Below are 144,179 nucleotides of genomic sequence, written 5' to 3'. Positions count from 1 at the left end.
AAGGCTACAGACAAAAATCATAGCTAAAGATTTATGACTACAGTTATTGTCCATTGGACGTCCGTGCAATTGGTATCGTAGCCATAGATGCCAAAGATATGGCTATGGATTTAATTCATAGCCATAGAACTAATAGTTACGGTTTCAATCCGTAGCTATGCTTTCCATACCTAAAGTACATGCAACTACAAATTATATTTATAGCTAAAAGTAGAAGAGAGTTGTAGCAATAAGCTGAAGTTAGCAACAACTACGGTTTCTGGATAATAAACTATGGTTAATAGCCATAGCTAATGCCTTTAAAAAATATATATAATAATGGTGTCTCTTACCAGTACATTCTCTGATAAAAATTATAATAATGTTCTCGTATCTGAATTTTAAAATTAGATATATATAAATAAAAATTGAGAGAAACCATAAAATTAAATCCTTTCATCAATATCTAACCATCTAACAACAAATCCAACAACTACAAATTTTCAGACGTTCCTTAAGCTAAGTGAAAAAAAAAAAAAAAAAATCTTATTCTGTACAAACTGCAGATTTGGCTAGACATGAAATGAATATGCAAATTATGCTTTTCAACCTTTCCACCCCGAAAATAATATCCACAATACAAATGGAAATAGAACAGACAACGGCATTGGGGTAGACAATTTATATGATGATCCAAGGTCCTGGATCGGGGTACACAAAAATTTAAAAAAAAAAAAAAAAAAAACTCTTATGTTGTAAAATAATAACCCCCTTCCATCATTTGACTCTTCCTTTGAATATGAAATTTTTCTTAAGCTTTAAATAATCAAAGGATTAAGATATTCTAATTTGAGAGTTCTTTTGGTTTCCCCCATTCACAGTGTGATAAATGGGTTGGGTCATTGAAAAGAACCCCAATGCAACTGCTAATGTCCCAATATATCATATTACAATACATTCCAACATATTCTAGGAAACATCTCTAGATCCATGAAAATGGTGTATAGAGAAGCTATGTAATAAAAAAATATCAGAAAGGTGGTGCATCCCTTCTATGGATATGATCCACTTGGCAGAACCCAATTGATCCTAAAAACAAAGCCTCGATGAGTTTTTTTTTTTTTTTAAGACAGGAATTTCTTTTTCATACTTCAGGACAGGCTTAATGGCATCAATGATGGTGCCTTCCAATCAATAACTCCAGTACAGCCACAACAACTTAAGCATGTTCATGGAATTAACAAGGGAGAAATATGTTCCTATGGTCGTGATAACATTTTCAATGCATAATATGCAAGAGGGCAAGTGTAGGATCACCTGGTTGATCATGTTCCATTGCCCCAAGTGAGGATGCAAGTTGGACTTAAGGTACTTGAGCTGAAACAACCAACAGAATCACAAGCATGTCAATGATTATCAGATAAATGCTTCGAATCAAATAATCACCTTGGGAGGTGCAAAACATGGGAATCAACAGAAGCAAATCTATCTCGAACTTGAATCCCAAACTCTTGCGCATACTCATCATGTTGTAATTGTTGCGCACAACCATCTGCAATGGAATGAGCTCCAAGAATCAAGAATAAACATATGCAAGAACTAATTTCAAGGAATATAAAGTCTTTTTTAAAGTTGTATTTTTAATAAAAAGTCATATTATACCAAGATTTTCCCATTTACAAAATTGAGAGCTTGTACCTCATGAATGTTTCTCTCCCTTCGCTCCTTGTTAATAACAAATTATATCATCAACCAAATACACCAACATTCGACCATGCCATTCATTGCAGCAGGGTTACTAGGAATGCTTTTGATGTTGAAATCTACAGTGATAAACTGATAATTAAGAGGATGCTAGTTTAGTAGTTCATCCAACTACCCGAAGTTGTAGTCTCCCACTGTACATTGAGTACATGTTCATCCAGTGGGCTCATGTATTATTGATCACAGCTAATTCATTTGTTGAAGATTAGACAGTGGGCCACACAACTGATAGATATTAGTTTATGATTCAAAAGATAATAATTAAAGCCAGCCAACAAAAGTCAATTTCTTGTAGTGATGCGTATAATCCAATAGATGATAGATTGCAAAGGATTCATTCTTCTCTTATCAATGCTATCCAAATGAGATGCAACAATTTCCTATAAGTGAAAAAGAAATTCATCAACTCGAAAAATAAAAGTATGTGTTTAAGTAACCAAAAAGTATAAATAAAGGAAGGTCGCAAATGTAAAACAAGCTAAGAGAACATCTCTACTTGCATGGAATTTGACGTCCCCAAAGAGGAACAAGTCCCTTGTACAACCTGTGCAAGTATAGAAGCATCAGAAAACAACATTTTACAACTTCAAGGTCCCTGACTTAAAAAATAGAAGAAGACAGCGAAGAAAATCCATACCCGAGAGCGCCTTCAGATCTAGCAAACTTAGGCAACCCATCAAACAATCCTCTCGCAAATCCAAGCTGAGTTTACACCCTGACCTTAACTACCTCCATTGGGCAAAGGGCAACATCAGTGATCACTTCAGCAGATGCAGAACCCACAAGATAGATCAAGGTCTTGTATTTGGCTGCATACTCTGGCCCAGGAATGTCAGAGTAGTATTTCTTAAAGAACTCATAGAAGCCGAACTTACAGGCACCCTGAGCACTGTAACCTAGCAGTGATTTGATTGCTCTACCATTTGAATTGGTTTCCATCATCCATTTCTTCGAGGCAATCATTCTTGAAGCTGAAGCTTAAGGGACTTAACCTGTTAAAGAAAGTATTAAACATTAAAATTTTGAAATGCTATGGGAGAAAGAAGTGCGCCAACTCCCAAGACTGAAGTATTCCAACAGTCTTGCAAGCATGACATCAACAATTTCGGTTTTACATTGGTGGTGTTGAGATGTGGAGCCACATTTAGGGGCTGCTCAACCAGTCGAGTGCCCTGCTCGACTGGTCAAGTGGCCCACTCGACCAGTCGAGGACTGGCTCTATTCAAAGTCCAGCGAGCATCGATTTTTGGGTTTCGTGGTACTCGACCGGTCGAGGCCCATACTCGACCAGTCGAAGGTCCGCTCGACCATTCGAGGTTACACAGATTCGTTTCCGGACCTGATGCGGACTACGGATTTTTGAGTCATTTTTCGCAGAGGTGCGAAAGGGAAGTTGCCTAACTATAAATAGGTGTCCCAAGGGATTTTTTAAGGTATAAGAAATAATTCTAAGGTGTGGGCAAAGAGTTTTCTTTATACTTTCGAGGGAGAGGTTAGTATATTGCCTTGTAATCTTCATTTTTCTTCATAGTAAAATTTGCATCTGTAGTTTTTTACCCTTGTTGGGGTTTTTCCATGTATATCTTGTCTTATGGTTTGTTTGGAATGCTTTGATTCTTTTTCTAGTTTATATTTCTTTCTGTTTATCGTTTATGGGTGAGACCGGAGATTGGATCTCGGTTCACTGCGTTGTTAGCGTGCTGCGCAACAACTGGTATCAGAGCTATTGGTTTTAATTCTATTGGAAGCGATGACGGAAAAAAAGGAAGACTAGAATTGAGAAGTTTGATGGTTCAAACTTTGCCTTCTGGAAGATGCAGATGGAGGATTATCTGTATCAGAAGGACCTCTATATTCCTCTAAGAGGAAAAGAGAAGAAACAAGAAAATATGACAGATGATGAATGGTTTTTATTAGATCAGAAGGCTTTAGGAACGATTCGACTCTCTTTATCTAAGAGTGTCACCTTCAATATATCCAAGATAAAAACTACAAAAGAATTAATGAAAGCCCTAGCCACCATGTATGAAAAATTCTTAGCATCGAATAAGGTTCATCTTATGAAATAGCTATTCAACATGAATATGTCAGATGGTGGGAGCGTGGCTGAACATCTAAATGAGTTCAATATAGTCAGAGCCAGTTGGAATCTGTTGACATTGTTTTTTAGGATGAGGTCAGGGCATTATTGATCTTATCCAGTCTGCCAGACAATTGGGATGGTTTGGTGATTGTTGTGAGCAATTCTTCAGGGTCGACAAAGCTGAAATTTGATGATGTGGCCGGTCTAATTCTCAGTGAAGAATCTAGAAGAAAGGCATCAGGAGTTTCAGGGGATTCAAGGAATGCTCTAAACGTTGAAGGAAGAGGAAGATTGCTGAATAAATGAGGCAATTAACACGGACGTTTTGAGTCGAGGAAGAAGTCCAAGGGACCAAAAGACAAAAACGAGTGTTAGCATTGCGGCAAGAAGGGGTACATGAAACGTGATTGCAGGGCACTTAAGAAATAAGAGGAAAGCTCTCAAGGTGGGAAGGATTCAGTGAATCTATCTGAGGAGAGTGACATAGAGGTGTTAATCTTGTCTCTTGATGCGAGGAATGAGTCTTGGGTCATAGACTCGAGTGTTTCATTTCATGTCACTTCATGTAAGAAAGTTCTGTGTAATTATGTATTAGGTGACTTCGGGCGAGTCTACCTGGGTGGTAATGAGCCGTGCAGTATTGTTGGAAAGGGAAACGCTCATATAAATTAGAAAGACAAAACAACTTTGAAATTGAAGGATGTCAGACATATATCGAGTTTGAAACGGAACTTGATCTCAGTGGGGTAATTGGCCGATACCAGTTATGTGACGACATTCACCAGTGATTCCTGGAAGATCACAAAAGGTGCCTTGGTGATTTCTCGAGGAAAGAAAGAAGGTACTTTGTACATGACTTCAGGATCATATAGTTTACTCACAGTCGCATCAACTGGAGTGAATAGGCAGTTATGGCATCAGAGGTTGGGACATATGAGTAAGAAAGAGATGTAAGTACTATTGTCAAAAGGGAAGCTACCGGGGCTGAATCTATTGACTTGGAATTCTGTGAGAACTACGTGTATGACAAGCAGAAGATGGTAAGTTTCAAGAAGACAGGACGTGCTCCAAAGACGCATCTGTTGGAGCTTGTACACACTGATGTGTGGGGATCGGCACAGGTATCATCTCTTGGTTGTTCACATTATTTTGTTTCCTTCATTGATGATGCTAGTAAAAAACTGTGGATTTATTTCTTAAAGCACAAATCTGATGTGTTTGATGTATTTAAGAAGTGAAAAATAATCGTATAAAACAAGACATGTAAAACAGTAAAATGTTTCAGATTTGATAATGGGGGAGAATACTGTGATAAAAGATTTGAGGAGTATTATGCAACAAATGAAATCAAACATCAGAAAATGATTCCAGGGACACCGCAGCAGAATGGTGTGGCTGAGCGCATTAACAGAACCATCCTTGAGCGCGCCAGGAGCATGAGGTTAAAGGCAGGGTTGCCCAAGACCTTTTGGGCAGATGCTATGAATACTGCCACATATCTCATCAATAGAAGTCCCTCAGCACCATTGGATAGTACGATACTAGAAGAAACGTGGACTGAGAAAAAAGTAAACCTTGCACATTTCAGAGTGTTCGGTTGCACTCCATATGTTCACATTGATGTAGAGCACAGAAACAAGCTGGATGCGAAGTCCAAGAAGTACACGTTTATAGGCTACGGGCAGCATGACTTTAGCTATAGGTTTTGGGATGCAGAAAACAGAAAAATCATCAGAAGTAAGGACGTAGTCTTCAATGAAAAAGTGATGCATAAGGACAATATGCAGGAAAATAAGGCCGAGGAGAAAGAACTCGTAGCGTTGGAAGAGTTACCGAACACAAGTGTTACAGCGCCACAAGATGATCATGCATAGGAGCATTATGAGGCAGAGCCGCATACACCAGTTATGAGGAGGTCTACTCGGGAAAGGAGACCCGCGGTCCGATACTCACCCTCCTTACATTATCTACTGCTGACAGATAATGGTGAACTAGAGTGTTTTGAAGAGGCATTATAGTTGGATACATGGGTTAAATGGGAGCAGACCATGGATGATGAGATGGACTCTATTGAGTTTAATCGTACATGGGAGCTAGTCACTCTACCCAAGGGTAAGAAAGCTCTTCATAACAAGTGGGTTTATAGACTGAAGGAGGAGCACGATGGTTCGAAATGGTACAAGGCTAGACTGGTTGTGAAAGGGTTTCAACAAAAGGCAGGTATTGATTTCACTGGAATATTTTCACCGGTAGTAAAAATGTCTACGATTCGCATGGTCTTGATTATAGTGGCTATAGAGGACTTACATCTAGAGCAGCTAGATGTTAAGAGAGCCTTTCTTCATAGGAAGAGATATATATATGCATCAGCCGACAGGATACGTGGCACCAGGAAAGGAGAACAAGGTGTGCAGACTGAAGAAGAGTTTATATGACCTGAAGTAGGCCCCGAGGCAGTGGTACAAGAAGTTCGATAGTTTCATATCGGGAAACGGTTTTAGAAGATATCATGCAGACCATTGTTGCTATTTGAAGAAATTTGATACGTCGTACATCATCCTTCTTTTGTACGTTGATGATATGCTTATGGTCGGTTTAAGCATAAAGGACATCTCAGATCTCAAAAGACAACTGTCTAGAGAATTTGCTATGAAGAATTTAGTAGCTGCAAAATAAATCCTAGGCATGAGGATAAAGCGTGACAGGGAAAATAAGAAACTAGTTTTGTCACAAGCAGAGTACATAACTAAGGTACTTGATCGATTTAATATGAGAGGTGCTAAGTCGGTTAGCACTCCATTAGCCAACCACTTCAAGCTTTTTAAGGAGCAAGGAGCAAAGATGCGGGAGGAACAAGACTACATGGCTAAAGTCTCATACGTGTCAGCTATTAGGAGTCTCATGTATGTTATGGTGAGCACGAGGCCAAACATTGCTTAAACAGTGAGAGTTATTAGCAGGTTCATGAACAACCCCAGGAAGGAACATTGGGAAGCTGTGAAGTAGATCTTCAGATACCTGGTAGGTACTAAGGATGTAGGGCTGTGTTATGGAGGATTAGAAATCAAGCTACAAGGCTACGTGAATTAAGATTTGACAGAAAATATCGACAGTGGAAAAAGCACTACAAGTTATGTTTTTTCTCTAGGTAGTGCTGCAGTTAGTTGGGTCTCTCAGTTACAGAAGATAGTATCTGTGAGTACGACCTTGAAACTCTCAAAAGATTCTGTAGGTAAAAATGTGGATTCGAAATTATATCGGAGTATGATTGGTAGTCTATTGTATTTAACTGCTAGTAGACCACATATCGCTCTAAGTGTTAGTAGTTGCACTAGATATCAGTCTGAACCTAAAGAATCGCACTTGACTGCTGTCAAGCGGATTATACGATATGTTGCAAGTATTGTTAATCTCGGTCTCTGGTATCCACATGAGACTAGTGTTCAATTAGCTGGGTACTCGGATGCTGACTAAGCTGGTAATCTTGATGATCGAAAATTAACCAGTGGTGGTTGTTTTTATATCGAAAACTGTTTAGTTTCTTGGTTTAGCAAGAAACAAAGTTCTATATCACTTTCAACAGCTGAAGCTGAATATATTGCAGCTGGTAATGCGTGTACACAGCTTGTTTGGATGAAACGTTTGCTAAGTGATTATGGAATTAAACAGGATTCTATGTTATTATATTGTGATAATTCCAGTGCCATAAATATTTCAAAAAATCCAATTCAGCATTCTCGTACTAAGCACATTGACATTAGGTTTCATTATATTCGGGAATTAGTAGAAGAAAAAGTTATATCCTTGGAATATATTCCTACCGAGAATCAACGTGCTGATATTTTCACTAAACCGCTCGATAAAAGCAGGTTTAACAAAATGAAATTTGATCTCGGCATGTGTATTTTAAAATGATTAATTATGTATATTTATATCATATTGTATATATTTTCTAGTTTAGTTTTTAAATCTTGAAAAATATGCAAAAATCATATTTTTTCAAATCTTCCTCCTGATGATATTAATATGGATGATATTTTTGAAGAGCTTGAGTCCAATTCTACAAATGATCCAGATTATGAGCCTTCTTCATTTGATGCACGTCTGAGTGCATTGGAAGATAAAGTTGAGAATCTAAATGTTAAAATGGAAAATATGTCTGTTGCCCATGATTTACAGTTCAAATATATGCGCAAATATCTTAGGCGCTTGAACAAAGGCATGCTATAACGCCCTGAAATTCGGAGGTCGAGCACAACTCAGCTCCCGAGTTTCAAAACATCACTTATGCAACATATGTAATAATGAATGTATGTTGTCTGTATTAGTGCATAACACATAAAGTAGATTAAGCCAAAACTGCAAACATAATCCAGAGATAGGTGAAAGACGCAAGCGGAAGACTAAAGAAATACGTGTATATGTGTAAGTTCCTGTGATATGTATGCTCTGCCAGGTCATAATTACAAGTGATTTTGTCTCAAAAGATAAGTATCAAAATGAAGTAAACCATTACAACATCAACCCTGAATCCCCGTAGATCAGGACACGGCTCACATGAACCGGCCTGAGAACTGAATAGAGGAGAACGCCTCCTCATCATCCTCGAACTCCTGCTCTGCCTCGGGGGTCGCATCATCATCTGCATCTAAGACAAAGTCTGGTTGGTATCGAAACACCGCTCCAAAACGTGGGAGTGATTGATCAACTCAGTGGAACTATACAGTAAAGTTAACATGTTATCAATTTAATCAAGCAATAATGATAAGGCAACATAATCAAACATGTCCTAATTACTCTTGTTACTTCAAGGATGTATGAAGAAATGATGCAAGCCCTCGCCTGTACTCCCTCAGCGTTTTCATCTTACGGTACGCATGATTTCAGGGGATTCAAGGAATGCTCTAAACGTTGAAGGAAGAGGAAGATCGCTGAATAAATGATGCAATAAACACGGACGTTTTAAGTCGAAGAAGAAGTCCAAGGGACCGAAAGACAAAAACGAGTGTTGGCATTGCGGCAAGAAGGGGCACATGAAACATGATTGCAGGGCGCTTAAGAAATAAGAAGAAAGCTCTCAAGGCGGGAAGGATTCAGTGAATCTATCTGAGGAGAGTGACATAAAGGCGTTGATCTTGTCTCTTGATGCAAGGAATGAGTCTTGGGTCATAGACTCGGGTGTTTCGTTTCATGTCACTTCATGTAAGAAAGTTATGCGTAATTATGTATCAGGTGACTTCGGGAGAGTCTACCTGGGTGGTGATGGGCCTTACAGTATCGTTGGAAAGGAAGACGTTCATATAAATCAGAAAGACAGAACGACTTTGAAATTGAAGGATGTCAGACATGTACCGAGTTTGAAATGGAACTTAATCTCAGTGGGGCAATTGGCCGATACCGGTTATGTGACGACATTCACCAGTGATTCTTGGAAGATCACAAAAGGTGCCTTGGTGATATCTCGAGGAAAGAAGGAAGGTACTTTTTATGTGACTTCAGAATCGTATAGTTCACTCGCAGTCGCATCAACTGGAGTGAATGGCTAGTTATGGCATCAGAGGTTGGGACATATGAGTAAGAAAGGGATGAAAGTGCTATTGTCAAAAGGGAAGCTACCAAAGCTGAATCTATTGACTTCAAATTCTTCGAGGACTGCGTGTATGACAAGCAGAAGAGGGTAAGTTTCAAGAAGACAGGACATGCTCCAAAGACGCATCTGTTGGAGCTTGTACACACTGATGTGTGGGGATCGGCACAAGCATCATCTCTTGGTGGTTCACATTATTTTGTTTTCTTTATTGATGATGTTAGTAGAAAACTGTGAATTTATTTCTTAAAGCATAAATTTGATGTGTTTGATGTATTTAGGAAGTTAAAAATAATCGTAGAAAATAAGACATGTAAAACAGTAAAATGTTTCAAATATGATAATGGGGGAGAATACTGTGATAAGAGATTTGAGGAGTATTATGCAGCAAATGGAATTAAACATCAGAAAATGATTCCAGGGACACCGCAACAGAATGGTGTGGCTGAGCGGATTAACAAGACCATCCTTGAGCGCGTCAGGAGCATGAGGTTAAAGGCAGGGTTGCCCAAGACCTTTTGGGAAGATGCTATGAATACTGTCGCATATCTCATCAATAGAAGTCCCTCAGTACCATTGGATAGTGGGCTACCAGAAGAAACGTGGACTGGGAAAGAAGTGAACCTTTCACATCTCAGAGTGGTCGGTTGCACTTCATATATTCACATTGATATAGAGCACAGAAACAAGCTTGATGCGAAGTCCAGGAAGTGCACGTTTATAGGCTACGGGCAGCATGATTTTAGCTATAGGTTTTGGAATGCAGAAAACAGGAAAATCATCAAAAGTAAGGACGTAGTCTTCAATGAAAAAGTCATACATAAGGACAATGTGCAGGAAAATAAGGCCGAGGAAAAAGAATTCGTAGAGTTTGAAGAGTTACTGAACAGGAGTGTTACAGCGCCACAGGATGATCATGCACAGGAGCATTATGAGGCAGAGCCGCATACACCGGTTGTGAGGAGGTCTACTCGGGAGAGGAGACCCACGGTCCGATACTCACCCTCCTTAAATTATCTACTGCTGACAGATAATGGTGAACTAGAGTGTTTTGAAGAGGCATTACAGTCGAATACATGGGTTAAGTGGGAGCAGGCCATGGATGATGAGATGGACTCTCTTGAGTCTAATCGTACATGGGAGTTAGTCACTCTACCCAAAGGTAAGAAAGCTCTTCATAACAAGTAGGTTTATAGACTGAAGGAGGTGCACGATGGTTCGAAATGGTACAATGCTAGACTGGTTGTGAAAGGGTTTCAACAAAAGGCAAGTATCGATTTCACTGAAATATTTTCACCGGTAGTAAAAATGTCTACGATTCGCATGGTCTTGATTATAGTGGTTACAGAGGACTTACATCTAAAGCAGCTAGATGTTAAGACAGCTTTCTTCATGGGAACCTTGAAGAAGAGATATATATGCATCAGCCGACAGGATATGTGGCACCAGGAAAGGAGAACAAGGTGTGCAGACTAAAGAAGAATTTATATGGCCTGAAGTAGGCCCCGAGGCAGTGGTACAAGAAGTTCCACAGTTTCATATTGGGAAACGATTTTAGGAGATATCATGCAGACTACTGTTACTATTTGAAGAAGTTTGATACGTCGTACATCATCCTTATTTTGTACGTTAATGATATGCTTATGGTCGGTTCAAGCATGAAGGACATCTCAGATCTCAAAAGACAACTGTCTAGAGAATTTGCTATGAAGAATTTAGGAGCTGCAAAATTAATCCTAGGCATGAGGATAAATCGTGACAGAGAAAACAAAAAACTAGTTTTGTCACAAGCAGAGTACATAGCCAAGGTACTTGATCGATTCAATATGGGAGGTGCTAAGCCGGTTAGCACTCCATTAGCCAACCACTTCAAGCTATCTAAGGAGCAAGGGGCAAAGACACAGGAGGAACGGGACTACATGGCTAAAGTTCCATACGTGTCAACTATTGGGAGTCTCATGTATGTTATGGTGAGCACGAGGCCAGACATTGCTTAAACAGTGGGAGTTATTAGCAGGTTCATGAACAGCCCCAGGAAGGAACATTGGGAAGCTGTGAAGTAGATCCTCAGATACCTGGTAGGTATTAAAGATGTAGGGCTGTGTTATGGAGGATTAGAAATCAAGCTACAAGGCTACGTGAATTAAGATTTGGCAGGAGATATCGACAGCAGAAGAAGCACTACAGGTTATGTTTTTTCTCTGGGTAATGCTGCAGTCAGTTGGGTCTCTCAGTTACAGAAGATAGTATTTATGAGTACGACCTTGAAACTCTCAAAAGATTCTGCAGGTAAAAGTGTAGATCCGAAATTATATCGGAGTATGATTGGTATTCTATTGTATTTAACTGCTAGTAGACCAGATATCGCTCTAAGTGTTAGTATTTGCGCTAGATATCAGTCTAAACCTAAAGAATTGCACTTGACTGCTGTCAAGCGGATTATACGATATGTCGCAAGTACTGTTAATCTCGGTCTCTGGTATCCACATGAGACTAGTGTTCAATTAGCTGGGTACTCGGATGCTGACTGGGCTGGTAATCTTGATGATCAAAAATCAACCAGTGGTGGTTGTTTTTATATTGGAAACTGTTTAGTTTCTTGGTTTAGCAAGAAATAAAGTTCTATATCATTTTCAACAGCTAAAGCTGAATATATCGCAGCTGGTAATGCGTATACACAGCTTGTTTGGATGAAACGTATGCTAAGTGATTACGGAATTAAACAGGATTCTATGTTATTATATTGTGATAATTTCAGTGCCATAAATATTTCAAAAAATCCAATTCAGCATTCTCGTACTAAGCACATTGACATTAGGTTTCATTATATTCGGGAATTAGTAGAAGAAAAAGTTATATCCTTGGAATATATTCCTACCGAAAATCAACGTGCTGATTTTTCACTAAACCGCTGGACAAAAGCAGGTTTAACAAAATAAAATTTGATGTCGGCATGTGCATTTTAAAATGATTAATTATGCCTATTTGTATCATATTGTATATATTTGCTAGTTTAGTTTTTAAATCTTGAAAAATATGCAAAAATCAGATTTTTTTCAAATCTTCCTTCTGATGATATTAACATGAATGATATTTTTGAAGAGCTTGAGTCTGATTGTACAAATGATCCAGATTATGAGCCTTCTTCATTTGATGCACGTCTGAGTGTATTGGAAGATAAAGTTGAGAATCTAAATGTTAAAATGAAAAATATGTCTGTTGCCCATGATTTACAGTTCAAATATATCCGCAAATATCTTAGGCGCTTAAACAAAGGCATACATCAACTTGATCCTTCCATTCATGCTCCTTCATCTGGGTCAGATTAGTATTTTTAAGTTTACTGGTTTGTAATAACTTTATTACTCCTAACTTGTTTTGAGTTTGTCACTCTCTTTATCTTAGCTCTGTCTATGAATTATGTGTGTTGTTTATGCTATGTTCTCATATCTTGACTAGTTACCTCTCATATTTCTTATTGATTATTTCTCCTCAGCCATCTATTTTGTGCTTCCTTTATCATATTGTGACAAAAAGGGGGAGTATGGATATGTTATAGATATGTATATGGATATGGATGTTGTCATGAGGAGGGAGTAGTATTGTATTATATATTGTTTTATGAGTATGTTACTCGGGGGGAGTATGTGCAGAGGTGTGAGCAAAAGTGTACAGAGGTGGACTGAATATTGATTTACATTTCAGCATTATATTTTTGTTATCTCCTTATTACGTTGTGCTTTTGTTTCTCTATTTGTTCTAGAAATAAGGTTGTCCTACCATAAACTTTGGTTTTTGGTGTAAGGTTGTCCTTAGAACAATTTGTGTTTCTATTTTTCTATTTTAGGTTGTTTTCTATTTCTATTTTGTGATTGGTATATAGTGTTATCTATTCTTTGTTTCATATTCCGTTGTATTTATCTTAAAATTTGGCACAGTCCTATTCACCCCCCTCTAGGACATATAGCTTGGCCATTTTAATCTCACCCTTGCTACACCCCTTCGAAACCCTTGGAATGCATCCCAATCTTGTTTACACCCATATATATGGCTTTAGAAAGAATCATAAACGAAATCGAAAACAAATCCCTAATTTCATAGTTTTGCAAAAAAATCTGCGAAGAATTTGATTAGATTTAAGATATCAAATACAACAATCTCCACCATGTCTTCAATCTTCAAACATATAGCTCTTTGTCTTTTTCTTTTATATCTTTCTCGCATCATAGTTTCATCAATGCTTCTCATACACAGTCTTCCTTTTACGCCATCGCTAAGCCCAGAGAAGTTGCACAGAACTTAAACTTCTCTGCAGGAACAACCTTAGTGAGCGTGTTTGCCGAATTCACGCTGATGTGAATATTCTCCAGAGTTACGCCTCCTTCTTCAAGTACCTATCGGAAAAAGTGGTGACGAACATTAATGTGTTTAGTACGACAGTGATAAACAAAATTTTTAGCCAAATTTATAGCGCTTTCGCTGTCACAATTAACCGGCACGGCTTCCTGCTGAAGCCCCAATTGATTTATCATGTTTCTCAACTAAACACCTTCCTTAAACGCTTCTGTTACTGCCATATACTCTACTTCGGTCGTGGAAAGAGTCACTGCGGACTAAAGTTTCGACATCCAACTAATTGTTCCACCCACTAGAACAAACGAGTATCCTGAAGTTGATTTTCTGGAATCCACACTGCCTACGTAGTTTGAATCCAAATAATCTACCAACTTTACCCATGTCTTCTCAAAAGTTAAAATGTAATCTTTTGTACCTCGAATGTATCGAAATAGTCATTCACCGCTTCCCAATGTTGTTTATTGAGGTTTGACATATATCTGCTCACAACATCGACTGCCTGCGAAATGTCTAGTCTTATATAGACCATGACATACATTAAATTACCAACCACATTCGAATAAGGCACATGAGACATAACCTGCTTTTTCTCATTTGATTTAGGACATTGTTCTGAGGAAAGCTTGAAGTGAGTCATGCGGGAAACGTTCACCGACTTTGCCTAGTCCATCCCATACTTGATCAGCACCTTTTCAAGGTATTCTCCCTGTAATAACAAAAGTCTGCTCTTCTTCCTGTCTCTATAAATATCTATGTCGAAAACCCTCTTTGTAGCCCCCAGATCTTTCATCTTGATCAGCACATTTTCAAGGTATTCTGCCGGTGATAACCAAAGCCTGTTCCTCTTCCTATCTCTATAAATATCTATGCCGAGAACCCTCTTTGCAGCCCCCAGATCTTTCATCTCGAATGTCCCTGATAACTGAGTCTTCAGTACGTTGATTTCAGACATATCATGACTGGCGATCAACATATCATTTACATACAATACTAAGATGATAAATTTGTCATCATTTAGTTTCTTGTAATAGACACAGTGATTGTATTCACTCCAAATAAATTTCTGACTCATCATGAAAGAATCAAATTTTTTATACCACTGCGTAGACAACTGTTTTAGGCCGTACAACGTCCTCATTAACTTACAAACTTTTTCCTCTACCCCTTTAACTCTGTAGCTTTCTAGTTGCTCCATATAGATCTGCTCTTTCAACTCCCGTGCAGGAATGCAGTCTTAAGATTCATCTGTTCCAGCTCGAGATTGTATTAGGCAACCAACGCTAACACGAATATGATAGATACTTGCTTAACCACCGGCACAAATATCTCTGTGAAGTCGGTTCCTTCTCTCTGAGCATACTCCTTCGCTACTAGCCTCGCTTTGTATCTGTCCTGTTTCCTTTTGAATAACCACTTTCAACTGATCGTTTTTCGGCCCACTAGAAGCTCCACCAGCTCCCATGTATTGTTGTGTAATGAGTTCATCTCATCATTCATAGCCGCCTTCCACTTTTCTGCATCAGGCTTATTAAGAGCCTCCTAAATAGTAAACGGGTCCCTCGTCATCTATAATGAGGGTATATGCAATATTAGAGTTATCCTTGTATCTTGCTGGTAACCTTCGATCATGCTGTGTATTTTTTCTCACAGGTGGCTGCTCTACCTTCTTATGTACCTCTGTTTGGGCATCTGTCTCTACCTGAGTATCATCTGTGTCAACCTGAACGTCTAAAATCAACCTTTCTAGTTCCTCTTGCTCTTCTTGATCATTCTTGTGGAAGAAAGAGCTTTCATCAAATCTGACGTTACGACTAGTGATAACCTTGCATATAACCTTGTCGAATAATCTGTAACATTTCACACCAACACTATAGCCAACAAAAATGTACTTTTTAGCTTTATAGTCTAGCTTATCTCTCTCAACTGACGATACATGAGACTAAGTCTCACAATCAAATATGCATAAATCTGAATTGTCCATCTTATGATCAGTCTATACTTCCTCTAAAATTTTATATTCAATTGTCATAAAAGGATACTGATTCACCAAATAGCAAACCGTGTTAATGGCCTCTGTCCATAGGTCCTTGCCCAATGCAACATTACTTAATATGCACCGGATCCTCTCCAAGAGAGTTCGATTCATCCATTCAGCCACATCGTTTGTTCGGGTGTGTGGCACACTATGTTATGCCTAATAATCCCTTCGTCCTTGCAATATTCATTAAACTCAGTGGAAATAAATTTTCCATCATTGTCTATCCTTAAAACCTTTATTTTCTACTCTGACTATTTTTTCACCATTGCCTTCCATTGTTTGAATATGGTGAAAACGTCAGATTTACGTTTCATGAAGTAAACCCAAACTTTTCGGGAGTAGTTGTCAATGAATGAAACAAATCATGACAACCCGCCAACGAAAATCTGTAGCAATGGCCCTCATACGTCAAAGTGTACATAATCAAGTACTCTTACATACATGTTTTCCAGATTTAAAAGATAATCTATATTATTTACCATATATACAATGCTCGTATATATCTAAATCAGAATTCTTAAAAGCTTGAATAAAACAACGATCAGATGATATCTTCATGTCCCGCTCACTCATGTGGCCCATACGAGCATGCCACATACGTGTAGACGTGGAATCTGTAATGGTTGCTGCCGCTCCACTTGCTGAAGTGCTCCCGATCAACCTGTAAAGGTTTCCGTGCCTTTACATTATCATAACCATGAGTGTCCCTTTTAAAACTTTAAGGACACCATTAAGACCAGTGAACTTGCACCTTATAGCGTCGAGTGCACCGAGAGAAATTAGACTCTTCTTCATATTAGGAACGTGCCTAACATTAGTCAAGGTACGCTCCATCCCATCAAACATCTTGATGCTCACCGTACCAATAGCCACAACATTACAAGCATTGTCATTGCCCATAAAGACCTGTCCACCATCGCACTCTCTATAACTGGCAAACCAACTCTGACGAGGAGTCATGTGATATGACACTCGTGTCAAGGATCCACTCATCTCTATGATTGTCGTGAAAGTGTCCAATCATGGACACAAAGAAAACATCTCCTTCACTTGTCTCTTCATCAGATGTGACAACATTAGCCTCCCTGAAAGAAGCCTCTGAGTTTTCTTTCTTTGTATTAGGATTTGTACAATCCTTCTTCATGTGTCCAGTTATACCACAGTTCTAACACTTCAATTTTCCTTTACCCTTGCCATTGGATTTGGATTTAGGTCTTGAAAATCATATACCTTGATCAGTATTCCTACCTCTCGTAAACAGTGCATCAGAAGATGTCCCTACGCCACCTTTAATCTTTCTCATGGCCTTCCCTTTAAGGGCTGAGATAATGGTGTCCATATTCAGGAATTTATTTGTTGTGCACAATGAGTCCCTGAATGACTCATACAATGTCGAAAGAGAATTCAACAACATGCATGCCTGATCTTCATCTTTGATCGCTTTCTCCATATCCAGCAACTTGCAAATCAATTTATTAAAGTAACCGATGTGGGCCCCACATCTCCATCCTCTGCCATCTTGAAGGTGAACAATTGTAGCTTTAAGTATAAGCGATTTTTAGTAGATTTTTTCGCATAAATATCCTCTAACTTTGCCCATAAACCACCTGCAGTTTTCTCCCCCAAAACATTATAGAAAACCTCATACATGAGACACAAGTGGATGGAGGCTAAGGCCTTCTTATCAAGAGTATTTCAATCATCATTATTCATATTCGGCTTTCACTCCTCAAGAGCATCATCCTCACCTTGCTTGGTGAAGGAACTGATCATCTTGATCTTTCATAACTCAAAGTTATTTTTATCTAAGTACTTCTCAATGTCCTAGCTAGTGTTTTCCATTAATGTTAATCCTTCATATTCAGGCATGCATCCCAACGATTGCTTTAATATCACTTCTTGGGAAAACGGTGAAATCACATAAAATAGAATCTAGGATGGCAATTCAAAAGCACTAAGCAAAAAGGAAGGAGGACATAACTATTTAATTTAAAGATCCTTTCGGGAAAAAATTACACCACAAAGCGACTAAAATTCACTATGAAAGTAAAAATTACAAAGAGAGAAAGCTTACTCGATTCAAACAATCTCGAATTTCACCTTTGTTACACCCGTTTAAAACCTTAGAACTATTTAGAAATTCTTAGAATGCATCTTAATCTCGTTTACACCTATATATATATATATAAAAGCTTCGGGAAAAATCATAAATAATCCTGCAATTCCGCGAATCTAAGGATATCCTGATTAGATTTAACACATCAAATACAACACCTTTTCCTACCATCACGCGTTGTTTGATGCAGGGATACCAGCATCCAAGTGTAGCGCATCTGAGAGAGCGTAGAACCACAGACCTCCCTGATGCGTTATTCCTTTCTTCCCCGCTAAGAAAAATAAAGAACCAGCTAGATTCTTATGTTGCATAGCATTCTTTAAACAACGGTGGTGATTCATCCTTTTCACTCGTTCCAGATATTCAACCATCCAGGCCATCCAAGTTGTACATCCTAACGTGAATTAAGATATTATTTTTCCAAAATCACACAACCAACCAGTTAATTAATGTGTATCAAGTGAATGACTAAAAGTAAAATATTACTTGCTTCAAATCTAGAAAGGAACGATCAGATAGTTTATATTTTCTTTTCAGTACGATTTTTCAGGTACATTCTATCTGCAGTTGGGTCTGATATTTGGACGGCATGGATTTCTCTACAACCGCATGCTGTGGTGCGATTGAAGAGTAACCACCATTTTTTAAATTGTGCCCAATTAACACTAGTCTATCCGTACGTAAGAAAAAAGAGAATGGAACAATCGAGCGCACTTTCTCTCTGTGACAACTCATCTATTCACACCTGTCACATACTTACTCTAATCCAAACCGTTAAAATGGTGGGATGCAACATGGACCGTGCTTACTATGATACTCGTGTTCATCGGACTATATTAAATTTATGACAAATGAGCGGTTGGAAAAGAAAAATGCGTAAGCAGCCAGATTCGATCACCGCAGTCGGATGGTTATTACCGAAACAACGCAGCCAGGATTTTCATGGCCTAGATTGGGAGATCAGGTGTGCCACGTGTAATGACGATGCATTGCCACAACGTAATACAAAATGGCCTTGCCTTGCAACTCTGGCGTACATGGTCCAGCCAACCTTGTTACACGTATTCATCCTTCGTTCTAGAAGCCGGCACGTGTCTTTTACCTTCCCAAGGAAGTATATGATCCTCGACCGAGGATACGGGAAAGGTACCAGTTTTCAATCAGTGGACGCTGTTGCATTGGTCACAGTGATCCAGACCGTTGATCTGCGACGCTGTCGACATCTCCTCAAAATGACCTGGACAACGGATGGACGGTGTGTATGAAACGGAAACGGATTGGCTACTCCCCCCGCCACCAGCCCGGTGGCTGGTGGTCGGTACTCTTCATCCATTCCGTTCATCCATTTTTAAAGATCATTTTAGATTTAATCCTAAAAATGAGAGGGATATAAATCTCAGGTGGACCACACCGCAGGGAAACAATAGTGATTGGATATCCACCATTAAAATCCTCCTAAGGCCCACGGTACTGTTTATTTGACATCCAATCTGTTGATTAGGTCATACAGACCCAGATGAAGAAAAATAAAAATAAAAATAAAAACAAAGATCAGCTTGATCCAAAACTTTTATGGCCCCAAAAAGTTTTTTATGGTACGTTCATTCAACACTGTTTCCTGTAATGTGGTCCACTTGAGATTGGGATATAACTCTTTTTTTTTTCTCATACCATAAGATGATCTAGAAAACTAGATGGACGGCATAGATGAAACACATACATCATGGTTGAGCTCACAGAGCACTGACCACCAGCCATTGGCTGGTGGCAGGAGTAGAAGGCAATCCGTTTCCGTATGAAACACATACATCATGGTGGGCCCGACATTGCTGACCAGTTACTAGGTAAATCTACTTTCGGTTGCTTTTCTTTCCATGACCGGATTAGGCGTCGCCGATAACACCTCGACCAATGTGTTGAATATCCCTGCAGTTCAGCAGTTTTTCAGGCTCATTTAGGGCATGTTTGATTTACAGGTGAAATGGTAAATACCATGTAAAAAAATAATTATTATTTCCCTGTGCGTTTATATCATACCTGATTTGGCTGCTTACTTTTTGACAAAAACATCAAGAATATTGCAAAATATCCGTGGGTCCTACTGTGATGCATTTTGCTTATCCACACTATTCATCCATTATTTCAGTTGAATTTATAGCATGAGTAAAAAAATGAGGCATATCCAAAACTCAAGTAGACCACATCATACCAAAAAGGAAATTCAATACTGACAGTTAAAAACTTTGTGTGGCCACTGTTTCTTTTGGCGTGAGCCACTTGAGTATTGGATTTACTTTATTCTTTGTCTCATGCTTCAAAATATTGTAGTAAAACAGATGGACAGAATGAATATATCATATGCATTATCATGAGGTTTAAAAATTAAAGTTATATCTTTTGAACCAATTTCAAAAGGCACGAATTCCTATAAATTTTCAAACACGAGAAATTGAGAGAATTACCGTTTACCGTGTATTTACCCTCTCTTTGAAAAAACAAACAGGCCCTTAAGTGCATGGCTTAAAAAATGAAGTAAATTCAAATGTCAATTGGACCATTCACAAGAAATATAACGCCCTCATTCGAAACTTTCCAGAGCTCACTCTCCTACTAATAAGGACACACAAACCTGGGTGAATGGAATATACAAATATCAGGTTCGTCGAGAATTTTGTGCCTTTACGAAGTTTTAATCGGTGGAAATTCAATCCTTACCGTATGATTTTCTTGAGATTTGAAAATAATTTATTTTTAAAACAAAAGTTTTATTTGATTTGAAAAAAATTTGATAAACGGCAAAAATATACAACATATACATTAAGTGAGTCCCATGGTAAGGGAAATTGGGGATGCACATGGAACTGATAGAATCCATAAATTGGTCCGGAACTAACCAAACAGTATAATTTAGTCCGGTTCTAAAGTGCACCGATTCCGATTCTAAAAATTAAAGAACCGTTTAGTTCAGTTCGGTTCTCAATTTGAGGGTATGGAGAATCGAACTGAATTGAACGGTGAAACGAACTGTGAACCAATCCATAGAATTGAACCGAAAAACCGAATCATGGATCTGGACTATGGAACCGAACCAAGAACCCGACCATATATTTCAAAAAAAATAACCTAAAGTATTCATCCCTTTCAGTCTTCACGCCACCCCTGCTATGACTGCCCCTGTCACGCCTCGAAATTCGAGTATAGAGTGTGCACCCTCAGACCCGAGTTTCAAGTCGTAACTTGTATGCAGAGTACTAACTTCATTCTATTATACGATTATTCAGAGACAAAAGTAATATTCATTTTTACATTCCAATTAGGTCCATTCACAATCATTCACACAAAATAATTTAAAGCACTAACATCCGTTCATTCTCATCGTACATAAACATTTAATTAACATAAATTAGACATCATTCACCAGTCAATAAAACTTATCAATGAATACTTGTTACATACATAGAACAATTCAATTGAATAAAACCAATCAAATACTTAAAAATCATATGACTAATACTATAATTCATTATATATAAATTAGATCATTATAACAAAGGAAATTCTAATTAATTAATTAGGAACGGTACAGATGTGATCAATTTCTCTCCTGACAGATATGATCATGCCTCACGTGTGTCGTGCACCAGTTCAAACATAACTTCTTATTCTTGCGCCAACTCATCAACTAATTGCTTATCTGTACAGTTTTTTTCCATCAATAAAAAGGTAAGCTAGCCAGGCTTAGTGAAATAACTCAACATAATTCATTCTTATTGAAATTAAAATATAATAGAAATAGAGTATGCACAATGATTTAGATACAATGAGGTATGAATGCATCAGATGGGATGATCGTCCATCTATTTAGGTTGGAGGTCATCAACCCGCATCCACCCGTTGGATAGACTTCTACATTTTGGTAAGCTTGGGCATAACCTGCATCTGGTAACCCTCTACCAAGATCGACATTTCTTCCAGAGAGGGCCCCTAGGATCGACAATATACTATGCAAATATAATGAATGATAAATGATGTATGAATTTATCATTTTCATAATTGTCATATACACTTATCTTAATAAATAAATCCAACATACAATTATAATTTCATGTAATTTGGCACAGATTAACATATAATTTACCGTGTCATACAATATTGCAACAAAACACTCAAATGAGTACATCAATCAATCAAACCATCACAAATAATTTATTTTAATTTCAATGAATCATGAGACAAGTTGGGGTGCTCACCTGAGTCTAGTAATGTAAAATCCACAAGGTAATCGGGTTAGTTTGAATTCAGAGATCCTATCAATTATATCAATGATATTGTTATTCATCTGGTTATATTATACAGTGGGGCCCATCTTTGATTAATCATCATAGGTGGTCAAACCCTAAATAATCAAATAATTAAAATTTAGATTTTTTATCTTTTATTTTCTTTTTAAGATTCTGAAATTGAATGAAAAATGCTTGATAAGGGTAACTCACCGAATGATTGAATCATCCAGATTCTTAAGGTCTTAACATATTTTGCCTTTACACATTGAATGAATAGTGTGGATCTAACTACACATACATCTATGACCCATCTCGACCTTCTACGCCAAGTGATACCAACACTAGTATAGAAATCTAAGCTTTCCTTATTAAACACTTCTAGATCTAATTAATGTTGCCCATCCGATGGTCAGATTGATTTGGAAGTTAGAACCCTTGTATATTTTTGCCTTAGGGATCGTATGATCCGTATAGATTTAATTCGATTCGACTAGATGCATACCTATCAATCTTTACGATAAGAAACTTTGCATGTAATTTTAGACTTTCATTATCTTTACATCGGATACACCCACGGATCAATGCAATGAACGTGTGGCCGATCCACACCGTTTATTATATAGATCGAGTCAAATTTATATTAAATGTACAAAAAAGTAATGAGAGAGTAAACAATAACTTACCAGATCTAAGCCCTCTAAAAGTCTTTCCCTTTCTCATTTTCTCAATTATCGTGGGGTGCCTTTTTTGTTAATATCTAAGTTGGAGTAGAACTCCTTTTATGATATACTTTTTAAAAAGAAACTTTTTGGTTAATATCTAAGTTAGAGTAGAACTCCTTTTATGATATTGTAACACTTCGAATTTTTGCTATTTTGAAATTTCCAAAAATCCTTAAATTTTCTTTTTTATAACTAGCCACGTCATCATTTACTAACTCTCGACACTCGAGATGGGCTTATACGCGGCTGGTGCAGATAAAGAACCATACAAATAGAATTGATCGACCGTAGAAGATCAACGAATCCGCCCAATCACTTAAACATCGAGTTTAGCCTTGAGATTTGTTCACGTAGGGTCCAATTCTAACCGACCTATCACTAACTAATTGAGATGACCGTAACTAAATAATCAGTGGATTAGCTCGGACCACCGTTTCCACAAACAGGAAGGCCTAAAACCATTAATACCACTGACTTAACACTACATAAAAACCTAGAGGAAATCCCAAGAGCCTGTCGCTCTCAGGAATACATTGACACTTCGTATGGGACCTAAACCGCACGTCGAGAGTTCGATAACTGCGAAACTATAGGGTTATGTCTATCCTACTGGGCTTGACAACCATTGCGAGAATCGAGCCCAGATAGTGTCCAGAAATGCACAACTTGAGCCCTGAGTGAAGTGTATGAGAAACACGAATATCTTTAAAAAATGAAGTGAAACTTAAGTGAATTGGGCCGTTTGCTCACACACAAAATTGAGGATTTCGGACCGTCAGTTTCTGACCAAACTTCACCCATGGAAAAAGAAAATTTTCCTGCATATATCTGTATGACTGTGGCCCCGATCGAGCAAGTATGACCGTTGATCTGACAATAGGTCCTCCACGGTTGATCAGCTTATCCGATCGCACCGAAATCACGTCTTGGCATAGATCCATTGTCAGAGAGCATATCCTATAACGTAGACGAGTAGTGGGCCTCCCTGTGAGCCCTGTTTGTCAAAAACAACTGCCCAAAGGGTATAACCCATGTATATAGTGGCCCTGGGGCCATTTGCATCGGGCTTATAAATAGCCCTTATATCACCCCACCTCTCTCATATACGAATTTCTCCAAAACCCGAAGGGAGAGAGAGAAAAAAAAAGAGAAGAGAAAAGAGGAAAGCGAGAAGAAGACTTTTGGGAGATTGTCGTAGTAATCCTCTCCCACGAGTCCACGTACCAAATTAACACCCCGTTACGCTACACAACCTGTTTCGATTACGATTTGGGTAAGAAATCCTAACCCTAGTGTCGTAGTTGAGATCCAAAATGGTTGTTTGTCAACCTAGCTAACCGATTTCACTATTTAGGTACCCGACGTTCTGTTTTTGGAAACGTAGAATTTGAACCAAGTCCGAATCTAGTATTCCGACGAAAGGCGCGTACTATAAACGTTTAGGTTATAATTTTCAATGCTTTAAATGTCAGCTAATGATTTATGTCTGACTTGATTGCTGCCATATTGTCCTAGATACACCGATTTCGACATATTTTACATGTATGAACTATGTTGAACAAAATATGCATCCTATGTGTTTGTTGAAATGTTTGAATGAACATGTGAATGTGATTTGTACTTGCCATGACTACTAATCTAGGTTTCATGCTTAGCAAATGCATGATGACCTCTTTGTGTAAGGATTTGCCATAATATATGTCGTAACTAACCTAGTCTATGAATTTTGGTGAAGTGTAACTTAAGTGTTTGATAAATTGTCTGAATGAGAAATTGTTGATGATTTGTAGTTATTAAAGGTATTGAGATAGGATCCTCAATTACTTTGTTCATATGTATAGTTTCCTTCATGAAATTTTAATTTTGTTTGCACAATTTATGGATAAAATGCAAGTGTTAGGTATATGATCGATGTGTATGATGAAATGCTCAAATGAGGTATTTATTTGGATTGATTGCTAAATGTTGAGATTATTACTACGTGTGCTTACTTCTTGCATCTGAGTAAGATTGGGGCTATGACGTAGCCCAGGCAATCGGTAACAGTCCCCGTTTAGGTGGCCGAATTAGTTTTACCACATTTGCATATATTCAACGAATCTGGGTTGCACGACGATCATCAACAGTGGTTATGCCAAAAGGGGTGTTTACGTGCTCCATGTCGATTAAGTCAGCGTGCGCTCGTACCAATCAAACTTGTCTAATAAACCGATTGGCTTAATGTATGTTTACCATGTATGGACACTACTACTTGAATCTAAGGTACCCCTACCAATGTAAAGCCCACTCTAATCATGACACCACGATCCGCTAAGACTCATGAGCTGGACATGGTGGTATGAGACACCGTGTTCGAGCTGTCGGCCTATGCTGGGGTGACAAACTTCTCCGTAGTGACTAGTGAGCAAACTCAGACTCGTGAGCCGGACATGGTGGTATGGGACACCGTGTTCGAGCTGTCGGCCTACGCCAAGGTGATTAGCCACCCTATAGTGACCGCGAGTATAAACTTTGAACTTGCCTATTGACTACTTTTCATTAGGGGTGATGCCCTACAACTTGCCTATTGTATGTGTTTGACTAAGAGTGATAAACCTAGATGGATCCTTCGGTTCGGGTTAATGATATAAAGAGTGGTACCTTAGCTTCCCAAATCTGCTGTATAAATGAACTTAATTAAGTACTCGGCTAACATGACCATGCATTGCATTGCATTAACTAGGATATGCTTTTGGCGAGGAAGGAGCACTTTAGGGAGTGTTGACATGCGCGAAATTGGTTGTCGGAGTCGCTTTTGAGGGAGCTTTAACCTTTGCCTTATAGTACCACTGAGTTGATCACTCACTCCCACCTTGGGATGGTGTTTTAAAACACCAACCAGACTCTGATTTAGATGCAGGTGATGACGAAGTCTATGCGATAGAGTAGGACTTCATGGATGAGAAGAAAGAGTTCTCCTACGTACAGCTCTCGGGCTGGTCTATGTAAATCTGATGCCGACGCGCAAGGACTACAAAGATTTTTGGGCTTAGTTCAACACATTTACTTATACATTTTTGTATATTTTGAAACAACACATGTATATGTTCAGCCCGGTTACATATTCATACTCCGGAGGTTGTGAAACGCTTTCATATTTAAATACATATGCTTCAGTCTTCCGCTTGCTTGATTTAATTGTATCTGGAGTATGATATGCTATTTCGGTATGATCTCACTCATGTTTAACTCATTAATATGGACGAAATCTAAACATCATTATCCATGTTGCATAAGTGATGTGCTGGATCTTGGGAGTAGAGCTTTGCTCGACCCTCAAAATTGAGGGCGTTACAGATATACTCTTTAAAAAGAAAGGATGATTTGGGGGTTTCAGACTTGAGAGATGCTAGAAGGGTTATGAGTATATATAAGGTAGACAAATTAATGATAGAAATAAGATAGGAGATAAGATATGGGATAAGATAGAGATAAGATTAAAAAAATTCTATTACTATTATTATTATGATTATAAAATTTGAAATTTTCACAGGCATTACAGCCCCATCCATTCTTCTCTCTCTCACCCACCAGACAACTACTTTTCGCCCACCATTTGCGCACTGACTACCGCCTGACGCTGCTCTCTCGCTTGTTGCCTGTGCATGGTTCTCTCTCTCTCTTGCCCACCCGCTCTCTCTCTCTCTCTCTCTCTCTCTCTCTCTCTCTCTCTCGTCTATACCAATCACCATTCGCCACCGGCATTTCTCTATCTTTATCTCGATCTTTGTTTTTCAGAATCTTAGGACCAATTTGAAACTGAACTGGTTTTAATGGTCTAGTTTCAATTCGGTTCTAGGGTATTAACGGTTCGGTTCTGATTTCAATTTTCATGGAACCGTTAGGAAAGGTTCGGTTTCGATTTCACCCCAGAACTAGACCGAACCAGCCCGTGTGCACCCTTAAGGAAAACACCCATCTAAGTTGTTACCCAATTAATACATAGATTCTTTCATAGAACCATTATCGCAATGTAAAATTCCTCTCACATGGAAGTGGATTTCCTGCGAGCTTTCCTAAGAAAATTAGGAGATTTATTAAAAGTGGTATCTACTCCATTCATCAATTGCATCATATTTTTTGTGTGTATGTGTGTGTGTGTGTGTGCAGTAATGGTCTCCTACGCACTGTACCGCAGGAGAGCTTTTGCGCACCAAATTACCACCAATCATGCCAACTTAAACAAGTGTGTTGTAAGTGAGCCTCGTCATAATGTTTTCTTAGATCCATTCCGACAATTCAGTAAATGATATCAATTGAACTGTAGGGTGCAAAAAATATGGCTGATTTGTGATTTATTAAGCTACAAAATAGAAAACAGTGAGAGAGAAAAAGCCTACCTTTGAATTTTTACGGGGCTCACTATGATGTTTATGTGAAATCCATTCTATCCATTAATTGCCTCATAGAGGTTAATTAATGGAGACCAAACATTAGACCCATACCTGATGTATGTCGATCACACCAAGTGAAGTGATTTTGATAGTGGGTGTTACTTACACGGTTTCCACTCATGTGGCCCACTAGAATTATAGATGTGGCTGATGTTGGATCAATACCCCTAAATTATCATATTAACCCATTATGATTGGAGTGGATTTTATATGTCAAGGTGGGCCCACATCCAGTTGACCTAGTATTAGTTGGGACATTGTCCTAGGTTGTAAAGATATATACATTTATCTTTGCATTATATTATATTACATTATATTATATATATCTATCTTTACATTACACACACACACACACACACACATATATATATACACATATAGTTCTAAAACGTAAATAAAAAAGTTAAAACTTAAAAGTCAACCACGGCCCAAAAACTAACGGGTCCTCGTTAAAATCTTTCCATATCCTATTGAAATTTTTAATCAGGACATTTATATTTATTAACGGGTTTTAGAGTATATGAATATCACAGTGAGTCCGGAAAGATTTGAATCCCATCTATTCCACTTCTTCCTGTGGTGTGCCTCACTTGAAATTTTGATCTGCCTATTTCTGTGGATCAAACCGTGCCAAGAGCTGGTACAACTGATGGACGGATCAGATTTTACATAGACATAACTGTGGGCCCTACATTTTTTAATTCCACGTGCTCCCTACAACGGGGTTGCAGGAAATGCCGTTCCTCCCTCTCGCCCACCTTTTCCGAATCACATATATATTAAAGACCCTGCGCTCTCCTCTCTCAGAAGTCTCTCTCTCTCTCTCTCAAGAAAGGCGCAGATTAGCAAGGAACCTGCAACCGACCATCTTTCTAGGGTTTTCCAAGCAAAAGAAAATGGCGCTTGAGTGGGTGGTGCTAGGATACGTCGCTGGCGCAGAAGCCACGGCCCAAAAACTAACGGGTCCTCGTTAAAATCTTTCCATAACCTATTGAAAATTTTAATCAGGACACTTATATTTATTAACGGGTTTTAGAGTATATGAATATCACAGTGAGTCGGAAAGATTTGAATTCCATCTATTCCACTTCTTCCTGTGGTGTGCCTCACTTGAAATTTTGATCTGCCTATTTCTGTGGATCAAACCGTGCCAAGAGCTGGTACAACTGATGGACGGATCAGATTTTACATAGACATAACTGTGGGCCCCACATTTTTTAATTCCACGTGCTCCCTACAACGGGGTTGCAGGAAATGCCGTTCCTCCCTCTCGCCACACCTTTTCCGAATCACATATATATTAAAGACCCTGCGCTCTCCTTTCTCAGAAGTCTCTCTCTCTCTCTCTCAAGAAAGGCGCAGATTAGCAAGGAACCTGCAACCGACCATCTTTCTAGGGTTTTCCAAGCAAAAGAAAATGGCGCTTGAGTGGGTGGTGCTAGGATACGTCGCTGGCGCAGAAGCCATCATGATCCTGCTACTGACCCTCCCAGGCCTGGACCGGCTCCGGAAGGGCCTGATCGCTGTGACCCGAAACTCCCTGAAACCGCTCCTTTCGGTGGTCCCGTTCTGCCTCTTCCTCCTGATGGACATCTACTGGAAGTACGAGCACCGTCCATCATGCGAGGCCGAGTCCTGCACCCCGACCGAGTATCTCCGCCACCAGAAATCCATCATGAAAAGCCAGCGCAATGCCCTTCAAGAATCAGGAGTGACGGTACGGATCTGATCGCCTACGTTCCTTTTTCTTCTTTCTTTCTTTCTTTTCTTTATTTTCGACGGTTGGATCTTGATACGTAGGTTGGATTGTATTTGCAGAGAGAGAGAGAGAGAGAGAGAGAGTTGAAGAATATAAGTTGGGCAGCCCCTCATCCTCCTCACATGTGGCAATCTTGTAGAGCTATCCAGGCCATCCAAAATGTGGGGCACATTGTGGATGGATCATATCCATCTACTTGTTAAAAGATAAATTCATCATGTCCTAAGATTTCACTAAAAATGAAATAAAGGGTTTTGGTTCACATGGTTTGAATGCACATTAAGGTACTGTGTGTTTGACTTGCGTGTTCCTCACCCCTAATGTGTGTGGAATCTAAACCGTGCATATGGTGTGGCCCGTTATGTCCACCATGCATCCCAAGAATTATCCTGATCCAAACAGGGAGCAATGTACAAGTGCGGCTTAAACCTATATATTCATGTGGCATAGCCCATGTGAGTTTATGAATGGCTTGTGTTTTGGTGTGTACCTTGATCCTACTGGATCACATTTTATTAATGGTTTGTATGGTTGATGCAATCTCATCACATCCCACATGTGCACATGCCAAATCCCACACATGCATCCTCCACACGTGCACAAGGCCCTATTGCCCTTTTTTCCCCCTTTATTTCATATTTTTACATTAGGAAAATATCTGTACAATGGGAAATGATTATTTTTGGATTTTCATGTTTAAGGTTGTTTTATTTTAGAGACCTTAGTAGCAAGGAATTCTCCTTATATTTCAAGGAGAAAACATTGTTAACACATTATAAATAAGTCGTGAGCCTTAGGGCCCGTTTGATTTTCCAATTCCTTGGTAAATACCCTGTAAATGGGTAATAATTATTTCCTTAGGTATTTACGACACTCATCACTATCCTTGATTTGACCACCTACTTTTTAGACACAAAAATCGAGAACGCTGCAAAATATTTATGCCCCACTGTGATGCATGTCGCTTATCCACACCGTTCATCGATTATGCCTGCTGAATTTATGGCATGAACCAAAAAAATGAGGCATATCCAAAGCTCAAGTGGACCACGCCATAGGAAAAAGGGAATCGAACACTTACCGTTAAAAACTTCTTGGGGCCATTGTTTCTTTTGGTGTGGGCCACTTGAGTGTTGGATTGCCTCATTTTTCGGCTCATGCCTCAAAATGTTGTGGGAAAATGGATGGACGGAACGGACATATCATATACATCACCGTGGGGTCCAAAAATTTAAACTAGCTCTTTTGAACTGGTTTCCAAGGCAGAAATTCTGATGAATTTTCAAACGGGTGAAAGGGTAATAATTACCCATTTACAGGGTATTTACACCAGCTTTGAAAAATCAAACAGGCCCTTATGGAAGAAGATGGTTGAATGATATTTTCTCTGAGCAAATTCTATGGTTTCAATTGGGAGGTGCAGATGATTGTTGAGCTTGGTCACAATCACTGGATCTTTTCTCTAGTGTAATTCAAACTTTTAATCCGATACATTGAATTTCTTCCTTAATCTAGTTACATTATTTTGGCATCAAAGCAAGTTGTGCTTTTGATTCTCTTTTACCTTTTCCCTCTCTTCCCCATCTTCTTTCCACAAATTCTGTCCCAATATTCTACCCTAAGGGTGGATGCAATGATCTCTAGTCTAAGACTAGATGACTGTTGAGCTTGCTCACGGTCATTGGATCTTTTCTCTTGTGATTCACACTTTAATCCGATACACTAAATTTCATCCTTAATCTAGTTACATTATTTTGGTATTAGAGCTAGTTCTACTCTTGATTCTCCTTTACGTATTTTTTTCCCTTCTGTTCCCCATCTTCTTTTCACAAATTCTATCCCAATATTCTACCCAAAGGGTGGAATTCTCTAGTATAAGACTAGATGACAGTTCTTGCTCATGGTCATTGGATCTTTTCTCTTCTGTAATTCAAACTTTTAACTCGATACATTGAATTTCTTCTTTAATCTAGTTACATTATTTTGGTATCAGAGCAAGTTCTACTCTTGATTCTCTTTTACTTTTTTCTTCTCTTTCCCATCTTCTTTCCACAAATTCTATCCCAATATTCTATCCACATTACCTTCAATTCTCTAAAAGAACCTGTTATTTCAGGTTCCTTCATCATAGACCATGTACAACCTCCATCTCACCTTAAGACATCACCCTATTTTTATCCAAATAGTACCAAAACCTACCCAATGTTCAACCAGTAAACAACCCATAATTTACAACACACCTAACCTTCCCTAAACCTTTCCGTTCCCCATGTCAAAAAGAAAAGGAAAAAAAAAACAAAAAAGAAAACTACCTAAAGCCATTTTCACACATTTTGTGTAGATCTGCTACCATATGGGCACCAGAAATGAGACTTACAATCGTGGGATGGCTGCTAACTTCAAGATGGGATTGTATCGACTTTGTAATGAGTGGTGTATTTGATCACAGAATAGTTGGACGACATGGAGGCTTGTTTCATGATTAGAGTTAACCTAGGCCATCAAACGTCTATGGATGGCCTTGAGGGAGACTTGGAGGCTTGTTTCATGATTAGAGTTAATCAAGAGCATGGTCATAATAATTGGATCTTTTCTCGTGCAACTCAAACTTTTAATCCGATGCATTGAATTTCTTCCTTATTCCAGTTACGTTATTTTGGTATTAGAGCAAGTTCTGCTCTTGGTTCTCTTTTACTTTTTTCTTCTCTTCCCCATCTTCTTTCCACAAAATCTGTCCCAATATTCTACCCAAAGGGTGGAGGTGGTGATCTCTAGGATAAGACTAGATGACTGTTGAGCTTGCTCATAGTCATCTCTTGTGTAATTCAAACTTTTAATCCGATACGATGAATTTCTTCCTTGTTCTAGTTACATTATTTTGGTATTAGAGCAAGTTCTGCTCTTGATTCTCTTTTACCTTTTTTTTTCTTCCCTTCCCCATTTTCTTTCCACAAATTCTGTCCCAATATTCTACCCAAAATACCTTCAATTCCCTGAACATGTTATTTCAGTCCTTCGTCACATACTTTATACAATCTCCATCTCACCTAAGCCATCACCCTATTTTTATCCAAGTAGTACCGAAACCTACCTAATGTTCAACCAATAACCAACCCATAATTTATAATACACCTATCCTTCCCTAACCCTTTCTGTTCCTCATGTCAAAAAGAGAAAGGAAAAAAAAAAAAGAAAAAAGAAAAAAAAGAAGAAGAAAGCCATCATAACTGACCCTACTAGAACTTCCTTGTTCAAAAACAAAAAAGAAACAACCTAAAGCCATTTTCACACATTTTGCGTAGAATCATAGATCTGCTACCATATGAGAACTTGAAATGGGACTTACAGTCGTGGGATGGCTACTAACTTCAAGATAGGATTGTATCGATTTGACCATGAAACGGTTGGACAATATGGAGGCTCGTTTCATGATTAGAGTTAACCCAAGCCATCAAACATCTATGGATGGCCTTGAGGGAGACTTAGAATTCGGAAATGTTGATTCAAGGCGTCTTGGCGAAAATGGTGATTTCCACGAGGAGTATGAGCCGGGCTACTAGATCCAACAACACTGCTATGCGTAGTTGGGAACAAGAGGAATGGACAACTCTTGACAAGACTATCTAAATTATCTTGAAGGCGGGCATGATGTTTGCACTGTGAATCTCGCTAAGCAAGTCAAGATTAAGATTTTGGATTATGATGGTAATCTGGATCCTAAGGTTTTTAATGATTGGTTAAAATTAATGGAGGGGTATTTTCACTGGTACGAAATAGAAGAAACCATCATTATATGCTTTCTTGCCTTGAAACTTATGGGTGCTGTGCAAGACTGGTGGTACATTGTCAAAGAGGACTTACATCGATGTGGCTTCCCTCTCATAGGCAACTAGGAGGAAATGAAGGCGAGATTGAAGTAGAGGTTTATATCGTTGGATTATGAGACGACTTCCTTCGAGGAGCTCCTTACACTGCGGCAAGACAAATTGACTATGGATGAATATACACAAATTTATTATGAATTGTTGATTACTTGTCGGCTAATGACCCGCACAGGGTTTGGGCGAATGGCTAAGCTTCGTGGGTGTTCTCCCAATAGACGCAAGTTTGATTCCCCTCCTCGGGATTACCCATTGCATGTGGTTTGTGAGTGATTGCGTGCATTCGCAGGGACTAGTCTTGCCTTAAACTGGGACATGGACACCCATACGTCATTAAAAAAAAAAAAAACACTTGCTGGCTAATGGAGATGGAAAAGCAACAAGTGGTGTGTTGTTGCAATGGATTACATTTTGACATTTAAAGAGACCGTTCAACTCAACAATGTGGATGAAGTGTACTAGATGCTGCCCGAAAAGTGCAGGAGTAGAAATTGGTGACAACATGTAGTAGCCTTCAAGCAGGGGCTATACACCTACCCTCCAGATTGTTATTTGCTCCATAGTGCGTTTGCAATTAAACGTGCTTTGCAGTAATTTTCCTCAAAATTCACAAAATAGGGTAGAACTCTGCGTTTATCCTTCTTCTTCCTTTTTTTTTTCGAAACATGGATGGCAAGGGAAAGTCTGTTGTGGCAAAGGGAGGCCGATTAACACTTATTTCAATGTGGTGGTCGTGGACATTATGAAACAGTTTCCCTTCACCATTCTCCTGTCTTGCGAAAAGCAAGAGGGTGGATGGTATAAAAAGAGCTTCATTGAAGACCAAGTGGAATGCAAAAGTGATTTAGAAGGTGACAATCATGAACCTGCAGAAGGCATAGGTGGCCTAAAGGAAAATAAGTTATCGCTTGTGGATAGGAGGATTCTGACGGCACAAAAAGAGGAGGCCCAACAAGATTGGTTGAGAACCAATATCTTCCATATGCAAGTGCCGTGTGGTGGAAAGGCGGTCAAGGTTGTTATTAATGGAGGCAACAATATGAACATGGCCTCGCAAAGTATGGTGGACAAGGTGAAGTTGAAGGGTAAAAAACATACCAAGCCATATAAGATTGCACGGGTAATTGACACGTTCATCCCTATATGATTAAATGGTGCTAAGTGAACTTATCATTGAGTCATTACGAAGAATCACTTCGATGTGACATCATTCCAATGAAATATATATATTATATATATATATTAATATATATATTATTAGGGAGACTGGATATATGACAGAGATGTGATTCGCAAGAGTTGTTCGCAGGTTACAGGCTCAGTTGCAAGCTAAGGTTACTGAAAGCAAAGATGAAACAGTGGAAACTGATTGAATGGAATAACAGAGAAGAACAGACGGAATCGCTGCTCGCCAAGATCCAGGCGATCGATCTCCAAACTGAATCCTCTCCCATGTCAAGAGACATCCTGGCTAGGAGAATTCAGCTCATTCAGAGCCTCTCTGCCAGAATTCGGGAAAGAGAAATCTCGTGGCAGCAAAAAGCCCGAGCTAAATGGATTAAAGAAGGGGACAGAAATTCAAAATTCTTCCACAACCTAGCTAACATGCATTCCAGTGCTAACAAGATCAGCAACATTCTGATCAATGGGTCTCGTGTTGAAGACCAAAACTCGATTGAAACGAAGGCAGTCTCCCATTACAACAGGCTTCTTAAAGACGATCAGTGGATCAGACCCCGCCTAGATAACCTTCAGGTCAGTTCCCTCTCCTATGAGGATGCTCGATCCCTGGAATCTCCCTTCTCTTCGGAAGAGGTTACTGCGGCTATCAAGGCCCTCCAAGGTGACAAGGCTCCTGGTCCTGACGGATTCCCAATCCGTTTCTTCAGCCACTTTTGGGAAGTGCTTAAAACGAACGTGATGGCTTTTATGGAGGAATTCCATATCAGAAGCAGACTGTCCAAGGATCTCGGCTCCTCCATCGCGCTCATTCCCAAGATCCCGGGAGCGGCTTCCTTCAATGAATTCCGCCCCATCAGCTTCATTGGCAGTCCTTACAAAATCCTGGCAAAGGTGCTAGCCACTAGGTTAAAGAAGGTTATTGGTTCGATTATTTCTCCTAACCAATGTGCGTTCATCCCCGACAGACAGATAGTGGACTGCACCCTCATTGCCAACGAATGTCTTTACTTCGCCTCCAGATCCGGTTCAAAGAGTATCTTCTGCAGTCTGGACGTAGAGAAGGCCTATGATCACATTGTCTAGGACTTCCTCCTTTATATGATGCAGCGAATGGGGTTTGGAGCAAGATGGAGTAGCTAGATCGCTGAATGTATTCGGTCGCAGTCATTCTCCGTGCTGCTCAATGGTACGCCGAAGGGTTATTTCAAAGGCAGCAGGGGTCTTAGGCAAGGGGACCCTATGTCTCCTTTCCTTTTTCTCCTAGTGGGCGAAGCTTTATCCTACATGCTTCTAAAAGGTCAGGCAGAAGGTATTCTTTGTGGCATCAAGATAGAAGGTTTGGGCAGCCCGGTTTCTCACGTTCAATTTGCAGATGACATCTTGATTTTTTCAGAGGCCTCCCCCGACAAGATGGACAACCTACGCACAACCATTCGATGCTTTGAAGCGGTATTTGGCCTGCGCGTTAATATGGGAAAATCCAAGATTTATGGGGTCAATTTGGAAGATGGCGAAGCCCTCTCATTCGTGAATCGGTTTGGTTGTTGGCTAGATTCTTTTCCGACCTCATCTGTCAGTCTTCCGCTTTGTATTGGCGCTCCTACTAAAGCTGCTTGGATCAAGGTCATCAACATGTTCGATAAGTGTTTGGCTAAATGGCAATGTCGTTTTCTTTCCCTCGGAGGTCGCCTCACTCTAATCAAATCTGCCCTTTCCAATCTCCCCATTTATTTTATGTCCTTGTTCAAATGTCCCCATTCAGTGTTGGCCTCCATCGACAAGCTGCGTTGCGATTTTTTGTGGCATGGCAAACAGGACAAGAAAAGAATGCATTTGATGGAATGGAAGCACGTCTGCAGGCATCAAAGTGATGGTGGAGCAGGTATTAGAGATCTCAAGTGTATGAACAAGGCTCTCCTTGGCAAGTGGATATGGAGACTGGGCTCGGAAGACGGCAACTTATGGAATTCTCTGATCAAGAACAAATATGGCTGCTCTCCAGGGGGGTGGTGGACTAATCCTTCATCAGCTTATAGAGCCATCCAACATATGGAAAGGTATTCTTCGTATTCAAAATGAGGTTTTTAAAGGGATCGGTTTCGAGTTAGGAAGGGGAGACAGCATGAGATTCTGGAAGGACCAATGGGCTGGTGACAGGCCCCTTAAAGACGGCTTTCCTTCAATCTATTGGATAGCCTCAGACAAAGATATCAGCAACGTCGACAGTTACTCCGTTATGGGTGGGAAGACGGAGTGGGATATCCAGTGCAGAAGAAATTTGGAAGACTGGGAGATTCCGATCCTGGCCATTCTCTTAGATCGCATTTACAAAGTCTTCCCCAACTCGGTCACGGATGACAGAACCATCTGGAATATGGAGAAGTCCTATTCCTTCTCTGTTAGCTCTTTTTACAAGAGGATTTTGCGCCCTCAGCTTCATGAAGTTCCCCTCCCCTCAGCTCTGGTTTGGTCCTCCTCCGTGCCTCCCAAAATTGTTGCGTTTGCTTGGCTGGTCATCAACAAAAGGATCCTCACCATCGACAATTTGGAAAAAAGAGGGATGATCCTCCCCAATGTTTGTCTTTGTTGTATGAAAAACACGGAGTCCATAGATCACTTATTAATCCACTGTCCTTTCGTCTCTCAAATATAGGCGGCCTTTGCCAGAAGATTCCATATCAATTGGTGCATATCCAGTTCGGTGGATACCCTCATCCAAGCTTGGCACGGCTTCAGAATTGGGAAGAAGAAGACCCAGATTTGGAGGATGGTCCTTTTGCAATCTGGTGGTCAGTTTGGGTCGAGAGAAATGATAGATGCTTCAGAAATAGTTCCTCCTCGGCTGACTCCGTTTCTCTCAAAGTATCATCCTGTGTGGTCGAGTGGGCCTCTTATGCTGACAACCTAAGGGAAGAGGATTTCTGTTTCCTTGTTGCTTAAGGGCTGACGCTATCTCAGCGTTGCCTTTTGTTGGTTTTGTTTTTGTTTTTTGTTTTTTCTCCTTTTCGCTGTTTGCCTTTGTTTTTGGTTTAATGATACTCGTTGCCTTTCAAAAAAAAAAAAGAGTTGTAAGAATGTATATAACTTCATGTATGAAGGAATACCCACCACTCTCAACCCTATGAGAGATGAAAACCCTGAAGAGGCAAAGCCGGTTTCCACAGTATTGAGTATGGCTCAATTCGTGGAGAAAACTTGAGAAAAGGGAATCATGTATGCTCTGGTCAAAACCAGTCCAACTAGTGAATGTTCTATCCAACCACCTGAGATTCTGGACATTCTGTCTTAATTTTAGTATTTGGTCGCCGATGAACTAACTAATGAGCTTGCACCCATGCACGAATTCAACATGTGATTGATTTGGTAGTCGGAATACCATTATCAAATCTCTCAGTATATTGAATAAACTCAACATAGCATGCATAGCTTGTCGACATGTGCAGGAATTGTTGGCCAAGGGTTCCATTTGTGATAGCTTTGGCTTATGTGTGGTGCCAATGTTGTTGACGCCAAGGAGGGATTGCAGTTGGTGGATGTGTGTTGACAATTGTGCTATCAAAAGATAACGGTGAAGTATCTTTTCCCAATTACGCACCTAGATGACATGCTTGGAATGAAGACGAACCCTAAATATTTTTGGAGATTAATTTGCAAAGCAAGTACCACCAAATTAGAATTCATCTCGGCGATGAATGGGAGAACTGCTTTTAAATGGATCGTATGAGTAGCTAGTCATGCCTTTCGACTTGTCAAACACGCTTTAGTAACACACTTTAGTTCGTTCATGCAGATGATGATGCAAATTCTACAACCATTCATTGGCAAGTTCCTCATTGTATACTTTGATGACGTCCTCATCTATAGTCGTTCACAAGAAGATTATTTGATCCGTCTTTGTTAGGTGATTCGAATATTACACCATGAGAAGCTATCAATTTGAAGAAGTATACTTTCACGAGTTGTTGTGGTCTTTTTAGGGTTCATCATTGCAGTAGTAGGCGTGAGGGCTGGTTCTAAAAAGATAAGGGTTATTGGCGACTGGCCTACTCCCATGCGTATTCACAAGGTTCGCAATTTTCATGAGCCAACAATGTTTTATCGAATGTTTATTCAGAAGCTCAATCTTAGGCTTTCTGATTTTGAGAAGGTATTTGAGGTTGTTTGTGATTCATCCCACATAGGCATAGGAGGTGTACTTAGTCCGGGAAGATATTCGGTGGCCTTTGTCAGTGAAAAACTCAATGAGGCCGTAAGAATTATTCTACATTTGATGTGGAATTGTATGCTATTTATGGGCATTCAAACATTGGTGTCATTACATCAGTCATGAGGAGTTTATGATGTTTTCTAATCACGAGGCATTGCGTTATCTGAATTAGTGGAGTGCTTACATTCAGGAGTTCATATACATCCTAAGGCATCGGATCGGTGTAAAAAATAAGATAGTTGACGCCCTTGGCTGAAAATCACATCTATTATCTATACCTTGTTAACATTTGTTGTTGGGTTTGAGGAACTTAAAAAGAGACTATGCAACAAATGATGATTTTGGGAATGTATTTTCAACACTGCCAGTTCAAGCATCAGAGTACCCACGATATAAGCATGCACAATGGTTTTTTTTTTGAGGGAGGGAGCTGTTTCCCTTGTGAGCTCAAAATTAGATTTGTTTCGGTCCTTCCAATGAAACCCTTGAACATGTGTAGACTTTATACATATTTGTTTATATGTCCACTATTTCTTGTTAAGATCTGATTTGTTCAGTACAGTTGCATCTATGTTCTTTGACTCCATTTTTTTCACTTGTTTTTCATTTTTAATTTTCTGGTGTATTGTTATCTTTGACCGAATTTTCACTCAACTGGCTGGAACCGAACCAAGCATTGCTTCCTCCATACCTTTCCCTTTTCTTTTCTTTTCTTTTCTTTTCTTTTGTTTGCCCTGTAAATTTATTCGAGTTGACAAAAAGGTGTGAACCTACTTGTAGGCACTGGCCTGTTCGGTCCAAAATAGATGGGGCTTGTCACAAGCAGAAAAAAAATAACAAAGGAGGCCTGAGCCAGCTAGGGCCCAGCTCAAAAATGTTTTCAGGAGGATGATCGGCTGCTCATCTCGGTGGGGCCTGTGGAGAAGTTTTTAGTGTTTAATAACCTTGCGAGTGTTGTTAAATGGATGGGCTAGACTTGTTGGCCCAAGCTTGACCTACGGGCCTGATAGACAAAACATAACTGCACTCGATGCTGCTACCTATTATTATTATTGAAAGTTTGCAGATTTTCATCAGCAATTGGATTCTCTTCTTCAGTTAGACACCACTGGAACGCTCCTCCATGAAATACTAGGACTCAAGATTCGTGGAACTTCGGTGCTGTCTTCCAAACAGTGGAATTTTTAGGAAAGAAAAGCTGGTTTTAAAGACTTCCTTTGTATCCAAATCCTAGAGGGTCCTCAAAACTACTTGGGTCTTCAGTTCTTACAAGTGGGGCCCAGTGTTTATCAATGTTGATGATTGGTCACTTCATCTGAGTGTGGATGGATGACGATTGGTCCATTCATCTTAGTGTGGATGGCTGGGCATGGCTACATCTTTCCATGATAGGGCAGTCTTGTGTAGTGGCCTAGCCTGAAACCACAGTTCAAAAGCTTTCAATTGAAAGAGTCCCATGATTGGGTGAGGATCTCACAGTTGGGATGATTTGTGGGCTGTGGTCCATCCATTATGGGACGGAACAGACTAATGGTCTGGATACTGAATCTGGGATGGGCTGGTCCATGATTAATGAAAACATTTGGTCAGGAGCAACAACTGTAGATTGCAGTGATTAGTGCTGCCTAGACTACAATTACAGTTCAAAAGAGAAACAGCAACAGTCCACATTCAATTGAAGGAGCCCCATGATTGGGGGAGGATCTCACCAGTTGGAGAGATTTGTGGGCCATGGTCCATCCATTATGGGATGGAACCAACGTTCTGGATACAGAAATGGGATGGTCCATGATTAATGAAAACCTCTTGTCAGGAGGAAACCACTCTAGATTACAGTGCCTAAGGCTGTGAGCGGTTGCAGTTGGGTCTAGGGTTGCGGTTGGGTCTATCCGGTAGGGTCCCACTAGCTCAGTACCATATTTGAGGTCCTGGGCCCCGATCCGGTGCTATCCGGTCAGGTCTCACGAACTTCCCTTGGTTGCTGTGAAATGAAATTCCCACCTGTGTGGTGTGGAAATTGCTAAATGCATGGGGTTGATACTTTTGCCAAACGGGAGTCTTTGAATCTTCCTCTGGACACAATTAACTGTGCAGGAAAAGCTCTGTGGTTTTGGGCCACTACCGTAATGTGTGTGAAATCCCCTCTGCCCACCATATGTGCCAGCTTATATTAGGATGCGAGCCCCAAAATCAGATTAATCCAAAACTCGAGTGGGGCACACCATCAGGGAAAAGCGAGAATAGGGACTCGTACCAATCATAGGTGGGCCCACGTTGGATCTAAATAAAAAATGGCTTGAAGAATTCTTGATGGATGGTAACTGATACAGTGGATAGTATGAGAAGTACCACTTGATCCCCCTCCCCACATGTGACCATAGTGTGTAAGATGTGGGCCACTTTGTTGCCATAGTCAGGCTGGTCGGGTCATAACTCAAAAATGGGCCATGTGTATGGAGAAAATAGGTTAGTTACAACTAGTTGGGTAATATATTTTTAATCAAATCTGCATGTGTGGTTGGTGTAACCCCTGTGGTCACTTGCCATGTGCTGGACCTACCTATACATAACAGATGAACTTGGTGGGATGGATTGTGGGTTGGCACGACATGGGTGACTGTGCCATGCGGATAAAGTTGCACGGGCAAACCAGTGCAACAGCAGGGCTAAGTCCTAACAGGTAGTGCACATCACATGCCTGAACTCCAGCACCCGTGTGGGGCAGAGGGTCGCATGGGATAAAAGGAAGTAGTTATGAGCAGCTGTGGTAGGAGGGGTGTTATGAGAGTTGTCTCTTTGTGATTGGGCCTTGTCTAAGGACCTTAGATACATGGCAGCAATTATAATTGCTTGTAACTTCTTATAATAATTATATCAATCTCCTTTCAAAAAATGACATTAAGGCATTGTAAGAGTGCAATGTATCATGTAGAGGTTACTTAGTGAGAAAGAAATCGTAAGGTTAGGTTGGTGTGTGTAGAAATTGTTTCTCATGTGTGTGTACTTTTGAGTTTCCTTTATTCCATGCTCTTTGTTGGGTTGTTTGGTTGTTGTTGAAATCCTTTCGCTGATTAATGGAGTGGCCTTCATTCCCCATTCTACTAGTGACAATTTTGGTATTAGAGTCCCGTTTAAGATGGGACTGACCGACTCTAGACGATGGCTGGTGGGAGTGCAACGGAATAATCAAGGAATGACTTGGCTCGAGGAGTAATTCAGTGTTTATAGCCAAGTGTGGCGTCAACTTCAGCCATTACAGATGGATTGAGGTAACCATTTTGATATCAACCACCGTAATGACCATTTTGTTAGTAGAATATCCTCTACATTATAACTACTATCACAACCACCTCAACAATCTCCTTTTCTCCCACACTTCCTTCAAAATGGTTGAATTTGATTTTCAAACATTAGTTGTAGCTAGTTGTATTTATCCTATCCTGTATATCTATTTATCGCAAACGACCTATGAGGTCCATAGCATGAAGCTTATGAGGAGTCTGGTGTCTCTAAAATGAAAGGCCCAGCCGATGGAAGCAGTCAAGAGCTGAGTGACTAATCCGGTTACATATTTGACATGCAGTATCATTAGTTTTTTGGATTGTTATAGTCGACCTGCTTGGGAGGAAGAGGGGCCGCTTTAACTTCCTTGGATATGACCCCTGCCACAGCTACGAAAAAAGGATCTGCCTTGAGATCATCCACGTACTAGAGAGGCCTCCGGCATATAGAGGGCATTGGTTGGTTGCTCCACGGGCGAGCTCGAAAGATGTGAATCAAACCACGTTCAAAAGGTAAGTAGTTGACCAAATAACTCCTCAAAGCTAATTGGTCCTGTACGGTTGGCAATAGACGACCGAGTTATACTCTTGGCCTAGGCCACTAAGAAGTCGATTACAAAGTTTGTAATCGGTAATCGGTTGGGATGGCTTAAAGAGCATCAACAAGGTTCTTCATTTTATCAAGATATTCAATAATAGTTATTTTATTTTATTTTTAGCAGTGGACCTAGTCATATGGGTCTTGGCACACACACATGAAGGCTTCAACAGCCTGCTTCAGATGGTCAGCATGCAAATCCCAACTGGATCTGATGAAGGAGAGAGAGGCCCCATGGTAGGCCACACCGATCCATCGTACAAATTTGGTCCACGTGTTGTGATGAATGTTGACGGACCACTAGACAACACAACGATGGAGACGTGTCTGGGCAACACGATCTATATCAAGTATGAGAATACCCAAACGTGCATAGCTAACAACACGTTTTGAGAATAGTAACAAAAATTGCGATTGATATTCATTGTGATAATAGAAACACGTTACGAGGATCTTAACACGTTATGAGAATAACAGCATGTGCAAGCCCACACATTTGTGATAATGGGCCAACATGTAGATCCACGTGTACATCAAGGCAACAACAACGTTGATGGTCTCTACTGATGCAGGACATGAAATTAAATATGACATGCAAAATTTCAAGCAATAGATCATAACAATGTTAAACAATCACAAAATTCCACGCCCCACATACGATCAAACATTTAATAAGGAGAATCTACAGGAATCTAAGCCTACACTCATTTAAGACTAGATCAAATAAAATTATAAATCAAACAATGCTCAAAGGAGTGTAAGATTCATCTATTCTTGCAAAGAATTATTCCCCAGTTCAAGAGATTTACCATGTTTCAATTCGGGGAAATCTAGGGTTCGTAAAAGTGAAAAAAAACCTTGGGATTTGGGATTATCTAAAATTAGGGTTTGGGATTTAAGGCGAACAGAAGAGAAGATGGAAAAATCCAGAACCTGTGACAATTTGCGCGTGCGGATAATGGCCCGGCCTAGATGCACGTGCTTAGACTTTTGTCCGCACGTGTGTGGGGCCCATGAAACTGGAAACGTCCAGCTAGGGTTTGGTCGGCTAGGGGAGGTCCTCTCTTATGCCAAATTTTAGGCCGATCCGATGTACAGTGAGTGCGTCGTGCTTCGCCGAAGTTTCAGTCCTCTGGTGGGCCAGAATCTGGAAACCTTCTGTAGAAGAGAACTTGAATGTCAAAAAAGGATAAATCTGAAGATAGGATGGATGTGGGAGATGAGGGATGTGGGGTGTAGGAGTAGGGACGATTTGGGATGGTTGTGGCTTCACACCACGGTAGTTAGCCCTTCGAGAAAGGAGGGTTTCGCACCCAATTAGATTCTTCAACTTAGAGAACTAGAGAAGAAGAAGAAAACATAGAATTTTATTGATAAACTTTAATGAGAAAACCTACATGGGGTTGCCTATTTATAAGAAAAACTCTAAATCCCAAAAAACACACCATGTGCGCACACTATTACTTAGAGACGAAGTAACAAAATTAATAACTAATTAATGTAATCAAAATCGTTCATGATGTTCCTAATAACGATAATAACTAAAACTCAAAATCCTATATCATTTAAGGTAGTGGGCCACGGTCATGAAATCCAATGGTGGAATCCCTTTGATGATTGAGTCCACTCCAATGCTCCATAACACAACTCCCTAACTAAGAGGTTCTCGATAGAGGTCGTAGTCGATCCAGATCAATAGTGGGGCCTTCTTCCTATTTGCGTATGTGCGTAGGGGGGGTGCGCGTGCGTGTGATGTCCCCATCAACTCTCCCCGGCTGCAAAGGTTTTGCCATTGGCGAAACAAAACTCCTGAACCGCTTTAAGATGTCAGGATCAAGTCTCTTAAGCTCGTCCTTAGTGAGTTATGTACAATTTGAAGTTGGCCGTGATTTTCACTTGACCAGAAACTTTTGAAATCCGCCATCCGACCTTGATACTATCTGATGGTCCAGGATATCCTCTATCTCCTCTTTGAGTGCGGGAAGGGTAGGTATGAGAGGTAGAGGCTGGAAAGATGGGTTGACAATGGACCATGAATTAAGGAAAGAATCTGGGGAATCTATATGGTTTGGCGAAAGGCTGGATAAGGTATCTGTGGTCCCCTGAAATGCAACTAAATTCTCCACATTGAATGTGGAACTAATTCCCCATGGAAGGTGAAAGATCTAGCACATATGCATTGAGGTCATTTTGTTTTATAATTTTGAATGGTCCAGCGGTACGCGCATGTAATTTACGAACGACACCCTGAGGGTACTGCATTGGCTTAATGCGGACCATCACAATCTGCTACATTAAATTCCTTAAATCATTTATGTTGGTCTGCCGAAATTTTGTAATGTTCATTACTAGTATTGATCTTTCTCCTGATTTCTTGATGCAATGAATGAATGTGATGTACGAAGGACTCTGCAGACTCTGATGGTCTATGGGACGGGGATATACGGATAACGTAAATAGGTTTCCTAGGTTTATAACTAGTAATGACTTCAAAAAGACTTAAACCTGTGGATCTATTGATAGAACTATTAAATGCAAACTCGACAATAGGTAGTGTAGTGTCCCATGTCCTAGCGTGTTCTCCCACTAAACACCTGAGCAAAATTTTTAGGCTCCTATTGACCACATCGGTCTAAGGGTAGTAGGTAGAAGAAAATTGGAGCCTAGTATTCATCATATGCCATAGTGTCTTCCAAAAATAACTCATGAATCGCACGTCACGGCCAGACACTGGTTTTGGGTAACCCATGCAGTTTGACGACCTCACTAAAGAACAACTTGGCAACATGAGATGTGTTGGAGGTCTTCGAACAAGGAATGAAGTGCGCCATTTTAGAAAAACGGTCTACGACAACAAATATGGATTCGTGTTTCTGAATAGTCTTGGGGAGCTCGAGCACGAAGTCCATACTATTTCTTACCAAGGGGCGAATGGGACTGACAATAGTCTCGTGTTATGCTTTTTCTACTTTGCCAACTAATAAGTACGACACTGCCCTATAATTTTGGCCACGTCTCACTTGAGGCTTAGCCAATAGAACCTATCCTCTACTAGGGCAATAATCTTGTTTTGACCAAAATGACTCGCGACCCCTCCTGTATGTAACTCCTAGACAAGAAAATTGTGGAGAGAGGTGCGAGGTATGCACATGCGGTCACACCTAAATAAATATCCGTCCAAAATCAAGTACTCACTACTAGTTCCCGATGGACTCTCTCACAAGGATGCATACACAACTCCAAAATCTGGGTACTTAGAATAATTCTCTTTAACACGCTCAAGGTAGCTGTGATGCGGGATCGTCATTCCCATCAGAATTCTTGCTTTGATTGTGAAACTATTGGAAAGTTTTCAGACCCCCTAAATATATAGAATGGTCGAAATAGGGACACAGGTTGCCTGGTGCGTAAACTCTTTGGGGCCTACTGTGATGTATGTGCCGTATCCCGATGGACTCCAGGGATGCAGGACGTGGACGTAATTATCAAGGTGGGTCCCGTGGGGACGTGGCCCGCTTGATCAATCTGATATTTTTATTTTTTCCATCCCCATTAAGGTAGGGCCCACATGGCTTGGACGGATGGATCCAAGACGTCCATCAAGTGGGTCCCACGAAGGTGGACGACTTGGATAAAATGCACACATCATGGGGCCATGAACAAGGGAAAAAGAGAGAGGGAAAGAGAGAGATTGAGTGATGGAGGGACCCCGGCACTATGGGCCCTCCCTTCCATGATTTACAACATACATCAAGTGGGTCCCAATACATGTGGGCCCACCAAAATAAAAATCAATGGTGGAGATTCCTTCTCCATCAAAATGGAAGGTCTAGATGACCTCATTCAAACTAGGAAGTAAACATCATGATGGGGTCCATGGAGAATGGCCCCATAATGGAATGATCATGAGAATTAAGATGGGCCATTGGCCACATCTAGGGTCCATACCATCAATCGGTAGGCCTCACTTGGTCCATCATAAAAACATGAAATCTAGGTCTATAGAAACACCCACCATTCATTCTTCTTGGTCCGATGGAACGCCGAGCTCATTGTGTCCCTCTTTGATGGCAGGTGATGAGAGATGGAGGGCTAGGATGATAGATCTTGGAAGAGGAAGTGGGCCACACACAACATCTCACTTTTCTCTTATGGAATAACTTGGACATCCACTTTTCTTCTCCTTTGTTGTTGGGAAAATGTGAAGAGAGAGAGAGAGAGGGGGTGGTTGTAAGAGAAGTGATGGGTGATGGAGTGATGGATGTGAGGTGATGGTGTACTTGACATGTATGAGTGTGTAAGAGAGAGGGTGAGAAAGAGTTAACTTTGGGGTTACTCTTATATTTAACATGAGGTAATTAATTGATTGATTGATGGGACATATTGTAGAGATTCTCTTGAGATTGCAAACGCACAGTGTTTTCCTTGAACTGAACGCGGGTCCACATCTCCCTGCCAGGGTATCAGATTGGTATGCAAGACGCGGCATTGGAACCACGGTGACGGTGCGGTCACAATAGTACAAGTCTCGGATCGAGCCGACTCTGATATGTGAGACTCGGCTTAGGATCACAAACAAACGTCAGATACAGGTCGAGGGTTACCAGAATCCGATCGGAAGGACCGCGGAAGCCTACGAAATAGTACAGGCTAGGATACAAGTCTTACAAAGTCTATACCTTTCCTCTGACTAAACCCTTTCACCATAAGTTTGGCCTTGAACCTCATTTGTGAATTCTTCTGTTCAATTTTCTTTTTGAACACCCACTTGTTACTCAGAGCTTTTTTATCCTTAGGTAATTTTATCATATCATAGGTGTGGTTCTTATACAAGAATTCCATCTTGTCTTGCATAGCTTTCAACCACTCCCCCTTATGCTCATCGGCTAAGGCCTTAGAATAATCTTCTGCCTCTCCCCTATCAGTGAGCATAATGTTTTCATGCGGCGAATACTTTTTAGATGGATGTCTATCCCTAGATGTCCTCCTCACCTGTGGCTCAACAGGTGGATCAAGTGGAGGCTGCTTCCCTAATCCATCTTCAGTAGGAACTCCCTCGTCCTCTGCACCTTACTATAAGTCCTTGTCATCAGGCACCGCAGGAGGAGTAACTGGATCCATGTCCTCTAGCTCACTTGAACTAGGCTGGGTCTTCTCTAGCTTACAAATGTCTTCTATACATTGATCTTTAAAGAAGATCACACCTTTGCTCTTGAAGAGCTTCTTCTCGGTCGGATCCCACAATCTGTAGCCAAACTTTTCATCATCGTACCCTATGAATACACATTGCCTGATCTTCGCATCGAGCTTGGACTTCTCGTCCTTTGCTATGTGAATAGATGCCCTGCATTCAAACATCCTGAGATGACTGTACGAAGGATCTTGTCTAGTCCACACTTTCTCAGGTACTTCTCCATTCAATGGGGCTGATAGAGATCTGTTTATCAAATACATTGCAGTGTACATTGCTTCTCTCCAGAACTTCTTAGGCAACTTTGCATGGGATAACATGCATCTAATTCTCTCTACGATGGTGCGATTCATTCGCTCAGTCACACCATTATACTAAGGGGTCTTAGGAACCGTGTGTTCATGCCATATACCTAAGGACTTACAATACTCATGGAAGTCACCAATGTATTCACCACCATTGTCAGTGCAGATGTACTTTAATGATTTACTTGTCTCTCTCTTGACCATAGCATGAAACATTTTAAACACATCAAAGACCCTCGTCCTTGGATTTCAAAGCATAAACACAAACCCTCCTAGATGCATCATTTATAAAAGTGACAAAATACAATGCCCCACATAAGGTTTTCATCCTCATAGGACCACAAACATCAGAATAAACCAAATCTAATGCATGCATTTTATTAACATGGGAAGCAAATTTAACAAATAAAACTCTATACTGTTTCCCTAATAAACAGTTGATATAGGTTTTAAGAGGTATACCTGTCACTTCTGCAAGGAGCCGCTTCTTCACTAGTAGGTGGAGCCCTTTTTCACTCATGTGGCCTAGACGTCTGTACCACATGTTAGTAGCTGAATCTTCCGCTGCGTTCTACCCACCCTTGCACACACTGACACTTGCCTTATAAAGGGTGCTACACTTCTTCTCTTTGATTGTGATTAATGAACCCTTGATGAGCTTCCAGTGCCCATCAACAAATCAGCTTTCATAGCCATCATTATTCAACCTTCCTGTTGACATTAAGTTGAGGCGAAGGTCTGGAATGTGTCTTACATCCCTGAGAACCAATGTGCAGCCCACATCGGTCTTCACATAAATATCACCGACCCCTACGATCTTCGATATGCCAGAATTTTCCATATTCACGATATCAAAGTCACCTGACTTGTAACTTGTGACGAAACCTGCATGGAGTCGCATGAAATGAGGCTCTCGAGTCTATCACCCAGTCGGTGTCCTGACTCATAACCGTAAGACAAACATCATGATCTGCTGAAAGAATAATTATAACGTCGCCATCTGAAGCGACCGCAGTGGAGTCTAATTTATCTTCCTTCTCCTTTCCTTTTCCTTTCTTGTCATTCTTCTTCTTATGACATTCATGCTTGTAGTAGCCCTTCTTGCCACAATTCCAACATTCAACATCTTTTCTGACACTCGACTTACTTCTTGATTTATCTCGGGCCTTCTCACCCTTTCTGTTATTTCCTCTCCCCTGATCTTGTGTCACAAGGGCCTCTTATTGAGTAGATCCCTGAGACTTCCTTCTTGTCTTCTCATTGAAGAGACAACTAGTTACCTGTTCCATGAACACCTTTCTGTCTGGCGTAGAGTAACTCAGAGACACCACTAATGTCTCTCAATTCACTATAAAGTAGAACGTTACAACCGATCATAAGCACACATTGCTTGGATCAAACCTTCTTCAATTATGTACGAGTAGATGAACCATAAAAGAATAATGAAAAACGGAGAGATCTCACTGATCACGAGGACGTAGATGCACTAAGACGTCGACTGCATAGTAGATCACCTTTACGAACAGAATCCTCCCTTCTACAAGCTTCCTCTCTCTTTTCTCTCTCTCTCACCTTGGTCGTGAAAATGCCTTAGCATACCCTAGAATAGCCCTAGGGACCCTTATTTATAGTTTAGGCAACTCCCTTTTCGTACCTCTACGAAACTGCTTCAAAATTATGCAGTCCGCACAAATCCGTGCATAATCTGCGTAACCCTCAACTAGTCGAGCCAGGTCCTCGACTGGTCGGAGGATCCTTTCGACTGGTCAAGCCACCCACTTGACTGGTCGATGCCAAAAAATCTAACACATTGGACTTCAAGTCAAGCGAGCCTCGACCGGTTGAGCAGCTCCCTTCGACCGGTCGAACCGCCCACTCGACCAGTCGAGCAGTGCGGTGAAACAAGATTTAAAACATTTGTTTCACAACAGGCTGCACTACTCTGAATTAAGGAGGAAAACCCCATTAATGGCCACGTTGCCTCCTCATGTCCAAACATATTAAAAATCCAAAGAAAGGATAAGAACACAAAATGAGATGAGTTTGAGGATTTTTAAATCTAAATCTAAAAAATCCCATAATGATGGAGAACCTATAGCGAAGAATAAAATGAGGATGAAGATGATCAATTGCAAGATGTTTATGACCAACTTTACAAGAAAAGCATGAAATTGATAAAAATGTTGGGGTTGGTAAAGGTCAAAAGATTCAATTGGCTAATTGATTAGAACAAGTTGAATTAGAAAATTCCTGCCTTACACAAGAAAAGAAAAATCTTAAGTCTAACATTGATGGGACTTTAGGTAGGTGTTCGGATCTTAAATTAGAACTTGATACAGATAAATCATAAAATCAAGATCTAAAACTTCAAGTTATACAACTTGAATCTTATCGTGCCGATGATAAGATTATCCAAAATGAGCATAAATGTAAATCATTTGATGCAGGTAAACCTTGTGGGGATAATAGAGGTCTTAGAAACAATAAAATTATCTATGTTACAACCTTTGTCTCGATGGTGATTCAAAAAGACTCTACAACTTTAAGGAGAAAATCTAAATCATCTCTACTGTGTCACTCTTGTGGAGACATGGGTCACTTGAGATTTGAATGCTATATTTATAAAAATCGACAATCTACTTTAGTCTCGAACCATAGAAGTAAATTCATTTGGACTGAAAAAATGACACACTAATAAGAGTATTCTTAGACAATTATTGGAAAAGGAGAAGAAGCTCACATCCCATCCAAAAATGCACAACCATATGAGGGAGTAGACAAGATAGGTTGCCCCATTGATAAAACGAACTAGGAAGATTCTCAGTCAGGGTAACAACCATAAGAGTAGGAAACAAAGAAGAAAACACCATACCAAACATAGATCTCCTAGTAGAGATGCACTTAGGAGACTAGAATCTAGAGAAAAAAAAAATCTCTCCTAAAATTGATCAGTGTCTTAAAAAATTCACAACCATATAGGTGGTGAAGAGGGATAAGTGATACATAGAGATTTATGTGGGCTTACAGTTAAATATAAGGAATTGAGCCTCAAATTTATTTATTTTTTTTTTCTGAATTTTTGTTAGAACTATAGTTAAATCTGAAATTTTCATCATTATTTATGAGCTTATTGGAAAATCAGAGGATTTCAACCTCTTGAGTGAGCACTATAGTAAATTATGAGGATTCTAGCCTCATATTATGCTTAATAGTTAAATTTGAGGATTACAGTCTCATTTATTTTGATAGTTTAAGTTTTGAAGTTGTTGAATTTTGGCATCTATGTTTTTAGCTTAGATTGTCATTGGTCATTCAAAATTTGATTGGTATATCCTTTGAATGATCATAATAAGCATATTCCATATTTTAATGTTTATATGTACTCTTTATTGGCTTGTTAGTATGTGCCTTATAATTGGTAAATCAATGACTTGTAAAGTTTTTTCATATTATATTTTTTTTCGTATATTTATGGAAGTAACTCTTTATTAAATACTGATAAAAAGGTGGAGAAAGATCGATTCCCACTAAAATAATGAATTTTGTTTTGCATGATTTATTTATTCTATATAGGGATTGATGAAGATACGGAGAGTAAGTATGTGGGAGCACTATTAGTGTTATATGTCTTAAGTCCTATATTTAAATTTATAAATCATTGTTATCTTGAAAATGTAATATTTTGTGTTGTTTTTGCATGTCTTAGTATGGACTATGACAATGCAGGTTAGGTTTTTGTCACGTAATTGACAAAGAAAAATATTAATTGTTAGTGCACTGATTTATACACCTTATTTGTCAATCACATGAGTCGTCGTGCCAAGGAGTTAGTTGAACCCTTGTAAGATGAAGACTGAAGACGAAAGTGGAGGTAGAATATTAAGGAACAAAGAACATGTATATGAGTTGCCTTGGTGACCTTAACCCTTGACCCAAAACAACCTAAACCTATAGATGATCCATTCCTAATATGAAACCTTGTTTGATCATCCAAAGCCTTAGGAGCCTTAATTGAACATGCTTACAATGGATTTAGAGGTCCTGAGTTGTTGGAAAAAAAAAAAACTACACATTTTCAACAACGTTCAGTCCCACCGAATCCACCTTATGTCCAACTGAAAATGCCTAAAACACGATAGTGTATTGAGACAACAAAAATGCTAATTCGGCTGAAATCGAATGCCATATTTGGTTTGACCAAAAGTGCCAAAATTTATCCAATGGCTTTTGTTATCTAATTTGGTGCGACCAAAGGCAAATTTGTTCTGACTAAAGACTAGTAATTGTAGATGCATTGGAGCCTTTTTACTATAAATCAAGCAACCGGATCTTTATGACTAGGTGCATCTGTGCTTAAAATATTGATTTAAAGTCTGAAAGAATACACTTGAAGAATTAAATAATTTAGAGATAAAAGATGAAGATTTAAAAACTTAAAGATTCAAGGAAACAAAGTACCAGAGGATTTGAAGATTGAGTGCATCGAAGAAGAGTGAAAGAAAATCAGTACTTGTCAATTCCATCGATAGGTCTTCAATCTATGTGATCGAGCTTCATATTGAGAAGATTCACAATTTTCATACTGCTTGATAGATTGTTCTTCGATTCCATCGAGAAAATCATGAAATTTGAAAGCTAGTTGTTAGAGAGTTTTTATGCATTCTTCGATGCCATCGAGCACATTCTCGATCATGTCAATATGTCCTTGGTAGGTTTCAATTATATCGAAGCTCCTATTGAAGGTATGCAAAAGTGCACGTGTACAAATTTTCTAAGGTGATCATATGGAAGATCTGAACCATCCATTGTGTAGGCCAACCAAAATACTTCCAAGAGATGTTGATTTTACAGAAATAATGCAAGGAACGCGAGAGTTATGAAGCCCCGAACTTAGCTGCGAAAAGGCTTTCGCTGCGCGTGCGATAGCTTTCCAAATTCGATTTTCACCACTCCAGCCACTCCAGCAGCTATAAAAAGAGTTCCAAACGTGGAGAGGGGAATGCAATCTTGGCTTGGGCTGGACGTGGAGTAGAGACAGAGAGAGAAGAGTTGTTTGTTTGTTTTTTTTTTTTTTTTTTTTTTTTCTTTTTGGTTATTTTGAATTTAGCCTAATAATCATGTTGCTAGGCTAAACCTCTTAGCTAGGGCTAAGAGGTGAAGCTTGTAGCATGATTAGGATGATTGCTTTGTTTTAATTCATATTTTGTTCAACTCTTATAGATTCTAGTTATTTATAAAGGTATATTCTTAGTTTTTAATGGTTTGTTGTGACTCAAATTACAATAGATTTGCGATAACTTGATATGTCTTCTTTTCTTGAATTGAGATTGTGAAATTAGTAAGGTGTATTGTTCACCATCGTCCCATGGGCATGGTAGGGTGACGGAACCCTTCCTAACCTTCACAATTCTCTTATGGTTGGCTGTGAAATTGGTAAATTGCTGTTGTTTGCCATCGTCTCCTAGGCATGGTTAGGTGACGGGATCACTTCCAAATCTTCACCAATCTTATCTGTTGATGATTAGATCCATGAGAAGTTCAGAGATCTGACAAATCTCTTCTTACCAATCGGATAAGATAAGACTCTGATTCTAATTGTATCCTTGAATTATGCAAGGTAGCTTCCCAATTGCTACAAGTGGATCCTTGGCACCCTAGTTCCCACCTTTATTTTTATTAGTTTTTAATTAACCAACTCACAATTATTCCCTTCCTTTTACCTGATTTAGATTTCATCTCATTCTAGTTCTAGTTCTAGTTCTAGTTAGTTTCAGATAACATACAGGTATCAGTCCCTTGGGATTCGACCTCGGTCTCACCGAGTTTATTACTACATCAGAACCCTATACTTGGGGAGTGGACCATAGGTTTGCTCCCTATAGGTGAGGATTTGATTCCCCTTCTTAGTGTTACTTTTAATGGAAAAACAAAAGTTAAAATTTATGAGGCAGGTTTTGGTTCAGGTTTTGGTTGTCATGAATCTTCTTATTGGTTATCAATGATATCCTGAAATAGAGAAGTGAATTTTAATGATGATAAGCCGAGATTAGACTATACACTCATGGATCTCAATGTTTAGAATTTTTTTTATGATGGATTAAAACTTTGAACTTGATTATGAAGTTTACCATGCGCTTAAGTCCAGGGGAGAGTAATACCCACCATTCATGAATCTTAGAATTCTAATATCTTGATTGTTTTTCAAAAATCACTCGAGTTTATAAAATTCGTCCTGTAATCCTCAACTTATTTTTCGCATATCTTGCTCGGGACTAGCAAAATGCTGGTTGGGGGTTGTGTTGAGGGTCAAATATTGTATATCAGACCCCAGTTATTACCTGAATTTACGAACATGATACTGTTTAACGCCCTATTTTAATTGTGTTTGTGTTGCAAGGTGTATTTACAAGCTTGGACTGAAATAGGGTGTTAAAGGCATGGATTTAACGATCTGAAGATATTAAGGCAGGGGACGGACCCCAAGTGTAAGACCCGTGTCCTAGTCTGTATCGTTCCGTTGGCTTCCACGGTCCTTTCGGTCGAATTCCGGCAACCCTCGACCCGTATCCGACGTTTGCGTGCGATCTTAAACTGGGTCCCGCATACTGGAGTAGGTTCGAACCGAAACTTGTACCATTATGACCGCACCGTCGCCACGGTTCTAACGCCGCGTCTTGTATACTGATCCGATACCCTGGCAGGGGGATGTGGACCCGCGTTTAGTTCTAAGAAAACGCCGCACGTTGCAAATCCTAAGAGAATCCATCACATCAAATGTCAAGTACACTCCCATCACTCACCATCACTTACACCCATCCCCAAGTACAACCACCCTCTCCAAAAGTCAACATTTTCTTACAAGAAAGTACCTACTTACATCACTCACAATCACTTCTCTCCCATCATATCTCTCTCTCATCTCTCTCTCTCTCTCTCTCATTTCTCCCAAGCTCCATGGGAGCAATTCACGTCCATGGCTTCCATGGGAGAGAGTAGTGTGGCCCACCTTTCTACCACCCGATCCCACCATCCTAAGCCCATCTCAACCATTGAAATTGTCAATTTCGGACTCTATCATGCATTGGCGGTAGAAGGAAGGAGAGATCTCCAGGTGGGTGATTTTATTACTTGATTTGTGATTTGAGAGCCACATATGTGGGACCCATCTTGATATATGTGTTGTATAGAGGGGCCCATAGTAGTGGGGTCCCTCCTATTTCCACCAATCTTTCATTCTTTTCTCTATTTCTCTCTCTCCTCTTTTGGTGTTGGAACGTGGGACTCACCAGTCATGTGTGTATTATCCACACCATCCAACCATTGGTGGCGCACCCTGATAGCATATCTGTGGTGGGGCCCACCTTAAATATATGTGTGATCCAACCGTCCAGCGTCTAGGGACGCTGGACGATGCCACAAGGTGAAGAGTAAACTGACAATGTTGGGTACTGACAAGTAAACAAAGTGTCAGTTTGATTTTTTTTTTAAACTTTGGATGGACCACTCCTACAGGCCCCAACTTGATGTATCAATCCAATCCATGCCGTCCATTCTATTCCCCATGTCATTTTAGGCGTTGAGCCGAAAAATGAAGTCAATCCGACTATCTGGCGGGCCATAGCTTAGAAAACAGTAGTTTTCACCGTTAAAATGCACTTTGATCTTTATACACCTCCAAAACATATTGAAAATTAGGCTTGTTTGGTCTGTCTTGAGACATGGAATGCAATGGATGGGTTAGATTCACCTGATGTGGGCCCCATGTACAAAAAACTCCAAAAATTCTTTTTTTTTTCAAAAAAAAATAATATACAAACATTAGGCAGCGCCTGCTGCTACTGCAGTAGGACGCTGCAGCGTCAATACAGGTGGGCGGAAGGCAGGGACCCACGGCCCCTGTTGTGGGCCCCACCATGATGTACATTCGATATCCACACCGTTCATCGGGTGGGCCACTTCCCCAAGTGGACCCACTCCAAAAATCAGTCTAATCTAGGACTCAGGTGGCCCACATCACACGAAACAGTGGGGTCTAAAGGCTGCCATTGGAACCCCCTTTTTGGGTCACCACAGACTTTTTGGGTCAATAGGAAATTTTGTTTTTTTTCCTTCCATCCAGGTCAGCGTGACCTTACCAATAGGTTATACGACATTCAAACATTATGGTGGGCCCCACGTGGAACCCACCAGTGATGTATGTGTTTTACTTACACCGTCCACACCTGGACGGTGAGACTACCCCACGTGTGGGCTGATGTGTGTGCGTTCGTGTGTGTATGTGTGTGTGTGTGTGTGTGTGTATATATATATATATATATATATATATATATATATATATATTATATTGTATATATTATATATATTATATATAGATTTTATATTATATTATATTATATGTACATGATTGTGGACCTTCATGGGACCCACCATAATGCATGTGTTGCATCCAAGCTGTCCATCCATTTTGAAAGCTCATTTCACGGCGTGAGCTAAAGAATGAGTCAGATCCATAGCTCTTGTGGACCCCGCCCTTGATGCATCTGTTGCATCCAAATCGTCCAACCATTTGACAAGCTTGTCTTATCAGGCTTGAGACTAAAAATAAGTCAGATATAAAGTTCAAGTGGACCCCACCATTCAGGGTAGTGGACAATGACGTCCACCGTTTAAAATTTCTAAGGGCCATGGGAGTTTCCTATTAAGCCAATATTTGTTCCACTTCATCTATCATTACGTTAATTTATGAACATGTTGGATGGGAAACATATGTTATGGTGGACAATAGGAACTTAAATGGTGGAAATCATTATCACCACTTTTATTTGGGTGTGGCCCGTTTGATATACATGGGGCCCATTGCTGTGGCCCATTTGATGTACGTATGACCATGTGAGGAGGCCCATCTTGATGCATTGTGGCCCGTCCAGTGGGGCCCACCTTAATGTATAGGAGACCTATGTTATGAGGCCCACTTTGATGTATTTTGTGGCCCATTTTTCGGGCCTACTTTGATGTATTTTGTGGTCCATTCGAGGTGCCCATCTTAATGCATGCACTCCTTATTCACATCGTCCAGCAGCTACTGGACGGTTGGGCCTCCTTACTATATGATATTGTATATGTTGAATAAGCATACCGTCCATATGCAGTGTGGGCCAGCATGATGTATTTATTTATCCTCATCGCCCAATCTCTGGCCGTGGGATGTGGAACCTGTGTGACATATGTATTTCGTTCCATGCAGTCTATCTGTGTGAGGTCCACCTTGATGCATCCGTTGTACACATGGATCCCACATGATATATATGTTTTTATATCCATACTGTCCAACTATTTGAATGGGATGCACCATGATGTATTTTTATCCACGCCATCCAGGGCAGGCACCCCATTATGATATATATCAGGGCCCATGGGTTGAGGCCCATTGAGATGTATTCAAAGCCCATTTGGTAAGACCCATTGTAATGTATTTGGAACCCGTGAGCAGATCCCACCTCACATGTTCCACCCTAACCGTCTAGGTCATTTAGGGCCAGCCTCGATGTATGTGTTACTCACATCGTCCATGGGATGTGTGACCCACTAGATGTATGCATTCTATATCTACACTAACCATCTGGTGGGGCCCATCTGCTGCATGTGCAGGGCCTACCTATTGTACATTTGTGCGGCCCATTGATGCAACCCACTTGATGTGCATGAACCTCATTGGTGTGACTCATTGATGTAAGGCCCGTTATGATATGTTAGAGGCCCATGGTTGAAGCCCATTAGGATATGTTTATGGCCCATTTGGTAAGGCCCACAGAGATGTATTTTTAGCCCATGAGTCGAGGCCCATTGCGACATTTTCGGCCTGTATGTTGTGTCCCATTATGACATGCTTTCAGCCCAGTTATCGAGGCTCGTCTTGATGTGTATAAGGCCCATTAGTGCGGCCCACTTGTTGGATTGATGCCCATTGATGTGGCCCAATGATGCGACCCACCGTGAGGTGCATATTAGGCTAATGGTGCGGCCCAACGTATCGACCCACCGTGATGTGTAGGCCCATCTGTTGCATGTGTAAGGCCCACCTGTGATGACTATTTGAGGCCACTTGTTGGATATTTGGGCCCACCTTATGTTTGACTCTACATGGGCCACTACTTGGGAGCAATGTTGGTTGAATATCCACATTGATGAGTAATGACGGTTAAGCTTATCCCATGGTAAAGGGGACAATCCTAGCCATATGTAATAATTATGTTTTTTGAATCCCATCCCACCTAATCCTTATCAATGCCATGTGCCAAACACCCCCTTAGATCTTTAGATTTTGGTAGAATAGGATTTTGGGAGAGAGGATTTCTTTAATACTTGGGCTGAAACCATAAACACGGTCCATGCAAGTAAAGGGTTGAACAGGCTCAAGTGCACCCCTCTAAAAAAATGCTTCTAAAATCCAGTCCAATAACTAGGTGCGTGACCCAATTGTAGGCCTCGGTATAAAAAGCTAGCTTCATTCGGGATTTAGGTGGGCCATATCCAGGAAATCAGTTGGAGGGGAACAATCACCCTTGATTTTGGTGGGGTAGGGCCCACCTTGATATGTATTTGAAATCCACGCTGACCATTACATGTGTCATCTCAGGTAAGACCTAGGGCTAAAAGATCAATCTAGCCTACGCCTCAGGTGGGCACACTAAAGGAAATAGTTGGGAGAGATATGTCTACATTTACAGGGTCCACTTGGACCATTAGACACTATACTAATATTTAGGACTGGGCCCAAAAATGAAGCACATTCGTAATTCAGGTGGACCGTACCAAGAGAAACACTTTGGAGGATAGGCATTGCCCTATATATTCTTTCCAATTGTGTGTTTTACTTGAATCGCAAATGGAGCTGGTATCGAGTCAAAAGCCTAAAATTGACTCATGCACCTGGGGGTCAAAGTCAATTTGGAAGACACTTCATGGTTGGGCCCATGCCATCCGGCCAAACCATTCACTCGCACGAAGAAGTCATTTACTAGATCGATTCTCCACACACACGTAGTAGTGCTCCCATGTGAATTGTAAAGCACAAGAGCTTAATGGGTGAACTCTCGAACATTCTTGAGATGGCTCACAACGTGATGTGCACATGAAATCTGTTCTGACTGTCAGATGTGTGACCTCATGTTAGGTTCAAGAACCAAAGTTCAGCACGATCCATGTTTTAGGTCGGGCACAGCATGGCAAATGGTTGGGAGGCGTGAACCCATCATTGATTATGTTCAGGGCCAATCTTGATGTCTATGTAACATCCACATCAAGCTCATTTATGATTAAGGAGGGTTCAACAAGTGAAATAATTAGGAGAGGAACATCCAACTTTGATTTTCCATGGGACCCACTATGTTGTGTATGTGACATCTATTCTGACTACCAAATGAGCCACCACCTGTTAATTATCAGGTCCATTTATCATTCAAGTAGGCCACACTCAGGGAAATAATTGAAAAGGCGAGAGTTGTCTTATTTAGCATTTCCGTATGGCGAGGCCCAACTGAATCATGGATCGAGCCAAACTTTGGTCCCTAGGCCTAACATGAACTAGAATATTTATTGGTCAGAGCGGATTTATATGTACATCAGGGGTGTGGGCCACCCCAAGAATGCTAGAGAGAGAGAGAGTTTGTGTTAAATTCCCTTGCGCTATATTCACAATGCACGGTACCGTACTGAATTATTACACTCCCTCCCGTTGAGAAAACCTGATCTATACTCTCCAATCTGTTAGATCTAATGTGAGACTTTTGACATTATGATCATTCTTAAGCTGACATTACACCATATTTACAGCAGGACTAGAAATGATTTATTCTAATATCTAATCGAGTACTGTCGATTTAATCACACTCAATTCGAGTGTGCTTGACTCCATCCATGTATGTACACAAATTTCAATTTTCTAATCGTTATGTAAACTTATTTACTTTTGAGATCAAAAAATTATATGTGGCTATATTCACACATAACATATCTAAAATTTTCATTATATATATATATATATATATATATATATATATATATATATATATATATATATATATATATATATATATATATATATATATATATAGTCGAATGCTGAACTGCGCACTAGTTCTCACAAAACTTGTGCAAACCTTTTGGAGAATTCATCATACGTGATGTGATTCCAAAATCTAAACGGTTTGCAATAAAATTTGACCCTTCATTCAATCTAATATCTTAAATAAGTCTCTGATTAGGCAAACCAGATGGATATGTATGTTGGATATAATACACAACAATGGTGTATCTGACTCTTAAAACTATTGAAAGTCTTGTTCTTTTGTTGCCTAAATTGTAAACCAATGATTGCAGGCAAGCTCATGGCCCGCAGAAAATGCAAAAATAAACTCACTATTGTTTTAACACATGCAAAGATTCGTGCAGTCCCTGACATTGTCTCTTATTGTTTTAGTTTTGGCATCTCTCAGATAGTGGTGGAGTCAGACTCGAAACTTGTGGTAGACTTCATTAATGACACCGCGTGCCCCTCCTAGAAATGGGCCTATTGGATTGAGAGAATTAATAGATTGCGATCGCTTGGCCAAATTATTTTTGTCCACATTTATCGAGAAGGAAACGGGCTAGCAGATGGGATGGCTCGTATGGGCAGTGAGTCTCAAATTTCCTCGCTTTTTCGTCACTCTTCGCTCCTCCCGAGGCATGTTAGAGGTAGCCTTTTCCTTGATAGGTTGGGCCTTGGGGCGGTTCGGCTCGTATCTCACCGTGATTAGCCTTAGCTTTTCATCCTTTTCTACAATAGGCCATATAATAGGCTTCTTTTAGGTCCTTTTTTCCCTGGCGAAGACCGAATGTCAATAGGATAGTTTTTTCCTTCTTGGGCCTGGGTCTCTCTCTCTTGGGGGAGGATCTAGGTGGCTTGGGGTTTTATTTTGAGAGATTCGGTTCATATTTGTTGCCGGTTTGGTCTTTTTTCAAGCGCACTCCAGGGCATTAGGCTGTATGTCCTCTGTTTATATTATCAATGGAAAATCGTCTCCTTTTGTTTTTTTGTTTTTTGTTTTTTTTTAAAAGAAAAAAAAGAAAAAAAAGAGGAAAGATTTCAGGCAACGTCCAAACATGTCACAGGGAGGGTTTCAGTTTTCACGCCAAGGCCAAATGTACGCTAATTCTCCCCTTCAACTCTACCCAACTTCCCTCCATATATACCAAGCATCTTTCTCTACCTCTCTCTATCTCTATAATCTCTCTCATTTCTTTTTTATTCCTATTTCAGGGGTATGTATTTTTTATCTTGCAATTTCAATTCTTATTCATCTTCTATAAAAAAAAATCACTTTAAACCTATATGGAAATATTTCTTTGATCTAAAGAATTGATATTATCATTTCTAACCCTTTTTTTATTTTTTATTTTTGTTGTATTTCTTTAATAAAATTTGAACAGGAAGTTAATCTTTTCTTTAGAATAATGTACTATACGGTTTTCCTTTGTCATGGTATGGACTCTAAGGGCTCAGATTAGCTGATCTTTCTGATGCAGAAATTCTCGTAACTAGCTCTGAACGGCTTTGAGACTATTGAGGTCCATTGCTCGGTGCATGCATCGTAGTGCTCCACTTGGCTGGATAATCCGGATTGTTCTTCTGTGGACCCTACCATGGATCGACATCAGTAACCACATTTCGGAGATATACTATCTATACACTGAATAGACAATGGTTGATGTTCCATGAAGGTTGTTGAGTAAATTGGATGCCTAAGATTGACCCGTTATTCTTCGTAAGACCCCTCACAGGATGGATGGTGTAAGACCCCTCTCAGGATGGATGGTCTAAATCATTTGACCATGCAGCCATATGGGGCCACATCATGAATGGGCCAGGGGCAATGTATTTAAGAGCAATTGGGGCAAGAACGTCCTTATTATAAGCAAACACCCTAGGGTGCGTTGGCGATTGCATAAACTGTTGGACCATCAAATTATACTGTACTTAAATTATCTGGTCAAGATCTTCATGCATCCATTCCCAAAAAAGTGGACCACTGGCCTGTGGGCAGCCCATTAAGAAACTTAGGTGGGCCACACCAGGGAAAGAGAAGATCCCAAGTCCAACCGTTTGGACCACAGGAAAATGTCCAACCCAGCGAATGACTTCCAACCTAATGAGTAGATGAGGCTGATTTTTACACGAAGTGAATCTCACGATCGGCCCAACCTTTTAGAAAGGTTGGATGTGTCACGCACATGATATAATGCAATTTATTCGCCTTTTGGACTTGAGACCTCCCAGGGAAAATATTAATGCAAAACCACACTTGAAACATCTAATTACAAGATTTATTACAACTACAAATATTTCATGATATTTGCTGCCAAATATCATGAAATTTCACTATATTTCGAGCAACCGAACACGGCCTTCTACATACAAACATCACCAGAAAATAACCTAACTCTTTTGGATTTTTTGATGAGATAACACCCAAGTAGAGGATACTCAAATGTTATCTGGAAGAGATGACTGCAATCAAATGGGCGCAACAGCTCCATATCCTAGAGTTGGTTGTCCAAGATGTGGGCCTCTCATTAATCTCAGTCACTCAAAACTTGCAGCTTTCGAACATTTCATTCCAAACCACACCCTCGAGAACAGATCTATATCATTGATCAATACAAAACTAGTCAAGGATATAATTCGAACTCCTACCGTGCTTGTAAATCTGTAATACTGACTTCATTGATGGAACATGAGCCAGTTCTTCTGGTAGATGAGTCTTTGCTGTTGAAGTTTTTCCGCACACAGAATGCAGGTTGCTTAGGTGTAGGCATGGCTGTATCCATACCGAGCATGAAAACAACAGATGCCATGGTTGGTCTATCCCTTGCATTTTCCTGCACACACAACAGCCCCACTTGAATGCATCTTCCAATTTCGTTGGTGGGACAAGAACTGACCATCCACGAATCTACCAGCTCCAAACATCTTCCTTCATTCCACAACTCCCATGCCTGGAACATAATTGTCACAAAAGTCGGAGTTGTTACAAAAGTTAAAGTGTTCAAGACAGAAATTCCTAGAAGACGGCTGGAGAATTTTGATACTCTGGCAGAGTATGACATCTATACACATGGTAGGCATGGAATAGGTCTTGATCCAAATCATCATATTTTGTGGTCCCTGCTATGGATTAACCATAAAGCACCACAATCAGAGCAAATAAACAAAATTCTGACTAAAGGATGTTTATTTCATGAATCTAGACCATCAAACATTTTCATATCATCCGACTATTTGATGATTAGTTTAGGATTTGTCCAGTCATGGCGAATTTTGGTCAATGGCCCAACTACTCGGTGTTCACAATTAGGAGGTAATAGATTAAAGAAAATGTATGAGATAATAGATATCATCTGCCTGCCTGTAGATTCGGTTCAAAAAATCAAAATTGTGAAACAGAAAAGGAATCAATGTGTCAATTCCAGCTCTTTTTCTCCTTTCATAGCAGTTTGTCTCTCTCTCTCTCTCTCTCTCTCTCACACACACACACACACACACACACACACACACACGTTGGGGCTTTTCTTCCACTTTTCAAGAAACATGTGTTTTGGCTGGAGTTGCTTCTCTAGAATTCACCAAACTTATTGAACTAACCTCTCATTATACTCTGTTGAACTATCAACTAATTCATCTTTGATATACATAGATCAAGAAGGAAAACTTGTACTTACGTATCTTATCAAATTCTGCGAAGGATCGCCACTAAAATTGCTGGTGTTCCTCTTGCCATTAATGATCTCTAGCAGTAATACCCCAAAGCTAAAGACATCTGATTTCACGGAGAAAAGCCCATCCATAGCATATTCTGGAGACATATAGCCACTGCATTCCATTTTCCAGTGTAAGGATTCATTCTGATGAGAGAATTTTCGAGTTACACAATGCCTAATCAGAATATATTTAGTCTGCTTGGGTTCTCAGTATGGTGACCCAAAGATATGATGGGCCCCACCGTGGACAACTCATGCACCCAAGAACTCCCAGATGGGAAAATTCTAGCTTTCAACAGGTGATCCACATCCAACAGAAAGAGACCAAAGATTTGAAGACTAGAATCATCCAATATGGGCAATTTTGTTCCATGGGCCATCCACGCTGCACACATCATACCTACAATTTTGTACTGCTAAACCATGGGCCCCATTTTCACAAAAATGAAAATTGAGTGGACCTGAGATATCCTGCATCACTCATTGCTGAATACCTATACTCTCGAGTATTCATCACATGTTTTGAAGTACTTACTATGTCCCAACGACCCTGTTAGTGTTTGCTTGGGTCTGATTTCCACCAAATATCCTTGCCATACCAAAATCTGAGATTCTAGGATTCATCTCATTGTCTAGAAGAACATTGCTGGCCTTCAGATCCCTATGAATAATTCGAAGTCTAGAATCTTGATGAAGATACAAAACCCCACGAGCGATCCCCATGATAATATTAAACCGCTGTCTCCAATCCAGTAACACTCTCCTTGTTTCATCTGCACCAGATTTCAATCTAGTTATAGGAAATTAACGTATTGTGTGTGTGTGTATACATGCGCGTGTTTCGGTTCCACAAGAATTGAGAAATTACAATCAGGCAAGAGAGTCCTGGAATGACTGTGATGCTTTTTTACATAACATTTTTTCCCCACATAATTTATATGTCAAGAGTTGGTTCATAAACCATGTTTGCACATGATTGATACATATTCCAATGATTAAAAAAAAGCAACAAGAAAGGAAAAATAAAAAATAAAAAATCAAAGATTTTCATAAAATGGGCCATCTCTTGTAGAGGACAGCGTAAAATAGGGTTGATCTAATGTTCCAAACTTTAAGAATGGTTTTTTAATGTAATGTTCAGGAAATTCAGTTTGCATGTTCTGTGGGCGGTGACCTGTGGGTGGTGACCTATTTAAGAGATGGTCGAATGATTTGACGGTAGTCTGGATCAATACAAGTGCACCAATTGGACATTGAGATGGTATTTTTTATTATAGCTGAAGCTCAAGATCATGCCACGATTTATTCATAAGCATAAAGAATCAAACAAAGAGGGCCAGTATTGATTTGCAGATTTTGAAATTCGGCAATCAGTTTTGTTGATCTAGTTAAGGATTCATGCAAATCATGTGGGTCCCATGTCATCCTTGAATGGGAACCGCCTAATATAGAAGTAAAGATGAGTAATAAGGTATTAAGAGAGTCGAACCAAAAATAAACCAGTCCAAGCTTTTGTTTCTCATGTACTCGTAGATCAGCATCTTTTCCTCTCCTTGAGTGCAGCAGCCCACAATCCTAACAAGATTCCTGTGTTGAAGTTTCGCAATCAACAAAATTTCGTTTCTGAATTCTTCACTCCCTTGCCCAGAATTCTTAGAAAGCCTTTTCACTGCTATTTCCTCACCGTTCATCAGCTTACCCTGAAAGTTACCATCCAGCAAATTTAGGTTTTGATTACAATCAAGAAGCACATTAATCCACCCATTCTTTAAGAATGATCACCTGTGTAGAGTTTCAGATAAACACCCACAGCAAAGCAAAACTATAGAAGAAAAGAGTCAAAGCAAAACCTAAAGCCAAAGAGACAAAAGGAGAGACGAGAGATGCAATGATTTATACAATTCGGCAATATGCCTACATCTGTGGGGGAAACAACTTGGTGTTTTTGTGTTTTCTTCTTCACAAGAGAAGTCACCCCCCATGTGTTTTTACTTGCATAAACTAAGGAAACTAGACAATTCAAAGGAAATCTCTTTTATGTTCATGCGTTTCCTATACATTTGCTGCCTCAACATGTGGGACAACAGAACTATCAAAATAAAAGGCAAACAATGAAAAGCAATTGGGGGAAAATCTTGCTATTCTGCTCATTGTATGGGCCACACCATCAAAATCAATTGAGCTGATGGTCTTATACAATGAAAGGTGATCTTTTTTCCTTTTTTTTTTTTTTTTTTTTTTTTTTAAAAAATAAATTTTAATTATTATTATAGGAGATTTATATTCCAAGAAAATGGGACAAGAATGGCTTACCGGGCTACATTCGGGGTGGACCAATAGCAAAAAGGGAATGGGCCCCCCTATCGTATCGACTAAAAGCTGAAAGAAGGATTCGAACCGGGAATGGATTAGGCAACCTGCAGGTTACCTAGGCCCACTTTATCGAGGAACAGGAGACCTCTGATGGGGGCCGGAAGTGAATCCCGGGAGTGGAATATGGCGTTAACCTAGGTTTCGTTCCCAAGCCTAGCTAAGCTGTCAGTGACTGAGTTCGCCTCTCTTGGCGTGTGGGCAATGCATACATCTAAGTTGCAGGAGATGAGCTTGATTCTCGCCTTCCAGTACCAGATGGACCAGCAAGAGTTTGAGGGATTGGACAGAGCCCTCACCACCGCGTTTGAGTTGCTTGCCACTTGCACTCTAGAAAATCTCAGTTGGGACGCCAGAATGAGCCCGTCTAGGATGGCTTTAATCTCAGCCCTAGTATTTGAGCCAAGGTTATAGCCACGCGAAAATCCAGACAGGAAATTGCCTTTGCCGTCTCTCCCTATACCGTCACCCCGTGAGAGACCCGGGTTCCCTCTGGCTGAACCATCCACGTTCAGTTTAATCCAGCCTGTAGGAGGTCTGATCCACTTCACAATCGAAATGTAAGGTGATCTTACTAGCTTTTTAGAAAGGTGATCCTCATTGTGTGGCCCACTTTCTGCATAGCTCAGATCTTCTACGAAAGGAACACATTGGCAGGAAGATTGCACGTGATCTCTTTTATAATTTGTAAAATGAGGCATTACCTTATATACAGGGCCAAACCCGCCCTCACCAAGCTTATTTTCACTGGAGAAATTATTCGTAGCGGCCGCTACAACATGTAGATCGAATAATGGCAATTCTGGTCCCTTTGTAGTTGCTTCAAGCTCAATTTCATTGTAAAGGATTCCATGGTTTCTTTCATTTTCCCTGCTACCTAAATTTCACATAGTAAAATTTTGTAAAATATCAAATTCAAAGCGATTATAATTTTATAACACTCAATCAAATGTGGTAATTTCTACCTTCCCTTTTTTTCTGTCTCCGCCACAAGCAACAACCACAAAAAGCAAAGAGAATCGCCCCCAAAATGAGTGTTATTATTAGAATCATCATCTTCTTCTTGTTGAGTAAACGTTTGGAATCTGTTGAAAGGAAATCATGTACATTAGTTAAGAAAATGATTAGGTGTTGGGATGGCTAGTAGATGGAGGATGGGTAGCAGTGACCCAATGGATGGCCTGGATTGCATAAAGCCTGGCCAGAGGAGCTTTGATTGGACAAAAACAGTATAAACGCACACTATAGCTTTCAACAGTCATCTAAATAAAATTTACCAAAAAAAAAAAAAAAAAAAAACACCCTCCTATCAGTCATAACTATGTGATAGGTTATTCATTTTGTGCATATAAATTACCATTGGAAAGCCATTGATAGGATCTGTACCTTGGTCAACCACTCAAGGTTCATTTACATTCAAACAATTCAAAATTCAATTGTTTTAGGTATCAAATTAGGGTTTTAAATTGAAAGTAGTTATTTTTATTAAGTTTTGTCTTTGATGTTCTTAGGGTTTTAACAACTTTATTCTAGTCTAAAATATTTGTTTTAGCCATACAATGTTGTATGTGAGTTTTAGTAGGGTCAAACATCCTTTTACTATATATTATATATATATATATATATATATATATATATATATATATATATATATATATATATATATATATAATGGATGGCCTGGATTGCATAAAGCGTGGCCAGAGGAGCTTTGATTGGACAAAAACAGTATAAACGCACACTATAGTTTCCAACAGTCATCTAAATAAAATTTACAAAAAAAAAAAAAAAACCCTTCTATCAGTCATAACTATGCGATAGGTTATTCATTTTGTGCATATAAATTACCATTGGAAAGCCATTGATAGGATCTGTACCTTGGTCAACCACTCAAGGTTCATTTACATTCAAACAATTCAAAATTCAATTGTTTTAGGTATCAAATTAGGGTTTTAAATTGAAAGTAGTTATTTTTATTAAGTTTTGTCTTTGATGTTCTTAGGGTTTTAACAACTTTATTCTAGTCTAAAATATTTGTTTTAGCCATACAATGTTGTATGTGAGTTTTAGTAGGGTCAAACATCCTTTTAATATATATATATATATATATATATATATATATATATATATATATATATATATATATATATATATATATATATATATATATATATATATATATATATAATGGATGGCCTGGATTGCATAAAGCGTGGCCAGAGGAGCTTTGATTGGACAAAAACAGTATAAACGCACACTATAGTTTCCAACAGTCATCTAAATAAAATTTACAAAAAAAAAAAAAAAACCCTTCTATCAGTCATAACTATGCGATAGGTTATTCATTTTGTGCATATAAATTACCATTGGAAAGCCATTGATAGGATCTGTACCTTGGTCAACCACTCAAGGTTCATTTGCATTCAAACAACTCAAAATTCAATTGTTTTAGGTATCAAATTAGGGTTTTAAATTGAAAGTAGTTATTTTTATTAAGTTTTGTCTCTGATGTTCTTAGGGTTTTAACAACTTTATTATAGTCTAAAATATTTGTTTTAGCCATCCAATGTTGTATGTGAGTTTTAGTAGGGTCAAACATCCTTTTAATATATATATATATATATATATATATATATATATATATATATATATATATATATATATATATATATATATATATATATATATATATATTAATTTTACTATTTTTTGAGAGTTTATTTCAAGTCAAAATAAGGTCCACGGTTTCTCTTGCTTATATAAGGCTATCACATAACTTGTAAAGAGTACTTTCATCAATAATAACAAATTTACTTATAGTATTTTAAAGAATTTTCTCTCATAGATTCAAGGGCTATTGTCGAAAAGGAAACAATGACTCTATGCTTTATCCATGCACCTTTTTTTCCAGGCACCTACTATGTTATTTGGTACCAGAGCCACTATGCCACTCATTATGAAGAACATGGTGTATAAAGTGGTAGTAGACAAGTTATAGTTTAAGATGGAAAAGTACCACTCTATATACATAATTTGATTGATTAAAAAGGTTAGACAAACCAAACTATTGAACAATTCTTAGTTCCATTTCAGTGGGTAAACATTATAGAGAAGTTGAGTGTGACACATGCCAAGGTATTCGCTTTCTCGATCGTGTCAGTTTGCCATGTTTCAGAGAGAAGTGAAGCGTTGGCCTTTTCTGTCTTGGGTTTCTTTGTCTTTTATATACGATAGGTAGTTTGATTTGGCTTTCTGTGTTTTAGGCTGCATGAATGTGTCCTTTAGGAGTGTTTATACTCTCCTCCTCTGAATAAAATTCCTCTTAAAAAAGATAGTTGTGTGTGACATAGTCGTTATAGAAGTATGCCATGTGATACTTAAATGACCATGAACGTAAGATGGTTTTTTTTTTGTTTTTTTTTTATTATTATTTTTTATTTTTTATAAACAAGAAGATGCTTTTCATTTCATCTAAAATAGAGCATTACATCATGTACAGTAATTCGGGCTTCCATAGAGAGAAAAGGACCGAACGGAAGCCTATCGTAAGAGGGTAAAAACAGGAAAGAAAAACTGAAGGAAAAATAGTGGGCTCGCGCTGAACTCCTACAGAAAAAATAGAAGAACTTTCCCTAGCGTAGATTCCTTACACTTAACTTGAAGCTTTGACTTTCCTAAGCGAGCATAATCCTACTTTATCCAATAGGAAAACACCCTTAACGCGAAGAGGAAGGGCCGAGACTTTGGCAAAAACTCTATCAGACTGACTTTTGCTGCCTTCTTTAGCTAATCCATCTACCACCGCGTTTGCTTTCCTTGGAATCAGGGAGAGACGAAAGGAACCTCTCGAGCTAATCCTCTTAATCCTGGATATCCAGTACTTCCATGTCTAGGCACAGGTGGACTTCTCCAACAGGCTGTCCACCACCCACTTAGAGTCCGATTTGATGTGAACATTCCCCATCCCATGAGCTAAACAGAATTGCATACCATCATAGACTGCTCGAATTTCAGCCCCATTGTTAGATGAAGATTCGTACCCACAAACAAATGTAAAGATCATATTTCCGTTGTGGTCCCTGCATATGCCACCCCCACCAGCTAGCCCTGGATTAGAGAGCACTGAACCATCAATTTTTAACTTGCTCTAACCCTCTTCTGGCCTGATCCATTTCACTATGTAGAAGTCTTGGGGATGGGGAACCAGACGGCGCTGACGAAGGGGAGTCGAAAGAGAGGAGGTCTCCAATTGGAAGAGAGGGGGATGAACATGAGGGAAACACACATTCAGCCACCATTTGATTTTGGTGAACACTCCTTGGACTGAAAAACTTTGGCCTTCGAATCTCGCTCCATTCTTGGTCTTCAAAATCTCCCATAGTAGGAAAGCGGGAGCTAAGCGGAGAGCAGTAGGGGTATACCTGAGAGGGAGATCACGCTGCCACCACCATATTATCTTGCCCCGTACTGAGAGGTGGAGTGTCAAGGACACACTGAAATAAGCAGCCAGATTCTTCCATAACTGGTCAGCCAGATTCCCCGATAAGAAGAGATGGGCTGACGTTTCCTTGCTAGGAGGAGGTACTCGATTATTCTCGCAGCACTCACACTTAGAGGCAATGTAGATCCCCTTCTTCTGGATGGCTATGTTGATAGGCACAGCTTCCTGTAGCAGCCTCCACAAGAATGTAGAAATTTTAGGGGGAATGTTTGGGTGCCACATCTTCTTCGCCCAGGGGATGTTTTGGACTGCCTCTATCCTCACTTCCAAAGCTGATTTGACAGAGAATCTACCTGTAGGTTCGCTCGGCCAAAAAGGGGAGTCTTCGCCATCCGAGGTGTAGATACCTCTTAGGATAATCTGGTCCTTTAGCCAACTTGGAAGGGTGATAGGGGCCTTCGCCTTAGGACCATCCTCCCCTATGAGATCTGAAACTTTCAACTCCATCATATCTTATGGGGTGTGTAGGGAAACATGAGCGGACAGAGGTCCCAGCCCAGTCCAATTGTTTTGCCACATATTGCAGTCCCCATAGCCCACTTCCCATTGGACGTTGCTGTCCAGGATGGGGAAAAGCCCTACCAAAACCCTCCAAATCGGCGAGGCGTTTGCAGGAAGGGGATTGGATGTAACTGTTGCACCATTTCGCTCCTACTTGGAGCGCATGAACTTTGCCCAGAGGCTGCCTTCCTTCTCCAATCTGATTCCCCAGGCCATTTTCATGTGACGTGCCTTCATTAGGTCCTTTAGTTTTTTGATACCCAGCCCTCCCTCCTTCTTAGGCAAGGCGATGTCATTCCATTTCTTCCAATGGAGTTTCCTCACCCCGTCGAGCCAATCCTAGAAGAAGTCGGCAAAGGTGCTTTACAGTTTTCTCAGGACCTTTTTGGGGACGATCGTGGCTGCCAATGTGTGGACTGGAATACCGCTAAGAACATAGGTAATTAAAGCCAATCTACCAGCCTGAGAGAGGATTCTGACGTTCTATTCGTGGATTTTGGCAGCGACCTTATTCACCAACGGAGAAAACAGACTACATTTGATCCTCCCGTTCACTAGCAGGACCCCCAGATAAGAAAAGATTTCGGTCGATTTACTAATCCCAAGGGAGTGTTCGATATTTCGGACTCTAGCCGCAGGTAGCTTAAGTGAGCTAAAAAACGAGCTCTTTCTGAGATTAACTCTTTGGCCTGAGACATCCTGGTACTTGCAGATGAAAGAAGTCATCGCTTGAATGGACTTCCTGGACCCATTGAGGAACAAAACTATATCGTCCGCATATAGCAGATGAGAGGTTTGCATACATCCTTATTTCAGCTTAACTGCTTGACAGAGTCCATTGGAAACCAACCTAGACAGCCCCCTGCTGAACGTTTCGGCTGCTAGGATGAAGAGAGTAGGAGAGAGGTGTCTCCCTGTCTCAAACCCCTGCTGGACTTGAAGAAACCACAACTTTCCCCATTTATAAGAGCTGAGAACCAGTTGTTGTTCCAGCAACCTTCCACCAAATCTACTTAGGAAGATCTGGACCCAAACTTGAGAAGTACCTGTTTTAGAAAAGGCCAATTTACTCTATCATAAGCCTTCTCCATATCCAACTTCACCACCAGATTCCCCCCACAAACCTTTCGGCAGATGTCTCTAAACAATTCCTGCCCCAACACTATATTTTTCGCAATGGACCGGCCCCTCACAAAAGCCCCCTGCTCTGCAAAAATCAGTTTGAGGAGTAAAGAGGCCAGCCAGTTCGCTATGACGTTGGCAGAGATCCTGTAAACCACATTGCAGAGGCTAATCGATCATTCTACCCATAGAGGTAGGGAACAATATTTTTTATGTTCTTCAAAAAAGGGAAGTAGATTACCCTTACCCCTTTTAGTGAGGAAAACTGACTTGTAGCTTCCAAGTAGAGGCTGATGGTTTCCTATTGAAGAATTGCATCAATATTGTGATCAATATAGAAAAGTTAAAGCCATTAAAGAGAAAATTCAAGGAGATTATTCCTAAGGATCTCATGATGGATTGCCTCCTAACAAGTGTAAACATTTCAAGTGTTTCAAAGTGATCTTGTAATTGTTCACTTAAGAAAAGGATGTGTTTGCCGGCAAAAGCATACAAGTGGAAGGACAAGAAGATCATACTGTATCATTTACTCATGAAGACCACCATACCTATGTTTTTTTTGTCAACGAAATGAGGGCCATGCCCCTATTTCTTTGTAATTATTAACATAGTATGTACAAACCAAAGATTCAGGTGGGCTCCATAAAAGGAATCGGGCCTCACCTATCATATCTCCTAATAAGCAAACACAAAATGGAAAGAGACCACCATACCTATGTTATTGATCTTCTTGAGGGTGTGGTAATATGGTCAATATTCCTTGTTCCAAACAATTCTTTGAGTATAATACACTGGCAGGTCATATGCAACCATTGATGTACTCAAGGACGAGTTCTCTTCAAGTGGAGGAGATTGATGTATGATGGTTAGAGAATGATTCAATGCATGGCCAAGAATGTACAAATTTTGGCCAGAGGGGTTGGATTAGGCAAAAATAGGAAAAAATGTCTTTAAAAAAAAACCTTTACTTCATTCCTGGTAGGAAATATACAAGACAGAGACATTTTGGGCTACCCACAGAGAGAAAAAAGGACATCCGGGGCCGCCTATCATAAAGCCTTTACAGAAGATGTTTCTCTAATAAATCCCAACCCCACCTTATCTAAAAGAAACAATCCCTAGATAGGGCTAAGGAGCTCCGAGGCCTCCTTATAAAATATGCTCCTTTGAAGTTCGCTGCCTTCTTGGGCCAGCTCATCTGTCGAGACATTTCCTTTTCGTTGTATATGGACAAAATGAATCAGGCCCTTCTTCATCAGGCTAGCTATGTGGGCGGCACAGTATCATCACTTCGAAACCGTCCGTGACATGTAATTTAGAGTTTCCACCACAAACTTCGAGTCGAATTCAACCACCACCTTCGATAGCCCATGGTTGAAAAGAGGGTGAGACAATTGTAATCCGCATGGATCTCCATGTTGTTGTTTGTGCCCACCCCATAGCCATTTAAAAACGCGAACATGAGGTTACCATTTGCCCCTTTACATATAACTCCTTCTCTAGATAACCCCGAGTTTCTTCTGGTAGACCCATCCACATTTAGTTTAACCTCACATTCTTTTGGCCTGCTCCACTTCGCAACCACATACACCATACTGGGGTTTAGCTATCCTCAACCCCTGTAAGGTTAGTCGATCAACCCACAACAAGGATTTGGTGGGCGCATCCCCTTTGCTTACCTACACCAACCACCATTTAACACGACTTAGCATGGCCGCTATAGTGACTTGCTTCCCTTTGAATTTAGTTGCATTTCTGATTTTCCAGATCTCCCACAGAATAAAGCATGGGGTCAGTCCATGTAGCTATGTTATGCTTGCTTCCAGGGAGAATGACATCCACCATTGACCCATCCTTTCTTAAACCGAGTTGCGGGCTGAGCGGGTAATGTCAAGTAAATCACTGAAGTGATGTCGGACTTCTGTTGCCATATTACCACTGATGAATAGAGGGGCCAGTGATTTAGGGCTTGGACACTGGTCTAGATAAGATGAACATCATATACATATCGAAGCAAAGTAAATCCCCTTAACCTGAATCCTTTCCTCCACCGGAACGGCCCCATGCAGTAGCCTCCAGACAAAAGTGGAAATCTTGTGTGGCTTTTTAGAATGCCACACCCACCTGGCCCAACCTCTGCGCTGCCCACTTTCTCTATAGAACTCCCAGGCCGATTTCGCTGAGAATCTGCTCGTTGAGTTAAACAAACATATGCAAGAGTCTGAACCTTCGAAAATGTAGAACCCCCTGGAAGATGTGGTGAAGCACCTCATATGGGAGGTAGTTGGGAACATATCACAGGGGAAAGGGGGTCCTACTGGCTAAGAAAATCCCTTACTCTCAACGTCAGCAGGTCGACTGGGATTGGCTTAACGACGAGAGATTTCAGTGGGCCTAACCTAGACCAGTCCACGCTCCAAAGATTGTAGTTTTTTAGCTCAATCAGCCACTGCACATTTTCTTCCAGCAGTGGAAATAAGGACTAGATGCTCTTCCAGAGGGGGGAGGATGTAGTCGATGATCTGGCTGTCCCACTGATTGAGCATTTTCCCCGTACATGGCCCTCATGAACGTTGCCTGGAGGCTATTGCTATTGTCAAACTTCGCGGCCCATGCCATCATGAGCTGAAGGGCTTTCATTACCTCCTATAGCTTCTTGATGCCTAATCCTCCATCACTTTTAGGCGAGGCTATCTTCTTCCAGTTAATCCAATGTAGCTTCCTTTTGTTGTTCGCCCAACTCCAAAAGATATTTGCAAAGGACTTCTCCATATCAGTCAGAGTTTGAGCAGGAAGGGGAGAGGCAGCAATAGCATGGAGAAGGATGCCGCCAAGCACATGATTAATTAGGGTAGCTTGATCCACCTGAGATAGGCATCTGGAATTCCATCCATTAATCGTTGCCACCATTTTATCTATCAGAGGCTAGAAGTTTCTCTTCTAAACCTTCCTCTAACTATAAGCACTCCCAAATAGATGGTCCCCGCCATTGCCTTAGTTATACCCAAGGTATTCTCAATGGCCTTCATCCTTCTGGGAGGCAGTTTGGAGGAGCAAAAGAGAGCGCTTTTCTTAAGATTAACTTTTTTGGCTTGACGAAGCTTGATAGGTCAAGAGGAATCTATTAGCAACTCTTAGTGATTGTTGAGGGTCGAATATTGCATATCAGATCCCAGTTGTTGCGAAGATTTACAAACATAGTACTGTTTAACGGCCTGATTTAATCATGTTTGTGATGCAGGGCGTATTCACGAGCCTGGATTGGGAAAGGGTACTAAAAGCATGGATTTAACGGTCTGAAGTCACCAAGGCAAGCGACGGACCCTAAGAGACCAAGATCGACAGATTTACACGCCAAGGATCTAAGAAAATCAAGAAATTGAAGCTCAAGTAGCCTGAAAAGTGTCCAGAATGCAAGATCATAGGGTTCCCACCATCTGATTAGTTCGAAACTCCATACGTGGCCTGAGGACCATAAATGAACCATACACGTAAAATTTCATCCATTGGATCGCTGTGGAAGTGGCCCAACGGACAGATCAGCCCACAAATTACTAATCTGGGGCTCACCTGATCTCTGGATACACCTCATCTTCAGTCTCAACGCCTTAAATCATGTGAAGAACCAGATGGACGAAGTAGATTTCTCACAAACATCTCTGTGGGACCCATACAGGTAGTGCATGTACACGTTATGCAGGTGCACCGGGTGCACACCAAAAGTCCAAAAGTCGGTCAGCAAGCACTGACCGACTCTTCTTCTCAAATCGGGATTCCTCTCACAGCGGCGAACGTGGGTCCGCCGGTTCCTCTCAGTGGGGCCCACTCGTCTTCCAAAGCATCAATCGGGACCGTCCATTGTGTGCATAGGTGGGGTATTTACCTCACCAAGGTGGCCTCTTGAGACTATGTAAGACGTTGCAGAATCCTAACCGTTAAAGGCATGATGAACGGCAGAGTAAAAGATACTGTGGGCCACATAGAATTTGGTCTAAAAATAGTGATTCCCACCTGGTTTTTCGAGTAGAATGTAGTGTACGATGTGGATTTATCAAAATAAAAGCGATGTGGGCCCCACCATCAGTACAGCGTAAGTACATTACGCACCTTGTTTTCACGTCCAGGAAATCCGGAACTTCCGGCCGATTGTGGGCCACTGCCTGTGATCGGATTGGTGATCCAAACCGTCCAGATGATGCCCAAGCCAGGATTGACCCTAGCCATGAAGATATTTGCAAAATCTGGGACGGTCAGCGTCCCGATCATTCATCCAAACGCAAGTGGTTTGGAGCTTTCACTGCATAGCGTGCGTACACCTTACGCACGATTTCCTTCCGAGCTGTGCTGCGTAAAGAGGGTGCGTAACTCCCTCTCCAGGGCGCGGGAGGGCTATAAGAAAGAAGGAGAGATTGAAGGGGAGGTGGTGTTTTTGGGGTACGACTGAAGGGAAGGGGCTGGATCTCGGTTGGAATAGGGAAGCTTGGGTGAGCAGCGGCTGAGCGTGAGCAGCAGCAGAGAACCTGGACCTGGACCTGGTTTTTTTTTTCCTTTTTCCTTTCTCCTTCTTCTGTTGTTGATTTTGAATTTAGCCCATTCATGTGTGGCTAAACCTCTTAGCTAGGGCTAAGAGGTGAAGCCTGTAGCGAGATGGGAGATACTATTTCATGCGTTTAATTTAAATTTCTGAACTGAATTTGATTTTAAGTTGATTATTAAAGGAATATTTTCTTAGTCTTTAATGGTCTGTTGTGACTGAAATTACAATGGGTTTGCAATGGCTTTGAATATTTCTTTTTCCCTTTTGATGTTTATGATGTCAGGAGGCCCTATTGTTCACCATCGTCTCCTGGGCATGGTTGGATGGCGGTACCCTTCCTGACCTTCATGGCATGTTGATTGGTTGGTAATTAGTTTAATTCTTTTGTTAACTTTGTCTCCTAGGCATGGTGTGGTGATGGAATCCATTCTAATTCATATACCTTTCATCTCTTTAAAATTATATCAGAAGAAGTTCAGTTTAATTTTCATGATTTTTGAAGCAAGCATAAGATCTCCCTGATCTCTACAAGTGGATCCTCTGAATCCCTAGTTTCCTTCCTCTGAATTCCTTAAAGTTTTAGATAATTATTCCACAATTATTCCTTAAATTCTATTTTGTTTAGATCACATCTTAGTCTAGTTCTAGTTCTACTTGGTTTCAGATAACGTACAGGTATCAGTCCCTGTGGATTCGACCTCGGTCTTACCGAGTTTATTACTACATCACAACCCTATACTTGGGGAGTGAACAAGTTTTTGGCGCCGTTGCCGGGGATTGACAGCTACGTTTTTCTGAAATTAATTAGTTTTAGAATTAGGTTAGGATTAAGATTTTACTAACTTTAGGATAAAAGTTTTTATTTTATTTTATTTTTAGAACTTAACCTGTTTTCTTGTTTTGTAGGATCTTGACATAAGTTCTTAAATTGGTAATTCCTTCCTAATTTCTCTACTTTTTCCACTTTTAAAATTAGGGTTTAAATTTTAGAAATCTTCTAATTCTGGGATTTTCCTATCTGTAGGAAATAGTTTATTTTTAGAAACTAGGTTATTTCTTTCCCCTTTTTAGGAATTAACTTTCTATTTTTGTCTTGTAGTAACTTTCTAATTCTAATTCTTTTAGAATCTAATTTTGTTTCCTAATTTTCTACTCATAGAATTTTTGTTTAGAAACTAACTTTCCTATTGTGTAGGCCTTTAAGATAGAAATTTCTAATTCGGTAAGTTCTTTCTCTCCACTTTCTATTTTTCATATCTCTTTTTAATTTACTTTTTAGTGTAGGACTTTCTTCTTTTAGAAACTAGTTTACTTCTATCTTCCTTTTTAAGGATTTTCTAATTTAGACATTCTCTTTAGAACTGACTTGTTTGTTTTCTTTTGCAGGTCCTTAACTTAAGGGCTTCAATTTGGTAATTTCTTTCCAACTCTCTCTTTTTTTTTAGATTTTCTTTTCCTTTCTTAGGAATAGGTTTTGAATTTAATTGAGGGCTGTGAGTGTTTCATGCCCAAGTGGGCCCGTGACAGCACTCGACGTCTCTTGATTGAAGGAGGATTGGTTGAGGGGTTGACTATCCATCGCAGGACTAGACACCACTTGAATCCCCCTGAGTTAATTGAAGTTATGGCTGAAGACCAACCTCCTCTACTTCCACCCAAGGTGGAGGATACCTAAGATGAGAATGAGGTGCATCAGGCACCCCCGCCTCGTACTTTACAAGATTATCTACAACCGGTGGGAGTGAGTATGCCCTCATGCATGATTTTCTCTGAAAACACAGGACAAATGGACATCAAGCCGGGAGTTATCCAACTCCTTCCCAAATTCCATGGACTTGAATCAGAGAGTCCATATTTACATTTGAAAGAGTTCGATAAGATTATAGCTACATTATGTTTTCCTAATGTATCTGAGGATACAATTAGGCTGAAACTCTTTCCTTTTTCCTTAAAAGAGAAAGCTAAGACGTGGTTACATTCACTGCGTCCTAGATCATTGGCACATGGAACGACATGCAGAGGGAATTCATAAAAAAATTCTTCCCACATCATAAAACGATTACCCTCAGAAAAGCAATCATGAACTTTGCCCAAAAGGAAGATGAAACATTCTTCCAATGTTGGGAAAGGTTCAAAGATTTGGTCAGTTCATGCCCACAACATGGATTTGAAACGTGGCGCATTACAAATTTTTTCTACGATGGACTGACATCTTCCATGCGCCAAATGGTCGAGACAATGTGTAATGGAGAGTTCATTAATAAAGATGTCGACGAGGTATGGGACTACCTCGACAGTTTGGTTGAAAAAACACAATCTTGGGACTATTACCCAAAATCAAACACCACGTCTAGGCCGACTCAATTAAAGGAGAAATGTGGATTATATCTCTTGAAAGAAGAGGATGATCTCAAGTGTAAAGTGACTACGCTCATAAGGAAAGTTGAGGCCATGGAAGGAAAGAAGGATAAGGTTAAGGAAATTGTTTGCGGCATCTGTGATTGCAACATTCATACAACTGAAATTGTCCTACAATACCCGCCTTTCGAGGAGTGTTGAATGAACAAGCTAATGCCGTAAACAACTATTAAAGACCTTTTACTGGACCTAACTCCAATACATACAATCCTGGCTGGAAAAATCATCCAAACTTTAGTTGGAGGAATGGACAAACGGCTACTCCTCCAGGTTTCTTCAATCAAAATCCAAATCAAGTGAAACCTCAAGAGGAACCGGTTCAAAATTCCATACAAGAGCTGGCTCAGGCAATGCGGGGAATTACAGATTTTATGCAAAAGATAGATTCTCGTATGACGGTTATAGAAAAGGGGATGCTTCCTACACAACCTCTCCCCAATCCTAAACCGCAGTATGAGATTAATGATCCCAGCTCTTCAAATCAGATGGGGCACGCTAAATCCATCACCACTCTTAAGAGTGGAAAGATCATTGATAAAATTCTTCCGGTTAGGCCCGAAAAGCCTCAAGAACCAGAAGAGGACAATAATGATGGATCCAGTGACGCCCCACAAAAATTAGAACCGGAACTTCTAGAGAAGCCAGTTGCTCCGTTCCCCCAACGGTTGGTTTCACCAAAACCTCTCTCTAACTCTCAGGATATTCTAGAGGTGTTGAAATAAGTGAAAGTCAACATTCCTCTACTTGATGTCGTGAAACAGATTCCTTCATATGCCAAATTTCTGAAAGACTTATGCACAACCAAAAGACGGCAAAATATTCAAAAGAAAATTTTCTTGACTGAGAAAGTGAGTGCTATACTAAAGTAAGACGTGCCACAAAAATTTAAAGATCCCGGTAGCCCAACCATATCATGTGTAATCAGGAACCATCGAATTGATCACGCAATTCTTGACTTAGGAGCGAGCGTCAATCTGATTCCCTACTCGGTATACAAACAGTTAGGTTTGGGTGAATTAAAACCCACCCTAACCACACTACAACTTGCTGATCGCTCTGTTCGTGTACCAAGAGGGATAATCGAGGATGTATTGGTCCAAGTTGATAGATTTTACTACCCTGTAGATTTTATCATCCTGGACACCGAACCCATCAATAACATAAGCACTCAGATCCCCGTCATTCTTGGCCGCCCATTCCTTGCCACTTCAAATGCAATTATCAATTGCAGGAATGGTGTCATGATTATGTCTTTTGGGAATATGACATTGGAGTCAAACATCTTTTTCAATAACGGCAGAAATTTAGAGGAAGATGATGATTTTCACGACATTAACATGATTGACTCTTTCGTGGAAGATACGAAACCTCTAACCTTATCCTCCGACCATCTAGAGACGTGCCTGGCCCACTCCCATGATTTTGATGATGACATGATTAGGGAGATGTGCGCCTTGCTTGATACTGCACCGGTACTTGAAGTTAACCGGTGGAGGCCACAAGTTGAAGAATTGCCACAAACCGATGCAGTGCCTCTACCGTCTAACCTCAAGCCGCCGAAGCTTGACCTAAAACCTTTGCTCTCTGATTTGAAATATGCCTATTTAGGTCAAGATGAGACATACCCGGTGGTGATCTTTGCCCACCTGGAGAAAGAACATGAGAGTATGCTCATATTACTCTCATTGAGCATAAAGGAGCCCTGGGATGGACGATAGCGAACCTCAAGGGAATTGATCCCTCGATTTGTACTCACTGCATATATCTTGAGGATAATGCAAAAACCGCTAGGCAACCACAATGTAGACTAAATCCAAACATGAAGGAAGTGGTTAAGGCCGAGGTTCTTAAACTATTAGACGTGGGTATCATATACCCTATATCCGATAGTCAATGGGTGAGTCCAACTCAAGTGGTCCCTAAGAAGTCCGGAATCACCATCGTAGCCAATGCCAATAATGAACTCGTGCCAACTAGAGTCACTACTGGTTGGAGAATGTGCATTGACTACAGGAAGTTGAATACCGTCACGAGGAAAGACCACTTTCCTTTACCATTCATTGATCAGATCCTGGAAAGGTTAGCTGGTCATTCCTATTACAGTTTCCTTAACGGGTATTCGGGCTATAACCAGATAGAGATAGCCCCTAAAGACCAGGAAAAGACCACATTTACATGTCCCTACGGCACCTTTGCCTATCGAAGGATGCCATTCGGACTATGTAATGCCCCTGCCACCTTTCAGCGATGTATGCTTAGTATCTTTTTTGATATGGTGGGGCAATATCTAGAGGTCTTCATGGATAATTTCTCTGTTTACGGTCCATTTTTCAGCAAGTGCTTGGAAAGTCTTAAATGTGTGCTGAAAAGATGTGAAGAAAAGAACTTGGTACTTAATTGGGAGAAGTGCCATTTCATGGTTCAGAAGGGAATTGTCCTTGGGCATATCATCTCGTTCAAGGGAATCGAGGTAGATAAGGCAAAAATCGATCTTATCTCTAACCTACCTCCACCCAAGAACATCAGAGACGTGCGATCCTTCTTAGGACACGCAGGATTTTATAGGCGATTCATAAAGGACTTTAGTCTCCTCTCTCGTCTATTATGTACTCTTCTTCAAAAGGATGCTCCGTACAAGTGGACTGAGCAATGCCAGGAAGCTTTCACTAAGCTTAAGGGCACGTTAACCACTGCACCTATCATGCAGCCACCCGACTGGAGCCTTCCTTTTGAGCTTATGTGCGACGCTTCTGATTATGCTCTTGGGGCGGTCCTAGGCCAGAGAAAAGATAAGAGGCCCTAAGTCATTCATTACGCAAGTAGAACTTTAAATTCTGCCCATGTGAACTACTCGATTACGGAAAAGGAACTCTTAGCTGTAGTGTTCGCCTTGGACAAATTTAGGTCTTACCTGATCGGATCCAAGATCATTATCTACACAGATCATGCGGCACTTAAGTATCTTCTTTCTAAGAATGATTCTAAGCCCCGTTTGATACGATAGATCCTTCTACTCCAAGAATTTGATTTGAAAATTAAAGATAAAAAGGGAGTAGAGAACGTAGTGGCCGATCACCTTTCTCGCCTTAATACCTCTGATTCCCTTGAGGCGACCCATATCAATGATATGTTCCCTGATGAACAACTGTTCAGAGTCTCCCATTCACCTTGGTTTGCTGATTGCTAATTATCTTGCTACAGGTGCCATATCGACACAGTGGACTGCGCAAGATAAGAAGAAATTCTTCACTGAGGTGTGCAACTTTTTCTGGGATGATCTTTATTTATTTAAATATTTCCCAGACCAAATCCTAAGGAGATGTGTACTAGACGATGAGCATCAGAGCGTCATCTCCTTCTGTCACTCACAGACCTGTGGTGGTCACTTTTCTGCTAAAAAGACCACGGCCAAGATTCTGCAGTGTGGCTTTTACTGGCCCACTATGTTTAGGGACACTCATGAGTTTTGCAAAGCTTGTGAGCGTTGTCAGAAATTGGGAGCATTGTCCCATTGAAATATGATGCCCTTGAATCCCATCCTTATCATTGAAGCATTTGATTGCTAGGGCATCGATTTCATGGGACCATTCCCCCAATCGTTTGGAAATCTGTATATTTTGCTCACGTGGATTATGTCACTAAATGGGTCGAAGCGATTCCGTGTCGAACTAATGACCATCGCACGGTCATTAAATTCCTAAAAGAAAATATCCTTTCTCCATTCGGAACGCCTCGAGCCATCATTAATGATGGGGGCTCAACTTCTGTAATAAACCATTTGAGAGCTTAATGAAGAAATACGGTATCTCTCACAAGGTGAGCACCCCATACCACCCACAGACAAGTGGGCAAGCTGAGATTTCTAATAGGGAAATTAAACACATTTTGAAGAAAACAGTTAACCTTGATCGTAAGGATTGGTCAATCCGATTGATCGATGCCTTATGGGCATACCGTACTGCCTTTAAAACCCCTATTGGAATGTCTCCCTTTAGACTTGTCTATGGGAAAGCTTGTCACTTACTTGTGGAGCTGGAACATAAAGCGTACTGGGCGATCAAAAATCTTAATTTCAATCTGGACAACGCTGGCTCACTACGCAAACTTCAATTGAATGAACTTGAGGAAATCCGGAATAATGCGTACGATAATTCAAGAATTTACAAGGACAAGATGAAAGCATTTCATGACCAACACATTTTGCGAAAATCATTCACGCCTGGTCAGAAGGTCCTTTTGTACAATTCTTGATTACATCTCTTTCCGGGTAAGCTTCGATCTCGTTGGACCGGCCCTTACATTGTTGTTACTGTTTTTCCTTATGGGGCCGTTGAGATAAGAGATCCCGACAATGGCAAGGAGTTTAAAGTCAATGGACATCGATTGAAACCATTTGTCGAGAAATTTGATTTAGAGGACATGTCCATGCCCCTGACTGCTCCTGTTTACCAGGATTGATCTCCTAGTCTGATGGAGGTATAGGTAGGTTTATCGCTTTCATATGACTAGGGTAGTTGCTTTATTTGTCTGGCTGAAGACGGTAAACTTAGCGCTCCTAGGAGGCAACCCAGCTCTTCACTTCTTTTCGTTCTTATCATTAGTTATTTCAATGTTTGTGGGTAACATTACTGCAAACCCTCACGAGACTACAACTCGTCCACTAGGGGAAACCTAGGGGTTTAAAGGCTTGTTGCATTCGCTAAATGCAATCGAGAGTACCTACGAAAGTGGTGTAGGTAGGACCTTCTTTTTATAATTTTATTTTTATTTCTTTCTTGTGCTAACTCGCTTTTTCGTTGATATTTTTGAGAAAGCCTCGTGATTCTTTCATCCAGGTACTATCTTTCCATCACTCGTCTTATATTTTCGTTGTCCCATGTGCATTGCATGCCTATTTCTTTTACATTGAGGATAATGTAGATCTTAGGTTGGGGGTGAGAGATTAGGTGAATCAACATCTTCTTGGTCTTGAGCGAAAATTGTGTAAATTTTTAATTTTTCTGGACTTTCTTGTGAATTCGAGGGGACTTTGACAGCCATCTAGGGCACTTGGAATTTCAAGATACATGATGTTGGAAATTTAAGACGCCTAGATTCAGTATCTATTGGATTGCATAATTAAGTTTGAATTGTTAATCCAGAACTAGAAGTTGTACACATTGATTGAGTTATGATCTCACATGTCACATCTCGCTTTCACATTAAGGTTTCAGTTTGATATTGAAGGATTTTCTTGGTACTCACTAAGCATGAAAGGAACCGGCCTCAGAAAATTGAAAGGATTGGGTGAATAATCTTCATCATAGGTTTGCTCCCTATAGGTGAAGGTTTAATTTCCCAAAGTGGCCGGCGGAAAGGGGTGGGCAATGGTCTTCATCATAGGTTTGCTCCCTATAGGTGAAGATTTGATTCCTCCCCTTGGCGGTATTTTAATGAAAAAATAAATATATCAAAGGTCGATTAATGAAAAGATGATCCGTGAGGAAAGTTTGAGTTATTATGAATTATCTTAGTGTTTACCGATAATATCATGAAATTAAGAAGTGAACCTTAATGATAAGCCGAGATTACACGATACACCCATGGAACTCAATATTTAAAATCGTTCTAATTAATGGATTAATATTTGAGCTTGATTATGAAGTTGACCGGGAGCTTGATTTCAGGAGAAAGCAATGCCAACATTCATGAATCTTAGAATTCGAGTATCTGAATTGTTTTTCATAAATCTCTTGAGTTTGTAGAAATTATCTTGTAATTCTCAATTTATTTTTCATATACCTTGCTCGGGACTAGCAAGATGGTGGTTGGGGGTTGTGTTGAGGGTCGAATATTGCATATCAAACCCCAGTTGTTGCCAAGATTTACAAACATAGTACTGTTTAACGGCCTGATTTAATCATGTTTGTGATGCAGGGCGTATTCACGAGCTTGGATTAGGAAATGGTACTAAAAGCACGGATTTAACGGTCTGACACCAAGGCAAGCGACGGGCCCTAGGAGACCAAGATCGACAGATTTGCACGCCAAGGATCCAAGAAAATCAAGAAATTGAAGCTCAAGTGGCCTGAAAAGTGTCCAGAATGCAAGATCATAGGGTTCCCACCATCTGATCAGTTCGAAACTCCATACGTGGCCTGAGGCCCATAAATGAACCGTACACGTAAAATTTCATCCATTGGATCATTGTGGAAGTGGCCCAACGGACAGATCAGCCCACAAATTACTAATCTGGGGCTCACCTGATCTCTGGATACACCTCATCTTCAGTCTCAACACCTTAAATCATGTGAAGAACTAGATGGACGGAGTAGATTTCTCACAAACATCTCTGTGAGACCCATACAGGTAGTGCATGTACACGTTATGCAGGTGCACCAGGCGCACACCAAAAGTCCAAAAGTCGGTCAGCAAGCGCTGACCGACTCTTCTTCTCAAATCGGGATTCCTCTCACAGCGGCGAACGTGGGTCCGCCGGTTCCTCTCAGTGGGGCCCACTCGTCTTCCAAAGCATCAATCGGGACCGTCCATTATGTGCATAGGTAGGGTATTTACCTCACCAAGGTGGCCTCTTGAGACCATGTAAGACGTTACAGAATCCTAACCGTTAAAGGCATGATGAACGGCGGAGTAAAAGATACTGTGGGCCACATAGAATTTGGTCTAAAAATAGTGATTCCCACCTGGTTTTTCGAGTAGAATGTAGTGTACAGCGTGGATTTCTCAAAACAAAAGCGATGTGGGCCCCACCATCAGTATAGGGTAAGTACATTACGCACCCTGTTTTCGCGTCCAGGAAATCCGGAACTTCCGGCCGATTGTGGGCCACTGCCTGTGATCGGATTGGTGATCCAAACCGTCCAGATGATGCCCAAGCCAGGATTGACCCTAGCCATGAAGATATTTGCAAAATCTGGGACGGTCAGCGTCCCGATCATTCATCCAAACGCAAGTGGTTTGGAGCTTTCACTGCATAGCGTGCGTACACCTTACGCACGATTTCCTTCCGAGCTGTGCTGCGTAAAGAGGGTGCGTAACTCCCTCTCCAGGGCGCGGGAGGACTATAAGAAAGAAGGAGAGATTGAAGGGGAGGTGGTGTTTTTGGGGTACGACTGAAGGGAAGGGGCTGGATCTCGGTTGGAATAGGGAAGCTTGGGTGAGCAGCGGCTGAGCGTGAGCAGCAGCAGAGAACCTGGACCTGGACCTGGTTTTTTTTCCTTTTTCCTTTCTCCTTCTTCTGTTGTTGATTTTGAATTTAGCCCATTCATGTATGGCTAAACCTCTTAGCTAGGGCTAAGAGGTGAAGCCTGTAGCGAGATGGGAGATACTATTTCATGCGTTTAATTTAAATTTCTGAACTGAATTTGATTTTAAGTTGATTATTAAAGGAATATTTTCTTAGTCTTTAATGGTCTGTTGTGACTGAAATTATAATGGGTTTGCAATGGCTTTGAATATTTCTTTTTCCCTTTTGATGTTTATGACGTCAGGAGGCCCTGTTGTTCACCATCGTCTCCTGGGCATGGTTGGATGGCGGTACCCTTCCTGACCTTCATGACATGTTGATTGGTTGGTAATTAGTTTAATTCTTTTATTAACTTTGTCTCCTGGGCATGGTGTGGTGATGGAATCCATTCTAATTCATATACCTTTCATCTCTTTAAAATTATATCAGAAGAAGTTCAGTTTAATTTTCATGATTTTTGAAGCAAGCATAAGATCTCCCTGATCTCTACAAATGGATCCTCTGAATCCCTAGTTTCCTTCCTCTGAATTCCTTAAAGTTTTAGATAATTATTCCACAATTATTCCTTAAATTCTATTTTGTTTAGATCACATCTTAGTCTAGTTCTAGTTCTACTTGGTTTCAGATAACGTACAGGTATCAGTCCTTGTGGATTCGACCTCGGTCTTACCGAGTTTATTACTACATCACAACCCTATACTTGGGGAGTGAACAGTGATGCACAACCCTCGTTTAAGAATAGCAAGGTCTCGTCGGCATTGAGAAGATGAGAGATGAGAGGGCTTCCATGCCTGAGCTTAAAGGGCTAGCAAATGCCTCTATTAACAATCGACTTGATGCCCCTACTGAAAACTTCTGCTGTTAGGATGAAAAGGCTAAGGGAAAGTGGGTCTCCCTACCTCAGACCTCTCAAAGACTTAAAGAATCCCCTCACTTCCCCATTTATAAGAACTGAAAACCATCTGTTGTTCCAACATTTTTCCACCATGCTCACCCAGCTGATACTGAAAGTGAACTGGATAAGGACCTGTTTGAGAAAATTTCAGTTCTCCATATCATAAACCTTTTCCATGTCCAGCTTAAGCACTATATTTACACCTCAGACTTTCCTGCCTATCTCCTTGAAAATCTCTTGAGCGAGGGCAAAATTTTTCAATATAGCTTTGCCCCAGATGAATGCCCCTTGTTCAAGGGAGATAAGCTTGGGCAACACTGGACTTAACCTTGTAGCTATTACTTTGGAGAAAATTTTATATGGAGTTACAAAGGCTGATAGACCGAAAGTCAGCGAAACTCGAAGGAGATATAAATTTAGTAACGAGGTATATGATGGAGGCTATAAATGCTCTGGGGATTGACCCTCCTTTAAACAGGTCCACCTTTGCTTCAAATATATCATGGCCCACAATGCTTTAGCATCCCGTGAAGATGGACCCATCAAATCCATCTAGCCCAAGAGCCCCATACTGCGAAAGGGCAAAGATGACCTATTTGACCTCCTCGATGGATGACATTTCGAGCAGATCCTCGTTATCCTTTGCTGATAGAAGATGAGGAATGGACTCCAAGAGGTCATTTGCAAGGGCAAGAGGCTCCACTCGAAATAAGGTCGAGAAAAATCTCATAGCCTCTTCTTTCATGGCTACCAGATTTGATAGTTTTTTGCCTCGAATCTAAAAGGATCTCCACAATTTCTACTTTTCTCAATCGTTCTGTAGTCCCCAAGTGAAAAAATCTCGTGTTTCTATCACCTTCAGCCAACCAACTATTACGGGCCTTTTGTTTCTAGAAAATCTCTTCCGATAGTTCCATCTGGTCTAAGTGATGCTTTGCTTCTTGGAGATCCACAACGAGACTCTCTTCAAGGGAGACCTGCATCCTAGTCTCTATTAATTCAAGGGACTATTCCACTTGCTTGACATTAAGAAAAACATTCCTAAATACCTCTCCATTCTAGACCTTGAGTGATTTCTTAACCTTTTGAAGCTTTAGCAGCATGTTGACTGTAGGATTTTGTGACTGAACTCCCTCCCATGCCTCCTTTACTACTTGAAGGGAAACTTCTTGTTAAAACCACATTCTTTAGAAGTGGAAAGGCTTTGTGGTGATGGGGTAGACATGGGGGAAGGCTAGCAGCAAACGAGCATGATTAGAGCTTATCCTTAGCAAAGTACTCCACCCTAAAATGAGGAAAGCGCATCACCCAATCATTGTTGCAAAGAACTCTCTCCAGTCTATCCTAGACTCGAGTATTCCCTTCTTGATTATTGCTCCAGGTGAACCTGTTATCCGAGAATCCCACATCCAGTAACCTAGCGTTGTTTATAGATCCTGCGAGCTTTGATGAGCTGGCGACATCTTGTTTCTACTACCTCGCCTCTTTGAGCTATCCACCACTGCATTGAAATCTCCACAAACCACCCACAGCCTAGGGGATGTTCTGCTTGTGGAGGCCATCTCTTCCCAGAGCTCCCTCCGCTAATTTTTTAAGCACCTTGCCTATACAACAGAGAGCAGGAATGACTCTTGGGAATTCTGCACACAAACTCAAAGAGCAAGCATTTGTTTTCACATAGAAGCTAGTGAAACATTTAATTGACTGTTGAAAAAGACCCATATTCTTTCCCTCACCTCTCCATTGGAGAGAGAGGAATGGAAGCCAACTTTTAATCCTATGCCCACTCCTCTTTCCTCCCTAATCATAGGCTCTAGAATGGCTACATCCATGGATGATGACTTCTGATTAGCCTCTTGGCTGTCCCGATAGTAGGCACGTTGCCTACACCTTGGGCATTCCACACTTGCAAGTTATCCATCCGTAACACACCCTGAGTAGATGACCCTTCTCTTTAATCTTCTCAGTCTTCTCTACCACTGGTTCGGACCTGCCCCCTGTTGAGGGTCAAATATTGTATATTAGACCCTAGTTATTACCTGATTTTACGAACATAATACTGTTTAACATCCTATTTTAATTGTGTTTGTATTGCAAGGTGAATTTAGGAGCCTAGAGTGAAAAAGGGTACTAAAAGCATGGATTTAACAATCAAGAATCTCCAAGGCAAGGGACGGACCCCAAGGGACTAAGATCAAAGAATTTACACACTAGAAATCCGAGAAAATCACGCAATTCACACTAAAAAGGCCTGAAAATTATCCAGAATGCAAGATCATAGGGTTCCCACCATCCGTTCGGCTTGAAACTTTATATCTGGCTTGAGGACCATAAATTAACCGTACATGTCAAATTTCAGCCATTGAATCTTTGTGAAAGTGGCCCAAGGGACAGATCAGCCCATAAAATACTGATCTGTGGCCCACCTGATATCTGGATATGCTTCAATTTTGATCTCAACCCCTTAAATGAGGTGGCAAAATGGATGGACAGAGCGAATTTCTCATATACATCATAGTAGACCCCACTTTAGGGTGTGCATGTGCACGGTGTATACACTCCAGTCGAGCACCAAAATTCACAAAACTGGTCAGTGTGCGCTGACAAATGTTTTTTTTTTTAAAATTTCAAAAGCCAACCAACGGGTGGACGCATGTCCACCGGTTGATCATAGTGGGCCACACCAATCGTCTAAATGGACGATCAGGGCCATCCATTGCATCCAAAAGGGAGGCATGACCTTAGCCATGGTAGCCTTTTGGTCCCATGCACACGTATACACATGGATCGCCAGAAAATGTAGGATGAATGGTGAGTTAATTTGATACAGTGGACCGCACCAAAACTCGACCAAAACCACTCCTTTCTGATTGAAATTTTGCCAGGAATCCAACGAACGGGGTGGATTTTGCTGAAAACATCACTGTGGGGGCCACCGAGCATTTCAGCACAACAAATTTCACACCGTACACACATCTGGTTTTTTCGGACGTTGCGGGGTGTTGTGGGCCACTGTTTGTGGTCGGTTGGATGATTTGAACTGTCCAGAATCTTCAGAGGGGGGTCTTTACCCCACTCATGGAGGCAAAATTGATTCTTGGACCGTCCAATGTCTGAAAATTTTGTCAGAACGCAACTCGGCTTGCATTTTTGCGGCTGTGCATAAACAGCCACTCCACTAACCACCTTAATCTATAAAAGAGTGGGAAGACATGGAGAACATCCATCTGGGGCAGCTGTGGAGGCAAGACGGGAAGAGAAGAGAGAGAAAGAGACCATGGACATCGGCCGGTGGCATCGAGTTCTTCTTCCCCTTCTTCTTCTTTATTTCTTCCTTTAATGCTTTCTTTTTAAGAGTTTTTGGCTAATCAGGACCGTGATTGGCTAAACCTCTTAGCTAGGGCTAAGAGGTGAAGCTTGTACCATGATGGGTAGTTTCCTATTGCTTTGATTCATGTTTTGTTGAACTCTCTTGGATTCTAGTTTGATTATATGATATACTTTTAGTTTTTAATGGTTTGTTGTGACTTAAATTACAATGGATTTGCGATAGCTTTAAGTATGTTCTTTCCATTATTGAGAATATGAAATTAGCAAGTCCCGTTGTTCACCATCGTCCCATGGGCATGGTAGGGTGAAAGAATCCTTCCTAACTTTCACAAATCTCTATGTTGGTTGTGGATTGGTAACTTGCTATTATTTGCCTTGTCTCCTGGGCATGGTAGGGTGATAGAATCACTTCCACATCTTCACCATTCTTATCTGTTGATGATTAGATCCATGAGAAGTTCAGAGATCTGACAAATCTCTCCTTTCCAATTGGATAAAGATGGGACTCTGATTCCAGTTGGGTTCTTGAATCAAGCATAGATCTCCCTGATTGCTACAAGTGGATCCTTGACACCCTAGTTTCCCACCTTTAAATTTATTAGTTTTTAATTGACCATTCATCATTATTCTCTCATATTCACCTGATTTAGATTACATCTTCTTCTAGTTCTAGTTCTAGTTACTTTTAGAATACGTACAAGGTTCAGTCCCTGTGGATTCGACCTCAGTCTTACCGAGATTATTACTACATCGCAACCTTATAATTTGGGTGTGAACACCCCTTCTTAGGCTTGTCAACCGTCTTTCTTGCTAGTAGCTCAAGCCCTGCTCGGAGGGATAAGGTGCTCCAGGTATCATCTCTGTTGTGGCTTTCTATATCATGTTGTGAGGCTTGTGCACCCCTAAATTTTAACCGCATTGGTGACTTCGAGGTGGGTCTATCTAAACCCACTATTGCATTAGCCAAGATCTCTTGAGCCAGGTCCCTTTGGAGTTCCTTTGCCTCTCTGACATATCTGCATTGCAGACTCCCACCCTCCATTTCTTTGTCAAAGTACAGGGAAAGATCCATCGATAAATCCAGACCCTTATCAGGGGTTGACTTCACAAAAGGGCGTAGATGGGGAGAAGGAGATGAGTCCTTGTCCTCTGATAGAGGCACGAAGCGTTGGGTTGGAGAGGCCCATAGGTTGATCTCTTTACTAACTTCACTTCCATCTAGCGGCGAAAGAGGAGAGCAACCTACAGATGTCGCACAGGTCTTTAACCTAAGCCTGTGAAGAGCCTGCCGAGGTCTCTGCTCGGCTAGGGAATTTTGCTTCCTCTGCAATTGGAGTTGGATTGGGGATGGAGAATAGTGCTTTCTAAGAGATTGGCTATGATTTGAGCACTGAGCAACTAGCTGCAGTGGGGGTTAATTTCTCATGTGGAGTCTGGGCTTCTCAGGAAAGGGGGGAATTCGGGCTTCGAAATTGCATACACTAGTCTTTGGCTCCCTGTCCCCCCTTGAAGTTTGAACATGGGTCAATCTCCTACTGGTATCCCTCCCTCATGTCCCATCACGAAGGAGGATCCAAAAGGACTACGGTGTCCCCCGTCCTTATTCATCTCCTTAACCAGCGCGCCTTGAGGTTCTATGTCGACATTTCCTCGAGCAGCTGTAGGGCGAAATGCACAGTTTTCTTTGTCTGGTGTTTTGGAAAACACAGCATGAGCAGTCCACCCAGCTATTTATCTCTTATTTAAAACTCCTTTCTACCCAAGCCTTCATGCTCTCCCCATATCCCTTCGCCGATTCTATCATCGGACCCTCTGATTCCTTGTTCCATCTTGGCAAACTAGTCTCAAGTTCAACATACACTAGGAAGGATTTTCCTACAACAACTAGCTTTTGCGTTCTCTTAATGTCGAAATCCTAGTGAAGCTTGACTTTTACCTGGGTGAAAACATGGAATATCCCATACTTGGTGCTCGTATCTATCTACATCACTTTGCCATAGAAGTTCCCTAGGTCTTTGATTACTAGCTCCAACCAGGCATGGGTGGGGATCTCAAATAATCAGATTCAGGACCCCTAATCTCCTTATGTAACTTCTGGAGACCAAGGTTCCATTGCCACTAACCCCATTCACTGCTAAATGGATAAACCTGATAGGAAATCTTAGAATTTAGCTAATGTTTTGAGGACTATTAGGTACTTAGTGTTCGACAGTCTAGCCACATCAATGGTCGAGGACTCAAACCTGGTGGATCTGATTTCTCCGATCAGATTCATTATAGAGACAGAACTATCGGATGCTATCCCCACTAGGCCTAATTTAAGCTCCTTAAGCTTCCTTTCTACCATCACTGGATCTGCAACGGTTGTGCCCCCCACGACAAAGGGTGTGGGTAGATTTTTCATTTTAGTAGTTCCCCCTATTGCCGAGACCACCCCTTATATAGCTCCAGTTGAATTCCTAGCTAGATGCTGAGCAAGTGGGAATGTTGTTGGTTTGGGGATCTCAATGCTCGACTTGGATCTGTAGATCGCCTCCGAGACTGACTATCCTTTCATCTATCCTCTGTCCATCTAGAACCCCTTTTTCCACTCGAGCATCATTCTCATACTGAAATCTGACGAAAGCAAAATCTTTGGGATGGATGGAGCTTGGGAATAATGAAATGAAGATATCAATGACCCTTCCATACCTCTGGAAAAATTTTAGAAGGTCCTCGTTTGGTTTGGGACCGGCCTCACCTTTCCCACCTAGATTTCTCAAAAGCTGGAAGAGGTCCTCCCCTAGATGGCGCCCTATCCCTTCGGTGCATAGTTCAACCTAGTGTCCACTTGAGATGTTATCATTTTGCTCGTATATCAATGCTATTAACAACCTCCTGGCTCTCGCCAACCATGTAAAGAATGACTCATGGTATCAAATTTTATCAGGTCCACTGAGTTCTGGTTGAAATGTCTGAGTGGCGCCTTATCTGCACTTAGACTTAAAGCCATGGGTCAACGCAATAAATTTTTTTCTTCATAAATTAGAGATTAGAATTATCCAATTAGTATTATGTTGGGTTTATTACCTATCTAGAACATATTCAACGATTCGGGTTGTTTAATTTGAGTGACATATATGCCATGTGTACCACTGTAAGTGCATGTGTATCATCCATCACACTACCAGAGCATAAATCCTACTTGGTATTGACAATCAATAATGGTGACCACATAGGTGGGAAGGTGTGCATTTAATATGTGTAGGTACATGTATTTATGCATTTATGTATTTTCTAAGAGTAGACGATGATTTATTATATCATTAACGGTTAGAAATGAGATTATTCTTCTAACATTGCATTCAAATTCATCTTATAACTTGATCTTATATTTGAGAATCAAGCCCATCCACCTTTTAGGTGGACCACAAATATACTAAGTAAGACCACTGGCTATTCGTTGATGATGTAGCTCGCCTGATGATTAATCATCATGATTTTTGAGCTAGGTGATCTTCGAAAATACCATCAAAAGATTTGGATCAATATAATTATCAAAGAGTTGAAGATGGAGTAGCTGTTGTTAAAACACATGTCTTAAATTTGGTATGCGGTGCTCAACCAGTCAAGGTACTGCCTCGACTAGTCGAGGATCCCTTCAACGAGTTGTGGGTTACATAGACGATGCATGGTTTGTGCGCGAACTCCATAAATTTGAGGCGGTTTTTAGGGAGGTGTGTAAGTGGGGTTTCCCCATCTATAAATAGGAGTCCCTAGGGCCTTTCTAAAATATTCTAAGGCTTTTTAAAGGTATTCCAAGGGTTTTTAAAAGGGTTCTAGGGTTATCAAAGGGTGTAGCAAGGGTGAAATTCAAGCTTGTTTGAATCGGATCTAAATCTGTGTGATTCCGTGGCACAAATCACAACAAGTGGTATCAGAGCAATCGTTGGGGCACAGATTTGAATCTGTAGGATTAACATCAATGGGAAGTACTAGTTATGATATTGAGAAGTACTCAAACAGAAATAACTTTGAGTTATGGAAGATCAAGATGATAGTTCCTTAGCCAAGCAAGGCAAGGATGGTGCTCTTGAGGCAAAAAAGTCTATTATGACTGATGATGAATGGAATACCCTTGATAAGAAGGTCTTATCCTCAATCCATTTATTTCTCACGGATGATGTTCTCTATAATATTTTGAGGGAAAAAACTGCGGCTAGTTTATGGGAGAAGTTAGAGGATATCAATGCGAAAAAATCCTCTGAAAATCGCCTACACTTGAAGCGGCAATGGTATAACTTTAAGATAACAAATGGTGAATATCTGGAGGCTCATATCAGTAACTTTAATAAATTAGTTAGTAAATTATTGGATATGGAGGAAGTGATCAAAGATGAGGAACAAGCATGTATGTTGTTGAATTTTCTTCCAGCATTGTATGAGTTATTCGAGGACACAATGTGCACCATAAATAAAACCCTAAGTGTCGACATTATTGTCTCAGCCCTTCAAGGGAATGCCATAAGAAAGCTAAATGGTGATATAGGGACATCTTCCGATGCACTTATTATGAGAGGCATAAATTTTGAGCGAGATGCAGGATCTTTAAGACCTATATATCCAAATTCAAGGGCAAGGGCAAAGGAAAACTAAAGTGCTGGAACTATGGGACACATGAAGAAGGATTGTACCAATCCTAAAGTGAAGAAAGAAAATTTAGTAGCTTCTTCAAAGGATGTTGTCACATCTGATGAAGAGACAAGTGGTGGTGATGTATTATCTATGTCCATGATTGGACACTTGCACGACAATCATGGAGATGAGTGGATCCTCGACACAAGAGCATCATATCACATGAGTCCTCATCAGAATTGGTTCACCAGTTACAGAGAATGCGATGGCGGACAGGTCTTTACGGGCAATGACAATACTTGTAATGTTGTGACTATTAATACGATGAGTATCGAGACGTTTGATGGGATGGAGTGTACACAAACTGATGTTAGGCATGTTTCTGATATGAAGAAAAGTTTGATTTCTCTTGGTGCACTCGAGGGTATAGGATGCAAGTTCACTGGTATTGATGGTGTCCTTAAAGTTTCAAAAGGGGCACCCTTTGAGAGCATAAAGGTACAGAAACCTTTACAGGTTGATTGAAAGTACTTCAAAGGGTGGAGCGACAGCAAATGTTGCAGATTCCACGTCTATACATATGTGGCATACTCGTCTGGGCCACATGAGCGAGCGAGGCATGAAGGTACTATATGATCGTTGTTTGATTCCAGCTTTTAAAAATTTTGATTTAGATATATGCGAGCATTATATATATGGTAAATAATCTAGATTATCTTTTAAAATTGGAAAACATGGATGTAAGAGAGTGCTTGATTATATGCACTCTGACGTATGGGGGTCATCGCCAGATGTTTCCGTTGGTGGGTCGTCATGGTTTGTTTCATTCATTGATGACAACTCTAGGAAAGTTTGAGTTTACTTCATGAAACATAAATCCGAAGTTTTCACCATATTCAAACAATGGAAGGTAATGGTAGAAAAATAGTCAGAGCAAAAAATAAAGGTTTTAAGGACTAAAAATGGGGGAGAATTTACTTCTATTGAATTTAATGAATATTGTAAAGATAAAGGGATCATTATGCACAATACAGTGCGCCTCATGCCCGAACAAAATGGTGTGGCTGAGTGAATGAATCGGACTCTCTTGGAGAGGGCTCGATGCATGTTAAGTAATGATGCCTTTGATAAAGACTTATGGACTGATTCCGTTAATACGACTTGTTATTTGGTGAACCGGTCTCCTTCTATGGCAATTAAATGTAAAATTCAAGAGGAAGTATGAAGTAATCATAAGATCAATTACTCAGATTTATGCATATTTTTTGTGAAGCTTACTTTCATGTAACGTCAATTAAGTGAGATAAGCTAGATCATAGAGCCAAAAGTATATTTTTGTTGGCTATGGCATTGGTGTGAAAGGTTAGAGGTTATTCGACAAGGTCACACGCAATATCATCACTAGCCGTAACGTTAGATTCAATGAAAGCTCTCTATTCTACAAGAATGATCAAGAGGAGCAAGAAGAACTAAAAATGTTGAACGTAGACATCTAGATTGACACAGATGATACTTAGGCAAAGACATATGCACAGACAGAGGTACAGGATCAGGTGGTACAGCCACCTATGAGAAGAAACCTACCACGTGATCGCAGGTTACCGACAAGATATAGGGACGATTCTAATATTACATATACTCTCATTATAGATAAGGGGGACTCATCGACTATTCAGGAGGCTCTCAGTGAGCCTGATGTAGAAAAGTGGAAGGCAGCTATGGACAATGAGATGGGCTCGTTGCATAAAAATCACACATGAGAGCCGGTGAAGCTTCCATTAGGATGAAAAGTGATCGGATGCAAGTAGTTATTCAAAAGAAAATATGATAGATACAAAACTAGATTGGTAGTGAATGATTATCCTCAGAGAGAAGGAATCGACTTCACAAAGATATTCGTTCCGGTGGTTAAGCATGTGTCTATCAGATTCGTGTTGGCGCTGGTTGCCCAATACGATCTTGAGCTGGAACAAATGGATGTTTGTTGAGGGTCAAATATTGCATATTAGACCCCAGTTGTTACCTGATTTTATGAACATGATAATGCTTAATGCTTTATTTTAATCATGTTTGTGTTGCAAGGTGAGTTTAGGAGCTTGGATTCAGTTTCAGCTCAGCTTGGGTCAACCTGATTGAAAGATGCTGGGAGAATGTCTGGTTCTCGGTGATTGTGAATGGTGAGGCTGCTGTTTTTTTCAAATCCTCGAGAGGCATCCGCCAAGGTGACCCTCTCTCTCCTAGTCTATTCATCCTGGCAGCGGAAGTGTTGAGTAGAGGGCTTAAGAAGCCGGTCGAGCAAGGCCTCTGCCAGTCGTTCAGGATCAGATGGGGCTTTCCCCCGGTGTCTCACCTTCTTTATGCAGATGACACTCTTCTCTTCCTTAATAGGGGGCTCGCTTCTCTCCACACAGTAAAGAACTTCTTGGCCTCTTACCAGGTAGCTTCGAGCAAAAAGATCAATTCCAGGATGAGCACTTTCTTCTGTTTGTGCAAGCTTCCGCTGTCCCAAGTTAGATCTATTGAAAGTCTTCATGGGTTCCCTAAATCTGTATCTGGGCTAACTTATTTGGGAGTTCCTTTGGCGTTTGGAAAGCTGAATAGAGGAGTTTTCCATCTGTTGCTTGAAAAGGTTGAAGGCCGTGTCTCAAGGTGGTAGACCCATTTCCTTTCACAAGCTGGAAGATCGGTCCTTGTTCAAAACATTCTTGGAGGCATCTCGGTACATGCGATGTTTGCTTGCCACATTCCTTCCCACGTCCTCTCCTCCCTTCAAACCTCCTTTGCGAATTTCCTATGGGGGTGGGTTGAAAGCAAGAAAAAGCTCCATTGGCGGAGCTGAAACTCGATTGTGAAACCAAAACAAGAAGGTGGTTTGGGTATTCGAAAGTTGGAGGATTTCATGTCAGCTCTTAGGCTTAAGCTAGGTTGGGCGTTCAAATTTAAGCTCTAGTCCAGCCTGTGGAGTGAGTTCATGAATGCTAAATATGGCTAGGCCCTCTCCCCATTGGGATCGAGATGCCCGGCTGCTATTGCCTCTCCTCTCTATAAAAGGATCTTCAAGTTGCTGCCTATCTTGGATAGGAATGTTCTTTGGATTCTCGGTCAGGGAGAATGTAGCTTCTGGCAAGATAACTTGTCAGGCCTTAGTCCTTTGATTAATTTGGCTGAAAACCCAATTCTAGACGGGATGTTGGAGTTGAAGGTGAACTAAGTGTTGGACTTGAATGGGCCCTCGGCCCTGAGCTCGGTGTTCGGTTTCCTCCCTCAGAATGTTATTGATTCGATTTTCCAGGTAGGATTCTGCCTCTTGGATGGCCCCGATAGATGCATATGGACCTTTACCCCCTCAGGCGACTTCTCTGTTCGCTCCGCTTAGAGGATCAGCAGGGTCAGTAGCCCCTGTAGAGAATGGGCTCGTTGGTTTTGGCACCCTAAGCTTCCTCCCAAGATTTCTATGTTCGCTGGCGGGTTTTTTCCCATGCGGTTCCCGTTGATGGGGCTGTTCAACGGCGTGGAATTCAGCTAGCCTCCAGATGTGATTGTTGCTCGACCTCTTCGTCTTTGGGTCCTTCTGACGAATCTTTGCTCCACCTCATGATCAACAACGAGCTAGCATCGTCCACTTGGGAGCACTTTGGCCGGTCCTTCAATGTCCTCATTAGGCGGATTCTCTCTATTAGGGCTAGGCTGAATCTCTGGTGGAATTCCCCTACCTCAGATGGCCCGATCTCACCTATGTTCAAGGTCCTCCCCTGTCTGATTTTCTGGGAAATCTGGTGGGCTAAAAATTCAGCAAGATTCGACGGCAGGCATCCGACTTCCCCAGCTGTCATTGCTAACATTAGAAGGTGGCTGTCCCTTCTTTTTCAATGGCCAGAAAGGGCCTCCAGTGGTAATCCTAGTTTTTGTCCTACTCATGGTTCTCCCCCCTCTGAGGCGATCTCATCCAAAATCGTGAAGTGGATCAAGCCACCCCTGGGCTGGTCTAAATTGAATGTTGATGGGTCGACAAAGGGTAACCTGGGGCTGTCCGGCAGTGGTGGAGTCTGCAGAGATGATAAAGGTGCTTTCCTCTTCTCTTTTGCTAAAGGGTATAGGGTTGGCTCTAGTATGAATGCAGAACTTCAGGCTATTCATGACAGGCTCGCTCTTTGTTTCGCCAATGGCCTTTTTAGGGTGGTGGTGGAATCTGATTCCCAATTAGCGGTGGATCTGGTTAATCACCGAGTGAGACCAGGTTGGAAATGGAGCTACTGGCTAACCAAAATCAACAGGTTGTAGATGAGAGGCCAGGTCCGCTGTGTCCATATCTTCAGGGAAGGGAATGGGCCTGCCGATGGCATGGCTCGCTTGGGCAGTGAGACCCAGTTGAATTATCTTATCCACGATCGAGGGGAACTTCCGCCACAGGTTAGAGAGTTGCTTTTTCTTGATTCGGTGGGCCTAGGTGCGGTCAGGCAGATTCCTTCTAAGGGGTGATTTTGAAATCATCTCTGGGGTTGTTCGCTCCTTCGTTTTGTTTTTTCTTCTTCTTTTTCTTATTCCTCTTTTGCATATCCTTTTCCTTCCTTCTTGTTGGCCATGATAAGCTTCTCCCTGGTCTTTCTCTTGGAAAAGCCCGAATGTCTAGATACTTGTATATTTCTCTAACAATGAATGAAGGTTTTCCTTTTAAAAAAAATTTAGGAACTTGGACTGAAAAGAGTACTAAAAGCATGGATTTAATGCTTAAGAATCACCAAGGCAAGAGACGGATCTTAAGAGACCGAGATTGAAGAATTCACATGCCAAAGATCCGAGAAAATCGAGTGATTAAAGATAAAGATGCCTGAAAATCATCCCGAATGCAAGATGATAGGGTTCCCACCATCTGTTTGGCACGAAATTTTAAACCTGGCCTAAGGATCATAAAATAACCATAGACGTAAAATTTCAGCCTTCGGATCTTTGTGGAAGTGGTCCGACGGACAGATCAGCCAATAAATCACTGATTTGGGGCCCACCTGATATCTGGATATGCTTCAATTTGGGTCTCAACCCCTCAAATTAGATGAGAAAGAGGATGGATGGAATGGATTTCCTAGAAAACATCACGATGGACCCCACTTCCAAGTGCGTGTGCACAGCACGCACCAGTCGTGCACCGAACCCTTGGGTCGGTCAGCATGCGCTGACCCGACTCCCATCGTCTTCTTTACGTAGGAGACAGACGTCCGTCCGCTATGACGCATGGTGGGCCACCATCGTCCATCATCTCGATAATTTGAACCGTCCAAAGTGTCCGGATGGTGGGGCCGACCATAGCCATGGTGTCCTTTTACTCCATTGCACGTGCACACATGAAGATCACCATCAAACGCAGGTTGTACGGTAGGAAGATTTGATCCCTTGGGCCGCACCAAACTTGAGCAAAAGTACCCACTCCCGACTAGTTTTTCGAGGATAATTCAATAAACGGTGTGGATTTCTTAAAGGACAAGGGATGTGGGCCCACTGCTTACACAAAACCGGCCTATCGCATATGTTACGTACGGACGTGCGTCCGGACGTCCGGCTCTCTGTGGGCCACTATGTAATCAAAGGCAAGGTCAGATACAAGATCCAGACCATCCAAAATCTTGGGAAGGGGGCCATGAAGTCAGAATGGACAGGATGGTTAGGTTCTTCCTTGAAAACTCAATCAAACGCAACTCGGTTTGCGTTTGTCTCACTGCGCAGGATGTTTCCAATTTCGTCACTGTGTAAGCTTACGCATACCACCACCACAACCACCTCCCTACTTGTTGTTACAAAAGGATGGAGTGGAGAATGTGTAGAGGCATCCATCCAGGGATGCGCGGATCTGACGTGGAGACGCAAGGAGGAAAGAGAGAGAGAGAGAGAGAGAGAGAGAGAGAGAGAGAGAGAGAGAGAGAGAGAGAGAGAGCATGGAGACGGCCAGGAGTTCTTCTTCCCTTTCTTCTTTAGTTTTTTTTCTTCCATTGATGTTTGTTAAGAGATTTTAGATCATCATGTCTATGATGAGTTAAACCTCTTAGCTAGGACTAAGAGGTGAAGCATGCAGCGTGATGGGGTATTTCTATGCTTTTGATTCAGTTGAATTATCTTTGATTTTGGTTTGATTATGATGAATATTCATAGTTTTTAATGGTTGTTTGACTTAAATTACAATAGATCTGCGATAGCTTTAAGTATATTTTGTGCATGTATCGAGGTTGCGAACTTAGGAACCCTGCTGTTCACCATCATCCCTTGGGCATGGTTGGATGATGGAATCCTTCCTAACGTTCATAATTTTCTGAGATTGGTCGTGGATTGGTACATTCTATTGTTTGCTTTGTCTCATGGGCATGGTTTTGTGATAGAATCAATTCTAGTTCTCTTACCTATCATTCATTGAAAACTAGATCAAAGGAAGTTCATATTTGAGTTTTAATGAGATATCTTCCAATTGGATGAAGATGAGACTTTAATTCCAGTTGTGCTCTTGAATCAAGTATAGATCTCCCTGATCTCTACAAGTGAATCCTTAGAAACCGTAGTTTCCCACCTTTGAATTTTATAAGTTTTATTTAAAGTAATTTACCATTATTCTCTTAAATTTTCTTGATTTAGATTACATCTTTTTCTAGTTCTAGTTCTAGTTACTTTCAAAATACGTACAACTTTCAGATTTGACCTCGGTCTTACCGAGATTATTACTACATCGCGACCCTACACTTGGGGTTGTGAACAAGTTTTTGGCGTCGTTGCCGGGGATTGACGGTTGTATTTTTCTAAGATTAACTAGTTTTAGAATTAGTTTAAGATTAGAGTTTTTTTTTTTTATTTTTAGGATTAGGTTTTGTTTTCTTTTTTTAGAAACTTTCTAATTTTAGGATTTTATTTTAGAAACTAACTTTCTAATTCTAGGTTTAGAAACTTTCCTAATTTGATTTTAGACACTTCCTTTTTCTCTTTTTAGAAACTTTCTATTTTTATTTTTTATTTTTAGAAACTTTCCTTTTTAGAAACTAACTCCTCTTTCTAATTTTATTTTTAGAAACTTTCTAATTTTAGAAACTGACTTGTTTTGTTTTCTTTTGCAGGATTCTAACATAGATCTCCTCCAATCTATTAACTTCCTTCTAACTTCTCCTCTACTTACTTCCATATCGTTATAGGATTTTTCTTTTATATTTAGGATTAGATTCAGAGTTAGGGTTTCACCATGTAAGTGTGGGTACGTTAGTATACTGAGATGGATAAGAGATATTGGGGAGGGAAGTATGATGATTATGATGGAAATCAACCTATGTCTAAAATTTTTTCTAAAACCATCATTGAGAACCAACTGGAATATAATGGTCCACTAGTTAAGAAGTCCTTACATGATCATATGTAGGAGAATAATTACACTCCATGGATTAAGGAAACAGTATGTGAATGTTAAGGTTGTCAGAATTATGAGAGTGAGAATTATTATCACTCATCAGACAAGAAGAAAATAATGCGTAATTATATTATGGGTGATAATATGTATTAACAACCACCAGATTCTCCCACCTATGTACGACTATAATCAGTGGAGACATCAATATTGGGAAGGTAAACCAACAATACATCATAGTGATAGTTCTCTTGGGTCCTCTACCTCTGAGATCCAATCAGAATTGATCCAAGAGGAGTCACTTCAAAGTGACACAGACTCTTTTGCAAACATGAGAAAATTACTAGAAGAGCTTAAATCATGCCTTGATAGGCTAATGGAGGCTAGTTCACCCCCAGCCTCAACCCAATCCAATTCTTCATTCCCAACTCCCTACTTATGATAAGTGGAAATATCCAAATTGGGAAGTTGAATCAACAATGCATCATAGTGATAATCCTCTTGGGTCCTCTACCTTTGAAACTCAATCAGAAACGATTCAAGATGAGTCACTTCAGGGTAACTTACATGATTTTTCGGGCCTTAAAAAAATAATAGAAGCGCTTGCATTGCGCATCAATGAGACATTGGAGGCTCGTTCGTCTTAACCACAATTCATTCCAGAAATACAATGTAAGAAAAGTGATCCTACCTCGCTTTTGAAGAACTCTGGAATTTGGAATGAAGAGTTGGATTATGTTAATGAGCATATGGTTCAATTTTTCGAAGAGTTGATCTTAATGACGGTTCAAAAGAATGATCAAGAGATGTAGGTGTCTTTCAAATATAATGATGATGACACACTTCACTCACATGACACACTTGGTTTCAATGATGAGGGAGAGGTTAGTTTATTCGAACCTCAACCCAATTTAGGAGTAGAATGTGAGGGAAGCAATCCCATCCCAAGTGTGTACTATACTGAATCGGAAGATGATGAGTATTGGGATGACGATCATGAATGTTTAGCCCAAATTCTTCTCGAATCAATCTCAAGTTTGGTCCAGGTTAATGATCAAAGGGTAAAGGAAGTGGTTGACCATAATGATCTACTCCACTCATCTAACATGACTGATTTAAATGTGGAGAATGAGCCCCTTTCAACCGACCCTTCTAACTCTTGTGAGACATATTTAGACTACTCTTCTGAATTGAATAATGATATGATTCGGTAGATGAATGAGTTGCTCGATATGACTTTGGGAATTGAAACCATCCAGTTGAGGCCACCATCTGAGTTGTCAACCCTTGATAATACAATGCCTTTATTGGATGGTATCGATGAAAAGAGTTTTCACATCAATGCATCGCTTATTGATCCCCAACTTGTCTGTGCAGGGCAAGAGCAAGAGAGCATGCCTCCATCCACTTTCAGAGATGAAGGAATCCTTCGGCAGATCATCACACACTTCAATGTGAAAAATGAGTCACTCTTAGTTGAATTTTCCAACTCTTTGGAAGATTGCTTAGAACACTTTACAAATTCAAATGATCCCATGATAAAATAAATAGTGGATGCCTCGTAAGACAACACCTCGGTAGTTGTCACTGACCAAGAAAACCCTTATTCTGAAGCCCCTCCTTCCCCAGATCCTAAATGTTTATCATTAAAAGAGAAGGAGCTAGAAATTGAACTAAAGTTTGAAACTTCAGAATGTTTTGAGACACATCATCTGCTGAGAAATTTTCTGAATTTTATGTACTTGTAGTATCTGATTCACCATGGAGTACTAATATTGAAACTTTTTTTGTAACATGTGAATCATATATCCTTTGGATATCTCAAATGATTCAAAGACAATTTTTTTTATGAGGTCCTTAAATTTCTCTAGAAATTCATGTTCCAAGGCATGCAAGTCTATTTCAAAAAGGGCTTTTGGATGATCTTGTTGAGAAGCCTACTGAGAAATTTATCAAGATATTGGCCGGAGGAGGAACCTTGCGGCATGACTAAGTTGTTTTTTCTCTCCTTTTCTAGTTTAGAATTAGTTTATTATCTTCCGTTTTAGGATAGTCGGCTTTATACTGTTAGGATAGTTTTCTTTCCATTTGCTCTAGGATAGTTTGCTTTTGTTGGTTTAACTTTTGTGCTTAACTACTTCACGCTGAGATCTCTTTGGAAAAGCCATATAGTTTCCTCGTCAGATACTACCTTTCCATCACTTCTCCTTTACTTTCGTTGTCTCATGTGTATTGCATGCTTATATCTATTACATTGAGGACAATGAAAATTTTTAGTTGGGGATGAGAGATTAAGTTACCTAATTGGTGTTTTCTCAGTCTTGAGTAAAAATTGTGAAACTTTTTTAAAATTTTCTGAAAATTTTGTGAATTCGAGTGATTTTGAAGGCCATCATTGATTTAGAAGTATACGATACTTAATGTTGGTGATTTATGACTCTTCGATTCAGTTACCTATTAGATTTCACAGTTAAGTTCGAATTATTAATCCATGATTAGAAGTTTTAAACAATGATAGAGTCATGATTTCACATGTCACATCTAGCTTACACATTAAGGTTTCTGTTCGATCTTGAATTGTTAACTTGGTAATCACTAAGCATGGAAGGAACCAACCTGGGGAATTTGTCCATCATGTTCATGAGTAAAAAATAAAAATAGTTATCGTCGAAAACGGCTACCTGTTAAAGATTTTTTAAAAGGTTGACACAGCATGAAGCCATCGAAGGAAAAAATCAAAAGCTGGAAGAATAAAAAGGCTGACTATAAGGCAAGTTTCGGTTTAGGTTTGGTAATCCAGAATGCTCATTTTTATCAATGTTATCATGAAAATTAAGAATTGGAACTTCAATTGTGATAAATTGATATTACACTATACACCCATGGAACTCAATATTTAGAATTGTTCTAATTGATGGATTAATACTTTAAATTTGGCCACGAAGTTTACCATGCGCTTGAGTTTGGGAAAAGGTAATGCTTAACATTAATGCAACTTAGAATTCTGGCATCTGGATTGTTTTTCAAAAATCACTCGAGCTTATAAAAACCGTCTTGTGGTTCTCGAAATATTTTTCGCGTACTTTTCTTTGGACTAGCAAAATGCTGGTTGGAGATTGTGTGAAGGGTCAAATATTGCATATTAGACCCCAGTTATTACCTGATTTTATGAACATGATAATGCTTAACGCTTTATTTTAATCATGTTTGTGTTGCAAGGTGAATTTAGGAGCTTAGACTAAAAAGAGTACTAAAAGCATGGATTTGATACTCAAGAATCACCAAGGCAAGGGATGGATCTTAGGAGACCGAGATTAAAGAATTCACACGCCAAAGATTCAAGAAAATCAAGTGATTGAAGATAAAGAAGCCTGAAAATCGTCTTGAAGGTAAGATCATAGGGTTCCCACCATCTGTTTGGCACAAAACTTTATACATGGCCTGAGGATCATAAAATAACCGTATGTGTAAAATTTCAGCCTTCAGATCTTTGTGGAAGTGGTCCAATGGATAGATCAGCCAATAAATCACCGATTTAGGGCCCACCTGATATATGGATATGCTTTAATTTTGGTCTCAACCTCTTAAATTAGATGAGAAAGAGGATGGACAGAATGGATTTCCTAGAAAACATCACGGTGGACCCCACTTCCAAGTGCGTGTGGACACTTCAAAGTGTGTGTGTGCATAGCACGCACACACCAATCGTGCACCGAACCTTAGGAGTTGGTCAGCATGGGTTGACCCGACTCCCAGTGTCTTCTTTATGTAGGAGACGGATGTCCATCCGCTGTGACGCGTGGGGCCCACCACCGTCCATCATCTCGATAATCTGAACCATCTAAAGTGTCCGGATGGTGGGGCTAACCATAGTCATGGTGTCCTTTTACTCCCATGCACGTGCACACATGAAGATTACCATCAAACGCAGGATGTTCGACAGGAAAATTTGATCCCTTGGCTGGCACCAAACTCGAGCAAAAGTATCCATTCCTGACTAGTTTTTCGAGGAGAATTCAATAGACAGTGTGGATTTCTCAAAGGACAAGGGATTTGGGCCCCACCGCTTACGCAAAACCGGCCTATTGCATGTGTTATGCACGGATGTACGTCCGGATGTCCGGCTCTTTGTGGGTCACTGTTGGATGCAAAATCCAGACCATCCAAAATCTCAAGAAGGGGACCACGATAGGATGGTTGGGTTCTTCCTCGAAAACTTGATCAAACGCAACTCGGTTTGCGTTTGTCTTGCTACGCAGGATGTTTCCAATTTCGTCACTGCGTAAGCTTACGCATACCACCGCCACAGTCACTGCCCTACCTATTGTTATAAAAGGATGGAGTGGAGAACGTGTAGAGGCGTCCATCCAGGGATGTGGGGATCTGACGTGGAGACATAAGGAGGAAAGAGAGAGAGGGAGAGAGCGTGGAGACGGCCAGGAGTTCTTCTTCCCTTTCTTCTTTAGTTTTTTCTTCCATTGATGTTTGTTAAGAGATTTTAGATCATCATGTCTATGATGAGCTAAAACTCTTAGCTAGGGCTAAGAGGTTAAGCTCGTAGCGTGATGGGGTGTTTCTATGCTTTTGATTCAGTTGAACTATGTTTGATTTTGGTTTGATTATGAGGAATATTCATAGTTTTTAATGGTTTGTTGTGACTTAAATTACAATAGATCTGCGATAGCTTTGAGTATATTCTGTGCATGTATCGAGGTTGCAAACTTAGGAACTCTGTTGTTCACCATTGTCCCCTGGGCATGGTTGGATGATGGAATCCTTCCTAACATTCATAATTCTCCCAGATTGGTCATGGATTGGTACATTCTGTTGTTTGCTTTGTCTCATGGGCATGGTTTTGCGATGAAATCAATTTTAGTTCTCATACCTATCATTTATTGAAAACTTGATCAAAAGAAGTTCATATTTGAGTTTTAATGAAATATCTTCTAATTGGATGAAGATGGGACTCTGATTCCAGTTGTGTTCTTGAATTAAGCATAGATCTCCCTGATCTTTACAAGTGGATTCCTGGAAACCCTAGTTTTTCACCTTTGAATTTTATAAGTTTTAGTTAAAGTAAGTCACCATTATTCTCTTAAATTTTCTTGATTTAGATTACACCTTTTTCTATTTCTAGTTCTAGTTACTTTAAGAATACGTACAAGGTTCAGTCCCTGTGGATTCGACCTCGGTCTTACCGAGATTATTACTACATCGCGACCCTACACTTGAGGTTGTGAATAATGTCAAGACTGCATTCCTGCACGGGGATTGGAAGAGCAGATCTACATGAAGCAATCAGAGGGCTACGAAGTTAAAGGGGCAGAGAAAAAAGTTTGTAGGTTAATGAGGTCATTGTACGGCCTGAAACAGTTGTTTAATCAATGGAATAAAAAATTTGATTCTTTCATGGTGAGTTAGAAATTTACTCGGAGTGAATACGATCATTATGTCTATTACAAGAAACTGAGTGATGAAAAATTCATCATCCTAGTATTGTATGTTGATGATATGTTGATCGCTAGTTATTATATGGTTGAAATCAACGTACTAAAGACTTAGTTATTAGGGACATTCGAGATGAAAGATCCGGGGGTTGCAAAAAGGGTTCTCGGTATAGATATTCATAGAGACAGAAAGAGGAGCAGACTTCGGTTATCACAGGCAAAATATCTTGAAAAGGTATTGATTAAGTATGGGATAGACTAAGCAAAGCCAGTGAGCATTCCCCACACAACTCACTTCAACCTTTCCTTAGAACAATGTCTTAAATCAAATAAGGAAAAGTAGGTTATGTCTCATTTGCCTTATTCGAATGCGATTGACAGTTTAATATATATTATGGTCTGAACGAGATTAGATATTTCACAGGCAGTTGGTGTTGTGAGTAGATACATGTCAAACCCCGACAAGCAACATTAGAAAGCAGTGAAATGGTTAATTCAATACATTCGAGGTATAAAAGACTACGTCTTAACTTTTGAGAAAATAAGGACAAAGTTGGTAGGGTATGTGCATCAGACTATGTAGGTAGTGTGGATTCCATAAAGTATACTTCAGGATACTCGTTTGTACTAGTGGGTGGAGCAATTAGTTGGATGTCAAAGCTTCGGTCCATGGTAGCTCTTTTCACGACCTAAGCGGAATACATGACATTGACGAAAGTGTTTAAGGAATGTGTTTGGTTAAGAGGCATGATAAATCAATTGAGACTTCAGCAGGAGGTCGTGCCGGTTAACTGTGATAGCGAGAGTGCTATCAATTTGGCTAAAAAAATCTGTTTATCACTCATGTACTAAACACATTGATGTTCGTCATCATTTTATCTGATAGGTGCTTGAGGAATGAGGCGTAACACTGGAGAAGATTCACACTAGCATGAATCCATCAGACATGCTCACCAAGGTTGTTCTTATGAAGAAGTTTAAGTTCTGTGCAACTTCTCTGGGCTTGACAATAGTGTAAAAGAAGGATGGATTGTGCACGAGAAGCATTGATTGAAGATATGATGCAATATAGAGATAAGAAAAGAGGTCAAGAAGGTACACGGTTAAAGATTGAAGACATGGTGGAGATTGTTGTTAAAACAAATATTTTAAATCTGGTCTAAGGTGCTTGAGCAATTGAGGGACTGCTTCGACTAGTCGAAGGTCCCTTCGACTAGTTGAAGGTTACACAGATGATGCACGATTTGTGCGCGGACTGTGTAAATTTTAGGTGGTTTCCAGGGAGGTGCGTAAGTGGAGTTTCCCCATCTATAAATAGGAGTCCCTAAGGCATTTCTAAAGTATTATAAGGCTTCTTAAATGTATTCCAAGATTTTCTAAAAGGGTTCTAGGATTATCAAAGGGTGTAGCATGGGTGAGATTCAAGCTTGTTTGAATCGGATCCAAATATGTGTGATTCCGCAGCACAAATCCCAACAGTAGCTAGCGAAACAAAATTCAGGCATGAGGTCCACTCCAACCCATTCCATTAAGGTTGTGTTTGGATTCTTCATTGAATTGAATTGCCATATTTCAGTTTGATAACATGTTAATTAAAGCAATTAGTTAGGTCTAGCCGCACTTACTTTACTACAAGGGTTGCAATCACTTTTTCATTTCCTATGTTGTAGATTGAAAATTGCAATTGCTTTGAAATGGGTTTCAAAGGCTCTCTCTCTCTCTCTCTCTCTCTCTCTCTGACAATGTTCTAAATTTCATTAGTTATTGTACTAGCTCGTCGATTAGGTGAAATAAATAAATGTGAGTCTATCTCGTCGATTAGGTGAAATAAATAAATGTGAGTCTCTCTCTCTCTCTCTCTCTCTCTCTCTCTCTGACAATGTTCTAAATTTCATTAGTTATTGTACTATCTCGCCGATTAGGTGAAATAAATAAATGTGAGTGTAGCTTTTGTCACAATGTGTCTGATGGTTTTGGATGAGTCGACCTGATGACTCGATGAGTCTTGACAATTGAGAACCAAGTTACACACTAGAGCGGGTTTCCTCCTTAGTCATCCTGAAATCTTTTCTAGTCCAGTCACCGAGATCTGGAATGAGTTGTCTCAACTCGACCGAGTTTTGAGTCAAATCACCGAGTTTATATGTATGGTTCGCCTAACATTAATAGAGAAAGATCCTGCAGTAGCGTAGCAAAGAAAATCACTTACCTAGCTCAGAAGCAGCCACACGTACGTAGATATCCTGCCCTCCATCAGAATACACCGCAAGATCAATTAAATCTCCACCCCACATCATACACCCACTCCCACCTCCATTAATATCAGCACTAGAATAAGCCGTGCAGGAACAATTCTTCAAACATTCATCTTCACACTCCTTCAGGCTAGCACGTGTGTCAACTCGAGCGTGAAGAGTATCAGGTAACTTCGCATGTGCCAACTTGAAGAACCCATCTCCCTTCTCACACTCCAATGGTCTTCTCCTCACACACCCATCCGACCCATCTCTCAAATACCAGTCCTGAGGTGACCTGGGCTCGAACCCGTGCAAACATTCACACGACGGCGCCTGATTCGGTTTGCAGCCAGCATACGTGCCACATTGAGCATATTGACTGCAGCGTTCCACAGGGACGGCCCAGAACAGATTCCATCGATGGTTCCCATCTAACCATGTCAGTCGTTGGAGTTCACCAGATCCATTCAACACCAACCTTGAGATAACCGACGCATTGTAGAGATCAAACGTGTAGTAAGTCTCGTATTCGTTGGCAACGTAACGGAAATTGAATATGAAATTTAGATTCATCTCCGGCACGCCACTGAACCGCTGCCCGTTCCATGGCCCGCTTCGCCAAACCCGTTCCGATCCCTTCCATAGAATGAACTGGGGCAAGCCTCGTGAATCAAGCCGGAATGAGAATTCCCCATGTGCCGGATCATTGGGGGACTTCCATGATGTTACGTACCGGTCTATGCCGATTCTCCTGTCCACACCAACTTTCATGCCTGGTAACACAGTGTCCGTTGGATGATCAAAGCTCTCCCACAATATCCTCCCTTCATTATCACTTAACACTAAATTACCTGAATCCCGTAGCCTGGCAGTTGAATAATTTGTGGCATCCGTACCATTAATTGCAGACCACAGGGTGCGACGACTTGCATCCAAGAGTACTATATTGCCGTTGACGATTGTAAGTACACCGGAGGAATTCGTAAGCGGGTTTTCTCTGTTGGCGACCCACACAACCGTTCGCTCCCTGATGTGGTTGTACCATATCCCAACATAACGGTTCCTTGAATTGCCAGGGCTAAAGAACCCTAATACGAACTTCTCGCCAGCAGAAACTAGGGTTTCACCATCATCGATGGTTTGAGTTGGAATTATGGTGTCGATTGGTGTGCAAAATGGGAAGAGAAAGAAGGAAATGAGTAATGGATGCGAAAAGCGGAGAAGAAAAGCCATGATACAAAATGCTTCGTTTCTCATGGTATTGTCAAATGTATCAGTTTCTGGTTAAATGGTATTCCTTGTTTGGTCGAATATTTTCACCATTGCCCTATTTGAATGTACACGTGGAAACTTGACAATCATGTACCAGATTAGAACCGCTCATCTTTGTAGTTCGAGAGACAGGAGATATTAGGATGGGCCAAACCTTTTTGCTTTTCACTGACCATCGGAGTACTTTTTGAAAGTGGAAAAGTAGGTTAAATACCTCAGCAACAAAATTACTTAGTATGCATAATTATAATCGTCTTCTTCACACTATCGAAATATATACAAAGATAAATGATAATCTAATAAAAATGTTGATTCTTCACAACATGATGATGAAAAACTAACACCATAGGTTCTTAATATTTGGCCAACTAAGATTTTGAAAGGATAAAATTTCTCAAGGGCGGGGAAGATCGAGAGAGATGTCTTAAAACAAATCTTACACTTAAAGAGGCGTCTGTCATAAGTGAAATCTAATTAGATACTAAATTTAATATTTCTTATGTTATGGTGATAATGAGGTGTACTGAATTACCATGCTTTTCCCAATTACAAATTCCAATTTGCACCTTTTAACACGCAGATCTAGTGTGAGACCCTTGATGTTTTTTTTATTTTATTTTTATTTTTTTACATTACACACACACCTCACATGGGTGGTCGAACCCGTGATGTTATTATCCTCTATAGTGGATGACATTGTACTTAATGCGCCTGACCCACTCATCTGGTGGGTCCATATTCCTTGAATATGCACCATTGAATGTGGAAAAGTGTGACTGGTCCTTACGTGTAAGTGGTCCAACACCATAAAAGTGCACTCGCAGGAGTTGGGCATGACCCTCCATTCTGAAGCGCAAAGGACCAGCCATCCGGATTACCAAAAGCATAGCCCCTTTGTACAGGGAATTCAACTATACTCAGGCGCCTGAAATGGTACACAGGGCATATATTAACTCTAATGGGGTTTTTGGATAGCAAGTTATTTAAGATAAGCTGCTTATGTTGTAAATAGCTTATCTTGGTTTCTACTTAATATGGTGAAGTGATCAAGTATCTTTAAGAAAATTACTTATAATTGATCTTAAATCAAACTTACTTATCTCAAATAAGTTACTTATCCACTGGTGTAAGTAGAAAAAGTAACTTATTTAGTAGTATCCAACCGGACCTAAATTTAAATCTAAAACTCAGATTTTTCAGGCTCCTAACTTTTATTCGTGGACCCTTGTTTTATGAAATCAGATTATTGGATGTTTTCATTATAAACTGTCTAATAAATGTTCACCAATCTAATAATTATATAATGGTATAAAAGTAATTTTGTATTCATGATACATCCAAACAGGTAAAAATAGTTCAAATGGTTTAGTTTGAATTACTTGCATGATGCGTGTGCAAATTCTCAATAATTTTTATCTGCTTGTGTTTCATCCAGCTCTGCCTGAGTATTGAAGTATTTCTCTTTCTGTATTTAAGTCAAGATCAGGGCTCTCTTTTGGAATTTCATGGGCCCATGATCACCACTGATGAAGGGAAAACACAAATATAGGCTTGATCCTGAATTTTTGTGGCCCCAAGAATTTTCTCTTTAATGGTGAGCGCTCAATCACCACTGTTTCATGTGGTGTGGTCCACCTCAGACTTGGATCTGTTTCATTTTTGGGCTCAGTTTTACAGCTCATGCCCAAAAATGAGCTGTAAAACTGAATGGACAACATGGATAAAACACATATATCACGGTGGGCCCACAGATTTTCCAGCAACAAGGTCAGTACTCGAGGGGTTACTACAAAATCTGAATCCTGATTTTGGAGACTGTGTGTGATGAACGGTACAGCTACTGTCCACCTCCACCACGAGTCCTACTCTGTGGATGAATCCACCTCTGCCACGGGTCTTATTCAATTGTGATAGGTGGGCCCAATGGTTGGATAATCCATACCATTAGCATGCTGAGGGCTGCTTTAAATAGTAATGTGCCATGTAACATATTCCACGCATCTTAGTCTTAAAGCCGTATAGTTTTTTTTTTTTTTTTTTCTCTAACACAGCCCACCACATCGAACTTGATCCCATGATCAGCCCTCCCTTCTTCCCCGGGACGTCAGGGGCCATCTTTTTCTTGACAGAGTCGAGCTGGGTGCCATTAGGGAGGATCCCGCCCTTGTTGCAGATGGTTTTCATTCAGTTTAGTCTGAGCCATGGACGTGTTCTTCGTATCTTGGCCCGGCCTAGCTCTAGTTTTCTTTTGTTTCCTTTACGATAGACCCCCTCAGATCCTTTTTGTCCTGTCGGGGTCCGAATGCCCTCCTGTAAACCTCTCTTGATGAATGAAATACTTGTTTAAAAAAAATAATTAATAATAAAATAAAATAAATGTTGAGACATAGTCTATCTACCCGCTGTGGAGCCGGACCAAATGCCATGTAGCTCATGAAAAGAGCAGTAGTCGCACATGAATTTACGTATGCTACATGCTATATAGTTTTTGGTACCTGCTACATAATTTATACTACAAGTTATTTTTCATTAAAATAAAATTAATTTATTTTTTCAATAATTTATTATATTTTCCTATTTTAAATAAAATTTAATTTATCTTTTCAACAATTTTCTTTATTTTTATAGTCAATTTATCTGATTTTCCCTGTTATTTTATATTGTGTTTGGTTGCACAAGATGTTATAAAATTTTATTATTTAATTTGTACAAAATATCATGAATTTTAATAATATTTGATGCAATCCAGTGTAACCTTGACTAAAAATTTTAAAACTGGTAGCTTATGATACACGCTGGGTAGCTTATGCCTCAGGTTTCGGAGCATTAGTACACCACACATTATTCACTTGTCAAGTCACTGATCTTGAATATCACCATTGAATGACTCAAAATTCTTTGGCTGTCACGTTATAACAATTAAAATCAAGACTTTTATGCATTGATGTGGACTGTCATTGAATTTCTTAACCGTTTCCAAATACCCGGAACAATCTCTTCTGACGACTTTTTTATATTTTTTATTTCCAGAAAAGTGGGAGCTCAGCCAATATGAAAATATCTATACAAACATTCATTCTACTAAACAACCAAACACCAAAAAGAAAATATAGTGCAACTTATCATTTGCCCTTACATTCATTCAACTAAACAACCAATACCCAAAATCACTAATACCTAACCAACCCTCTACATCAACCTACACAAGCCAACACAAACCTGTCACAAGCCAATATTAGGGTCGAACACCTTGCTTTCTCTCTACCTCTACACCCTCATAGTCTAAGGTAACGAAACCCTGGTCCCTTCGGGGAGCTCCTCTTTGCTTCTATATACCCCATCCAGGACCAGTCCCAATGTTAGCCAGACCATCCACTTCAAAATTACCTTCTCTCAAAGTATGCTCCATCTGAAATTAAAGTCCTCAGTTGAATAGGGACCCTTGTGATATTTGTCTTTTTTGCTTCTTAACTGTCTATCTACTGGCAGGACACAGTAAAAACGTGAATTTTTGTTGGTTTGGCTTACCTAACCATGACCCTACTTGCCATAATTAAAATCCCGTCTAGTGGTCTATGGTGTGCAAAGATATGTGGCCAACTATGTTACACTTCCTTCTAAGGTTGTCCGTGCGTCGACTGGCTAAAAGGAAAGAAGTATGCTGCACTACTACTGGTAGTACTGTTGTGGAGTCCACATCGTGTATGTATCACATCCAACCCGTCTATCCAATGCATCTCCTCAGGCTATATCCGAAGTCCTGAATATTAGCTTAATACAAAGTTTGGGTGGACCACAACATGGGGAACAAGTTGGAAGGGGACGCTCACCATTGACTTTATCTAGAGCCCACATGAGTTGCAGAACAGCTGATTTTTGGCCCTAACCCTTCGTCGGGGGAAGATGAAGCATCTGGACTGCTTATAGACAACAAGGCGGCCTTGCCCTCCCAACCCGTCTCCTCTCTCTCCTGTGCTATGGGACTCAGCTGATGGACCATGTTGTGAACGGGAGGGGATTAGGTGTGGCCCCGGCCTCACCCAAGATTTATTGAGGGGACCGTGGGAGCACACAGAGATGGATTGAGGATAGCATCCAATTGCACCAAGTAAACACAAAAAGAACACATAGATTTTAATGTGGAAAACCCCTTGCAAGAAAAAAAAATCATGGCACGAAGCGACAAATATCACTATGAAAGCAAAAAATTACAACAAGAAAGAGATTACCCGATTCGAAGAACCTCGATTCTTATCATTGCTACACCCTTTGAAACCCTTGGATAATTTAGAAACCCCTAGAATATTCTCCCAATCCTGTTTACATTCATATTTATAAGCCAAGACGGAATCTCAAACAAAATCGAAAACGAATCCCGTAAAATTGCAACTCGGCATATTCTGCCCAAAATCTGTCGATGGCATCGAAACTAATCCTTCGATGGCATCGAAGGCATGTCGATGGTTTCGAACACCTCAACTGTCCAGAGACAATAAGATTTTTAGGAAATTCTCGATGGCATAAAAAAGGTGCCCAGTTAGTCCAGCAACCAACTGAAGAAAATCCAAAAAATTAATCTCGATGGGATCAAGTACTATTCGATGCCAGTGAAGGTGACATTGAACAAATTGTCAATGGCAGCGACAGACCCTCTATCTGACTCGATTTACAACATCAAATACAACAATTTTCACCATGTCTTCAATCATCAAATGTGTAGCTTCTTGTCCTCTTATCTTATTTCTGTCTTCCATCATAGCTCCATCAACGCTTCTCATGCACACTCTGTCTTCATTTTATGTCATCGCCAAGCCCAGAGAAGTCGCACAGAACTTATACTTCTCTGCAAGAACTACCTTAGTGAGCATGTCCATCGGATTCACGCTGGTGTGAATCTTCTCCAGAGTCATGCTTCCTTGCTCAAGCACCTGTCGGATAAAGTGGTGACAAATATCAATATGTTTAGTACGAGATTAATAAACAGAATTTTTAGCCAAATTGAATGCACTCTCACTATCACAATTAATCGGCATGACCTCCTGCTGAAGCCCTAACCGATTTATCATGCATCTCAACCAAGCACCTTCTTTAAACGCTCCTATCAGTGCCATATTATCAACTTCGATTGCGGAAAGAGCCACCATTGACTGAAGCATTAACATCCAACTAATCTCTCCACCCGCTAGTACAAATGAGTAACCTAAAGTAGACTTTATGGAATCTACACTGCCTGCGTAGTCATAATCCACATACCCAACTAACTTTGCCTCTGTCTTCTCAAAAGGTAAGACGTAGTCTTTTATACCTCGAATGTATCGAAGTAGCCATTTCACGGCTTTCCAATGTTACTTACCAGGGTTTGACATGTATTTGTTCACAACATCGACTGCCTGTGAAATATTCGGTCTCGTGCAGACCGTAACATATATTAAACTACCAACAACATTCAAATAAGGCACATGAGACATAACTTGCTTTTCCTCATTTAATTTAGGACATTGTTCTGAGGAAAGCTTGAAGTAAGTTGCATGGGGAACACTCACCGACTTTGCCAAGTCCATCCCATTCTTGATCAACACCTTTTCAAGGTATTTTATACGTGATAACCAAAGCCTACTCATTTTCCCGTCTCTATGAATATTTATGCCGAGAACCCTCTTTACAACCCTCAGATCATTCATCTCGAATATCTATGATAATTGAGTTTTCAGTACATCAATATCAAATATGTCATGAGTGGAGATCAACATATCATCAACATATAATGCTAAGATGATGAACTTGTCATCAATTAGTGTCTTGTAATAGACACAGTGATCTTATTAACTCTTACTATATTTCTGATTAAATATAAAAAAATTAATTTTTTTATACCTCTACCTAGGCGACTATTTCAGGCTGTACAATGACCTCATTAACTTGCAAACTTTGTTCTTTACCCTTTTAACTTCGTATCCTTCTGGTTGCTTCATGTAGATCCGCTCTTCCACTTCCTCACGTAGGAATGTAATCTTCACATCTATCTATTTAAGCTCGAGATTGTATTGGACAACTAGAGCCAACACGAATTTATAAATACTTACTTTACAACGGGTGCAAATACATCTATAAAGTCGATTCCTTCTCTCTGAAGGTAACCCTTCGCTACTCGTTTCCTTTTGAATAATCACTTGCATCCTATCACTTTTCGGCCCACTGGAAGCTCCGTTAGTTACAATGTTTTGTTTTTGTGTTCCCAAATGATGATGGGAGGGGCCAGGTCGCGAATCAAACACCGATAGGAGGAGAAGGACACTGTTAATGTCCATTGCTGGATTTGGGCATGGATGGTCTGATAGTGATTGAGGGGGATAAGCCATTTATTGGTGAAATGATCCCAGACAAGTGATGCTATCTTGCTATGGCTGAGTAAGTGGTTGAGGTCTTCGACTTGGGGGCCAATGGGCTGAGATGTAGATATGGGGTGGGGGGGTCCTGGGGTTAATAGAATTGAAGTGAGGAACAAATATCTCTCTTGGAGTTGGTTGGGTTTCCTGAAGGTGGGACGAGGCAGCTATGGGTAGTGGGTTGGGAGTTCGAGGACAACTAAATGAGGGTTGGATGGAGGGCTGGTTTGCTATTGCAGAGTTTGAGGATGACTAGAATTGACGTGGGGAACAAATATCTCTCTTGGAGTTGGTTGGGTTTCTTGAAGGTGGGACGAGGCAGCTGTGGGCAGCGGGTTAGGAGTTCGAGGATGATTAGATGGGAGTTTGAGGATGACTGAGAGATCACAGGTTACTAGCAAGATACAGGGACAACTCTAATATTGCACAAGTCCTCATTACAGATGATGGGGACCCGTCTACTATTCAGGAGGCTCTTGATGAGCCTGATGTAAAAAAGTGGAAGGCGGCCATAGACGATGAGATGGACTCGTATTGGAAGGAACAGTGTTAAATATGAAAATTGCCAATTTACAACAGCCTCCATTATCAATGGAGTGTCCAATTGGCTCCTGGAGATCGGCTCCCAGCTTCCAAACATAGACATGATTTCCTGGTCAAGGCTTATCCAACAGGGATTTGCTATGGCAGCTCCCTCCCATCTTTCGCCACCCAGAAAGGCTTCAATAGTCAAATGGATAAAGCCTACTGGGAGCTAGTTGAGATTGAATCTTGACAGCTTTGCACGGGGCAACCTAGGAGCTGGTGGTGGTGGTGGAGGAGTATGCCGAAACCACGCCGGTATTTTTATCTTTGCCTTCCATAATTCCTACGGTTAGATCTCGAACATGTAAGCAGAAGCCCATGCAATGTTCGATGGCCTCAATTTATGCAAGAATTTGGGGCTCACTTCAATCATGGTTGAAACTGATTCCCATGTCCTCTTTAATGCAGTCTCTAATCACCAGGTGGCCGGCGGTTGGAAACTTTGGTACATTCTTGATTCCATTCATCAGCTTGCTCACCTTCTTAACCTTAGATTCAACCACACCTTTCGGGAAGGTGATTCTATGGTGGATGGTCTCGCCAATATCTCTAGCAGCGGTGCCCTAGACAAAGTCTTCCTCATTCCATCTGAGCTTCCCAAGCACATTACGGGTTCTCTGATTCTCGAGAGAGCATGTGTTGGCCAAATTCGGCTCAACAAAAACAAGATAGGTGTTGGTTGATTCCTATGTTCAGGATACCAGCCTTGTATGCCTCGCTAGCTAGTGCATCCTTTGTTCCCCACAACCTCTTCTTTCCTTGAATTGCTAGTCGAGCAAGCATCGGTGGAACTCTAATTTGGTCCTAGTTCCTTTTCTCCTGGTTGGTTGATTTTTTTCCTCTCTAGCTCCCAGCTGGAAGCTTCGCGTGGTGGCTACCAACTGGGTGGGCCGTCACTGGATTTTTGGTTTCCATGCGCTGTTGCATTTGTTTGGGTAGCGCAGATTACTCCTCAGCCTTGTCTTCCTCCCTTTGCTAGTGTTAGTTTGAGGGGCTCCTGGGTCCATCTTGCCTTCATCTTTTCTTTTAGTCCCTCAGTTTGGCTCAGCTTGAGGGTGCTTGTTTATCTCGAGGATCCGCAATTCTCTTAAGGATCTCCTTTCTTTAGCCCTTTCTTAGTTTTTCCTATACATTGTCTAGGTGCTCCACTCGATAGGCTTAGCCTGGATCCTTATTTTCTGTTTAGACCAACCCGAATGACTATACATCCCAATTTTAATGAATATAATCCAGTTTCTATATATATATATATATATATATATATAAACTGCGACCTCGTCGTGGGTTTCTTCTCACAGGCAGCTGCTCCACCTGTTCGTGTATCTCTGTCTGTGCATTTGTCTCTGCCTGAGTATCATTTTTATCAATCTGGACTTCAAGAATCTATGGTTCCTCTTGCTCTTCATTAACATTCTTGCGGAATATGGAGCTTTCATCAAACCTGACGTTACGGCTAGTGATGACCTTACATGTGACCGTGTCATACAACCTGTAACCTTTCACCCCAACACCATATCCAACATAGAAGTACTTTTTGGCTCTTTGGTCAAGCTTTCTCGCTCAACTAATGCTATATGAGAGTAAGCCTTACAACCAAATTGCACAAATCTGAGTAGTCTACCTTATGACCACTCCATACTTCCTTTGGGATCTTACAATCTATTGTCGTTAAAGAGTACCAGTTCACTAGATAGCAAGTCGCGTTAACAGCCTCAGTCCATAGGTCCTTGCCCAACACAGCATTACTTAAAATCCATCAGACCCTTTCCAAGAGAGTCTAATTCATCAATTTAACCACACCATTTTGTTCGGGCGTGTGGCGCACTGTGTTGTGCCTGATGATCCCTTCATCTATACAATATTTATTGAATCATTAGAAGTAAATTCACTACCATTATCAATCCTTAAAACCTTTATTTTTCACCGTGAATATTTTTCCACCATTGCTTTCCATTGTCAGAATATGGTGAAAACTTCGAATTTACGTTTCATGAAGTAAACCCAAACTTTTCAGGAGTAGTCGTCAATGAATGAGACAAACCATGGCGACCCTCCAATAGAAACCTTTGACGATATTCCCCATACATCAGATTACATATAATCAAGTACTCTCTTACATACACATTTTTTCATATTTAAAAGATAATCTTGATTATTTATCATATATACAATGCTCGCATATATCTAAATCAGAATTTTTAAAAGCTGGAATTAAACAACAATTAGAAAGTACCCTCATGCCCTGCTCGCTCATGTGGCCCATACAAGCATGCTACATATGTGCAGACATAGACTCCATAACAGTGGCTATCACTCCATCTACTGAAGTGCTCCGATTAACCTGTAAAGGTTTTCGTGCTTCTACGCTCTCATAAACACGAGTGCCCATTTTGAAACTTTAAGGACACTATTAAGATCGATGAACTTGCACCTGTTGAGGGTCAAGTATTACATATTAGACCCCAGTTATTGCTTGGATTTACGAACATGATACCGTTTAATGGCCCGCTTTAATCATGTTTGTGATGCAGAGTGTATTTACGAGCATGGACTGAAAAGGAAGCTTAAAGCATGGATTTAACTCTCTGATGGCACTAAAGGCAAGGGACAGACTCCATGGGACCAAGATCAACAGAATTACACGCCAGGGATCTGCGAAAATCGAGAAACTGAAGCTCAAGTGGCCTGAAAGTCAGCCAGAATGCAAGATCACAAGGTTTCCACTATCCGTTCGGCTCGAAAAATCATACATGGACTGAGGACCATAAATTAACCGTACACATCGAAATTCAATCGTTAGATCCCTGTGGAAGTGGCCCAACGGATAGATCAGCCCCTAAAATCTAGATTCTGGGTCCAACTGCAATCTGGATGTACCTCAATTTTGGGCCCAACTGTTAAAAAGATAAGAGAAAATAGATGGACGGAACGGATTTCTTATACTTATCACAGTGGACCCCACTTAAGTATGAGTATACATAGTGCACAAGTGCACTAGCCATGCATGGCAGCAAAGAGTCGGTCAAACTGACTGTTGACCATCTCAAAATGGAAATCCTTATTTCCGTCTGCAGAAACAAAGAACAGAGGGCTACGGTTGGGTTTTGTGGGCCACCACCGTGTTTCAACGATCCAATCCGGACTGTCCATCAGATCCTCATGACGCTCCTTATCACTGCCTAGGTAGCGGAATTATAAAAGATCGCGAGGAGAGAAATCCAGCCGTTCAAATGGAGGATAGACGGTGTAAGGAGAAATCTGATGGACCACACCAAAACAGAGTAAAAACAGTCATGTCCAACCGGTTTTTCACGAAGAACCCAATGAACGGACTGGATTTTACAAGAAACACCAAGAAGTGGGCCCTACCAACATCGCAGCTCAGTCCGCAGGCCCTGTTTACCCATGCACGTGCTTTGTGGCCGTTCAGTGATCATGGGCATGATCTGTCCCTTCACCTGGACGGTCCAAACACCTCTCAAGGTACAACCGATCGATGCCAAGCTGACTGAACGGATTAGATCAGGCAGCAGGCTTCATTTTACTGAGATATAATCGCGCCAAGAAGTGTCAGTTCTTGTTTTTGCGCACGGCTGTGAAAGTAGCTGCGGAAAAAAAACTCGAATTTTCTCTGCGTGGATCAGTCAGCCACCGTCTTCGGTTGCTTATAAGAGGAGAGAGGCAGAGAGAGAAAGGGTGTGGTTCTTTGGGGGGACGTAGGGCTGGCTTGAGTTTGGGCTGGAACGTGAAGACAGGGAGAAGAAAAAAAAGGAATGTTTTTGTTCTTATTTACTTTTTCTTATTTTTGCTGGCTGTTGTTTTTTTTTTTCTTTCTTTCTCTTATGACGCCTAAGGTTATTAGCCTAATCATGTTGGGCTAAACCTCTTAGCTAGGGCTAAGAGGTAAAACTTGTAGTCTGATGGGAGAAACTTTGCTTGTGCCTATTGTTTAAACGGACTGATGTTGATTTTTGTTCAAATTAAAAGGAATACTTTCAGTTATTTTTAATGGTTTGTTGTGACTGAAATTATAATAGATCTGCGATGGTTTTGAGTATTTCTTTCTCCTTTTGATGTTTATGACGTCAGGAAGCCCTGTTGTTCACCATAGTCTCCTGGGCATGGTCGGATGGCGGAATCCTTCTTAACTTTCATGCATTGTTGATTGGTTGGTAATTAGTTTAATTCTGTTGTTTGCTCTGTCTCCTGGGCATGGTTTGATGATGGAATCCATTCTAATTCATATACCTTTCATCTCTTTAAAATTATAACAGAATAAGTTCAGTTTAATTTCTATGATTTTTGGAACAGGGATAAGATCTCCCTGATCTCTATAAGTGGATCCTCTGAATCCCTAGTTTTTTTCCTCTGAATTCCTTAAGTTTTAGATAATTATTTCACAATTATTCCTTAAATTCTATTTGGTTTAGATCACATCTTAGTCTAGTTCTAGTTCTACTTGGTTTCAGATAACGTACAGGTATCAGTCCCTTGGGATTCGACCTCGGTCTTACCGAGTTTATTACTACATCACAACCCTATACTTGGGGAGTGAACAAGTTTTTGGCGCCGTTGCCGGGGATTGACGGCTACGTTTTTCTGAAATTAATTAGTTTTAGAATTAAATTAAGATTAGGATTTTACTAACTTTAGGTTAAAGGTTTTTATTTTATTTTTAGAAACTAACCTGTTTTCCTGTTTTGTATAATCCTGAAATAACATCTAAATTGGTAATCCCTTTCTAATTCCTCTACTTTTTCTATTTTTAGAATTATTGTTTGAGTGTTAGAAATTTTCTTATTCTAAGCTTTCTTTTAATTTTAGAAATTTTCTATTTTCTAGTATTTTTCTATTTTTAGGAACTAGTTTATTTTTAGAAACTTTCTTCTTTTGTTTCTAGAAACTAGGTTAGTTATTTCCCTCTTTAGAGATTCTTTCTAATTTTAGAAACTAACTCATCTTTCCTTCATTTTTAGAAACTCTCTAATTCTGGTACTTTCCTTTTTAGACACAAACTTTCTTATTATGTAGGCTTTTAAATGTAGAAATTTCTAATTCGGTAAGTTTTCTCCCTACTTTCTATTTTTCAGTTCTCTTTTAGTAATTTACTTTCTAGTTTAGACTATTCTTCTTTTAGAAACTGACTTGTTTGTTTTCTTTTGCAGGTCTTTAACTTAGGGACTTCAAGTTGGTAATTTCTTTCCAACTCTCTCTTTCTTTCTAGATTTTCTTTTCGTTTGAATTTGATTGAGGGCTGCGAGTGTTTCATGCCCAAGTAGGCCCGTGACAGCACTCGACGTCTCTTGACTGAAGGAGGATTGGTTGAGGGGTTGACTATCCATCGCAGGACTAGACATCACTCGAAATCCCCTGAGTTAATTGAAGTTATGGCTGAAGACCAACCTCCTCTACTTCCACCCAGGGTGGAGGATACCCAAGATGAGAATGAGGTGCATCAGGCACCCCCGCCTCGTACTTTACGAGATTATCTACAACCGGCGGGAGCAAGTACGCCCTCATGCATGATTTTTCCTGAAAACACAGGACAAATGGACATCAAGCCAGGAGTTATCCAACTCCTGCCCAAATTCTATGGACTTGAATCAGAAAGTCCATACTTACATTTAAAAGAGTTCGATGAGATTATAGCTACATTATATTTTCCTAATGTATCTGAGGATACAATCAGGCTGAAACTCTTTCCTTTTTCCTTAAAAGAGAAGGCTAAGACATGGTTACATTCACTGCGTCCTAGATCCATTGGCACATGGAACGACATGCAGAGAGAATTCATAAAAAAATTCTTCCCACATCATAAAACGATTACCCTTAGAAAAGCAATCATGAACTTTGCCCAAAAGGAAGATGAAACATTCTTCCAATGTTGGGAAAGGTTCAAAGATTTGGTCAGTTCATGCCCACAACACGGATTTGAAACGTGGCGCATTACAAATTTCTTCTACGATGGATTGACATCTTCCATGCGCCAAATGGTCGAGACAATGTGTAGTGGAGAGTTCATTAATAAAGATGTCGACGAGGTATGGGACTACCTCGACAGTCTGGCTGAAAAAACACAATCTTGGGACTATTACCCAAAATCAAACACCACGTCTAGGCTGACTTAATTAAAGGAGAAAGGTGGATTATATCTCTTGAAAGAAGAGGATGATCTCAAGTGTAAAGTGACTACGCTCATAAGGAAAGTTAAGGCCATGGAAGGAAAGAAGGATAAGGTTAATGAAATTGTTTGTGGCATCTGTGATTGCAACATTCATACAACTGAAAATTGTCCTACAATACCTACCTTTCGAGGAGCGTTGAATGAACAAGCTAATGCCGTAAACAACTATCAAAGACCTTTTACTGGACCTAACTCCAATACGTATAATTGTGGTTGGAGAAATCATCTAAACTTTAGTTGGAGGAATGGACAAACGGTTACCCCTCAAGGTTTCTTCAATCAAAATACAAATCAAGTGAAACCTCAAGAGGAACCGGTTTAAAATTCCATACAAGAGCTGGCTCAAGCAATGCGGGGAATTACAGATTTTATGCAAAAGATAGATTCTCGTATGACGATTATAGAAAAGGGGATGCTTCCTGCACAACCTCTCCCCAACCCTAAACCGCAGTACGAGATTAGTGATCCCAGCTCTTCAAATCAGATGGGGCACGCTAAATTCATCACCACTCTTAGGAGTGGAAAGATCATTGATAAAACTCTTCTGGTTAGGCCTGAAAAGCCTCAAGAACCAGAAGAGGACAACAATGATGGATCTAGTGATGCCCCACAAAAATTAGAACCGAAACTTCTAGAGAAGCCAGTTGCTCCGTTCCCTCAACGGTTGGTTGCACCAAAACGTCTTTCTAACTCTCAGGATATTCTGGAGGTGTTGAAACAAGTGAAAGTTAATATTCCTCTACTTGATGTCGTGAAACAGATTTCTTCATATGCCAAAATTTCTGAAAGACTTATGCACGACCAAAAGACGGCAAATTATTCAAAAGAAAATCTTCTTGACTGAGAAAGTGAGTGCTATCCTGAAGCAAGACGTGCTGCAGAAATTCAAGGATCCCGGTAGCACAACCATATCATGTGTAATCAGGAACCATCGAATTGATCATGCACTTCTTGACTTAGGAGCGAGCGTAAATCTGATTCCCTACTCGGTATACAAAAAGTTAGATTTGGGTGAGATAAAACCCACCCTGACCACACTACAACTTGCTGATCGCTCTGTTCGTGTACCAAGAGGGATAATTGAGGATGTGTTAGTCTAGGTCGATAGATTTTACTACCCTGTAGATTTTATCGTCCTGGACACCGAACCCATCAATAACATGAGCACTCAGATTCCTTTCATTCTTGGTCGTCCATTCCTTGCCATGTCAAATGCAATTATCAATTGCAGGAATGGTGTCATGACTATATCTTTTGAAAATTTGACATTAGAATCAAACATCTTTTTCAATAACGGCAGCAACTCAGAGGATGATGACGATTTTCACGACATCAACATGATTGACTCTTTCGTGGAAGATACGACACCTCTGACCTTATCCTCCAACCATCTAGAGACATGCCTGGCCCACTCCATGATTTTGATGATGACATGATTAGGAGACGTGCGCCTTGCTTGATACTGCACCGATACTTGAAGTTAACCGGTGGAGGCCACAATTTGAAGAATTGCCACAAACCGATGTAGTGCCTCTACCGTCTAATCTCAAGATGCCGAAGCTTGACCTAAAACCTTTATCCTCTGATTTGAAATATGCCTATTTAGGTCAAGATGAGACATACCCGGTGGTGATCTCTGCCCACCTGGAGAAAGAACAGGAGAGTATGCTCATATCTACTCTCATTGAGCATAAATGAACCCTGGGATGGACGATAGCGGACCTCAAGGGAATCGATCCCTCAATTTGTACTCGCCGCATATATCTTGAGGATAATGCAAAAACCGCTCGGCAACCACAACGTAGACTAAATCCAAACATGAAGGAAGTGGTTAAGGCCGAGGTTCTTAAACTATTGGACGTGGGTATCATATACCCCATATCCGATAGTCAATGGGTGAGTCCAACTCAGGTGGTTCCTAAGAAGTTCGGGATCACCATCGTAGCCAATGCTAAAAATGAACTCATGCTAACTAGAGTTACTGCTGGTTGGAGAATGTGCATTGACTACAGGAAGCTGAATACCGTCACGAGGAAGGACCACTTTCCTTTGCCATTCATTGATCAAATCTTGGAAAGGCTAGCTGGTCATTCCTATTACTGTTTCCTTGACGGGTATTCGGGCTACAATCAGATTGAAATCGCCCCTGAGGACCAGGAAAAGACTACATTTACATGTCCATATGGCACCTTTGCATACAGAAGGATGCCATTCGGATTATGTAATGCCCCTGCTACCTTTCAGAGATGTATGCTTAGTATCTTTTCTGATATGGTGGGACAATATCTAGAGGTCTTCATGGATGATTTCTCTGTTTACAGTCCATCTTTTAGCAAGTGCTTAGAAAGTCTTAAATGTGTGCTGAAAAGATGTGAAGAAAAGAACTTGGTACTTAATTGGGAGAAGTGTCATTTCATGGTTCAGAAGGGAATTGTCCTTGGGCATATCATCTCGTCCAAGGGAATCGAGGTAGATAAGGCAAAAATCGATCTTATCTCTAACCTACCTCTACCCAAGAACATCAGAGATGTGCGATCCTTCTTAGGACACGCAGGGTTTTATAGACGATTCATAAAGGACTTTAGTCTCCTCTCTCGTCCCTTATGTAATCTTCTGCAAAAGGATGCACCATACGAGTGGACTGAGCAATGCCAGGAAGCTTTCACCAAGCTTAAGGGCATGTTAACCACTGCACCTATCATGCAACCACCCGATTGGAGCCTTCCTTTTGAGCTTATGTGCGACGCTTCTGATTATGCTCTTGGAGCGGTTCTAGGCCAGAGAAAAGATAAGAGGCCCTACGTCATTCATTATGCAAGTAGAACTTTAAATTCTGCCCAAGTGAACTACTTGACTACGGAAAAGGAACTCTTAGCTGTAGTGTTCGCTTTGGATAAATTTAGGTCTTACTTGATCGGATCCAAGATCATTATCTACACAGATCATGCGGCACTTAAGTATCTTCTTTCTAAGAATGATTCTAAGCCCCGCTTGATACGATGGATCCTTCTACTCTAAGAATTTGATTTGAAAATTAAAGATAAAAAGGGAGTAGAGAACGTAGTGGCCGATCATCTGTCTCGCCTTAATACCTCTGATTCCCTTGAGACGACCCATATCAACGACATGTTCCCTGATGAAAAACTGTTCAGAATCTCCCATTCACCTTGGTTCGCTGATATTGCTAATTATCTTGCTACATGTGCCATACCGACACAATGGACTGTACAAGATAAGAAGAAATTCTTCACCGAGGTGCACAACTTTTTCTGGGATGATCCTTACTTATTTAAATATTGCCAGATCAAATCCTAAGGAGATGTGTCCCAGACGATGAGCATCAGAGCGTCATCTCCTTCTGTCACTCACAGGCCTGTGGTGGTCACTTTTCTGCTAAAAAGACCACGGCCAAGATCCTGCAGTGTGGCTTTTACTGGCCCACTATGTTTAGGGACACTCATAAGTTTTGCAAAGCTTGTGAGCGTTGTCAGAAATTGGGAGCATTGTCCCGTTGAAATATGATTCCTTTGAATCCCATCCTTATTATTGAAGCATTTGATTGCCGGGGCATCGATTTCATGGGACCATTCCCCCAATCGTTTGGAAATCTGTATATTTTGCTCGCCGTGGATTATGTCACTAAATGGGTCGAAGCGATTTTGTGTCGAACTAATGACCATTGCACGGTCATTAAATTCCTAAAAGAAAACATCCTTTCTCGATTCAGAACGTCTCGAGCCATCATTAGTGATGGGGGCTCACACTTTTATAATAAACCATTTGAGAGCTTAATGAAGAAATACGGTATCTCTCATAAGGTGAGCACCCCGTACCACCCACAGACAAGTGGGTAAGCTGAGATTTCTAATAGGAAAATTAAACACATTTTGGAGAAAACGGTTAACCCTGATCGTAAGGATTGGTCAATCCGATTGACCGATGCCTTATGGGCATACCGTACTGCCTTTAAAACCCCTATTGGAATGTCTCCCTTTAGACTTGTCTATAGGAAAGCTTGTCACTTGCCTGTGGAACTGGAACATAAAACGTAATGGGTGATCAAAAATCTTAATTTCAATCTGGACAACGCTGGCTCGCTACGCAAACTTCAATTGAATGAACTTGAGGAAATCCGGAATGATGCGTACGATAATTCAAGAATTTACAAGGACAAGATGAAAGCATTTCATGACCAACACATTTTGTGAAAATCATTCACGCCTGATCAGAAGGTCCTTTTGTACAATTCTCGATTACATCTCTTTCCGGGTAAGCTTCGATCTCGTTGGACCGGCCCTTACATTGTTGTTAATATTTTTCCTCATTGGGCTGTTAAGATAAGAGATCCCGACAATGGCAAGGAGTTTAAAGTCAATGGACATCGATTGAAACCATTTGTCGAGAAATTTGATTTAGAGGACATGTCCATGCCCCTGACTGCTCCTGTTTACCAGGATTGATCTCCTAGTCTGATAGAGGTATAGGTAGGTTTATCGCTTTCATAGGACTAGGGTAGTTGCTTTATTTGTCTGGCTGAAGACGGTAAACTTCGCGCTCCTGGGAGGCAACCCAGCTCTTCATTTCATTTCATTTTATCATTAGTTAGTTCAATGTTTGTGGGTAACATTAGTGCAAACCCTCACGAGACTACAACTCGTCCACTAGGGGCAACCTAGGGGTTTAAAGGCTTGTTGCATACGCTAAATGCAATCGAGAGCACCTACGAAAGTGATGTAGGTAGGATTTTTTTTTTGTTATTTTACTTCTGTTGGTTTCTCTCTTGTGCTGACCCGCTCTTACGTAAATATCTTTGGAAAGCCTCTTGATTCTTTCATCCAGGTACTATCTTTCCATCACTCCTCTTATATTTTCGTTATCCCATGTGCATTGCATGCCTATTTCTTTTACATTGAGGACAATGTAGATCTTAGGTTGGGGGTGGGAGATTAGGTTTACTAATTAGTGTTTCCTTGGTCTTGAGCAAAAATTGTGAAAATTTTTAATTTTTTTTGTGAATTCCTTGTGAATTTCAAGATAAGTGATGTTGATAATTTATGACTCTTGGATTCAGTATCTTTTAGATTTCACAATTAAGTTTGAATCATTAATCCAGAATTAAAAGTTGTAAACCTTGATTGAGTCATGATTTCACAAAACGCATCTCGCTTACACATTAAAATTTCAGTTCGACATTGAAAGGAACCAACCTGAGAAATTGAAATAATTGGGCGACTGGTCTTTACCATAGGTTTGCTCCCTATAGGTGTAGATTCGATTCTCCATGGTTAACATTTGGGAAAAGTTGGGCGACTAGTCTTCACTATGGGTCTGCTCCCTATAGGTGAGGATTCGTTTTCCCTCCTTGGCTCTACTTTTAAAAAAAAGTTGACATAGTGTGAAAATCATCAAAAGCTGGAAGAATGAATCAAGTTTCGGTTTAGGTGTTGGTTATCATGAATTCTTTTGTGGTTACCAATGATATCCTGAAATAGAAAAGTGAATTTTAATAGTGTTAAGCCGAGATTACACTATACACTCATGGAACTCAATGTTTAGAATTGTCTAATTAATGGATTAATATTTGAGCTTGATTATGAAGTTTACCGTGAGCTTGATTTCAGGAGAAAGTAATGCCAACATTCATTAATCTTAGAATTCTAGTATCTGAATTGTTTTTCATAAATCTCTCGAGTTTATAGAAATTGTTCTGTAATTCTCAACTTACTTTTCAAATATTTTGCTCGGGACTAGCAAAATGCTGGTTGGGGGTTGTGTTGAGGGTCAAATATTGCATATTACACCCCAGTTATTGCTTAGATTTACGAACATGATACCGTTTAATGGCCCGCTTTAATCATGTTTGTGATGCAGAGTGTATTTATGAGCATGGACTGAAAAGGAAGCTTAAAGCATGAATTTAACTCTCTGATGGCACTAAAGGCAAGGGACAGACTCCAGGGGACCAAGATCAACAGAATTACACGCCAGAGATCCGCGAAAATCGAGAAACTGAAGCTCAAGTGGCCTGAAAGTCAGCCAGAATGCAAGATCACAAGGTTTCCACTATCCGTTCGGCTCGAAAAATCATACATGGACTGAGGACCATAAATTAACCGTACACATCGAAATTCAACCGTTGGATCCCTGTGGAAGTAGCCCAACGGATAGATCAACCCCTAAAATCTAGATTCTGGGTCCAACTGCAATCTGGATGTACCTCAATTTTGGGCCCAACTGTTAAAAAGATAAGAGAAAATAGATGGACGGAACGGATTTCTTATACTTATCACAGTGGACCCCACTTAAGCATGAGTATACATAGTGCACAAGTGCACTAGCCATGCATGGCAGCAAAGAGTCAGTTAAACCGACTGTTGACCATCTCAAAATGGAAATCCTTATTTCCGTCTGCAGAAACAAAGAACAGAGGGCTACGGTTGGGTTTTGTGGGCCACCACCGTGTTTCAACGATCCAATCCGGACTATCCATTAGATCCTCATGACGCTCCTTATCACTACCTAGGTAGCGGAATTGTAAAAGATCGCGAGGAGAGAAATCCAGCCGTTCAAACGGAGGATAGACGGTGTAAGGAGAAATCTGATGGACCACACCAAAACAGAGTAAAAACAGTCATGTCCGACTGGTTTTCCATGAAGAATCCAATGAACGGACTGGATTTTACAGGAAACACCAAGAAGTGGGCCCCACCAACATCGCAGCTCAGTCCGCAGGCCCTGTTTACGCACGCACGTGCTTTGTGGCCGTTCAGTGATCATGGGCATGATCGGTCCCTTCACCTGGACGGTCCAAACACCTCTCAAGGTACAACCGATCGATGCCAAGCTGACTGAACAGATCAGATCAGGCAGCAGGCTTCGTTTTGCTGAGATATAATCGCGCCAAGAAGTGTCGGTTCTTGTTTTTGGCACGGCTGTGAAAGTAGCTGCGGAAAAAAAAAGCTCGAATTTTCTTTGCGTAGATCAGTCAGCCACCGTCTTCGGTTGCTTATAAGAGGAGAGAGGCAGAGAGAGAAAGGGTATGGTTCTTTGGGGGGACGTAGGGCTGGCTTGAGTTTGGGCTGGAACGTGAAGACAGGGAGAAGAAAAAAAAAGGAATGTTTTTGTTCTTATTTACTTTTTCTTATTTTTGTTGGCTGTTGTTTTTCTTTTTTTTCTTTCTCTTATGACGCCTAAGGTTATTAGCCTAATCAAGTTGGGCTAAACCTCTTAGCTAGGGCTAAGAGGTGAAGCTTGTAGTCTGATGGGAGAAACTTTGCTTGTGCCTATTGTTTAGACGGACTGATGTTGATTTTTGTTCAAATTAAAAGGAATACTTTCAGTTATTTTTAATGGTTTGTTGTGACTAAAATTACAATAGATCTACGATGGTTTTGAGTATTTCTTTCTCCTTTTGATGTTTATGACGTCAGGAAGCCCTGTTGTTTACCATAGTCTCCTAGGCATGGTCGGATGGCGGAATCCTTCCTAACTTTCATGTATTGTTGATTGGTTGGTAATTAGTTTAATTCTATTGTTTGCTCTATTTCCTGGGCATGGTTTGATGATGGAATCCATTCTAATTCATATACCTTTCATCTCTTTAAAATTATAACAGAAGAAGTTCAGTTTAATTTCCATGATTTTTGGAACAGGCATAAGATCTCCCTGATCTTTATAAGTGAATCCTCTGAATCCCTAGTTTTCTTCCTCTGAATTCCTTAAGTTTTAGATAATTATTCCACAATTATTCCTTAAATTCTATTTGGTTTAGATCACATCTTAGTCTAGTTCTAGTTCTACTTGGTTTCAGATAACGTACAGGTATCAGTCCCTTGGGATTCGACCTCGGTCTTACCGAGTTTATTACTACATCACAACCCTATACTTGGGGAGTGAACAACACCCTATCGATTCGAGTGCACCGAGAGAAATCAAACTCTTCTTCATATCAAGAACGTTCCTGACATCACTCAAGATATGCTCCATCTTATTAAACATCTTAATGTGCATCGTACCAAGTGCTACAACATTACAAGCATTGTCGTTACCCATAAAGACCTGTCCACCATCGCACTCTCTGTAACTGGTGAACCAAGTTCGATGAGGAGTCATATGATATGATGCTCTTGTGTCAAGGATCCACTCATCCTTACGATTATCGTACAAGTGTCCAATTATGTACACTGACAACACATCACCTTCACTTGTCTCTTCATCAGATGTGATAATATTGGCCTCTCTAGAAGAAGCATCTGAGTTTTCTTTTTTTGACTTAAGATTTGTACAATTCTTCTTCATGTGTTCTGTTATCACACAATTTCAGTACTTTAACTTGTCTTTGCCCTTGCCCTTGGATTTAGATCTAGCTTGGTATTTTTGCCTCTCGTAAGTAGTGCATCAGAAGAGGTCCCTATGCTACTGTTTATCTTTCTTATAGGTTTCCCCCGAAGGGATGAGATAACAGTGTCCATACTCATGGATGATTTACCGATGCACAATGAGTCCTTGAATGACTCATATGACAATGGAAGAGAATTCAACAAAATACATGCCTGCTCATCATCTTTGACCACTTCCTCCATGTCAAGTAACTTGTAAATCAACTTATTAAAATTACTGATGTGGGCTTTCACATCTCCACCCTCTGCTATCCCGAAGTTGAACAACCACAACTTCAAGTGTAGGTGATTCTCAAGGGAATTTTTCGCATAAATGTCCACTAACTTCTTCCATAAACTCACTGTTGTTTTCTCCCTCAAAACATTGTAGAAAACCTATCCATGAACACAATCAGAAGAGGGTTTAACCTTCTTATCAAGAGTATTAATTCCAATCATCATCACTCATAGACGGTTAACACTCCAAAAGAGTCCCATCTTCGCCTTTCTTAGCTAATAAGCTAATCATCTTTACCTTCCATAACACAAAATTATTTTTACTTGAGTACTTCCCAATATCATACTTAGGGCTTCCCATTGATACTAATCCTTTAAAAAAAAAAGTCTGCGCCCTAACGTTATCTCAGATACCACTTGTTGGGGGACCGTGGAAGCACACAAAGATGGATCAAGGATAACATCCAATTGCACCAAGCAAACATGAAAAGAACACAAAGATTTTAACATGGAAAAACCCTTGCGTGAAGAAAACCATGGTACAAAGCGACATATATCACTATGAAAGCAATTCGAATAACCTCGAATCTCACCCTTGCTGCACCATTTGAAACCCATGGACAATTTAGAAACCCTTAAAGTATTCTCCCAATCCTGTTTACATCCATATTTATAAGCCAAGACAGAATCTGAAATGAAATCGGAAACAAATCCCACAAAATCACAACTCTACGTATTCGGCGTAGAATTAACCAATGGCATCGAACATTCATCGAAGGAATACAAACTCATCCTTCAATGGCATCAAACTAACACCTCAACTATTTAAAGACAAAACATGATTTTTAAGAAATTCTTGATGGCATCGAACACCCAATGATGGCATCAAAAAGCTGCCCGGTTAGTTCAGCTACCAGCTGAAGAAAATCCAGAAAATGTCGATGGGATTGAGCTCATGCCCCAAACTTGAAAATCGGGCTCACAAATTTCCGATTGCCGAATCTGGTGCCGACAGCCTCCGTAGCACCTCATTCTCGACTCTCAGCGCTTATACGCCAGTTTCCGATCCTAGGATCATACAAGGAGGATTTTCAATATGAATTTGTCTCATAAGAAGCATAACCACAAGTATACCCAAATCACAAGAACAACATCATCACCACATATCTACTAATATAATCATTTGAGTACAATGGTGAAAGGGAAAATACATGCATATAATAAAATCTTTACAAGGCTTGGCTGTACGCTCCTACTCCTGCTCAGCTACGACTATGTCCTAGTGTCACCTGCACGCATCTATCGTGCACAGGCATATAGAAAGCTTAGAGGGTGGTGTAAGTGTGTAAGCAGTATATGCATGCTCAGAATGTAATATCAGAGTAAACGAAAATACTGATAAGTCCACGAACCATACAATATCAGAGTAAGCAAAAGTACTGACAAGTCCATAAAAATATCATCAACTTAATCCATGATATGCAATGAAAAGACATAACAAACCAATGTCATATACTGAAAAGTAATGTAGGTCAGTTATGCAATGCGGAGACATAATGAGTCAAATATCAGATATTGATGATACAATACCATATGCAATTCTGAAGAGCTACGAATACCATCAGCCTCATCTAAGTCATATGAATGCAGAAACATAGCAATCCAAAATACCATATGCCGAGGATGTAATGCAATATGCAATATGTGGTGCGAATAAAATGGCCAAGCTGCAGTGTGAAGTCGGGATGATGGTACGTGATATCGCAGGCTATGGGGCCTTTTAAAAAGGACTTCTATCCAAACGACTCTCATACTTAAATTTGGATAGATAGACTCAATGTGGTAAGCTCCTGATCTTAAGTTAATCTCGCGCCCCAACCGAAATCCTGACCATTGTGAAAGTACACATAACAATTAGTTTCGCACCACCTGCCTGAGTGGATAGTGAATGAATGAATGAGTATATATAATGCTGAGTATACAACTCTTGCTCAATCAGTCCACAAATCAGTACTGTACATCTATGGGATCATTACCGGGGTCTAGTACACTTTACATACAATCGCCGCCCACTGATGCGCGACCATGCAAGTGGAAGAGACCTCACCATCCGCCTGGCCAGTAGTTAGCCAATATCTACCCGACATGTCGATGGCGGACCCAATCATGAGCTAGTCAAACTCAGCCTAGCTATGCTCACTACCCTCAGGTGGGTAAGGCCACACCCCCTCCCAACTGACCATGATACATTGGGAGACGTGGCCTACTGGTATTCGACACTCGAGTGCTCATGTATTTACTCGGTCTCAATGTTAGGGCGTCTTATGGCCACGGAGGTTTAGGAACTTTCACCCACGGACATCCAAAGTGCCCAGATGCTCGAACCAAACATTTTCGGTGTCCCATCTAGCTATCCATAATATGCCTGTGGAGGCTATGACCCTAATGTCGCTAGGGCATATAGTAATCATAACACACAGTGTAAGATGCATGAGTCATACAATACAGTCATGCATCGATCCTGCGTATATCGTGTGCTCATGTGAGATAACCTTCGCCTATTAGGGAGTCTCATAACAACTTACCCAATGACATATGCAATGATTAACAAACATACAGATGATGCATATGGGCATGTAACAAGATGCTATGCTGTCACATATTCATAATTAGCATCGATAATCGATCTTGATATCATAAACTTATAATCAGTTTCGGTAACTAGCATCGATAATTGACCTAGACAATCGGAATCGGCTCAACAATCGGAATTGACTTCGACAATCGGAATCAACCTCGACAATTAGAATCGGCCTCGACAATCGGAATCAGACTCGACAATCAAAATCGGCCTCGACAATCAGCCTCGACAATCGGAATCAAACTCGACAATCGGAATTATCCTCGACAATCGAAGTCATCCTCGATAATCGAACTCGGCCTCGACAATCGGAATCGGCCTCATCAATCGAAATCAGCCTCGACAATTAGAATCGGCATCGTTAATCAGAATCGGCCTCATCAATCAGAATTGGCCTCGACAATTGAAATCGGCCTTGACAATCAGAATTGGCCTCGACAATTGGAATCGACAATTGGAATCGGCCTTGACAATCTACCTCGACAATCAGAATCGGCCTCTACAATCAGACTTGGCCTCGACAATCAAAATCGGCATCATCAATTGGAATTGACCTAGATAATCAGAATCGACAATCAGAATCGGCCTTGATAATCAGCCTCGACAATCGGAATCGACCTCTACAATTAGACTTAGCCTTGACAATCGAAATCGGCCTCATCAATCGGAATTGACCTCGATAATCGGAATCGGCCTTGACAATTGACCTTGACAATCGGCCTAACAAAGGGGCCTAAGGGAAGGTCAAAATGAGGACATTTAACCATCATTGCCCATCAATGTGGACATTTAACTAACATTGCTCCCAAAGAGTGGCCCACATAGATCCAAACATACAGTGGGCCCAAGGCCTCACACAAGGGCCTAATATACATCACCATGGGCCATAATTACATCACATCGGGCATCACTTGTGGGCCTCATATACATCACCATGGGCCTTGGCACAAGGGCCATAAATACATCACATTGGGCTACTCCCACAGGCTTTAAATACATAACAGGCGGGCCCTGCACATAGGCCATTAATACATCTCAATGGGCCACGACCCATGGGCCTCAGTACATCACAATGGGCCTCAACCCATGGACCCCAAATACATCTTAATGGGCCTTACCAAATGGGCCAAAAATACATTATAATGTGCCTCTTCACACGAGGCGAAAATATATCATAATGGGCCGCTCAATGGGCCGCACCAATGGGCCTTATATACAACAAGTCGGGGTGCATCATGTGGGCCTCAAATACTTCAAATCAGGCCACATCATGTGGGCCTCAAATACATCAAATTAGGGCGCATCATGTGGGCCTCTAATATATCATAAAGGGGCTCTCAAATGGGCTCAACATACATCACATCAAGGTGGGGGCCCCCACATCAATTAAGGTCATTTTAGAGCATTACCAAAAATAATTCCCACAGAAAGATCAGCTGGGCCATACCACAATAACAGTGGAGATAATGATTTTCACCGTTTAAATGCGGGGGCCCCACCATTTTATTTCTCGTCCAACCAGATCATATGGTCACAAAGACCTGAGTTGAATGGAAAAACAAATATCATACTGATCCAAAACTTTTGTGACCCAAGAAAAGAGGGTTTCAATGGTGGATGTTTAATCTCCACTGTTTATGCACTTGACATACCAATCTCCTCATTTTTATCTCAAGCCTTAAGGTAGGCTTATCAAATGACTGGACGGTGAAGATATAAAAACACATTAAGGTGGGCCACGTCAAAATGGATGGATGGTGAATATACAATACATACATCGAAGGTGGGACCCACCGTTCCAATCTAGTGAACGGTGTGGATAAAATGAATGCATCAAGGTTCGGCCACCGTCCAACAATCTGCTGGATGGTACAGATATAAAAATTACATTAAGGTAGGTCACATCCACTCGTGTGGGGTGGGCCATGCCATATGGATGGATGGAGTGATATAACATACATATCAAGGGGACCCACAGAATTTGTCGACGTATACATCAGTGGGACCCACAGAACTGTTGACGTCAATACATCAGCTATAGGCTAGTGTGAGGGGGTCCAGCTAATCACCGTCCAGAGTTTGGATGGTGATGATACAGGGGAGGGTCCCACCTGTCCAGGGTGTTGGACGGTATGGATTAAACACATACCTCATGATAGGGACCATAGAACCATCCAGGCATGGACGACTTGGATATGAAACACATATATCATGGTGGTCCCCACCAACTGCTGACGCTAGCAGCAGCTGCTGCTACTGCCAAAAATAGGTGCATGGTGTGGATGAAACCCACATCATGGTGGATCACGTCCAGACGGACGGGCGGTTGATACAACACATTCATCATGGTGGATCCACACAGGTGGACGGCCAGGGCCAAACACATATATCAGGGTGGGTGGATCTCCATCATCCAGAGACTCTGGATGGTGCAGATAAATAAACACATCATGATGGGTCCACATTAGCATGGGTAGTGTGGATTATCCCATGTAGTACTGTGGGCCACACCATCAGATGGTCGGAGTAGATATAACACATAAATTGTTGGGGCTCACTCCATTATAAAGGGGAGAGAGCAAGAGAGAGAGAGAGAGAGAGGAAAGTGAAGGGGAGGGACCCTGCCACAAATGGGCCTTCCCTTATTTAATGCATACATCAAGTGGGTCCCACAACAAGTGGGCCCTTAAAATAGAAATCAACGGTGGATCACCCACCGTTCTCACTTCTTTTAGGCTCCTTGGACTCTTTAGCTCCAAAGCTCCAACTTTAATGGAGGAAGATGAGGATTGGATGGATAAGATCGTGGAGATGGGAGGTAGGGAGGTGGGCCACACACAAAGCTTCTCTCCCGTGGATGTTGGGTTACTTAGGAGAATGAGAGAGAGATGAGAGAGAGGTGTGATGTAAGGAGAGAGAGGGATGGTGAGTGATGGGTGATGAGCAGAGTTGACTTTGGGGATGGGTATTGTACTTGGGGATGGGTGTGAGTGATGGGAGTGATGGAATGTGTACTTGACATTTGATCTGATGGATTCTCTTAGGATTACAAAGCGCAGTGTTTTTCCTCGAACTGAACTCAGGCCCACATCTCCTAGCCCGAGTATCGCTTCTGCGCGTGAGAAGCGACATCAAAACCGCGGCGATGGCACAGTTGCTAGGGTACAAGTCTTGGATTGAGCCGACTCTTAAATATGGGATACAACTCAGGATTGCGCACAAATCTTGATAATAGATTGTGGGTCATCAAAATTTGACCAGGAGGACTATGGAAGCCTAAAGAACGGTACGAGATAGGATATTTAAAGTTCTCCCCTCCTAATAAAAATTTCATCCTCGAAATTTAAATCACAAAACAATCAATGCAAAGCTCACCAAAGGAAGGAAAATCTCATCACTATAGATATAATAAAAAATATCATACCAACATAATCAAACACCTAAGAGATAGGGACAACGCTCACGAATCTCAGCCTCTTGCTCCCAGGACGCCTCATCAGAACTATGATGACCCTACTGAACCTCGGATCCTAGATCGGAATTGATCGAAACTGGAATACTATGCAGCCTCACCATCTCATCAATGACTTATCTAACAAGATAGTTCTAAAGACTGGTCATGCGAATTATCGGTGACTCCTCCTGATGACTGAGGATCCTGCTAAGTTGCATCAAACTTGCCCTAGGTCTGCCGGGGAGGCGTATGTCTTCCCCCAAAGAGGTAGTTGTTGCTGAAAAGAATGGGGGCACTCACGCTTGTGATGCCTCGTCTCACCACATCCGAACCAAACGCCTGTGAATGGTCTCTGTGGTGGTACTGAAGGTGCTGCTGGTGCTTGAAAGGATGAACAGTCTATGTGCCTTTGCGGTCGTCGACGATACTACTGCTGGGAACTATTAGAGGGGGTCTTCCTCTTCTGGTCTCCTGTGTGGTCACAAGCCCTCTATGAATCATTCCATTCTGCCTCGTAAATCTGGGCCCTCTAAACTACTTGCTCAAAGTTCGGGAGCATATGTCCGACGACACGGCTCCTGAGGCTAAAACGTAAGCCGTTCTAAAAAATAGCAGGCCTTTAGGTCCTCATCATCAACCAAATACAACGCGAACTTTGATAGTGCCACGAAACGAGCCACATATTGTGCCACAGACATGTCCCCTGCACTAAGGTCTCAAACTCCAACGCTCACTGCCGACGAATGTGGTCGGGGAAGTATTGCTGCTCGAATCGGTCTACAAAATTCTCCCATGTCCAGACAAAATCAAACCCTACAACACGAGTAATGGAGGTCTACCAGTGCTCGACCTCATCCTAGAGAAGAAATACTGCCAACTGGACCCGCTGTTGGGTACTACATGTCATAGTGTCATCTCTCGGCTGCAGTCGAATCTGGCTTGTCCTGGAAACATGGGGGATTGAGCTATCGGAACTCTCGAAAAAGGGCGTTCACACACTCCTATTCTGCTTGGGTTGGTTAAACAGCGGGGTGCCTGCCCTGCCCCTGAAGGGCGGTTGTCACAACCTGCAACATTTGCTGTAACTAAAAGACACTCATGGGTATTGTCGGATCCGCATCATTCTCGGGTAGAAGAGCGGCATCCTCAGGTGGGGAAGTGGAAGTCGCTCGGGTTACTCGCTTGGGTGTCATGTCCTAAAGGAAGGAACAAGGGCCTATTATCCTTGAGCACTCTCGAATGTACAAACAATAGGAGTTATATCTAGAAGTTTATAAGTTATTCGAACTTAGGGACCTAACCATTCTAAGTTCTCAACAATCATTCAGTGTAAGGTAGTTGTCAGCAGATATATATTGTTATCCTTAGGTATTCCCAAGTTATGCTCTGATACCAACTTCTGTCACACTCCAAACTCAAAAATCGGGCTCATAAAATTCTCGATCACTGAATCCAGTGCCGATAGCCTCTATAGCACCCCATTCTTGACTCCCAACGCCTATACGCTAATTTCTGATCCTGTGATCCTACAAGGAGGATTTTCAATATGAATTTGTCTCGTAAGAAGCATAACCACAAATATACCCAAATTACAAGAGCAACATCATCACCACATATCTACTAATATAATCATTTAAGTACAATGCTGAAAGGGAAAAATACATGCATATAATAAAATCTTCACAAGGCTTGGCTATACGCTCCTGCTCCTGCTCAGCTACGACTAGGTTCTACCGTCACCTGTATGCATCTATCGTGCATAAGCTTATATAAATCTTAAGTGTGGTGTAAGCATGTGAGCAGTATATGCGAGCTCAGAATGTAATATCAGAGTAAACAAAAATACTGGTAAGTCCACGAACCATACAATATCAGAATAAGCAAAAGTACTGACAGGTCCATAAAAATATCATCAACCTAATCCAGGATATGCGATGAAAAGACATAACAAACCAATGTCTAATACTAAGAAAGTAATGTAGGTCAGTTATATAATGCAAAGACATAATGAGTCAAATATCAGATACCGATGATACAATACCATATGCAATTCTTAAGAGCTATGAATACCATCAGCTTCATCTAAGTCATATGAATGCAGAAATATAGCAACCCAAAATACCATATGCTAAGGATGTAATACAATATGCAATATGTGATGCGAATGAAATGACCAAGCTGCAGTATGAAGTCGGGATGATGGTACGTGATATTGCAGGCTATGGGGCCTATTGTTCACTCCCCAAGCATAGGGTTGTGATGTAGTATTAAACTCAGTGAGATCGAGGTCGAATCCCAAGGGACTGAAACCTGTACGTTATCTGAAACTAAGTAGAACTAGAACTAGACTAAGACGAAATCTAAATCGAATAAATTTAAGGAATAATGGTGAAATATTTATCTAAAATCTAGAATTCAAAGGTAGGGAACTAGGGTGTCAAGGATCCACTTGTAACAATTGGGAAGTTACCTTGTTTTGATTCAGGGACACAACTGAAATCAGAGTCCTATCTTGTCTAGTTGGTAAGAAGAGATTTGTCAAATCTCTGAACTTCTCATGGATCTAATTATCAACATATAAGATTGGTGAAGATTTGGAAGTGATTCCGTCACTTAACCATGCCCAGGAGACTATGGCAAACAACAGCAATTTACCAATCTCACAGCTAATCATGAGAGAATTGTGAAAGTTAGGAAGGGTTCCATCACCTAACCATGCCCATGAGACGATGGTGAACAACAGGGCCTCCTAAGTTCACAATCTCATAATGAAAAAAACATACTTAAAGCTATTGCAGATCTACTATAATTTAAGTCACAATAAACCATTAAAAACTAAAAGCATTCCTTAATAATCAAACTAGAATCTATAAGAGTTCAATGAAGCATGAATCAAAACAAAGCAACCATCCTAATCACGTTACAAGCTTCTCCTCTTAGCCCTAGCTAAGAGGTTTAGCCTAGCAATATGATTAAGTTAAATCCTTTAAACAAAAAGGAAAAGAAAAACAACTCTACTCTCTCTCTCTCCTGTGCTTCACATCTAGCCCAAGTTGATCCCCTAGACGTCATCACTCCTTCTCCTTTTATAGCAGATATGGTCGGTGGAGTGCTGGAGTTGGCGTGCGTGGAGAGATTTCGCAGCAACAACCGGTTTGCGCAGGTCCTATTTACGCAGCAACTAAGGCGACACTAACTCCTCACTTTCCTTTCTTCTTTTCCATAGAACTAAAGTCCCTTAGGACTTTTTTAGATGGCGTCCATGATGGACGATTCAGATCGGACATCCGATCATCGCTGGTGGGCCAGGACGATTCGGAACGTTCGGTTTTTCTGGATTGCAAAACAAAGCAGCGTAGTTGACACTGTGACGACGGTGGGCCCCTTTATCGGCTTCTAATGAGAAATCCACTCCGTTCATTGTGATCCTCTCAAAAAACCAGTAATAAATGGTTGGTTTTAGATTGGATTCAGTGTGGCATGCAAGATCTTCTATGCTACCGTCGATCGTCCATTTGAACGATTGAATTCTGATACATGTTGTCTCCCAAAATTCTGCCACTTAGGCTTCAGTAAGAGGGCCTATTAGATTCCAATAGACAGTCCAGATCATCCATTTGGATGACAGGTGGGGTCCACTAGAGAAACCCAATCGGACTAGGACAGTTCCTAGCGTGTTTTAGAAAGTTTTTAAAGAAGCATTGGTCAACACATGCTGACTGATTTCTTGATTTTTGGTGCTCGTCCAGTGATGTGTGCTGTGCACACACACCATGTAAAGTGGGTCCCATCTTGATGTGTATGAAGAATCCGCTCCGTCCATTCCTTTCCTCATCCCATTTAACACATTGAGACCAAGATTGAAGCATATCCAGATATCTAGTGGGCCTCACATCAGGATTTAAGGGGCTGATCTGTCTGTTGGGACATTTTCACAGGGATGCAATGGCTGAAATTTGACATGTACGGTTAATTTAAGGTCCTCAGGCCATATATGAAGTCTCGAGACAAACAGATGGTGGGAACCCTGTGATCCTATATTCTGGCTGACTTTCAGGCCACCTGTGCTTCAGTTTCTCAATTTTCTCGAATCTCTGGCGTGTAAATCCATCGATCTTGGTCCCCTGGGGTCTGTCCCTTACCTTGGTGATTCTTGAGCATTAAATCCATGCTTTTAACATCCTTTTCAGTCCATGCTCGTAAATCCACCTCGCAACACAAACACGATTAAAATAGGGCATTAAACAGTATTATGTTCATAAAAGCATACAATAACTGGGGTCTAATATGCAATATTCAACCCTCAACACCATCCCCAACTAGCATTTTGTTAGTCCCGAGCAAGGTATGCGAAAAATAAGTTGAGAATTACAGGATGATTTCTATAAACTCGAGTGATTTATGTAAAACAATTCAGATACTAGAATTCTAAGATTCATGAATGTTGGGCATTATTTTCTCCTAGCCTCAAGCACACGGTAAAACTTCATAATCAAGTTCAAAGTATTAATCCATCAATCAGAAAATTTTTAAACATTGAGTTCCATGGGTGTATAATGTAATCTCAGCTTATCATCATTAAAATTCACTTCTCTATTTCAGGATATCATTGGTAACTAGCAAGAGAATTCATAATAATCAAAACTTAAACCAAAATTTGCCTCGCAGATCGTCTTTTCATTCTTCTAGTTTTTGATTTTTTTCATTAATAGTAACACTAAGAAGGGGAATCAAATCCTCGCCTATAGGGAGCAAACCTATGGTGAAGATTGTACACCCAACCTTTTTTTATTGTCAACCTTGGGGAATCAAACCTTCACCTATAGGGAGCAAACCTATGGTGAAGACCATTCACCCAATCCTTTCAATTTCTCAGGTTGGTTCCTTTCAAG

The 144,179-nt window shown here is 40.7% G+C and overlaps 1 protein-coding gene and 2 non-coding genes across 3 annotated transcripts; all 3 read right to left on the bottom strand.

The window, feature by feature from the left end:
* Window positions 1–62,316: 62,316 nt before the first annotated feature.
* LOC131227793 (receptor-like serine/threonine-protein kinase SD1-8) lies at window positions 62,317–111,582 on the bottom strand. Its single transcript, XM_058223620.1, has 7 exons — window positions 110,123–111,582; window positions 66,899–67,018; window positions 66,638–66,810; window positions 65,053–65,263; window positions 64,099–64,336; window positions 63,525–63,675; window positions 62,317–62,801 (listed from the first exon to the last, which is right to left on the bottom strand). The coding sequence occupies exons 1-7, from the start codon at window positions 111,405–111,407 to the stop codon at window positions 62,496–62,498; spliced, it is 2,484 nt and encodes an 827-aa protein (XP_058079603.1). The 5' UTR covers window positions 111,408–111,582; the 3' UTR covers window positions 62,317–62,495.
* Window positions 78,656–78,762, bottom strand: LOC131228355 (small nucleolar RNA R71). The gene has a single exon (XR_009162860.1). It is a non-coding gene; the product is annotated as a small nucleolar RNA R71 (small nucleolar RNA).
* Window positions 111,583–124,218: 12,636 nt separating the features above from the next.
* On the bottom strand, window positions 124,219–124,325 carry LOC131228296 (small nucleolar RNA R71). Its single transcript, XR_009162806.1, has one exon. It is a non-coding gene; the product is annotated as a small nucleolar RNA R71 (small nucleolar RNA).
* Between the last annotated feature and the right edge of the window lie 19,854 nt (window positions 124,326–144,179).

This window comes from Magnolia sinica, chromosome 15 (assembly GCF_029962835.1).
Source record: "Magnolia sinica isolate HGM2019 chromosome 15, MsV1, whole genome shotgun sequence".
Lineage (NCBI taxonomy): Eukaryota > Viridiplantae > Streptophyta > Magnoliopsida > Magnoliales > Magnoliaceae > Magnolia > Magnolia sinica.
The sequence above is the reverse complement of the archived record's forward strand: the minus strand, read 5'-3'. Positions and strand labels throughout refer to the sequence as shown.

Excerpts from the sequence above, each read along its gene's own strand:
- LOC131227793 (XM_058223620.1), bottom strand. The coding sequence starts at position 111,407 with ATGAGAAACGAAGCATTTTGTATCATGGCTTTTCTTCTCCGCTTTTCG. Across the intron at positions 67,019-110,122 it reads TGTGGCTGCTTCTGAGCTAG|ATTCCAAACGTTTACTCAAC; the intron begins GTAAGTGATTTT and ends TCCTTTCAACAG. Across the intron at positions 64,337-65,052 it reads CTTGGACTGGTTTATTTTTG|ATGAAACAAGGAGAGTGTTA; the intron begins GTTCGACTCTCT and ends AATCTGGTGCAG.